Source organism: Xenopus tropicalis, chromosome 8 (assembly GCF_000004195.4).
Source record: "Xenopus tropicalis strain Nigerian chromosome 8, UCB_Xtro_10.0, whole genome shotgun sequence".
NCBI lineage: Eukaryota > Metazoa > Chordata > Amphibia > Anura > Pipidae > Xenopus > Xenopus tropicalis.
In genome coordinates, this window is record NC_030684.2 from 71,627,999 (window position 1) to 71,765,484 (window position 137,486).

The 137,486-nt window shown below is 39.4% G+C and overlaps 5 protein-coding genes across 18 annotated transcripts in view; 1 reads left to right on the forward strand and 4 right to left on the reverse strand.

The window, feature by feature from the left end:
- The window catches only part of rnf225 (ring finger protein 225), a 7,139-nt gene extending 1,363 nt beyond the window's left edge, over positions 1–5,776 (forward strand). The window contains exons 1-2 of the mRNA XM_004917015.4: positions 1–754; positions 4,212–5,776. The exon at positions 1–754 is cut by the window's left edge and continues 1,363 nt beyond it. Coding sequence (XP_004917072.2) covers positions 620–754; positions 4,212–4,862 — 786 coding nt within the window. The 5' untranslated portion in view covers positions 1–619 and the 3' untranslated portion in view covers positions 4,863–5,776. The remainder of the gene's footprint in view (positions 755–4,211) is intronic.
- An 8,228-nt stretch (positions 5,777–14,004) lies between these two features.
- gabbr1 (gamma-aminobutyric acid (GABA) B receptor, 1) lies at positions 14,005–92,386 on the reverse strand. 7 transcript variants are annotated; one of them, XM_012967942.3, is made up of 25 exons: positions 91,861–92,386; positions 82,805–82,921; positions 82,447–82,522; positions 81,722–81,925; positions 75,336–75,524; positions 51,331–51,351; positions 49,477–49,497; positions 46,140–46,300; positions 44,594–44,728; positions 43,578–43,748; positions 40,633–40,734; positions 37,035–37,100; positions 36,576–36,767; positions 36,209–36,451; positions 35,095–35,158; positions 32,704–32,781; positions 31,224–31,374; positions 30,709–30,841; positions 30,289–30,405; positions 17,736–17,852; positions 17,109–17,202; positions 16,756–16,883; positions 16,204–16,332; positions 14,963–15,106; positions 14,005–14,801 (listed from the first exon to the last, which is right to left on the reverse strand). In XM_012967942.3, exons 3-25 carry the CDS (start codon positions 82,520–82,522, stop codon positions 14,574–14,576), a joined length of 2,964 nt encoding a protein of 987 aa, XP_012823396.1. In that variant the 5' UTR covers positions 82,805–82,921; positions 91,861–92,386; the 3' UTR covers positions 14,005–14,573. The 7 variants fall into 7 exon arrangements, with proteins under 7 accessions (XP_012823396.1, XP_012823397.1, XP_012823398.1 ...); XM_012967943.3 differs by having other exon boundaries at positions 91,855–92,229; XM_012967944.3 differs by lacking the exon at positions 51,331–51,351.
- Positions 92,387–97,387: 5,001 nt separating this feature from the next.
- On the reverse strand, positions 97,388–105,344 carry sh3bp5l (SH3-binding domain protein 5 like). 4 transcript variants are annotated; one of them, XM_012967844.3, is made up of 7 exons: positions 105,147–105,344; positions 103,783–104,003; positions 101,244–101,306; positions 101,030–101,158; positions 100,782–100,943; positions 99,670–99,843; positions 97,388–98,413 (listed from the first exon to the last, which is right to left on the reverse strand). In XM_012967844.3, the coding sequence occupies exons 2-7, from the start codon at positions 103,966–103,968 to the stop codon at positions 98,006–98,008; spliced, it is 1,122 nt and encodes a 373-aa protein (XP_012823298.1). In that variant the 5' UTR covers positions 103,969–104,003; positions 105,147–105,344; the 3' UTR covers positions 97,388–98,005.
- A 2,953-nt stretch (positions 105,345–108,297) lies between these two features.
- Positions 108,298–112,428, reverse strand: rps5 (ribosomal protein S5). Of its 2 annotated transcripts, XM_012968458.1 has the most exons (6): positions 112,233–112,428; positions 110,500–110,605; positions 109,916–110,125; positions 108,779–108,907; positions 108,529–108,627; positions 108,298–108,422 (listed from the first exon to the last, which is right to left on the reverse strand). In XM_012968458.1, the coding sequence occupies exons 2-6, from the start codon at positions 110,602–110,604 to the stop codon at positions 108,354–108,356; spliced, it is 612 nt and encodes a 203-aa protein (XP_012823912.1). In that variant the 5' UTR covers position 110,605; positions 112,233–112,428; the 3' UTR covers positions 108,298–108,353.
- A 2,351-nt stretch (positions 112,429–114,779) lies between these two features.
- On the reverse strand, positions 114,780–127,583 carry ccdc105 (coiled-coil domain containing 105). 4 transcript variants are annotated; one of them, XM_031892064.1, is made up of 8 exons: positions 127,448–127,583; positions 122,405–122,827; positions 119,418–119,522; positions 118,825–118,969; positions 118,577–118,731; positions 116,067–116,162; positions 115,358–115,471; positions 114,780–115,029 (listed from the first exon to the last, which is right to left on the reverse strand). In XM_031892064.1, exons 2-8 carry the CDS (start codon positions 122,816–122,818, stop codon positions 114,847–114,849), a joined length of 1,212 nt encoding a protein of 403 aa, XP_031747924.1. In that variant the 5' UTR covers positions 122,819–122,827; positions 127,448–127,583; the 3' UTR covers positions 114,780–114,846. The 4 variants fall into 4 exon arrangements, with proteins under 4 accessions (XP_031747924.1, XP_031747923.1, XP_012825104.2 ...); XM_031892063.1 differs by having other exon boundaries at positions 127,495–127,566; XM_012969650.3 differs by lacking the exon at positions 127,448–127,583 and adding an exon at positions 126,168–126,269.
- Between the last annotated feature and the right edge of the window lie 9,903 nt (positions 127,584–137,486).

Sequence of the window (137,486 nt, forward strand, 5' to 3'; positions counted from 1 at the left end):
GGGTAAAGACACACAGAGCTACTAGTAGCAGCTACTTGTCACTGTTACAAAAATAGACAATGTTGATCGTTTACTGATAACTGACTCTACATGTGTTTTAGCAGAGGCAATTCTCAGTACTGTTTATGGCAGGGCACCCTAATGGTGATCAAAACCACACAGATTCCAGTCAGACTTGTTGGTAAATCCAGTTACCTAATGATTATTATATAGACACACAAAGTTTGGCTGCTGTGACTGCTGGGGAATCTGATTAATTGGGAGATTTATCCTAAATGATCAGATTGGCTATTATTGTGCACCTGGACTCGCCAGTCATCTCCACTTTTGGCTGTCAGGCAAGTAGCCAGTTTCAAGATCAATACTGATACTATACACACTTATTGCAGCTGCAGTCACTACTGGGCCCTCCGTTCTCCTGGAGGCCATGTCAACCACAGGTTCTGTCGCTATATGACAATGCACTTCGGGGTAGAAATATATCTTATTTATAAGTAGGATTTAACCTTGGATCTTAGATTGTAAACTCTACTGGGGCAGGTACTGATGAAAATGATATAATCTGTGTAAAGTTCTGCAGAACACATAACAATAATATATTGATTTCTATGAAATCCAAATGGGTGTGGATTATTGTGCAGCCAGGACCTTCTGTCGCTACATAGGCGGAGTTGCAAGGTTAGAGAGGTCATTCTTGTTGCAGTCTAAGGAAAATGCGTCACCCAGACAAGCAATATTACAGCTCACTCTAAATGTAAGTGCTAATATTCACAGACGAATCAGTACCTGCTACAACCCAGCATCCCTTGGTTCCCTGCAAATGTTTGGTACAGGTATTATCCAGAATGCTCAGGACCTGGGGTTTTCCGGATAAGGGATCTTTAAATAATTTGAATCATCATGCCTTAAGTCTACTCAAAAACAATTTTAAACATTAAAATGATATCTTAGTTAGGATCAAGTACAAGGTACTGTTTTTTTTATTACAGAGAATATTAGAAATACAATGTTTGTATATTAGGAATTCTGGAATCAATGTCACAATGTTAAATTGCACCAGCTTATGAGAAACATTAAAAGGGAGGAGACACATTTATTCCCAGCATAGTTGCAGTGATACCTGGAAGTTGTCCTGTTGAAAAAGGTGGATATGTTGCTCACACCAGTGGCTTATCATTGTCTCTGAAACAATCAAATCACTTAGGGGTGTAGCGGCTTGGTTTCAGCTACAATGCCCCTAGACTTCTCTCCTAACTTCATTCTTGTCCATTCTAGTAAAAAAGGTTACATGATTGGCATCTAGAGCCCACAATAATAAATGTAAACAATGTAACAGAAATCAGTAAATAGATTTTCTAAGAGAACAGCAAATTGGTTACTTTTAAAAGGAAAAAAATCAGCACCTAATGACTCCCTTTTTCTAAGTGGTTTCTTTTATTTTTTGGCAAAAGGTCAGTTATACCTGGTGCTCTAGGTGCAACTCTTTGTGCTCCCACAATTTTTTGCCAATAGCACTTGACCCATGCCTGCCCCCTTGCCTGTGACTGCTGGTGGCGGCACTCCCCCTCCTATCGCAGCCACAAGGAGGAAGTGCAGTACATGGTGGGGAGGGGTACACCCCGACTGGGGTAGGGGGCCCCAAGTGGGCAGCCCCAGTGAAGGTTTTTGATAAAGCTTTTTTTTCAAGCAAAATGCGCATCAGGCATTGGTCTGATGCAATTTTAAACAATTAGTACTAGACAATATTTAAACACTTTTGTAGTGATGGCTATAACCTCGATTGTACTATTTGAAACAGTGAAGGGATGGGTGGGCTGTCAGCACACTGTGGTGCAATTGGGTAGCCATTATTCAGACTAATCCTCCTTATTCCCTCTCTATTTTTTAATAACAGCTGGCCAAAATCCAGTTCTAGGCCCGTTGTTAAAACATGTCTAAATATATACATTTTAAATATATTACTTTTTTTTATATTTCTATGTGTGACTGATACTGCGAAAGTGCAATGACACTGACAGTGGCGGAGGAAGCAGACCCCGCAGTTGGGGGGGGGGGCAGGGAACAAGGGGGCCATTCCTGCCTGACGTTACACCACTGGACACTGATCTGTACTATCCTCATCACTCTAAAGTAGGAAAAAGCAGTGTGGTGTGATGCTAGACCACAGAAACCATAATGTGAGATAAGGCTTTTCCTGGAAGAATAACCATTTAATAAACCTTTTTAATAGAAAAAGGTTTATCATGTGAAAACTAACAAGATTCAATTTAAGATGCAATTCAATTCAGAAAAACTTATGTCACTATTTATCACATGAAAATGCTATTGCCCTCTCTTCCCCCAGTAGCTCTTAAAGTTACCAAAGGTAGCTTTTTGATGCCCCTAGTAACTGGGTTCCAGCGGCCCACCTCGCAGGGTGATATACCTAACCGTTGCTCTCCCTCCCGTCTCCCTCGATGCTCTGACCGCAAGTTTAATTTAGGCACGCTCAGGAGGGGGTCTACGGGGGGTTTGAAAGTTGAGGCGGGGGCCATTGGGGGTGCAGGGGCCCTCGAGTCAAAAGCCCCGGTAGGCCCTCTACCCCCCAGTCCGACCCTGCTGCCGCGTGAAGCAAGGTTCTCACATTGCTTCATGCCAGGAGAGGCCCTGATGCAGTGGTAGGGCCAGTAGTAGGGACATAGTAAGTTAGGCTGAAAAAAGACACATGTCCATCACGTTAACCTTTTATGCCTATATATGGTATGGTCCATTGGCACCTCAAGCACTTATTTTGTATGGGGATCCTGGTGTGAACAAACATGGCCAGTTAGACCAAAGTAGAAATATTCAGCAATTTTGCTGCAATGGAACAAAGGTCACCATGGCATTTGCATTCAATTTCTATAGAAGTGATATGGATGTGAGCACTGCTCTATTATCCATGCACTTATATTTTGTTGCCACCACAGACAGGTGACCCTATTGACTGATTATAGGGCAAAGTGTGAATATGCCCCAATTCTCTAATAGTGCCCATACAAACTCACATTGGCTGCCCACTCAACTATTCTCAAATTTACCTAATAGTTTTAGATTTAGTTTTAACCAGATAACTGCTCGTACAGATAATGATCAGTAGGTTAGAAAATCCTGTTGGCCAGGAGTAGCCAATGATTCCCTTGTTTGGCAACCTCGTTAAATGATTGGATGATGCTATGTATGCCCAGACTGAGATTGTTTCAGCAGCAAATAAAAACTGGTGGGGTAATATGTTACATTTAAAAGAAAATTGATTATTTCATGGGGTTGTGCAAGTTTTATATTAACCTTTTGTATGATAAAGGCAGCGATATTCTGAGACAATTGGCAGTTCTTCACTTTTTATCTATTTTTTTTTTTTTAAATATTTAGGTTTTTGTTCAACATTTCTAATTAAATTGTAGCCTCACAGAGAAGCAGTTTTTTGGATGCCAGAGACATTCGCTCCATCTGAATGCAAGAAAGAGGCAAAAAAGGAAGGCAAATAATTACAAATCTTTAACAAAAAAAAAAATGAAGACCAACTGGAAATTTGTTAAGCATAAGGCATTCCATAACATAACACAAGTTAACAGAAATGTGAATTACCCGTTTAATTACTATAAAATTCCTTATTAATATGTGTGGAAACTGCTTGCTTTTCCTTGAATAAGTGAAAATTCTGGTACTATAGGGGAAGCCTAGTAGTTAAATGGGCCACATGGAGCCCAGTCCTTAGATCCTGTACCTTATCAAGCTTGTGTCCATGTTTCTTGGGTGTGTACTCCTATTACATACTGAATTCCAACTCCAGTAAGAGGCATAAATGGAATGCAGGCAATAAAGTACATTATTCTTGTATTCTCTGTTGTGCCCCAGAGTAGGAAACCTGATGGCTAACAGAAAGAGCTGTTTGACTTTGGAGGCCTTCTATATTATCTCCTGCCAGTGCATGACAAGAGCTTCCACAGCTCAGCCTAGGGTAACTGAACATGCTAGGAATGCTAGATGCTATAGTTGTGGTCAAAGACAGGCACAAAGCTAGAAAAATGTTCAGATGTGAATTATAGAACCTGTTAGCCAAGTGGCCTGCAACCTGTAGTCTTGAGACACACACACAAAAAAAAAATAATAATAGTGTGAGTACTTGTCTTATTATGTCAAAGTAGTTCTCTGTATTCTGTTCTTATGACATTCTAATTTTTTACTCACAGATTTCTCATGCCCCATTTTTTGCCATGTCGGACGACACTTCCATTCAGGACCCTGGAGGAGATGGTTCTTCTGAGTGCATCATTTGTTTTACCCCATATGACTCTCTCTTCCACCTTCCAAAAACACTCTCATGCAAACATATATTCTGCCTGGAGTGTCTGTCCCGTATTACTGTGGGTTCAACTCAACCAGAGACTCTGTCCTGCCCTATCTGCCGCCTTCCCACATCCCTACCACCCAAAAAGGGCCCTCCAGCACTGTCTACAGACCAAAATTTGTTGAACAGCATTAACAAGCCGCCAAACAGTCCAGCCCCAAGTGTAAGATTCAGCCGTAAACGTGGTCTCTTATATGTACAGAAGACTAATTCTCTCCATGTCAGCACAATCAGCCTCAGTGTAGATCTTGGGCAACCAGCCCCTAGCCCCAGCGCAGCTCGAAATGTCCGGGCTATCTTAAGGAATGGTGGCTGTATCTTTTATGGTTCCATTGGTGCTGCCATTTTACTGACCGTTGCTTTAGTTTTGGCTGGGGTTTACATATTTTATCTGATTCCCTGGAAAATGGCTGGTGTTGGAATAGGTAATGCCAATACAACAATAGAACCAAGCAACACCACAACCACTGCCACAATTCCTACACAACGCTAAAGATATGAGTTGAATTGGATAACCCACCCCCTGGAAAGAAAGACTGCTGAATTCCCTTGAAGGGTGTTACTGTGTGCAATATGGAAACCCAAGAAAACAAACTAGTGTTAAAGTAGACCAGTTGTTTTTTCTTGGCTGGGGTTTTTTTTGGATGGAATTTATCACTCACGCAAAAGGCTTAAATCAGTTGTTATAATAGAAATTCTTTCTTTAAGCCTAGCACTTTGCTCTGAGACAGCAATCGTCAGCTGGTTAAATGAGTCACACTTTACATTGTTATGATAAATTTAAAATCAAACAAAATTTGTCATTGAAATTGATATTTCAATTACTTCTCTTGCATTCTGTTGTTACACTGCACCGGTCCTACAGAGGAAGGCAAAGACCTGAATATAACTCTTGCTTATTTGGAGGAATTTGCAGATCTTCCATGGATCAAAATATTATATGATGCAACTTGATGTAACCATGTGTACCTGCTAACCAAGGATAAGTGAAGTACTAAGGAATATGGCACTCTGCTGTGGCAAAGAATTTCCCAAAAGATCTCCACTCACAGACAAGAACCCTAGGCTTCAACAGGTCCTGCCTGACACTTTATACTGTACAAGCCTGTTATATACAAGAACCTTTGAATCCAAACTCCATTCATAATCCATTTATTTCTGTGTGTAGAGAAAGTACAGCCCAGGACAACCACATATGCAGCCGTAACTGATCATGAAGGGGCAAGCTGTGACAATCCAGGTGCACTGCACAAAACTCTGGGGGAGAAGCTAGCTTCTGACTGGCTAGGCATGACCGGACATTTATTTCAATTACAATGTAGTTAAGGAGGGCCATAGGTTGCCAATTGCTTTGTTGCACACTTCTTGATTTGAAATGATAAATAAAATAATGTTTAATTTTTTTAACAGTGTTTTGTTCCTTCAGTTTATAAGGGACACTATACACCCTTGTTCCCATGACTACAATAGGGCTTTTTTTTTAGCTAAATTGGTCAAACACGGAAAATGAAGCTATTCTATGTTTGGTCCTTGTGAGGTAGAGAATTAGACCCAGTGCACAGGTAATTCACCTGCATAATGGATGGATTGCGAAAAAGAGAGATTGTATACTGGCAATCTAATTACCTACCTTGCAAGGATCAAACATGGAGTAGCTTCACTTTGCCCTGTTAAGTTCAAGAAATAACAAACCATAGATTTTTTTTATCTTTAAAAAAAATAGACAAAAAGTATGTGCAGCACAAGCCCTATTTGTTGTACTCAAATTGAGCAAGGGGGCCTACTGCCACTTTAAGACCTATTTTTATTCATAATCCTCGCCTAAGGGTCTCCCCCTGCCCCCCCTGCTACTTCAGGGACATATCTACCCATTTGCATTGTGGAACCAAGAGAAGCACTTAAGTGCAAGAATGCTATGCAATGCTTAGAAAACGCAACCATAAATTATTTACACAAACATTAGAGCATAGTTTTATTACAACCAGGCACAAGTGTATGACTGTGCTATGCGTGCACATGAGCTGTAAGTACAAAGAGGACAGGGCGTCACCTTTATGGTATTTGGGCAACGCTTAAGGTTTGGCATGCATTCTTCAGCCTTGCAATGACAACAGTAATAACTTGACCTGGATTAGTAACTGTGACACTCATAGTTTAACAACTACAGTTACCTTGCACTATGTACAGGTATCCAAACTATGTTGCACACACACACACACAGGGAGATTAGTCGCCCGCGACAAATCTCACTTATTGTGGGCGACTAATCTCCCCGATATGACATCCCACTGGTGAAAATGTAAATCGCCAGTGGGATGGCATACGCGGCGGTGTGATTTGCGGAAATCAATAGGCAACTTCGGAGATCGCGCCACCACGTATGCCATCCCACCAGCGATTTACACACTGCCCTAACACACTGCCATGATAAGGAAATACCATGCATTATTGTTGCGCACTTGCTCCTCTGAACCTAATCTCTTCAAATTAAAACTAGGTTGGGTTGCATTATGATCTATCGCCAAAGAAATGCAGAAAACCTGGTCTAACTGATACTAAGCTGAATGTATTTTTAGACACTGCCCTATTAAGGCTGCCCATGCCTATTGTTAGCACTTACACTGTCTGCTGACATTTATACACATGGAAATGCCAGGTAATAGGTGTGACATTAGCAGGCAGCCAGTCAGGTTGCACACCGGTGGATTTGGGGAAATGGCACAATGTTGTGGCTTTCCTAGAAGCTGGGTACAAGGGACTGTGTCTACATACCACAAGTGATTTAACCTTTTTATTATTATATTGTACATCTGTTATGAAACTTGGCAGCAAATAAGGCAAATTCTGGGTGTGGGCATGGAGATAACAATAATACATTCCAGCTAAACACTATACAAACTGCAAGATTCAACTTGCAGTAACCTTATTCAGGTTAGGCAAGTATATATTCCATATATAAAATATCTTCACACACTTCGCTTGGTAGCTGCTGCCTGGCACTTTCTTCAAATAGGATTCATGGAGTGTTCCCTGTAAGCTGTGCACACAAATAAATATAACTGAATCCACACATACAGTATAATCCTGCACTTGCTGAGCATACGCTGGCACTTCATAATCACATGTCAGAAAAAATGTACTTAAATAAAGAAAAAATAAGGATTGCACCTTATTACAGTGGGGGCTTCTAATTAAATGTCTGTAAATTACTGCACTATACCATACAGCATATATTACTTTCAGCAGGCTGCATACTACACCTCTCTTACAAAAACAAAGCTTTCTGTTTTGTTTAACAACATATCATCCTGCACATATAGTCCGTTTCAAGACACTATTAACTCCTTTGCTACTATAGGCACAATCTTTCCCTACTATACCTGCTAAGCCACAGTCCCTTCCCAGAGGCTATTATCCTACTGGTACTATAGGAACCATCTCTCCCTACTATACCTATTATCCCCCCACTGCTACTATAGGCACCATCTCTCTCTACTATACCTGCTATCCCACAGCCATCCCACTGCTACTATAGGCACTATCTCTCCCTACTATACCTGCTATCCCACAGCCACAGTTCCTTCCCAGAGGCTATTATCCCACTGCTACTATAGGCACCATCTCTCCCTACTATACCTGCTATGCCACAGCCACAGTTCCTTCCCAGAGGCTATTATCCCACTGCTACTATAGGCACCATCTCTCCCTACTATACCTGCTATCCCACAGCTCCAGTCCCTTCCCAGAGGCTATTATCCCACTGCTACTATAGGCACCATCTCTCACTACTATACCTGCTATCCCACAGCCCCAGTCCCTTCCCAGAGGCTATTATCCCCCCCACTGCTACTATAGGCACCATCTCTCCCTACTATACCTGCTATCCCACAGCCACAGTCCCTTCCCAGAGGCTATTATCCCCCCACTGCTACTATAGGCACCATCTCTCCCTACTACACCTGCTATCCCACAGCCATAGTGCCTTCCTAGAGGGTATTATCCCACTGCTACTATAGGCACCATCTCTCCCTACTATACCTGCTATCCCATCCCCACAATTCCTTGCCAGAGGCTATTATCTAGGGATGCACTGAATCCAGGATTTGGTTCAATATTCAGACAGATTCTGCCTTGTTTGGCAGGATTTAAAATCCTTAAAATCATGTGACTTTTGGTCATGTGAACACAGAAGTAAATAATTTTAAGCATGTGCTTCACTTTAAACCTTCCGTAGTCTGATTTGCATATGCAAATTGATTTGGACAAGGTTTGGTATTTGGCCAAATCTTTTACAAAGGATTCTGGTTTCAAACCCAAAAATAGTGGATTCCGTGAATCCCTACTATTATATCCACCATCTTTTCCCTACTCGCTAGGGCAATTATACACGTGGCCTCTCCCATGGGTGACATAGCAACCAAAAATATAAATATAATATAAATAAGTTTTGGGCACTTTGTCGCCTGTGGAAGAAAATTTCCTGCTACCTGAGTATAAAGTGATTTCAATTATATTTGCACTTACAGTGCACACTTGTTTAATAAATTTCCCTGTTTGGAGAACTGGCGCCTCAGTAATGTGAGAGTGATGGAGCACTGGGTTCGGATCTACCAATATATGGAAGGGATTGGAGAATTTAGTGTGGAGGGTTTGCTGCAGTCACTGTCTTAATTGGTAACCATGCCTGGAGAAGGGACCTAATTTTAACAAGAAATCTTGCATTTTATAATTTACTAAATTAGTTAATAAAAACTATCACTTATTCTATATTTTCCTCTCTGCAGTGACTGGCCACTAGGTGTCACCATACTGTTATATTATTTACTGTATTACCGTTTCATCCAATGATGGTGAAACCATGTGGCTAGTTTGCAGATTCATGCATTTACTGTAATGTTTTGTAACAGGGAGAAGAGGAGAGTTGATAAGGGAAATATTTACATACAAAACAGTCCTGAAAAGAATGGACTTCCATAATTTAGAAACAGAAATGAAAAACACATTAAAAAGAATATATTGTATACCACAGACTACAAATTGGCCACAGACACTTTTAAAAAAGTTTATATTTTTTATCTAATATTTAGAAATCATGGGATCTGGAGTTTTTCAGATAAAGGTTTTTCTGTAATTTGGTTCAACATAGATAACTGTACTGGAACTATTCAAACATTAAATAAAAACCAATATGATTGTTTTCCCACGAATATGCATTCACACAGCTTAGTTAGGATCAGTTACAAGCTACTACTTTATTAAGGAGAAAACATATAAAAATAAAATGACTTGCTTAAAATGGACTCTATGGGAGATGGCTTTCACGCTGCATATTATTACTAAATTACTATGTTTCCCTCCCAAACTATTATATTCTCCTCGGTGCTGCAAGTTGTGAATCCTTTTAGCTGTATATACTGTTGTTTTCCATGATTAGGGAAAAGAAAAATACACTCTACATGGCCCTCATTAAAGGGAAATAAAACCTGACATTTATTGTTTAAGATAAAAAGTTGATTAAAATTGTTTTAAATTCACATCTTAATCAGGTATAAATAGTTCAACTTTTCATATCCCTTATTTGGCTTTTATGGTGGTAACAGTTCTACTTTTATTTGTTACATTTAACCATTTTTCAGTTTTGGAAAGTTTATAATTTGTGTTGGTGAGTGTAGCAGTGTTACTATATGTGTCACACACAGTGTCCCAAACTCAGAACAAAAGCCAAGGTCCCGGTCTGAGCTCACTCTTCTGCCTATAACAGCCACCTTTCACTTCGGGAGGAGCCCTCCGCTACTCGGGTGCCGCCAAGACTTATTGTGAGAGAACCAGGGCAAATGTTCTGAGCAGGCAAGGGAACCTAGCGTTATGCAGAATTTGGGAAGAAGAGACGAAGTGATCAGGCCGAGGTCAACCAAATGGGCAGCGAAGTACAAAGTCAGATTCTGGAATCGTAGTCAAAAACAGGCAGAGGGTCAATACAGGCGGCAATCAGCAAAGTCAGGGTCAGGCAAGGGTCAAAACACGAATCAGAGTCAAACAGCAGAAAAACAAGAACCAGGAAGCGAAACCGAAGTTGGGCGACAAAATTAAGCACAGGCGCCTTTAAATATTTGAAATTCGCGCCTTGCGCGATGACGTCACACGTCACGCCGGCTATACATGGAAGCGAGCATACCTCTGCTCACCAGACGAGCAGGACGCGCACATCGGCGCGCATGGAGAGATGGGCGTCCCCGCTAGACCACCAGGTACTGTTACACCAGGTACTGTTACATTACCCCCCCTGGCCACTGGACCCCTTGGTTTCCCAGGAAATTTAGCATAAAATTGTCTGATAAGGCGGTCAGCCTTAACATCAGCAGCAGACACCCAAGATCTTTCTTCAGGGCCATATCCCTTCCAATGAATAAGAAACTGTAACCCTCCCCTGGAAAAACGTGAATCAATAATTCTTTGTATCTCATATTCGGGTTGACCATCTACCACAACTGGAGGAGGAGGAGAATGCTGGCGAACCACCCTGGCAGTCTTTAAAAGAGACACATGAAAAGTATTTGAAATTTTAAGTTCAGGAGGAAGTACTAGGCGAACAGAGGAAGGGTTAATGATCTCAGAAATGACAAAAGGACCAATAAATTTGGGACCCAATTTGGCAGAGGGAACCTTAAGTGAAATATTCTTTGAAGATAACCACACCTTATCACCAACTTGATATTCTGGTGACTCCTTCCAATGTCTATCAGCCGCTTTTTTTTGGGTACTCCCAGCTGAAGACAGAGAATCTTGAATTTTCTGCCAAACTTGTGAAAAATGTTCCACCATGGAATTGGCAGCAGAAACGGCAGAAACATGTTCAGAAAACGAAAAACCTCTTGGGTGGAAGTATGAGTGGCATTATTAAAGGCAAACTCAGCTCACGGAAGAAATTCTGTCCACTGAGACTGATTATTGGACACATAACATCTCAAATACTGTTCCAGAGACTGGTTAGTTCTTTCAGTTTGACCATTAGTTTGAGGATGATAGGCCGAAGAAAAGGACAGATCAGTACCCAAAAGAGAGCAAAATGCCATCCAGAACCTAGAGACAAACTGAACCCCCCTATCAGAAACAATATTTAATGGAGCTCCATGGTATTTAAATATATTAGTAATGAAAAGACCAGCCAAAGTTTTGGCAGAGGGGAGGACGGGAAGGGGAATGAAATGACACATCTTACTAAAGCGATCTACTACCACCCAAATAACAGTATTACCATTAGAGGATGGCAGCTCAACAATAAAGTCCATGGAAATATGAGTCCACGGCCTCTCAGGAATAGGGAGTGGTTGTAATAAGCCCTGAGGCAGAGACCTAGATGGTTTGGAGTGTTGGCAAACTGCACAAGAGTTAATATACTTGCCAACATCTTGTCTCATAGTAGGCCACCAAAGGGAACGAGATAACAGTGAACAAGTCTTACTTTGGCCAGGATGCCCTGCTACCCTGGAATCATGAGTCTCAGACAAAACAGCCTCGCGGAAATTTTCTGGGACAAAAAGCCTACCAGAAGGCACATTTCTAGGTAAGTTAATTTGAGCTTCAGAGAGAGAGTCCAAAAGGTCAGGACTCAGGGCAGCCACAATCACTTCCTTAGGAAGAATAGTGTCAGGTTCAAGGTGCTCTTTAGGACAAGAGACAAAACTCCTGGAAAGGGCATCGGCTTTTACATTCTTGGACCCAGGTCTATAAGTTAGGATAAAATTGAAACGGTTAAAGAACAAAGCCCATCTTGCCTGCCTAGGGTTCAAATGTTTAGCAGATTCAATATACAGCAAATTCTTATGATCAGTGAAGACGGTAACAGGATGTTTAGCACCCTCTAACAGATGTCTCCATTCCTCAAAGGCCCATTTAACTGCCAACAATTCTCTGTTACCGATATCATAGTTAGCCTCTGTAGGGGAGAATTTCCTAGAAAAGAAGGCACTAGGATGTACCTTACAGGTAACAGGATGACGCTGGGACAATACCGCCCCGGCTCCCACCTCAGAAGCGTCAACTTCAACGAGGAATGGTAAGGTGGAATCTGGGTGACGCAGCACTGGAGCAGAAATAAACGCTTCTTTAAGAAGCTTAAAAGCTTTAATCGCTTCACTGCGATCACTGTGATTGGGGCCACCAGGGAAGAAAACCCCTTAATGAATTGTCTATAATAATTGGCGAAACCTAGAAATCTTTGAATGGCACGTAAGGAAAGCGGTTGAGCCCAATTCAAAAAACCTTCTCAGCAGAAAGAAGATAGGACGGAGCACTGTGTCTTCTCTGATTAAAAATGATTCTTTATTATTTCCATTGTTAAAAGCATGACAAAGAGTCTAGCTTAAACAGAGGGTCAATACAGGCGGCAATCAGCAAAGTCAGGGTCAGGCAAGGGTCAAAACACGAATCAGAGTCAAACAGCAGAAAAACAAGAACCAGGAAGCGAAACCGAAGTTGGGCGACGAAATTAAGCACAGGCGCCTTTAAATATTTGAAATTTGCGCCTTGCGTGATGACTTCACACGTCGCGCTGGCTATACATGGAAGCGCGCGTACCTCTGCTCACCAGACGAGCAGGACGCACGCATCGGCGCGCATGGAGAGGCGGGCGTCCCCGCTAGACCACCAGGTACTGTTACAATATGTCTCTACCTGGATACAGGCATAAACATCCATCTAGACAGACTTAGAGGGCATATTTATTAAAGTGTGTAAACCAACATCACCACTAATGTTGCCCATAACAGCCAATCAGACCTTTGCTTTTGTTTTCTAACTTGTAAGTAACTGTTGGAATCTAATTGCTGGTTGCTACAGGCAATGTCACCGGTGATGTTGGCTTAGACACTATAATAAATATGCCCTAGCTATCCCCATGTATCTCACTGCGTTAAATTAGTCAATAACCTTTTATATGTTCTGTATAATAAAATGGAAAACTCAACAATGGCTGTATCCCCCCCCCCCCCCTCTCTTTCCTTCTGTATCCCAACCCTATATATTGGAAAACCAATAAAAAGAATTTCTGTTAAAAAAAAAAATTAGTCAATAACTTATACATTAGAGCGGTTTACCTAAATTTCAATTGTCCACTAGAGATTCAGACTACCAATTCCAGTAACATATACTTGTTTTTATTTACAAGCAGACACTCCTTCTCTATAATGCCATAATTCCAGTCAAGAAATGAAGCCCTAGGAGAGAAGCAGAATATGGCCAGAACCAGGGGACACAACAAGATGCCAGAGAGAGAGGAAAACTGAAAGTTAATTCTGTAAAGATACTCACGGAATAAATATAAAGACGTTTTAAGAAATGAAAATAGAACTGGAATTAATTATGCTACAGAATTGAAAGGTTTGGCTGGATCTCTGCTGACATCAAATTTTATGTTTGTATCACACATAGGGATGTTTTATAATGAAAAACATGTAAAGATAGTAAGCGCTACAAGCCAACAGCAGAGGGCGACATTTCCGCTAACCACACGCTGTCATTTGCTCAAACATTATTGTGCTCTATATTCACCCATCATTGCAATCAACATCCATTACTTAATAAATAACACCAATTAAAGGAAGCATTTTCAGAAGCATGTTACATAACAAACAATGTAAGTTTTTAAATTTATTTATTGCAACAGCCAATCACAGTTTAGAAAACATTGTGAGGGTGACAAGAGCAAATATAGTGTTCTGTCTTTTTACCAAGAAAATGAGGTTTTGCTTTCATTAAAAAAGGGGATATCAATGATGAGGTGAAGTGAGTTGATCCACTGGGAGGGGGTATTTATAGTGCATTGTGTGAATGTGTGTGGGGAGTCATTATATTATGTGAGTCCTTTAGTAATTGGCTGGAATGAAATATAAGGTGCCTTACTGTTAAAGAGATATTCAAGATTGGCAAACAAGCAGCCAGGAAAGTTGGATGTACATAAAGAGAACTATAACAGAAAGGCAGAGACAGAAGGTAGTGAATTGAGAGGAAGTAGTAATAAGGCATCTATCAATGGACATAAACTAAAGCTAAATGGAAGAAAAATAATTATACCCGTAAAGGTCAGCAGTGAAAAAGCCAGATGAGGAAAGAAAGACTGGCCAGCAGAGAGACACAGAGGGCAGACTCAGTATATTTACAGCTATGTACACTACTATAATGCCTTACTCCTCTCAGGGTCCATCCTCTACTTGTACAAAAGGTGCACTCTACTCCCATCACAACTATTCCTGCCCAGTTTGTCTCCTCCTTCTGCTACAAGGCACCTGGCAAGAGGTAGACCAGGCTGGTAGAGAGAAGAAACTGCCCCTGAAGAGTTAGGGAAGTGATTGTCAGAACAGTTGTCTCGGGCCGGCACAGACGGTCTCCTACGGGAGCGTAACTGCTGGCGAAGCTCCATGACTCTCTCTTCTTTCTGTAGATAAATAAGTAAAAGAAGAAAGAAGAAAAAGGGATACAAATGTAAGAAAAACAAAGAATGACATCTAGGTCAGAGTGTGATTCCTAACAAAGACATTCAAAGAATAAGAAAACAAAAAAGGTTTAAAAGCAGTAGTTTAGACAGTTAGGTTTCACCTCAGCAATGATCCTTCCCAATTCCTGATTCTCTCTCTCCAACAGACGAGACTTCTCCTCCTCATTGTTATTTGTTGATGATCCTGTCTTGAGGGTGTCTTGTTGTTCAGACTGCCACTCTCCTCTTGTAATAAGACGTCTCATCTATGGAAAGCCAAAACACAAAACTTTAGGCAAAAGAAAAAACGTAGTCCATACCATTGCATAATGCATATACAAAGTTAAGCAGCACATTCCATACACAGTTTTATCATCTCAAATTCTATGTAGAAATATCTGGTCAAACTACATCTAACCAGTTGCAACTGCAACACTGTATGGGAATCATCAGATTCAGAAAACAGTGGATTACAATTTATTTTCACTATAATATAAGGACATAGTGTGAGAATATAATATTCCTTCCCACCATTGAGTTAAAGCTGCTGTATTGCATACTGCTACTGACTGATTTCACACAGACTGTGAAGGAATTTGTCATACATAGGAGACAACAGAGCACAGCTGTGAGCTTTGTACTGGTGTTCAATTCTGACTAGGGCAAAATAAATACTTTTCTCTGACATTTCAAAAATGGCACCTGAATTTGCTTCCACTGATACAGACTCTACTCTGTGTGAAACACAAAAATTTATGGGGCTTATCAGTAATAACAAGTACTGATAAAGTGTCTACTTATTCCATAGCAGTCGTGTCCTTATCAAACGCACATAAGGATCAAATACATTTACAGACTAAAATAGGAAGCCTACACATTAAAGCTTACAATGAATTAACTTTTTTCTGCAAAGTGCTGCTATGTCACCAATCTTTATAAAGATAAAGGTATCTGTAGAAAATGCCACTGCCATGCCACACAGAATGACAGTTCCAGTTCATACTGTGTGTAATAGCAAAAATGCATAAATGATTCCTTAAACTTATACACTAATTTGTTGAAAATATATGAAATATAAACCATATTTTAAATGTTTGCTTTGTGAGTTCATACAGCAGCCCTATAACAAGTCAATTGCTCTTTATTATTCTTATTGCCTGGTGAGCAAAAGCTTTGTAACCTCCTTAAAGACATAACTAACCACCAGCAAACCCTTTATTGCCTTTTAAAGAAATATGTTTGATTAGAGATGGCATGTGAAGCACCCCTGTAAACTAATTCTTTCAACCTAAATTACCCAGGAGTGCTCTAAACATAATTACATACAAAGCCAGGTACTGCCATTCTAAGACAGTCTGCTCACCTTGGGCACAAAGAGTACAACAAGAGTAATGTAGGCTGAGAATACAATGGCAAGAGAGGAGAAAGCAAAGGAGGCGTCCTGCTGGCTACTGAGGATCATTGTGACTGGAGCAGTGATGAGACAAAGGACCTGAAAATATAGAAAGGAAGGTAAATACAAACTGTACAGACAACGGCATTCAGAGATATTTAGCTGGCAAGTAGGAAAATGTACACTGCACAATTATTTTTGTAGATGATAAAATATGCTGCACCTAATTAATGTCCTGTGGCTAATTAATGATGATTTTCTCACTGAGCCATTTTAATTTTCATAATGTCTCCCTTATCACTTACCCTCTTGATTTTCTGTTACTCTACTTTATTCAGTGCAGAAATTAATAAGCTTTAGTTGGCCTCCTTTCAGTAGGGGAGGAACAATATCTGGATTTTACTGTTCCAAATTAATTTCCACTTAATAGTCAGCATGAAGCCTAAAGAAAGGCCCTGTTTAATTTACCCCTTGCTACACTACTTGCTATGTTACTTAGGCAAATATCTTCTCAGTACTCACAGCCACATTGTATATAGCCATCCCCACAGCACGGTGGTCATTGATCTTCTCAGTTGAAACACTCTTGGTCTCATAGGCCAAGAATATGCCAAGCAAAAGGAGTAGACCCTTAGAGCCATAAACTATACCTAAATATTAAAAGACAGAAATAGAGTAGAAGGTGCAAGAAGAAATAAATTAGAAAAGGGCACAGTAAGTACAAAACGTGTAATTAGTAATGAAATTAGTAAGTGATAATATTAGATATTACTTCACTCCATTTAGCAAGAAATAGGATATAAAATGAGAGGAGATGCAGATATGGGACAATAGGACAATCACTTTTAGATATGTGAGAGACAGAAGAGACACACCAAGCCATGTGTTCATCTTGAGAGAACTGCAGTGTTCCAGCTGCGGGAGTATGAGAACATCTAGGTCACCACGAGGTTCTTCTTTGGTGAATTCCTGCAAAGCACAGGAACAGCATTAAATGAACATTATATCAGGACTGGAAAGAAAGTGACAGAGCTGTATATCAAAAACCAAGAAGAAGGTAATTTTAGGGGTGTGAGAGAAACAGGAGTGAGACGGTTACTTGAAGCAGCACAGATCTACTTATGAAGTATGCCAGGGCATATAAAAAGTTCAGGAACCTAGTAACAAGAGGTAAATAAATCCTTGTTCCCCAACCCCTACTAAATGTGGGAAGAAGGCTTGGGACAATTATTTTCTGTTCTAAAACAATTTGAAAATTACTGAAATGTTGGTAAAGCTTTACTGATCAAAATGCACAGACCCAATAAATCTGTGTCTTAAGAAGTTAAAACTTATTTTTATAATTTCACATATTATTTGACACTTCATTTATTGTCATGGCTCTGGGTGCAGTTGTTTATTGCTAATTCCAATTATTGGATGAAACCCTATTTTCAACTCTATCAAGGTAAGTCTCTGTTTCAATGTTAATATCAGATAATACAAGAACATACAGACAGTACCTCAATCGAACGCTGTAATGGGTCCACTATCTGCCAAATTCCCAATGTAATAACATCCAGACCCAGCAGAAGTGAGACTGTAGTGTAGAGCTTCCAGGGTTCCAGAGTTTGTGACTGCTGTAGGGCAAAGTACATTATACTGTTATTATTTGTAAAGCCCTAAATATATTGCACAGCACATCGCTTGTATTAGAGAGAAAAACAAGTGGATGCCTGTAAATGACATTTCTGCTTTAGAAAAACTAGAGGGTAGAAAGTAGAACAGGCTTTCACAGATGGCTCAAGACAATGTAGGGACAGCAGCTTCCTAACCAGTCTGTAGGTCAGTTAGGGCCATTCTGCGCAGTTGCTGCAGGCTTTCATGTCTATTGTACGGTTTCTTTTACAGCACATTGCTCTCTAGGCAGTAAAAGAAAAGCTGGTAACTTGGAATCATTTAGAGCCACTTTAATAAACTGCTTTGCTCCTCCTGCACCATGGGGCATTCTGATATAAAAGCAAAACATACTTCTTAGATATACCTTAAGGGCTCTGGCACACGGGGAGATTAGTCGCCCGCGACAAAACTCCCTGTTTGCGGGCAACTAATCTCCCCAGATTGCCATCCCACCGGCGAAAATGTAAATTGCCGGTGGGATGGCAAACGCGGCGGCGCGATTTCAGTGAAATCGTGCAAGTTGCCTCTTGAGGACACTTGCGCAATTTCACTGAAATCGTGCCTTCTTCTTTCAACACTTTGGAGTTTTAACATGGGGGTCACTGTCCCCAGCAGTCAAAAACTATTGCTTTGTGAGGCTACAATTTTATTGTAATTATTACTTTTTGTAACTTTCTTTTCTATTCACCCCCTCTCCTATTCATATACCAGCCTCTCATACAAACCACTCCCTGGTAGCTAAGGTAACTTGACCTAGCAACTAAATAGCTGCTGAAACTCCAAACTGGGGAGCTGCTGAACTGAAAATGAAAACTAAAAAACTACAAATAATAAAAAATGAAGACTAATTACTCTCTGTATCATACTAAACGTTAACTCAAAGGTGATCTCATGTGATCTCTGAGGGAGCACACAGCCCATCACTAAATGGCGGCTCAAGGGTAATGTAAAAGGGCAATATTTACTGATATATATATTCCAGTTCCAAGTATTATCTAGCATCAAATAAACACTGTAACCAAATTAAAAATATATACACGTTATTCATATCCATGGACTACATATAAAAAGTACTTCCAATCCTGGCATTCAGATATACTTTTTTTGTAAGCAGAATCCACATTTGCTTTACATACCTACCAACATTCAATTAAAGCTGTTGGATAAGCACAACTGAACTCTTTAGACACAACTTAAACAGCAGCAAAGGGAAATTCATACACATAATAACCATCATTTATACGTATAATTTAAGTTTACTATTTGGCCCTGTTTCAGGACATTGGTCCCATGGAAAACTATTACTATCAGAATGATTTTCTCGCTCCATATATATTATCACACAGCCACAGTCCCTTCCTTGAGGTTACTCTAACCACTGCTACTATAGGCACATCTTGCCCTACTATACTTATTATCACACAGCCACAGTCCCTTCCTATATGTTACTCTAACCACTGCTACTATAGGCACATCTTGCCCTACTATACTTATTATCACACAGCCACAGTCCCTTCCTATAGGTTACTCTAACCACTGCTACTATAGGCACCATCCTGCCCTACTATACTTATTATCACACAGCCACAGTCCCTTCCTATATGTTACTCTAACCACTGCTGCTATAGGCACATCTTGCCCTACTATACTTATTATCACACAGCCACAGTCCCTTCCTATAGGTTACTCTAACCACTGCTACTATAGGCACCATCTTGCCCTACTATACTTATTATCACACAGTCACAATCCCTTCCCAAAGAACATTTTCCCCAATGCTACAGGTACAATCTCTCCCTGCTACTATAACTATTATCACTCAGCCCCGATCCCTGCCAAAAGGCTATTATCCCCACTGCTACTGTAGGCACCATCTCTCCCTACTATACATATAATCCCCCAGCCACAGTCCCTTCTCAGAGAATATTAACCCCATGGCCAAAGGCACCATATCACCAAACTTTAACTGCTATGCCACTGCTATGTCATTTCACAGAAGCTATGTATTGCACTGCCTTGCAATGACAGGTGTCAGTGCCACCCTGTAACACAGCTTTGCCCATTCCCTAATTACATTAGAAGCACAGATGGATTATAAGCACAAAGAAAAGCTATTAGCACACTTCATAGATTACAAGAGAGACCTGCGGCTTTGGTTCAATGTGGTGTAGTTTATGGCTTTTTAGAAGAACATTAAATTGAGCCAACTCCTCTCCAAATATTGATTGGGATTTGGTTTCAGTATAAAAACTGATCTTTACTTTATTGTACACATATAACACAGTACAATAGTTATTGATGCTGAAAAAGGACAAAAGCCCATCAAATTCAGTCTTTTACTGACTGCTTTTTGTTGCTATTGATCCATGAAGAAAGAAAAAATACATGAAATAGTCAAAGCTTTTAACACTTTTTCCTCAAGAGTTGAAGGTTTGTTCCTGATTCAAGCATGGCATTTGGATTTCTCCACAGATCAATATTCTACCCTATGTAAATTAACTCTTGTAACCATGGATATCCTCCTTGTTGAAAAGTTAACCATTTTTCCAAGTGTCTGCTAATGCAGCATCAAATCCCCAAATGTTCTCATTGTAAAAAACTTTTGTCTTCATTTCCTCTAAAATCTTAAATGGAACATATAAAAGGCTACCAGAAAAGGAACAACAAACTTCATTTTTAAACGATTATCTACCAGAGGAGCTAAACTGCAAATTCATGTTTGGAAACCTTGACAAAGCACTTTGGGCCCGATTCACTAAAGTCCGAAATAAGGAGTGCTATTTATAGCATGCGTTAAAAATCTTATCACTTCTTATTTTTCGCTCGATTCACTAAAAGGACACTTGTCATAATTAAGAAGCGATGTTCTTGGCGTTATTTATCTTACGATGACATATTTTAATGAAAAAAACTATGCGATAAGCGTTATAGGGGCCGATTCACTTAAGGTCAATAACGCTTATTGCATAGTTTTTTTCATTAAAAAGCATGCGATAATTAAGTACCGATTCATCAAAGTCATTTCGCATGTGTTAATCCGCATATCGCATGCACAAAAAAACGCATTGCGTTAATTAGCGAATAGAAATAGTACTAACGCATGATTCACAAACACATATGAAGCGTTAAACGTGCAAAATATCGCGTTAATCTGTGTGAATATTAACCCTACTTGGGGCAGGCGGTACTTAAAGAAAATTGCGGTTCGTGAGCTATTGGCAACACAACATGGAGTTTGCAGTCGTATTTTTTCAAGTATATGTTGGCCCTAGAGTGATGCATCCTCCAGTTTTCAGGGAAATGGTGGTTTTCAGAAAGTAATGGTTACGTGCGTAATATATTGCGCTCTGCGTAAAATATCGTGCGCTGCGTAATATCTTGTGCACTGCGTAATATATTGCTTGAAAATATGTCATCGTAAGATAAATAACGCCAAGAACATCGCTTCTTAATTATGACAAGTGTCCTTTTAGTGAATCGAGTGAAAAATAAGAAGTGATAAGATTTTTAACGCATGCTATAAATAGCACTCCTTATTTTGGACTTTAGTGAATCGGGCCCTTTGTATTCAATAATTTGTGCTCAGTTGTTATTATTGGTTCTTGTGGGCCACCAGTGGTGAAATACTTACTAGGATAAGTGAAATGAATCACTTTGGAAGATAAATTGCCCATACACTAATTAGAGGTGGAGTAGGCCTCAAGTTTAAGTGACCTGCCTCTCAAAGGAGAGACCATGGTTAAAATGTGCCACTCTCTTGGCCTGGGACAAGCCACTAAATATTGTGGTGTCCCAGTATAATTTTGGGTTCTTACAATATAAATTACTTTCCATCCCATAGAAAAAGAAAAGCATTTTATAAATAACTCCCTAAGAGAAGGCCATTGGTCATGTAATTGCTCGTAATAGCCAGTAATAGACTGATTTTCAGAATCTATCTGGACTATTTGCCTATGTGTTACTAGTGAAACAGCAGATCATTTGTCATATAGTGGCATATAGAGAAAATACCAACTTAAATGTGGTGCACGACCATATAGATGTGGGGCAACACTATATACTAATATTATAATAAAACCAGCTTTCATTGCCTTTTTAGACAATATATTACTCCAGCTTCAACATTTTAATCAGCAGAAATAGTCCTACAACATATATAAAAGAATATAATCCCCCCTTTTCCAGCCATGCTTTTAATATTTTGTCTTATCTTATTGCCAAAATAAAGCTAAATCCCTTTTAACCTAATGTAGCCAACAGTCACATGTGCTGCTCAGCACATCTTTAAAATTAAGAATTGTACTTAAGTAGGATTCCAGAATGAATAATCAAGAAAGTAGTTCAGAAATAATGACAAACAACTACTCTACCACAAATACTAATCTGAAAGGCTAAATTCAATATTTAAAGAGGAATGCTACCCCCCTTTTTTTGCATAACAAAAGAAAATGTGACATAAGCCAGCTCTCCTTTAATTTCTGTGTTGCCTTGCATTCTTTCTCACAGCAGTATAATAAACAGCAGTGCATAGAACAGACAAACAAATTCTGCCTTCAACAACAGTTATGTTTACAAATAAGCCCCTCTAACAGCTAAGGTGGTAACACCTAGTACCCAAATAAAGTTCTATGGCTAAGGTCATAACAACCAGCGCCAAAAGAGCAGTGCTACAGCTAATGAGATAACAAGCAGTACCAAAAGAGAAGTTCTATGGCATTAGCGCTCCCTGCACTAGTGACGCAGTTCTGACACTAAATTGCAAGCGCAGAGCGGGAGAGAGGAGGCAGTGTCGGGGCTGCTGCTTCAGATGGCAACAGCCCCAGAATTGCCACTCCTTTTAATATCCTCATGTTTTACAACAGGGAGTAAAACATTTTTAATAAAACACAAGGTTACTTTGCGCAATTTACATGTTTAAACACTTATTATAACTGACATGACTAAGTACCATATAAAGATAGATCTTCAAATTATACATGGCTCTTGTGTATTATATGGATATATAACATTGATGAATCCTAATTAGCTTTAGGAGTTGGCAAAGGAAGAGCCATCCTCGGATTTGGGCACAGGCACCTATTATACAGTGGCTTGCAAAAGTATTCGGCCCCCTTGAACTTTTCCACATTTTGTCACATTACAGCCACAAACATGAATCAATTTTATTGGAATTCCACGTGAAAGACCAATACAAAGTGTATTACTTTGTAGAACTAATACTTTGTAGAACCACCTTTTGCTGCAATTACAGCTGCCAGTCTTTTAGGGTATGTCTCTACCAGCTTTGCACATCTAGAGACTGAAATCCTTGCCCATTCTTCTTTGCAAAACAGCTCCAGCTCAGTCAGATTAGATGGACAGCGTTTGTGAACAGCAGTTTTCAGATCTTGCCACAGATTCTCGATTGGATTTAGATCGGGACTTTGACTGGGCCATTCTAACACATGGATATGTTTTGTTTTAAACCATTCCATTGTTGCCCTGGCTTTATGTTTAGGGTCGTTGTCCTGCTGGAAGGTGAACCTCCGCCCCAGTCTCAAGTCTTTTGCAGACTCCAAGAGGTTTTCTTCCAAGATTGCCCTGTATTTGGCTCCATCCATCTTCCCATCAACTCTGACCAGCTTCCCTGTCCCTGCTGAAGAGAAGCACCCCCAGAGCATGATGCTGCCACCACCATATGTGACAGTGGGGATGGTGTGTTCAGAGTGATGTGCAGTGTTAGTTTTCCGCCACACATAGCGTTTTGCATTTTGGCCAAAAAGTTCCATTTTGGTCTCATCTGACCAGAGCACCTTCTTCCACATGTTTGCTGTGTCCCCCACATGGCTTGTGGCAAACTGCAAACGGGACTTCTTATGGTTTTCTGTTAACAATGGCTTTCTTCTTGCCACTCTTCCATAAAGGCCAACTTTGTGCAGTGCACGACTAATAGTTGTCCTATGGACAAATTCCCCCACCTGAGCTGTAGATCTCTGCAGCTTGTCCAGAGTCACCATAGGCCTCTTGGCTGCATTTCTGATCAGCACTCTCCTTGTTCGGCCTGTGAGTTTAGGTGGACGGCCTTGTCTTGGTAGGTTTACAGTTGTGCCATACTCCTTCCATTTCTGAATGATCGCTTGAACAGTGCTCCGTGGGATGTTCAAGGCTTTGGAAATCTTTTTGTAGCCTAAGCCTGCTTTAAATTTCTCAATAACTTTATCCCTGACCCGTCTGGTGTGTTCTTTGGACTTCATGGTGTTGTTGCTCCCAATATTCTCTTAGACAACCTCTGAGGCCGTCACAGAGCAGCTGTATTTGTACTGACATTAGATTACACACAGGTGCACTCTATTTAGTCATTAGCACTCATCAGGCAATGTCTATGGGCAACTGACTGCACTCAGACCAAAGGGGGCTGAATAATTACGCACACCCCACTTTGCAGTTATTTATTTGTAAAAAATGTTTGGAATCATGTATGATTTTCGCTCCACTTCTCACGTGTACACCACTTTGTATTGGTCTTTCACGTGGAATTCCAATAAACTTGATTCATGTTTGTGGCTGTAATGTGACAAAATGTGGAAAAGTTCAAGGGGGCCGAATACTTTTGCAAGCCACTGTATTTAAAAGAAAAGACCACTCATAATAATACAAGGCTCTGACTCTTAAATGTCCAATATAAACCAGAGAACTAAGATAACAGGATTAAACATGAAGCAAGCTTATCTTATACAATTCAAGTGTTGCCATATTAACTTGTTTTAAAACATCTATAGATCTATAAGGCTTACAACTTAATATTGGTGCCGGTGTCTCTACTCCACAAATTCTGCACTTTTAAAAATTAAAGCCCATTTTCTCTTCTCTGATATCTCAGGCAAATGTATTGGGTTCAAATGAAAAGAGCCCTAATAATACAAGGCTAAAAATCAATACTGCTCAATACACAACGGGACTGAGAGAACAGAAGAGAAGATGAAGCAAGCTCATCTTCTGCAATTCCAGAGTTGCCATGGTAATACGATGCAAAAGCATCAGATCTATAACGCATACACCCAACAGTCTCTCTCCTGTGCTACAGCAGTGTTCCCCCGAAAGCCCCCACCCAACCGCAGAATTTGGTAGCAGGTTAATTATTCATCTGTAGTTACTGTGGTACAGAACCAAAACAAAATATGCTACACTCCCTTGATATAACACAACGTTATTGTGCAGATAAGGTTTTCTTTTCTGGGTTTAAGGAACATATGCAAAATAAGCCATGGTAGCCATCCCCCCATCAGTGGAATCATGTGGAAAATGCACTAAGCCTTACCCAGTTCTTCTCAATAAATTTTTTATAAGCATCTTGCATCTAGTCATATTAGGGGGACAAGTATGATTGTAGCAAGATAAAAGCTCTTTACTTACATTTGGGTTTTAAGAAATCAAGTAAAATATGACTAACACCTCCCATTGTGCAATACAGAAGCAGCACTGATCTTATTTACAGAATTTAAGTAGCTGTAGACATTACATGGATCAGAAACTGAAAAGAAATGTAAGAAAAAAATGAACTAAATGTGCTGCTGTTATACTGTTATCAGCATAGAGTGCTTACTGTATAAAAGAACGTAATACAGTGATATATAGAAGACAACTCACTACTCTCATCTAAAGTACTGCAGATCCAGCAACTAATGTGGGGTAACATTTGCTGCCTGACTTAATCATTTACAAGTGTGTGTGGGGAGGTAAGGTACAAAAAACCCCACAAATTGTCCTGTTTCTTTTCCTGTTCCCCAGAAAATTGTGTACCAGCACCCCAGGGTGCAAGGGTGCCCTGTACTTAAATAGATACTGACACCAGAAATGAAAGCTTTTATATCATAAAATTGTCCATTATCTTTGCATGCTACTTACAGTTCTGCCTTAACAGTATTTGCCCGATGTTTCTACATTCCTCTATGAGGAGGCTGCCATAATTGTGCAGCGTGAGTCGGTAAGCATTAGAAGCTATAACTGACAGGCTGAGAAGGGACAGTCAAAGTTGGCAAAACAGTCAGGTTTAGGAAGTTCAAGTAGCAATTACTTACACAAGCAGCCCTATCAGTCAAAAATTATCAACATGACTTACAGGTAAATTTTTATGTACATTAATATTTTGGACAGTAGTTTTTTAGCGTCAGTATCACTTTAATGCCTGCTCACTTTAAGCACACTTGCTGCACTCTACATTTAGGGCACAACCCTTTGAGCTCTGGCATTTGCACCAGTAAACAAGCCTATAAATGTACTTCTCAAAAATGGCCAGAAATGCTTATCAGACACACCTAGTGACATGTACTCTCACATTGCTACAATGAGAATAACCTTTCCAGGGAGAAATCTCAATTGTTAACCAATGGTTTTGTAGATGGAAACAACTGGGTCAAGCTTTAATCTTGGGTAATATTAATTAACCAGAAATTAGATGGAGGAAATGCCTTCACAACAAGGAAGCAAACGCCTATGCTTTATGCCTGGCCATTTCAAGTACCGAACAGAAAAAAGCTCCAATTAAAAATATGCTTCTTTCCCTCATCAAATAATATAATGCTGTTATTCAAGTTTGAAATCCTAGACCCAAGTCATTATAATGTAGCTACTTGACGTAAGTAAATTAAATGTGGATGTGACTAGCAAAGGCTTTTCAGGAAAGCTGATTGAATTGTAATGAGAACACATAAGATGAGGTTTGAAACATAAGACGCATGTTATTACACACATACAGATAGACAGATGATAGATATATAAGTAAAGACAAATGTGTGTATATCTAAGTACATTCTATTTGTTAACAGGATGATAAACATGCACAGAGCTTAAATGAAAATCTGACACTGACCATTTTTTAGAGTAAATATTTATATGTGCACTGGTAATCTACTAATCTTCCTCACAAGGATCAAAAATGGAGAAGCTTTCATTTCTCTGTTAGCCCTGATTAGCTCAAGAAATAACAAAAACCATAGATTTTTTTTTTGTGATCAAAACAATATGCAAAAGTAGGCATAAACCATGTTCTGCACTAGCCCTATTCTTTGAAATACTGAAAAATGCCGATAATACCCATGTACAACATAAAAGTCTTTTCCAGTATAAAACACCAGGCCTTCTAAATAGGAAAGCACTTTTAATGTATTTGGGTATACTGTATATGCACATATATAGTGTGTATAAGTAATAGTTATTAAAGGTTTATTCTTTCATGTGTTTTTAAAAGCCAGCAGGCTGTATATGCATCAGGTCTAACTAAGAAACAATCTTCCTTTAGGCTGAAAAGCACAAGTACAAGTACTGTATGTATTTTCCAATCAACAATGGCACAAAGACTGCTACCTGTTAAAGTGCAGGCAACAAAACAACTGAAATGGCTTGCTATTGCTGGCAATGTGAAACACTACGGGTAAATTATTCAAATCACGGATTCGTGAAAAAATGACTCGAAGAGAATCATTTAGCCATGGTGATTTACATTGCTGGCATTTCAGTCTGTCTGTCATCTGTGCAAAAAGACATGTGTGTCATTGTGTTAAATTGCCAGCACTGAGACATCAGCTGACTGCCTCCTGAAAATGCACAATTAAACATTTTTAGGTGGCAATTGGCTGATAAACATCAGTGCTTCAGTCGACTCACTTAAAACTTAGGGAGAGGGGGTGATTTCATACATTTTGCTGTGCTTAGAAACATGTGGTGGGTAATATGCCCAGAATTTGCCCTTTGTGCTAAAGGCCTTATGTTTGCTGTCAAAATGGTTTGTGCTATCTTCTTTATTAAATAAAAGAAATCTATTGACATTTAACGGCAACAATTTCAAATCTGCCAGCAGAACACATTGGAGCAAGCTATACAGTACTACACTAATGCCCTCGAAAAGGTAAAAATGTTTCTGAATAATTACAAGCATCAAAGTCAGTAGAAACACATTTAAGAGCAAAATAAGAATTTCATCGCACAAGCCAACATGCCACATTTTTTCTGCAGGAGTAAAGAGCTGACAACGCAGTTGGCTGTGGCACATTAAAGAAATTTATGGAGTGTGGAGTTCATGTCATAGCTGTGACTGATCACAATAAAGCTCTCTCCTGAATATCATACGTAACATAAAAGCAGTAAAGGTCATGGAAAGTAGGTATATGTCTCCAAGGTTCCTGTCAGCCTGACATTAAAGTCAGCTCTGGCTACTGGCCGTAATTAGTAAGCAGCACAGGTAATGAGGTTGGCTTCTCTCTGCCACGAAACTGCAACTATGTAAATTGCATATCCTATAAGTGACTGGCACTTCAGTCGGTTTGTTTATGCTAGTCCCCTTTTAATTCACAGTTACTGTAATTGTTTTTTTTATACCCTTTAAAGAGACACTGACAACAGAAATTAAACCTTTTTTCACATGCGTCATAACCTTGGCTTTTCATACTCTTTATAATGTTGCCTTAGACGTATGTGTCTGCTGCTTTTACATCAGATCCTCCATGTTCCACTATTAAGTGGGCTTCTATATTTGTCCAGCAGCAGTTCATTAGCATTACAAACTCTGACAGGCTGAGAAGGGACAGTCAGATTGGCAAAACAGTCAGGTTTAGGAACTTTAAGTAATTGTTACTTACAAAAGCAGATCTATCAGTGAAAAATGATCAACATAACTAGGTTACTTATCAACACAACTAGGTAAACAATCAACATAAATTGGTAACTTTTAATGTACATTAAAATTTTGCAGAGGCATTTTTTGGTGTCAGTATCATTTTAAGACGTGTCGCCAATGATAGCACAAAAAGGAAAGTGTTTGCAGACCCCGCTGTTTGTGTTGTGCAGAAGGAGGCAATCAAAAGAAGTATGTGCAGCACAACACCCCCTTCACAATTGGCCATATTGGGTTCTCTGTTAATTAGCACGATCCTCCTTCCTCTCACACATCATTTTCAACATTTAACAACAATCAGTTGCTTTTTCACCATCATTCACCATATCTGCTATTTCTCAGCCTTTGCCTGCCTTTCCTGCCTTCCTTACTCTCCCTCTTTCTTTATCAATGTCAGTAGTTAATGTAATAAAAGTTGCAACATTTATATCAAAACCTTCAATCATATGTTTGCTTTCAAACAATAATTTACATGTTTTATTACTTTACCCACATTGCCCTATGGCTAAAAAGTCCATGGAAAAGATCTGCCACTGGGTATTATGGGCGCATAGTCACCAACACGTTTTCCTATAGATTTAGCTGGAGCACAATTTTAGGCATTCAGAAAGTGCACTTTGTCTCTAAAGAAATAGCTTCAGAAATGAATTTCTGCACTTTAGTACAGTATCAAATACTACAGTAAACTCCTTATTTCTAGTATTTTCCCTTTTAAAATTACTCATGCTGGATTCAGTTACTTATGTAATTCTAATAATATCACAGTGCTAGGATTACAATAGGGGATGCACAATGCATTCACTCATTAATCTGCTTCCTTGCAATAGTGACTCTCAAACAATGTGCCTACAAAGAATGCTAGAATTTCTATTTTGTTTTGGCCAACCAGAAGCTCCTCTAGCAATGTATGTTCATAGTTAATGCATACAGGACCTTTGTACTTTGCCTCATTTTAATAAATAAGCTCTGTTATCTGTGAATATGAAGTGCTCCAACTGCCCAAGCCTTTAAATAAGGAGGGGAATGTAGGTGATGAATGTTAATCTGGTCAATATTCCCCCCACCGATATGTCCCCGATATGGCTGTACAGCCAAGCAATCAGTTCACAGTGATGGGGATACAGGCTGCCGGGGCTAGAAAAAAATCAACAAGTCAGTACAGTCCTCTCCTATGGAATTATTAAACCTACCTGACTGATATCTGGATGACTTACGCCCATATATCAGTTGGATATGCCCAACAGAAAGCCCCATGCATGGGCAGACAAGCTGTCGATTCGGACTGAAGAAGCCAAATCGGCAACTAAAATCTGCCCATGTATGGCCACCTTTAGAGTCAGCACTCACCAATAATTATCTTACAGGTATGTGTATGTTACATGTTGGTCACTCACTGCCAGGACTAACAGAAGTATTGAAGCAAACAGCACCATTCAATATGTAAAAATAAAAAACACCTTTACTGGACAAACCATCTTCGATCTATGATGCTTTAGGCCTATTATAAGCTTTCCTTAAGTAGCCTCAGTAATCCAAGCTTGTCCGATAAGTATAGGCAAATAAATGTATATATCTTTACCAGTCTTTCCACCATAGCAACATAATCATTTGCATAACATATGCTAAAGTTTTTGGGGGCTTTAAAATGCAGCATGTGTCAAAGACCAATGGTTTTTTCCTGCTTTTCTACAATCTGGGGAGACTAAAATCCTTCCAAACACAGCTCCTGTTTATAATCATCAACTAACCTTTCTGCGTTCCTTCTTGTCATCTTTCTTGGTAAATGCTGTATGTATCCACCATATTTTGGTAAACATGCTGCCATATGCCAGACTGAATCCCAGACCTAGAAGCCAAAGACGTGCCTATATGAGATTGAAAGAGAAGGCATCAGATGTGGGCAAGACAGACTAAAGCAGCAACAATAAACAATACAGATGAAACAATATTGGGACATAGTTTCTCTGTGTTGTTTTTTTCATATAGCTACATGCTACATGCTAATTATTGCATTTTTGGCGTCTGTGCAAAGTTAGTTCTGAAGTTTTATGTTGCAAACTAACATACCATGGAATGAAACATGTTCTGCACTTTATCTAACTCCTCATATCATGACTCTTTCCTTACACAAAATAATTTCTTTATCCCTCTGTATCTCTATCCCTTACCTGACACACAAGTGGAAAGTGCCAGGTCTCAATGTGGCGTCCATCAAGACCAAGTGGAAACACAGCGGCAAGAGACAGAATACATCCTGCTGCAGTTACATCATTCAGATGGGGCTGAGAGTTTTGGATATACCTGTAAAAGAAACATATACCACCTGTTATATAAACAAACATTATCTGCTTCACTATAACTGTGGTAATGAGAGGGAAAATTAACCCCACTATCCTTGGGACCTTAAGTGGCCATGTACATTCAAAGTGTATGGGGTCATAGTGAGATTCCCATTGCAGCAATACTATCTAGTATCTAAAGTGCTGAAATGTGAAAATATTTGATATAGCTTTCTAGAGAGAGAGAGAGAGAGTGCTGACACTCCCCTAAAATCTCTGCAGTCACTTTGAAAACAGTAACAATCTCTTAACTGATGGTGTTCCAGCAAGATGATTCAGCAGCAGCTGACTTTCACCTTCTCAGAGTGAGACATGTTCTGAGAGGAAGTTGTGATCACACTTACCTCACATGACTGTTGTAGATGTTAAATGACAGACACACAAATCCCAGGAGTATTCCAAGACCAGCAAGCACTGAGACAGAGATGAAAAGCTTCTGAGAGACATAGCGGAAAGTAATGATCACTTTGGTGTGGTCAGCTGGAGGGGATCCTCCTGGGGTAGGAAAGCATTGTGTATTGTCAGAGAAGACAAGATCAATGAAGGGATATAGCAAACAGATGACAGAACACCACAAGTTGGAAGGAAAGAGAACAGAAAAAACAAATACTATAGTAAGAAAATGGCCATAGCTTAATAGATGGGAAGGGAAATGGGATGTAAACAGAAGATATACTATTAAAGCAAAACGATATGCCCAGAATGAATACTTAACCAACAGATTGTTTATATTATGTTAAGTGACCAATTAAAGAATCTTGCCAAACTGGAATATATATATATATATATATATATCAGTAAATACTGCCCTTTTACTTCCTTTCCTTTGTCCCACCATTTAGTGATGGGCTGGGTGCTCCCTCAGAGATCATCCGACAGGAAATAATGCAGCTCTAACTGTAACAGGAAGTAGTGTGGAAGCAAAAGGCAGAACTCTGTCCATTAATTGGCTGATGTGGCCTAGCATGTATGTGTGCCTTGGCTTGTTTGTGTGCACTGTGAATCCTATGATCCGAGGGGGTGGCCCTTAATTTTTAAAACGTCAATTTTCTATTTAGGATTACCCAATAGCACATACTAATAAAAAGTATATTTTTATGAAAATGGTTTATTTAGATGAAGCAGGGTTTTATATATGAGCTTGTTTATGCAAAATATTTTTATTGAGACCTACATTGTTTCGGAGTATAGTTCTCCTTAAACCAGCATAAAGATAAAATGTTCAATAGTAGGAGACTGACACTATGGTATAAGATAAGAGGTAGAACTATAAAGAAAAGAGACAGAAAAAGAACTAAAGAGACTGAAAGAATAATGACCAAGACAGCAGGGGAGGAACAAATGGACAACGTAGATAATTACTACTAAAGGTGAGAGAGAGCATATGAAACTGGTGCTTGACTGCCAGATATGCTGGACTTTACTCGACGGCCAATAAATTATTAATCACTGACTGATGAAAATTTTACTACATACCCTTTCAAATATTGCCACCCTTTTATGATAGAGATGTCTAGCTTGTTACCATCTTAACAAACTACACAGCCAAGAGCTAGCATTTTTATCCTCTGGAGTCAATCCTATACATTCCCTGTCATACTAATAAACATGTAGTGAGTTCCATGACCTGTATAAAAGCACTCGGCCTTCAGCCTTGTGCTTTTATATGGTCATGGAACTCCTAGGTAACTATAATATCCTTATATTTTACAAGAAGGGGTACTTTATTTACTATATATATATAAAGAAGAAAACAGAGGGCACTAAAATGTAAATGAGGAGAATGAATATTAGGAATGTAGAAGTGCCACCTCCCATACTTACCAATCCACTTGTCGTTGTTGTACCACGAGAGGTTGTCCTTGGTGCTGTCATAATATCCAATTTTCTTGTAAACACCACCTGAAAGCAAAATACAAGTGTACAGCAACAAAAGGAGGGTACAGAGAAAAATATATAGGGAACATAATAGCAAAGCAATGATCTTTTTTAATGTCTGCATCTGGAGACTCTAGAATTTCTACTTAATCAATGCCCATCAAATTGCATCTGCTGCCTTCCTTACCTAATTTTAATGTGGGATTAGTAGAACAAGAATTACTATTTATATATATCCACAGAATTGTGATCATAATGATGTGTTATAAAGATAAACTCTTATGATGCCTTAGAAATATTTGTTTCAATTAATACTCATTTTTTTAAATTCATTTGTGCCTTTTGCCATAATAACTTTTTTTAGTGTCAGGTCATTGGGAGAACAGAGCAAAAAAAGCACATAGTTCAGCCCATCCAAGTAAATGCAGCACACACAAACCTATACTGACCTATCTGTACACTCACATACATAAACCATATACACCAGTGGTTCTCATCCTTCCTAATGCCGTGACCCTTTAATACAGTTCCTCATGTTGTGGTGACCCAAAGCCATAAAATTATTCCTAAGACCATCAGAAATATGTGTTTTGTATGGTCTTAGGCGACCCCAAAGGGGTCCCAACCCACAGGTTGAGAACCACTGATATATACCAACATCAGTACTAACTGTAGATTTTAGTATCACAATAGCCTTGGATACTATGCTCATTGATAGTACAATGATCATTTTTAAGTGAAGAAAACCCCCTATATGTCAATAATCCCCTGTAATGTACTTCTACAGAGTAATCATGCCCCCTCGCAAGCGCCTTTTCCCAGAAAAAACAACCCCAACCTTGACAGTCTAACTTCATAGTTTAAATCTTCCATCCCCTTTAGCAGTTTAGTTGCATGTCACTTCACTCTCTCCAGCTCATTAATATCCTTCTTAAGGACTGGAGCCCAAAGCTGCACTGCATACTCAGGTAAGACCTTACCAGAGACCTATAAAGGGGCAAAATTATGTTTCCATCCCGTGAGTCAATGCCCTTTTTATACAAGACATCACTTTATTTGCATGAATGAATGACACTGCTTGGAATTAGACAACTTGTTATCTACAAAAATCCCCAGATACTTTTCAAGAAAGGATACCCCCAAAACACATTATTTCTACCAAAGTGCATAACTTTGCACTTGTCAACATTGAACCTCATTTTCCAGTTTGCTGCCCAGTTTTCTAATTTTGTCAAATCGCTCTGCAAAGTGGCAGCATCCTGCATGGAACTTATAGTTTTTCACAATTTTGTATCATCAGCAAAAATAAAAACAGTACTCTCTATGCCCACCTCCAGGTCATTAATAAACAAATTAAAAAGCAAAGGACTCCACTAACAAGACTGGCCTATTTAGAAAATGTTCCATTTACTACCATTCTTTGTAATCTATCCTTCAGCAAGTTTTCTATCCAATTACAAATATTATGTTCTACGGCAATATTCCTCAATTTGATCATTAACTTTCTGTGCTGTACGTATCAAACACTTTAGCAAAGTCTAAGTAGATGTCATTCCAGCATCGAGGTTCCTGCTCACCTCCTCATAAAAGGCGACTAAATTTTGCTATGCATAAAACCATGCTGGCACAAACTTATAGTATTTGCCACCATGCTGGCACAAACTTATAATATTGTGATTTACAATGTATTGAATTATCCTATCCCTTATTATTCCTTCCAAAATCTTTTCTATTACTGTTTGTTTGAATTTCTTCTTTGAGTGAGGCTTGGGAACCCAGGCTTAATGTTGATTAAGTTAAGATTTGCAGAGAATACCTAATTGCTCTCTAAAATGCTTCTAGAAAGTCAAGCCTGGAGGTTAATTGGGGTTCAGTTTGGAATAATAACTTATTTTCTGTCCTAGATATTTTTGGAACTCTGGTTATAATGGCTTATAAATTAATGGGCCTCATTTATAAACACTGGGCACCAGTAGCACCCAATTAGTGATTGGCCTTTTTCAGCCAGCTGCAGGTTAAAAAATGAACGCACAAGTTGTTTGGTTGCCATGGGTTACTGCCCAGGTGCAAATTTATGCAGCGTTTATAAATAAGCCCCAGTGTTTTCATACGTTTGTTATCTTGTTATGTGATAAATAAATAATGTATGAGAACAGGGCTTGAACCCAACGAGACGAGACGAGAGTGGTGAAAACCACTGAATCACATTTTAAATTAACTATGAAAAGAACTGATTTGTTTTCATTAATCATTATGAATCAAATCTTTTTAAATAATAGGAAAGCATTTTAATTTTTCTTTTGTTTTCATGTAGCCTGTAGTGCTATTATCACAAACCTTGTAGCTGTTCAATGAGAGTCCAGGCCATTCGGGAACCACTGGCATCAAAGACCACATGACCCTGAAGGAAATAAAAAGAGATGGTAAGGAATGTGCCCAAACAGACTTAAGTTGTCAAATTCCCAAATGAAGAATCAATCACTGCATAATAAAAAAATCACTGGATGCTGGCTGCCTTTGAACAGGCCCTGACTGAGAAATGCCAGAGGGGTTTCTGTAAACTGCCACAGACTAGTGCTTTATTTTGGGCCTGTGTTGGGCTCTTTGGGCCTTTGTTCACTTGAAATGCCAGGGTCTAGGTTAACTTAGTCTATACATGTATCATCATACAATACAGAATAAAATATCAAAGGAGAAGTATTGCCTCTAATGCAACAATATTTTCTTCCCCAAATTAATATTATATGGAACTGTCTAGTTGGCAGAAATGGCTGGCCACCTCTCTATCAGTCAGTTACAGTGGCTACACACATACAATTTACTTAGTATTTTGCCTCTTTTTATACTTTTTTGAATGATTGTAAAAAGCATTCTCAGAACTTATGTTATCATAACATTTGTTTTCTAAAAACAACCCTGCTCATTCTATGCAAAGCTTTTTTTTTTTTCTCGCAGTTACTTGGGCAGGATTGTTTCAGTATGACATCCCCTACCCTATTTTGTTGTCTAACTTGAAGTGATTGGTGAATTGATTAAAAGTGTATAAAACACAATTGGAATACAGGATTAAAATGAGATGCATTTGCTGATGGATGGGTAAAGTCAAAAAGATGATTCATGAGATGTGAAAACAATGATTTAGAAGTAAGAGAGTAATAAGGTAGCAAAATATTAGCAGAAGAAACACATTATCATGAGAAGAGACAGTGGTGCTATCACACAGAAATTGGGTATTGGAGGCCTGGTGTGACAAGTAGGACAATGAAAAACATAAAAGAATTATGACCCTGGAGACCCAGTGACAGATATATGGTTATGAAATAATGGAATCCAGAGATGCTGCAATGAAGGGGATGATGAAATAGGTAGGACAGTGATAAAGAAAGATGGAAGCTGATAGTGTAAAACATCATAAGAACATAAATCAGGACAACAAAAAGATTATGCTTACTGAAACACCATCAAATGAAGAGGAGTTCATTGCCCTGTAGATTTCTTCACTAATCATTTTATTGTTATAATTGAAATCTTCCAATCGTCTACCCTTCTTTGATAGTTCATAGGCAGTTTTATTAAGTGCAAGTGCAAGGGCCCAAATAGCATCATATGCGAGGGGAGCTTCTTGTAAGCCCCCTGTCATTTCTGGGTTTTCTCCAAGACGTTTTTTCAGCTTTTCCATGAACTCCTGAGATGTCTGGAATGAAAAGAGGGTGTTAGAACCAATTTTCATGCTTGCGCAAGAAAAAAATTAAACAAGAGCATGACACAGAGTCAAAAAAGAATATAAGAGAGGGAAATACAAAAACGTAAGCATTTACCATGTTTGAGATTCCTCGTGTGTTTTCAGGGTTAAGCATAACAATTTCTGTGGTCACATGACCCTCCACTGCCTGTGTCATTTCCTCCACGGTGCAGTTAATGGCAGGATCGGGGATCTTAAACCAGTTGTCTGCATACCAGCCAATCAAAAACCACACATATTTCTTGCCAAATAAACGTTCTTTATAAACCTAAGGGTAAGAAAATGAAAAGTGTAATGGATTAATTATCCAATGCAAATAATATTATTGATAAGTAAGCTACTTTCAACTTGATTAAGAAAATATATATTTTTTTAAATCATAATGGTATCGATCAATCCAAACTAAGACTTTATGTGGTGCAGTTGTAATGGCTATAAGTATATTTTTTAGTTAAGTAAGTGAGCAGGAGCTGCCACACTGCACATCACAAATAAGCTCTATGTTCTTGACAGACAACAATATCTGTATCCTTACCTCACAGAAGACTTTTCTTGCTTCAGTTTCATAAAATAATCCAACTATTACTCTTGCATCTTGCCTCTACAAGAGAGAGAGGAAAACAAATTCAATAAGGAGACAGAGGTTAATAGCACAAACAGAAAAAGAGAGAGAGCGCCCCAGGAAGAAGGTATTGTAAATGTAAGAGTTATGAATAAGGCAAAGTGGTGACAGAATTTGAGCACAAAAGTGAAACAAGTGGCCCATGTCTAGTCTCTCCAACTATTCATATTTAATTCAGGAATGTACCATCTGCAACCATTCTAAACGCATAAAGGATATCAGATAATGCTGGGAATTGTAACTTAACAGAAAAGTGCTGTCTCCACAAATCTGTTTATTGCCTTGATAAACCTGTATCTTTTTATGTTCTTTTAACTGTCTGCCTGCTGTCTTGAAGCCAAAGAAGCAGCATATTTTTACCCTTTCTATAACTATTTTCTATTTTGTCCATGTCTTTAGCCACGCTGGAAGTAAACTAAGAAAAAGGAAATCCTACCAATGCATTATGCCAACATCTGCCAATTCCTAAAATATAACTATTGTTGTAAATCCATTAAAAATATTATTAAATTAGGCTAATCAATCTTAAATACACACTGAACAAATTTAAAACATTTCATATGTATGTATGTATGTATAACTTTATTTATAAAGCGCCACAAGGGTACGCAGCACTGTACAGTCTTACAGAATACAAAATTACACACAGGGAGGACAAGTGATATAATAAATAAATACAATAAATACATATATGTATATATATATATAAGTGCCATGTGGTATGAGACACAGTAGGAAGGAGGTCCTTGCCCCGTAGAGCTTACAATCTGAGTGGTTGGGTAACATACAGACACAAATTGGAAGGTAAGAGTGCACCAGGTATGGGCATTTGCCCTTAAGCGCAGGACTGGGTAAAATAATGTTTTAGTGCTCCAGAAGGTAACAGCTGAGTTTTTTCTTAAAGAGAGTGGGTGAGTTTTTCCTACGGAGGGATTCAGGGATAGAGTTCCAGAGGTAAGGAGCAGCGAGATAGAAAGGTTTAAGACGAGAGAGCGCAGTGGGTGTGGATGGTGTAAAAAGACGGAGGCTCTGAGAGGAGCGGAGGAGACGACCAGGAACATGTAGGGAGACCAGTGAAGAAATTTAGTGAGGAGCAGAGGAGTGAAGGGCTTTGAATGTTAGCAGAAGGATTTTGTAAGCTATCCTTTGCTTGACAGGCAGCCATGCTAGTGAGCTTAAATCAGGCTGAGCAGGTTCCCTCTTAGGAGAGAGCAGGAGGATCCTGGCAGCAGAGTTTAAAATTGATTGCAGGGGAGAGAGGTGGGAGTCTGGGAGGCCGGCTAGTAGGAGATTGCAGTAATCTAAGTGGGAAAGGATAAGGGCATGGATTAGTGTTTTAGCTGTTGCTTGTGAAAGAAAGGGGCGTATCTTGGCAATATTGCAGAGAAAAAAGCGGCAGGTTTTGGCAGTGTTATTAATATGGTTAGAGAAGGAGAGGGACTGGTCAAAGATAACCCCAAGGCAGCGTGCAGAATTTACAGGGTTGATGGTCATGCCATCAATAGTAATGGTGAAAGGAGGAGGTGTCTAAATATATCTGGATGTCATCTGCATATAAGTGGTATTTAAGACCAAAAGAAGAAATATGGTCTCCTAGAGAGAGAGTGTACAGGGAGAACAGCAGGGGACCAAGCACAGAGCCCTGAGGCACCCCCACACTAAGCGGAACCGGGGTAGAGGATTTGTTAGCAAGAGCGACAGAGAAGGAGCGGTTAGAGAGATAGGAAGAGAACCAGGATGCAGCCTGATCCCGCATACCCAGAGAATAGAGAATTTGCATAAGAATAGAATGGTCGACAGTATCAAAAGCAGAGGAAAGTCCTAGGAGAATGAGGACCGAGTAGCGTCCTTTGGCCTTGGCAGTCTGGAGATCATTTGCCACTCTACATAAGGCCGTCTCAGTGGAGTGCGCAGGCCGAAAACCAGACTGCATAGGGTCCAGCAGATTATGGGTGCAGAGGAAGTTAGTGACACTAAAAAAGACAAGACGTTCCAGGAGTTTAGAGGCTAGGGGCAGGAGAGAGACAGGACGGTAGTTAGAAAGGCAGGATGGGTCCAGTGTAGCCTTTTTAAGAATGGGTTTGACACATGCTTGTTTGAATAGAGAGGGAAAAGTACCAGAAGCCAGAGAGGATTAAATATGTGGGTAAGAGCTGGAGTAAGGGCAGGGGCACACTGTTTTAGTAGGGATGAGGGCATAGGATCCAGCGAGCAGGTAGTAGGCGGAGAGGATCGGAGAAGCTGAGAAACTTCAGACTCTGTTACGAGACTGAAGGAGCTGAATAGGGAGAGAGGAGATTTAGGAAGGTTGAGATTACTGGTATCTGAGGGTTGGGAAAATTGTTTGCGGATAGAATCGACTTTGCTTTTAAAGAAGTCAGCAAAGTCCTGGGGTGTGTGTTCAGATATGATTGATTCATTAGGTGAAGGATGAAGTAGCGCCGCGGGTTTGATTTATTATTACTTATAAGTGTGTTATAGTATGCTTGCTTGGCCTGGGATAGGGCAGTATTGAGGCACACCATAAGAAATTTATAGTGGAGGAAGTCAGCTTTAACGCGTGATTTCCTCCAAATGCGCTCAGCAGATCGTGCACAGGAGAGCAGAAATCGCGTCTGAGGGTTAAGCCAGGGACGGGGATTGCGGGCACGACTGCGTTGGGGCTGCAGGGGGGCATGGGTGTTAATTGCAGATGATAAAATTAAATTGTAGGTATTTACCAGTGAGGGGCCAATTCATATTCATTCTGCTGTGCTGTCAGAGAATATGGTTTGTACTTTTCCTATTTAGTGGTACTCAAATTCAAGCACTCGCTAACTTTTGCCCCTCACCCCAGGAGGCAAAACACCACTACCCCAGAGAAAACAGCCAAGAAGACCCTTGTAGCAGCTAAAGCTAAAAGGGCATATTGGGATGTAGCTACCTCTGGAGTTTACAAACCTTACAAAGTGTAACTACTAGCAAATTCTACGTTGATGATGCCAGTGAGGGGCTGTTTTGACTCCTGAAAATGTATTAATATATATAGTGTGCCTAATTGGTGGTTTCTTTTTGCTTAGTTTCATTCATAGTATTTGACCCTAGAGCGCAATTGTTTTGCTTTATATTCCCATAGTTAGTTAGTTACTATCTGGTGTGCTGATAATTTTCTTTTGTTCTTTAGTCACACTGCGCCTGAGCATCTGTGTGCAATATTCAAAGTGATGTCTCAAAAGTAACATCTGAAGTAGAAATTGATTAGATCAGGGAGATGATGGAAACTATGTCCTACATCTTCATCAGGTTTTTTCAGACCACAGCTGGAGCAGTTGACTATCCTTGTGTTAACTCCCTTATCTTCTAGATGCAGCTAGCAGCCTGGTATTATAAACAAGTCCTTAATTCCCCCAAAATGTTTAGAAACAACTACAGGTGTCAGTTAAACAACACCTAAAAAAAGTACAGGCATGGAGTCCTCATGTATTAGATGGTAGAATAGTTTCCTATCCAGAAGAGAGCTCAGAATTTGTACCTTTAGATTTTTCACTGGAATAGCTGGGTCAGAAAAAAAGCTCTGTCGAAAAGTAATCTCAATGCCAGCTTCCTTCACTCGCTCTTCCAAATCATCCAGGGTCTGTGAGAATGAGAGAGATGAATTAAGAGTTCCACAATTGAATACCCAGGTCGCTTAAGTCAATTAAAACCGTAAAGACAAAAATGATGTGCAGAATCTGTCAGACTCGTATTGTAAGGTTTCACACATGAAATTAAACATGTTTTTAGTTTACAAATGTTTGTTTCCAGGACAAACCCCAGTACAGATATACATTACTGTGTCAAGGTATCACATAACCCCTGTACAATGTTGGACTGGGTTGTCCTGGGACACCAGAGGCCATGAGGCCCACTGGGTTTTTTCCTTATGCCCAGTCAGCCCAGTCTGACACTGCCCCTGTATGTGACAAATCTTTATCTCTTAGCTCTTCACCTGCACTAACACTGGTTTGTGACACCATGTTAACAGCACTCTCTGAATATCAAGAAAATGCTTGTAGTTGCTTAAACCTTGCTATACACCAGCATAAACTAAAATACAAAGCCCATTTATATTTGTTTTTTCAGGGAAAAATACACAAAGCCACACTTTATTTATAGTACTGCTAAGACATTTTTCTTGATGACAGAGCCCTCTGCAGAGTTTGTATCAGTCAGCATCTACATCAAATGTGTCTAGGAAGATTTTTATTCATCCAGGTAATGATGTACAGTATCTAGTAGAATTAAGTCTAAAGCAACTGGACTTTCTCAATTGTCTTGAAATTGTTTTACCACTCATCCCAATGTTTCTCAAAAAGTCCAGTTGATTTTGACTTAATACTACTAGATACTGTATATTAAATGTGTGTATACACCCTAATCTTCTTGTATAGGACTGAGAGATATTCTTGTATAGGAGAGATTTGCACTTATCGAGAATATTAAGTATCACTGATAAATATATACTATGTGATTTGTAAAAAAAAGTGCTTAGTAATGTCTATTGTCATAAGTCATTTAAACATGTATGTATTGTCAAATGTAAGAATATCAGAAGTCACCTTTTATTTCCATGACCTCATGCCTTTATATGGTAATGAACTCCTGTCTAGTCTATTTTTCTTTATTTTACAAAAGGTTATATGTTTTCCTCTATATTTATATTTTCTCTATAATGTAAATGACTAAATGAAATGTAAATAGCTCTTGTGTATTATATCACAATTATAACAAAATGCTTCAGAATAAATGAATGTTGCACATTTCCATATGCGGATATTCCACAACAAACCTTTTTTTTATTAAATATCCCTTAAATTGGCATTGTCACACTAAAATACAGGAAAAGGGTTTTATTACACCTAACCAGGCTCCAATTAAGAGACTAATTAATCTTAATTAAATCTGAAGTAAGGTTAAACAAACATTAGGCAGCATAGTAACTCAGTGCTCAGATCTGCTGGGGTCCAATTCCAACCATGACATAATCTGCAAGGGGTTTGTATGATCTCCTAATGTCGGCATTTATTTCCTCTAGGTATTCTGGTTTCCTCCCACACCAGACAAATGTACAGGTAGGCTAACTGGCTCCTGAAAGAACACGCCATACAGTGTTGTGTGAATGCTATAGGGAATTTAGATTGTAAAATCCACTGAGGTAAGTAGTAATGTGAATAATGAGTAAATATAAAGTATAATAAAGAAAAAAATGTGTGCAACATTTAAGAAAGATTACTTAGGTAAGTGGATCTGGTAAAATTATATGTCCAGGCTCAACTGAGTAAAATAATAATCTGTCTCCCACTATCAGATTTTCTAGCAAGTCGTCCATGATTTAATATCAGTGACTGGTTGGCATCCAAATGTTGTTAAACTTCCAGCATCCCACCAATATTATATTTCAACAATATCCGGATGGCCTACAGTTGCCCACCCCTCCTGCTTTGTATGTTGGGTGTTTTCTACCTCCAGAGCCATTTGTAAATACCCTGGTTAAATCTGTACATTTCTTTTCATGTAGTTTTAACCAAGTTGACTTGTAACAGGTTAAACAGTTGGCTATGCGGACAGCTGCATTTTCACATGGACTAAATGCAGGTAGCATCTAATCCATTTTTCCTCAACACTTATTCTGCAATTTTTGACATTTACACATTAAGCACTGGAAATAAAAGAAGAAACCAAAGCAACAAAAAAAAAATCAGGTGATAAAAATATATTTCACTGTATTCAACCCCAGATGGTTACTCATATCCAGCTATCAAAGACAGTAGAATTGTGTGGCTTCTTGTGTGTTGCTTGGTCCTAAATTTCCTTTTGCTCCAAAACTACAAGCTCTAAAAGACTGTGTGAGATTTAACTGAATAGGGGTAGAACGCAATGGTATTTAAGCGTATGTTAGGTACACAGAATTCTCTTGCCTGGCATCATTCAACCAAAGTGAAGAAAACAACCCTCACTCAGTCCTGCAACTCTACTGTGTTTTCTGTCAGTTAAAATGCCTTTACAGTCAGTTCAGTTCAGTTTAGCCATATCTTACATTAGAAGTACTCAGGAGCCCCAAGAGATCTTGAGTAAGGGGTTCACCCTGTCTCTTGGAGCTCTTCAGTACTAATTGATATAATTATGAAGTCCTTTAGCACAAGCTATGAAGAGTTTTGTAACCCTTTTTCTGTGTGTTTTGACCATACTGTACAGTGTCAGACCTTTTTGCCAGTTATATGTTCAGTCAGACACACTGAAAATCAGTCTGAATGCTCATCAAAAGTCAGTGGACTCGAGTAATTGTGTTCATTTCATGGTAATTACTTCTTGGTCAACAGCTTGTAACTTTGAGAAAATTGTGTAATATTCTTGTACCTAAGATTCCAAGCTCACCCACCATACCACAACAACTCTTTACAGTGCAATATGAGAATAAATAATATTAAAGACACTCACAGAAGTGAAGACCTCAGTGGTCTGCTGAATGGTAGCAATTTTAGTCCATCCCCACTTTTTGAAGAGCTGTACTCTGGTAGGATTGTGTAAGGTGGCTGATGGATGAGTGCGGAAGAAAGTGGGGAATCTTTGTCGGTTTGAGAGTGCTGGAGAGCTGGACCCATAAGAGAGCTACAGAGGGTATAGAGTACATAAGAGGGTTGAGTGTTATAAGGGATTTTAAATCTTAAAGAAGTATATTTATGGATTGAGGTACACATATAATGAATGACTGGGGTTATCATGTTGGAGGGAGAAGGGTACCAGACAAATTAATGAGGGAAAGAAATAGAATAAAAAAAAAAAGAAGAGAAGGATAAAGGGGGGGGGGGATCAATATGGGTGGAATCAATATGGGTGGAAAAATGGCTGCTACATACAGCAAATAAAACCAGAATGACATATAATAACACAGAGGAAAACAAGACAGACAACAACACTCTTTTGACACTGTATTTTATGTTTGCACCTGTGTTCCTGATTTTATACAAGTGGATATTTAGACTTGTACACAGGCATCTCACTGCGAGGATGCATTAATTAGACATTCCATTTAGAAATGAAATTGAATAATTTCATTCTTTTCACGGATCAGCAAATTCAGAGGGGGTGGAAGCAGGCGTGAAAACAGAGAGAGGAGAAGGTTTGCAAGAGAGGGATTTCTACTAAATGCCAGTGAGCTAGACAGCTTTAGCTGACATGCATAAGCATGTGTGCAGTACTGTTATCAACAGGGAAAAATCTAAGGAGAGAATAGCATGGGAGAGGTGCAACCATTTTACTACTGGTGGAAAGGGAAGCATGAAAGGTTTTATTAGTCCGAAAAACTGAGAAATGACACACATTCAAACCTCACAGTGATCTCCATCAGGATTGGGAAGAAAAGCCACTGGTGGAGAGGAAGGTACAGAGAGAAAGTCTGAGGGGTAAGAAGAAAGGGGGTTGGAGACAGCAGAGGTAAGAAGAGATGTGCTCACCACAATAAGATGCCACATTCGTGCTGCTTCTGCCACTAGGGTAGAGACACTGCTGCATCCTGGCATTAGCATGATCTTTATGGGATCATTATACAGTAACTCATACAGGTATCGTGTTGCTTGGCCAGGATCACACTATAAATAAAAACAGAAGCGGCAAGAAGGTAGATGAAGAAAGGATACAAACAGAACAGGTTGTAAAAAGAGCAAATGTAGTGGTAAAAGATAAAATCAAACAGGTTCATCTATTTGTTTAATACAGGTTATCTTTTAGGGCTCCACTATCATTTCTTACTTCCCATTTCTCTTTCCTGTTTGTCTCTCTTTTCCCATCTGTCTCTTTCATTTGCTCCCCCCCTCACTGCCCATCTCTCTCTCTTTCTCTCGCCCCCCGCACTTCTCTGGAATATTTTACCCTTTCCTCCGTTGCCGTGGTAACAGTGAGAGAGCTGAGAGGAATAATGAGAGCGCAGGGGGTAATCCTGTGAGAAGGCCTGACTGCACCCCCTCTGCTCTCTTCCTCCTTGGAGCCACTCTTACTAAAGGTCACTTTCACTGCATCTCTGCCCCCTGCAGTGTCTCTTCTCCCCACCTGCAACAGCTGTCTCTCTCTAACTACTCCCCTGCTGTCTCTCAGTCTGTCACTTTTACATCATCTTGCATTACCTCCCCCTCACTTTCAGTTACCTTTCTTCCAATTCATTCCTGTTCACTTCTGAGTTTTACCTGTTATTATTTTAGGCTTGCTCTTTCTAAACCAGCCTACTCCCTTTGCTTGATTCTAGAACTCACTGTAATTGATTAGCAGAAAATACATTTACATTTTATCCACTCCCTACAGCCTGGCTTATTTGTCTTTTATGTCCCTAGAGCTATCTTCCCAGTTTGGTCTTTCAGTCCGTTTACTCTTATGCTCAATGTTGTTTGCATACATTACGCATAACTGATTAACACAATGTGTTGTTGTTGTGCACAGCAGTTTGACCTAACATCCTATGTTAACTTTTGCCACTTTCTCATATGACTGTCACTTTCATGTAAAAGCAACAGTAAATTATCATCTGTTAGGGTAACAAAAGTAAGATCTCAAATGGGATAAAAACTCCATTCTAAATTGTACCACAACATGTGGCTCTATGCTAACTGCCACAAATAAGTGACATTGCCCTCACATGGCACAACAGCTTTCTAACTTGTCACTTGCCATTCCATTTATGCACCACACTCCCAGTGAGCCTCATCTTCCTCATAATATTTTTTTCACACCAAAAATATCCTTGTCCAAAGTTAACTACAACTTTTTACAAAAAGGATTATGCCTAGTTTCAATGCATCCCAGATTTTATTTTAAACTAGTCCTTAATTGTACTACACAAACCAGTTTCGTATAAGTGTTACACCCCACCCACTCCCCATCCCACCCTTTGCAAGCCTAACATACTCTCCTCATTTTTAGATGTAGTTACAGGTACCTGTCATTGTAACATACTTTAAAAGTAACATTCAGATAACAGGTGTTTTTTTTACCCCCATGTCACATACTCACCTGGCTGTCATGGTGAATAAGCCTCAGTTCATATTCCGGCAAGATGTCCCGTCTATTATTGACATCCTCCAGGGCCATCTGTGCAGCAGGCTGGCAGGCCTGTCCACCGGGCCATCCCCCACTCATTGGGAAAAGGGCACCCACGTGCAGTGCTCTCTTACCTGAGACAGCAGCACACAGCAAGAGCATCAGCAGAAGCACACACAGAGAGACAGACATGACCAAACAGGAAGACATCACTGGGTGGGAGAACTGAAGAGTAGAAAGCGGCCTGGAAGACTGAAAACTGGGGGAGACATTATAAGCAAGCAAAAGTGGAGGAAACAGAATATGGGGCTTCCAGAATGCAGCGAAAGTGGTGGTAAAAGAAAATGGGTCCAGAGTAAGTGTGGAGAACAGAAAATATGGCTTTGAGAAGTATCAGCAAGTGCAGAAGAAATGAAAAATAGGAGATAATGGCAGATGATAGTCAGAAGGACAGACACAAAAAAGCATCAGCAGAGAGCAACAGAGAAGTGCAAGTAAAAAGGGTAAAAGAGGAGAGAGGCAGGAAAAAAACAGGAAAACTGCAGAAAAGACAAAGAATAGAGCTGAGGAGCAAAAATTAAAGAGGAAAGAATGGGGAAAGCTGCACTGCAGGAAAGAAGGAAATAATAATGAGGAAATGGGAGAAATAGGAGAAAAGCCAGGCAGCCTGGGAAAGATAGAAAAGGATGCAATCAGATAAGAAGGGATAACTGAGCGTGACAGCCCCAGGATGAGGTGTGAGAGAGCCGCAGCATCTGCATGATTCTTGATTTGATTCTGCAGTCTACAGAGCAACAGAGAGATGGAGAGAGAGAGTGTGTGCGAGAAAGAGAGCAGGGGGGAGGAGACACATTGATGTCACCCACGCCGAAGGGAGCGAGGGATTACAAAGAGAATGAGAAATGAGAGTGGTAGAGAGGAGGGGGAGAGATTGAAGGGGGGCATGAAGGAGAGACTGAGGAAGGGGGGAAAGGATGGGGAAATGCAAACAATGCTGCAGATAGAAAAAGAAAAATCAGGTGATAAACTAAGAAACAGAGGAGATAGGGGGATAAAAGGCTTTTTGCACAAGAAAATTAAGAAAATGGAGGTAAGAGAAGAAAGGGAAGGAAGTAAAAATAGACTGAAAGGAGAGGTGTAACATTTTTATGGGCATTTAAAAAGTTTGTGTGATACACAGACTGACAGCTGGAAAAAAAACTGGGTAAATAAGAAGTGGCAGAGTAAAACATGGTTAGGAAAGGGGAAAATATAGATAGGCAGGTATAGCCTGGGTGAGTAAAAAACTGTAAAAAATACAGACTGTAAAAAATATGGGGAACCAGGACACACAGAGGGTGAAAAGAGTGTATTAAACAGATAAAATGTAAAATGGGAGAGAACAGAAGAGAAAAATAACAAAAAGAAAGTATATGAATGGTGAAAAATGTAGGAAATGTGCCAAATATAAAATAGTGCAGATATATCTTGAGAAAGTGTTGCACTTGCCCTCCTCTTTTCCTCCTTGCTTACCCTGCCCTGCACTCTCTCCGTTACTTCTCCCTCATTCAATCTGTATTTAGGTCAGAGAGATTTTTTACAGACCTTTTAAAAACCACCATAATTTAAGAGGAAAAGAGAGAAAGTAAGAGGAAGCACCACATAGAGAGGGTGAAGAGTAGGTACAGGGAATAAGCAATAGGTGGAAGACAAGCATATGCACACTGAGATGGGGCATTATAATGAGACAAATACCAGCACTAATGAATAGATGCCTATATATAAATGATAGCAATATGAATCACTGATACAGTAAAAACTATGAGGTTGATTCACTAAAGGTGGTTAAAACGAGCGCTATTTATAGCATGCATTAAAAATTTTATCGCCTCTTATTTTTTGTGACTTAACGCACAATTCACTAAAAGGTTACTTGCGTTAATTTAGACCGATGTTGTTTGCGTTATTTAAGTTCTTTAAGTAATTTAAGTAATTTCCCACGCGTGCGTTAATTCCCGCTGCGCGCAATATATTTTGCCGCTTGCTATATTAGCGCATGATTTAACGCACGTAACCATTACATTCGTAAAACTACTTTTCTGAAAATGACCATTTCCCTGAAAACTGGAGGATGCATGACTCTAGGGCCAACACATACTTGAAAAAATCCCCCTGCAAAGTCCATGTTGTGTTGCCAAAAGCTCACCAACCACAATTTTCCTTAAGTACCGCCTGCCCCAAGTAGGTGTTAATCTTCACACAGACTAATGTGATATTTAGTGCTTCATATGTGTTTGTGAATCATGCGTTAGTATTATATCTATGCGCAAACTAACGCATGCGCTAAAATTAATGTATTGCAGTAGTGCGTGATTTAACGCATACAAAATTACTTTGACGAATCGATCGTTATTTATCATGTCAATTTGAACGCAAAAAACCATGCGATAACGCTTATCGACCTTTAGTGAATCAACCCCTATTTGTGTTGTTTTCCCTTTGCACTTTTTCCTGATTAGGATTCTGAATTTGATAAAAACCAGAAATGAAAAATGAAATGAAAAACTGCCCCCCCAGCTCTCCATATGAATCATAAAATAATACCAGGATTAGGAATGTGTTTTAGGGGCAGATTTATTAATTTCAATGTTGATTTTTTTTCTTTGCAATTAAACAACTTAAGCAACTTTATTTTATTTGTTTCCCAGTTTATTAAAACAGTCAAGATGTTCAGTCTAAATTGATTTGGCGACCCACCATCGGTGCAGCCAGCTTGCAGTGAAATGAGCAAGCTTGTTAGCAATGAACTGCCTGTCACCGAGAACACAATTAGGTGACCATGTCAACTGCCGGTCAAAGGCCAACACTGGCTGGTACACAGCTGGCTCAGAAATTGGCACAAAAGTCATTTTGAGAGATAAAAGAGGAAAGGTTTAAGTGTAAAGACAAGAGAAGAAAATAGACTGAATAAAAGTGATAAGAGATAAGGGTAAACAGATAAAATAAAGAGAAACATAAAACAAAAGATGGGAAACACTGAAAATAAATGTTATAGATAGAAAAAAACATGCAATTAAAGCAAAGGGAAAATATGAATGAAAGAATTAGGCATGCATTAAATCCAGGATTATGATCAGGATTCATGGCTATTTCATTTGCTGAAATTCGAATATAGAAACGATATAAACTATTGAGCCAAATAGAAAAATTATTAATTTGATGCATCCCTTTATATTGAAGGAAGATGGTGCAAGGCTTTCGCACATACAAAGCAGACACAGGCTAAAGTATGCAGGGAGAAAACATTCAGAATATTGAGAGAAATACTTACGTGAAGATTCCGGGTGCCTGACTGCAAAAACAGTGCAAGACCATAAGAGCATGCACTGCATTTGAGAAAAACACTAACATCTATCACATTAAACCATTCATTCTCATAATTATTAGACAGCATATTGGCTACTGAAACATGACATGTTTTAATGCAAGCCGAAAAAATTAGTTCTGCTGCCTTTTGCATTGGATCATTCTGACAATGGTGAAAGCACTGACAACACTAACTACAAGATTTGCTAAACTACTTTGATGTTATCTCCAAGCAGCCATGCAATGCCTGTCACTGCACACATGGGGGCTGATTTACTAAGACACAAATTCGAATCCGAACTGGAAAAATTCCGATTGGAAAACGAAAATTTTTTCGTATGTTTTGCATTTTTTTCGGCGCCTTTACGACTTTTCGGAAATTGTCGCGACTTTTTCGTTACCAATACGATTTGCGCAAAAAAAACGTGAGTTTTTCGTAGCCATTACAATTCGCTCGTATCTTGTCGCAACTTTTTCGTATTGAGCGCTCGTAAGCGGCGGGCGAAACTTTCAGACTTAGCATGATTTTGGAAGCCTCCCATAGGACTCAATGGCACCCTGCAGCTCCAACCTGGCCCAAGAAAAGTCACCATACTGAAGCTTGAATGAATCTGAACGCTACGAAAATCGCAACATTTTGCGCAAGTTTTAACGCTACGAAAAAATCGCCAGATTTTGCTCAACATTCGGAATGGCAACGAAAAAGTCGCGATAATTTTCCGAAAAATCGCCAAATACCGATCATTACGAAAAAAACGCAATCGGACGCATTCGGCCCGTTCGTGGGTAAGTAAATGTGCCCCATGGGGTGGATTCACAGCATGTAGTTCTGGCCCATGTAGTAATGCACACACATGCATACTACCACACTAAGCAAACAATGGCCAGTGCATTATTTTCTGCTAAATATTACACACTTGGGAAGTATCATAAAATGAGCTACTTGTCTGGAGCCCAGCAATCTGTAAGGGTCAGTGCTTGAGCTACATAGACCCGCTACACAAATTAAAGAATGCACCATCTTGTACCAAATGTTTATGAAGTGCATTATTTTCTCTATAAATCTAGTAGCAGTGTATCCAGTCCTATATTAAAATTATGTACTGAATCTGCCAGTACAATTGTTTGAGGAAGGGGATTCCCCAGCTACTACTTGCACTGTAAACAATGCCAGTGCAAAAAGGCAATGTGGGGGACATAGGAGTTGCAGGAACAGTATAAGAGTGGGTAAAGAGAATGAAAAGACTTAGTATTTCAGTTAGGAAACCCGACAAGAGGGCATAGGGGGTACTTCAGTCAGGGGGTGTAGGTCATACCTCCCAACATTTGAAAAACATAAAGAGGGACAAAGAGAAATGCTAGGTTGATGGGAAGTGGGCGGGGGGGGGGGATCATGGATGGGCTTTTGACATTGTGAGGTGTGGTTGGAGCTGATCAGGGACATGCCGATGAATGCATGTTTTTTTTCTACTGGGGTCCTACTCTGCTTGTTGGTAGGGCCCACTGTCAAGGGGCCCAGTTGAACAACAAGCTAATTATATTTGGCCCATGATTACTGATGGCAGCCCTGATTTTAGCCCAATAATTGCATGCAAATGATAAAGTTAACAGATCACAATGATCAAAATGAAGCACTTCTAATAAATGCAAGTTGACTTGACTGCACCGATTACAAAATAACTGTACTTACATTAAGTGGAGGGGGAACAAAGGATAACTATTAGACTGTACATGTGCACTGGTTTGAGAAAGGCAGACACAGATAGCCATGCGTGGTGACAACACAGAATCCATGCACAGTAAAGATAAACAAACTTACTTGAAGTATCTGGGCGCCTGACTGCATAGAGAGTGCAAAACAACATTGAAGCTTAGTTATTGGGGTTAGATAAATGTTCTATGCCTATGAAGTTCTATTCCTTGCTCAAAAATTACTATTCTATTATAGAATATATTGTCCTCAAAAAGATGTAAGAAAATTCCACATTGGCTGCAACAGGACCATTGCTGCATTTTAATATATGTATTAATAACAGAAACCATGCATTTCTGATTTCCCAACATCATTCGGTGCTTATTTTGAAACTAGTAACTGAATCTGTCAGTTCAAAATATTCAGGGAGTATTTTCTGTCTCTATTATTTTCACACAGATATGCTTTATATATCTTTCCAACATTAAAATTGAAGGTCTGGCATTAGTGTAAGATACATATGGTAAACAAAAAATAGTAAAAATATTTGTCATCCGCAGATGTATGTTACAGTTTTGAGTAAAATGTTAAGATAAAAGCAATAAATGTTGAAAAACAGGTTTCTAGATTAATTTGTTGCAATACCAGTTCTTACAAGTTTCAACCAACGGCTGCTGTTTTCTATAGGGCTGATAAGGAACAGAACAGAGCCAAAATCGGATGTGTTCTGAAGATAACACAATGTTCTTTTAACCAGAATAACTGTTAAATAGGAATGCAGACAAATCAAACCTTTGCTTTATTTAAATTCATAAAGGTGAAGTTTCTTTTTTAAATTAGACAATACGTTAAACAATGGATTAACTCTTTTACTTGCCATAGACTGTAAAATCTACATGGGGCAATGTAATAAAAAGCGTGAAGTTTGCTACAGCCATTGCAAACAATTTGGCAGGTTAAAGAACAAACATCTGACTGGCTGCTATGGGAGAGGAAACCTAGTCAAACTTTGCGCCTTTTATTATAATACCTTATTAGACACTGCATGTTGTTGGCAACATATACCCCAATAAAATTAAATAAAGCTGGTAAAGAAAGTTTATGGGATTTAAAATTACAAGCAAAGTGCTTTCATTTTGCTATACAATAAGCCTATTTGCATTAACTTTTTTTCTTTTATATATTAGCAGCTACTTCTCTTCCACAACTTCCGCTACAAGGTAATGCAACCCATAGTTTTCTATAGTGTCCATTCTCATAGCACAACATAAAACCACTAAATGCAGATGTAATGCAACTTGATACATTCCACCTGCATTTGCAATGAGTACAAACACATATCAAAGCATGAGTTGTGTTATATGTTCCCTGAAAGTGCCATCAAAGGGAACACATGATGCAATACATTTCTGGGAAGAAGGCTACCATCAATTCTGTCTATTAAGCAGATCAGCAGGCAAGTGGAAATAAGTAGGCGTTTCTGTTTCTGCTCAGTACTTAGCACCGGATTATGTGCCCCCCCCCCCCCCCCCCCCATTCGGGGAGAGGTCCCCATTGCTCCGTATGGGAGCAAAATTGAAAAATTTCAGAGCGGCAGGGCAGCATGCCACCCTAGACCCGAGCTTCTGTGGCCTCACCACAAATCCAGGCCTGTCAGTACTAATTTCTGATTGGTTACCTCTCTGCTTAGCAGACATAGATGCCACATGTTTTTTGGTTGCCATTCAATACAGAAAACCTCATTAAATTATATTGAATGGTAGCTAATTTTGTGCTAAGGTCCCTCAGACTGATTCAGCAGCTTATCTGCCCATGTATGGGCACCCTGACATGGCTACCTGACTGATATCTGGCCTAAAATTGGTCCAGATGATCATATTAGACCGATATCACCCACCTTAGGTGGACATATCAGGAGGAGATCCACTCGCCACTTTTGGATAAGAACATGCTAGATAGATAATATGTTTTAAAACAGACAAACAAACACAGCTAGAATGGGGCAGGTGAATGGCAGTCACTGTAAATAGCCAATAACATAACAAAGCATTAAATAATAAAGCGTTACATTAAAAAGGTGCAAAGTTCGCCACGGGTCTAGTCACCTATAGCAATCAGTCAGCAGGAAGAATTTAGTGTTTAGTCGTTCAAAAGCAAACATCTTGTTAGTTAGTATGGGTTACTGCAAGCAAGAGATTAAAAACATGCAATAACCTTTATGCTGTTCCAGCTATGTTTACCATGTATGAGTATGGCAACTGCTATTTACTTTTTTTCCTTGGTTACTAATGAAAAAGTGCTTTTATTGTGTTCCTGGTTAATGTGTGACGGTGCTGATACATTTCTGTGAGGCATGAGATTTATATCACAGAGTTGGGGAACTGCACAAACAGCACACATAATTCATTAGCTGTGGTTTATGCTCAGGTTCACACAAAGCCTTTATTTCTGCAGAGGGAAATACACAAACAGATGTAATCATTTTAAAAACACATCTACAAGTCTGTTTAAAGTGGACCTGTCACCCACACATAAAAAGCTTTCAAAGTCCTTTAAAAATTAAACATGAAACCCAAAAACTTTTTTCAATTAAACCATCTATACCTGTTTTAAAGGAGAAGGAAAGACTAGTAAAGAGTTAATCTCAAGCTGCAGGCATACCCTCAGTTGTCTCAATAGTGCCCTTAAGTCCCCCCATATTTCACCTGTTCAGAAGATCTGAATCCAAACAGGAAGAAAAAATGCTGAGCTGTGTAAAGAAAGTTCCCATAATGCCTCGCTCCTGCACAGACACCCAGACCAAGTGAACATGCTCAGTTAGTAAGACTTTGGGGGAGATTTATTAAGACACGAACGCTCAGAGCGTTCATTCAAACGCTCCAAGCGTATTTTCGAGGTTTTTTTCGTGCTTGTGCGACTTTTGCCTATGCCCGCGCGACTTTTTCGTATGTTTGCGCAAAAAATTTGGAAAGGTTCTGCCACTGTTTACAATTGTTCGGTATGAAAATTTTGTGACTTTCGGATCGCCAATAAGATATTATCATGACTAATACGATATTTTCATAAGCATTTTCGTGATATTTGCGATCTTCAGAAATTATCATATCCAATCTGAATTTTTCCCATTCTGGATTCAAACTCTTGTTTTAATGAATCGGCCCCTATGAGTCAGCTTCCTGCTGATTGGCTCAGATCCACATTCCTAAGGGGGGGGAGTGAGTTCTTAGCATTCTTGAGGGAGGGGGGAGCAGGAAAGAGCAGAGAACAGAAAGCTGCGTGTGTTTCTGGCACAGGAATTACAGACACAACTAATCTTTTTTCAGAGAAGTCAGTGCAGCGTTTCTGTGAGTGCTTATGGCTGTATTTACATAGACGTTTCTGATAAAGCTTACTTAGTTTTTACCTTTCTTTCTCCTTTAAATGAATTTAAAAATCTGAGCTGCCAATCATATATCGCCTGCCCCGCCTCTATGCTTCAGCCACAGAGGCGGGGCAGGCAATATATGATTGACAACTCAGATATTGAATTACTTTCCATTCAGCATTTCCTAGATATCACCTAGATGGCAAATGCATAAGATTTCGGGGTGATACAAAGCTTGCCGTAACAGTGTTCACAAAATGGCACCTGCCTGCTTGCTGTTAATTTAAATTCCAAGACTGAAGGGGAAAATTTAAATAAACTATATAGTATAAATAACGTTTATTTTGCTCAACTAACAAGATAGAAAAGGATTTGTAATTATTTCTTAGGGTGAAAGGTCCCCTTTAAACAATACTATATTCTTATAGTGTTGGGAATGTATAAAGTGCCATAGGCTGAATTTATATCTCCACCGATCCTCTGGTCTCCCTCCCCCGACATTCCGCAGGTAAGTTTAATTTATGTGTGCTCAGGGGTCAGATGGACAGCGAGGAGGCCTGTAGGGAATTGTGTGAAGGCGGTGGCCATTGGGTGTGCAGGGGACCCTGAGGCAGAAGTCCCAGTGAGCCCTGCACCCCCAGTCCAACCCTGTCTTTGCATGTATGTATGTATATTAACATTATTGTAAATCACTAAATTGTAAAGCATTGTGTAATTTACGGGCCCTGTATAAGTACATTCTATTAAATACATCTCTTTGTTGCTCTCTTTGAAAGACAATATATATTTATTCCTCAACTTGACAATGTACAATTATGTGCATGTATGTAAGTGTAAATGACTCAATGAATGTATCACAGATTGTGTGTATGTATGTGTGTATAAATGAGTATATTATTAACTTCATCTCTTTCTCTCTCTTTATACATTTATATACATACATACTCTCCTACGCAGGTGGTATCCAGTACATTAAACCTGGTTTAATTTTTCACAAATTAAAAGTCCTGTGAGTACATTAATTTCTGTATCTACTATTTAGACATTTTACCTCCTGGACTTCCCAGCACTTACCAGCAGTCTGATTCCCTTAGTTACACCCCTCCCGGTGCTTGTATAAAGGGTGTAAGGAATGATATCTATACATAAGTGCTGTTGCTTATTCTTATAAAGAAATTGTTTTTGTTACAGCAGGTCTGCTGCAATCTTTTGTATCTTTACTTGCTTTGTTTTAGCCACGTACATTTCCCCATTTTGTGCTCCGTTTAACCACTAACAAGTCAGTGGCACAGATGCTGTGTGTCCTACTGTAAGTTTCATCTGATAGGGTCACAAAGCATGACAACAGCTAGGGAAGCTACTCATATCTGTTTGTCCCCTGCTAAATGAATCCCCACAGGCTTTCATCTGGCTCCACTGCTACAGAAAACATTTGGAATAAGCTTCTCTGACAGTGAGATCCTTTGGGGGAGCATTCTGCCATAAATTAGCAGCAGGAAGCAGATAGAGGACACATGGTTGGTTAGCATATGCCTTTTAAAGGAAGCAACAAATGAGACACTGAGAAATTTAAAGCATTCTCAAACTGGTAAATAATGCAGAAAAATTACAGGCAAAGATATAAAAGGCATGATTCATTCAGTCACACATTAGCTACAGTGGATTCTCAAAGTGATTCAGTTAGACGTGACATGGACTTGATCATGGAATTAAAGTATCATTTATGAGCAGACTGTGTCTCTTATGCATATCTACAAGTATAATTAAGATAAATACAGAAGTCTACATTGAAACTACAGTAGCAGCAGAAGCACCAGCACCCATAGTGGTCATAAGCAGATAATGCTCTTGATAATGTGCCCAATTTAGAAAACTTTCATTGAAACAACAAAGGATGGCTCTCCCTCATATTTATAAAAAATATATGGCAAAATAATGATTGTTAGTTCCTGCCTGATGCAAGGATGTTGCAAAAAATGTCCCACGTTGAGGCAGTTTTTCCAGACTACTCTGCTATCCTAAAGGATCCCATTTGTTCTGCCTGGAAATCTGACCTGACAATATGGCCCCTGTCACTAAAGCACAGGCACAGAAGGAAAGTGATAGTTGCCACATCTTCCATCTGCTTTTATTCAGATTCACTTATTCAACGTGTGAACCAAACAAGCAGATCTATGTGAATTGGCTATATATGTGGATGGAAAAATAAAACACTACCACAATGCTGGCATAACCAGAGAATGACCCTGTGTAAGGCATCTCTTTAGCTATACTATATCTGTTTGCATCTGCAAATAAAATATATATCTGCAGCAATATTCACATTTTATATGAATGATTATATAAATGAGTGTTTTCTAGCTGCAGTTCACCTATTGTGTGCAGTGCCATGAGAGTCCACTTCTGCGGAGGAGAAAATGGCATCAGTGACATGCGTTAAGTATAGTCATACAGGGGCCAGGTGATGACGGCATTGCCCGTGGGTAGCCACATAAGGCAGGGATCTACTAGTTTGGTGTGGTCTGGCCAGCTTAGGTTTAGGGAAAAAATACCCCCATTTTGGACACAAGCTCATTCAGTTGAACTTTTGTAAAAAAGGTACATGAACACTATCTGAAAAAAAAATGTATTTTGTTTCAAATCCACATATTGAAAGAATCTCTGATTTGCAGGAACCATATCCCAATCCCCTGTAAGCTTACAGAGTTATCTAACCACTCTCTCACCTGGGAGAATGGTTATAATCTTCTCATTTTTTAATCTATACTCAATGCAAACCATATCTCTTTGCACCTGCAAATAAAATATATATTTCCAGCAAGATTTCTATTTCATATGAAAGAGGTTTTCATCCTTTAGGCTAATGTTGCCATCTTGTGTGTTTTCTGTCTGAAATCCACCCCATCTGCATAGTGAGTTATTCCTGTCACTGCTTACATACATGGATGGAGGAGAAATGCTGTCTTAATCCTCAGACTCAAGGGGGTCATAGATAAATCCTTACTATGCAGTTTTTCTGGTACTGAGGGACAGGCGTTTTACTAAAAAGCCCTCAGTACAGAGAGAATCCCTCCGTGGAACCAGGCTGTCATCTCATTAGCTTGTGATTACTCTCCAGTTGCAAGCTGCTGTGAAATCTGACTCAAGGGACAGATACTTTAGTTTCTATTCCTATTAGTTTCTTTTTGTGCAAGTTCCTTATGTGGGGTATCTCTCCTTGGCCTGGTGACAGTAGCAGGGAAACAGATACACAATTTAAAAGGTTTCTGTTTAATAAATATATACACTAAAGACCCTAAGAGCAATCACTGTACCCATATGTTAAAAAGAGGAAATGTAATCAGACTAAGGGGCTGATTTACTAAGACACGAATTCGAATCCGAATTGGAAAAATTCCGATTGGAAAACGAACATTTTGCGACTTTTTCGTATTTTTTGCAATTTTTTCGGCGACTTTACGACTTTTCGGAAATTATCGCGACTTTTTCGTTACCAATACGATTTGCGCGAAAAAACGCGAGTTTTTCGTAGCCATTCCGAAAGTTGCGCAAAATCTGGCGATTTTTTCGTAGCGTTAAAACTTGCGTGAAAAGTCGCGCCTTTTTCGTAGCGTTAAAACTTGCACGAAAAGTCGCGCCTTTTTCGTAACTTTTTAACTTAAAAGGCGCGACGTTTCGCGCAAGTTTTAACGCTACGAAAAAAATCGCGATTTTGCGCAACTTTCGGAATGGCTACGAAAAACTCGCGTTTTTTCGCGCAAATCGTATTGGTAACGAAAAAGTCACGACAATTTTCCGAAAAAATCGCAAAATACAGATCATTACGAAAAAAACGCAATCGGACGCATTCGGCCCGTTCGTGGGTTAGTAAATGTGCCCCTAAGGGTCTTGAAGGAATTTACAGCATCCTTGCAGGGGGGTTAAATGCTTTGGGAATGTGAATCCCTATTGTAATCCCAGTTACAAAGAGTGTTAAAGATTTTTTAATGACGCCCTCTAGATAAAAATGACTGTAGATTTAGATGACCATATGCAAAAAGGGCATGTATATGATGTAATTAGCTTCTGACATGCATTTTATTAAATGAGAAGGGTGCTTAACAATCTTGGGGTGTTTAACAATCTGTCACCCCCTGTGATTATAATCACTTACCTCAGGATCTAAGCTGGCACTCCCCTTTGCTGAAAAACATACTGGCTCAATAACATGTCTTTGTGCCCAAAGAATCACATTGTATGACAGTCATACATGTGCCAGTGTTAATTTTTTGTGACAACCCAGCATATTGTATAGGTAATATGTATAAGCCAGTGAAAGGATTCAACTCTACCTACTTTACAATGACTCTCTAACTGCAACCTAATTGACTAGGCAAGTTAATAAATATTTACTATTCTTGAACCCTGTGTGGGTTCCAAATTATCATCCTAATAATTTTTATACCATGACGATTGATTGTTTAGTCAATCAGCCAGGTTAGAGAATTTTGGTTGGGTAAAGAAAAAATCTGCAAATGTATTATATATCTGATGATGTCCTTGGAGGACCTACAATGGAAGTCACTTTCGTACGATTGGTATCTGCCAACTATTTCATGTTAAGAACCTATTCTGATTCCTATTTTAAGGGCTTTATCCTACAATTTCAGTCTGAATGTTAGTTTTAGATTGTTACATTTAAACGTACAACCGGTATCCGAATGTTCGTCAGAAGAAGACTAAAATCTAAATGTGTATGGCCAGCTTTAGACTGATCAGTAACAAACTGTTTATTTGTGTGCGTTTCAAGGGGAACAATGCCCTTGTAGTTGTAGGTTAGTATATTTAACTATTTTTGTAGTTAATTTTATTTTTTAACACTCATTTTTATTATTATGTTTCTGTTTAGACCCTCTTCCAATCTTTAAAGAACAGCAGGAAAATACGTGGACAATTCAATAGCTAAAGCAGAACAAATCAAAACTAGCTGCAAATTGCTTAAAAAAAACACTCTAATGCAAACTGAAATTCATTTAAAGATGAACAGTCCTTGTAAAGGTAATTTGCACCTTTCTATTTAATTCCAACTTCCATTTTTCTCAGGTAATGCAGTAGATTTGCTGGCAAATAAAAAGGTTTGTTCTTGTAGATATAAAAACAAAATTGTGACCTCTGGTGTTAAGAACCCAGAACTGAGATATTTACTCATTTTCTCCATCTATTCATTCATACAGATATGCAAGACAGCCCTCTGTTGGTGAAAATACCAAATTACTCAGCTTTCCTATACTAATGCTGATGTGCCAATACTAGGGCGTTGATTGGATTTCATTGCATATTTTAGTCAATTTACAGGGGCAAAGGGTCAAGGATATTCTGCTGTCACATAAATAGCTTTGCCCTCATCAACATCACCTTACATGGCTCAAAATGGACTTTGAGGGGAATCTTTGCTACAGGTTGAAGCACTTTCTCTACAGTGAGATTTCTCAATATAATTTAGTCTCAATGTGCTACAGAGTAAGCACCTAAAACTTGTAATTTTACACAAATGTTCCATAACCCATAATGATAATACATGATGCCTTTACAGGTAGTGCTCTATCTTATTACAGCTTAGCATACAATGGTCTTTGTTCATTTCTTTTTGTTTCATTTTGAAGATTTTATCTGTAGTGTAGATTGCTCTTTCCATCTCTTCGTTGAACTAGGACAAGGATGCATTCATTGTACGCCAAAGAGTTACCCTTTGTAAAGAAGTACAGTCATTTGGTGTACATTTTGCATTACCATATACACCCATTTCACATACATCCCTTCTTAAAATGCCACACACACAAACAAAACCTTTCTCACCAAAGAACCTAATAACAAAATAGACATTAGTGACTTATTGATGTTAATTTCCTCATATCCCGTGTTTTTTTACAGTCGCATTCTCTGCTTCTTTGAGGGTTTAGAGTCAACAACCCTAGAGCTGACAGAATACAGGAAGAGCAAAGAAAGTATATATATATATATTTATATATATATAAAGTAGACAGAGAGGAGCACACCCTACACCAGTGCAAATGCCCTGGGTGCAAGTTAAGTGTAAAAATGTATAGAAAATAGAAAGAGTACTGCACGCACAGGGGCTTAATGCAAAAAGAAAAAAGTGTTTATCGAAATATAACCGTGGAATGGACACAGCACTTGCAGGACTTTTTCACAAAAGTATATTATCCTTTATTAATGCAAAAATCAACGTTTTGGTCACATATTCAGACTATGTGAGGCAATGAGCTTGTAATGTTGGTGTGTATTTCACCATAAATATGACAACAAGCCACAAACAGTGTGGGGAGTTACATTTATCCTTGACATATTGATCATCCTCTCCCGTGGCGAGTAATATACGTTTTTTACTAGCACTTATGACATGCCGTGCTCTTGGGAGTTATAGTTGCAAAATTCTGACGTGCACTCCAGTGGCACTTTCGGGACTCTGATTCCACTATAAATGCCCTTGCCTGCCAGCTGACCAGCTCTTTAGACTGATAAGGTGACATTTATTTACATCACTTGTGCCCAGCCACAGAGTACATCTGACCCTATACTGAGAACACATGCCAACTCTTGTTTAATCATAGTTACATAGGGTTGAAAAAAGACCATTGTCCATCAAGTTCAACCCATCCGAGTAAACCCAGCACACAACCTATACTAACCAATCTATACACTCACATACATAAACTATATATATACAACCAGTAATACTAACTGTAGATATTAGTATCACAATAGCCTTGGATATTCTGCTTGTTCAAAAACTCATCCAGGCCCCTCTTAAAGGCATTAACAGAGTCTGCCATTACCACATCACTAGGAAGGGCATTCCACAGCCTCACTGCCCTCACCGTGAAAAACCACCTACGCTGCTTCAAATGGAAGCTCTGTTCCTCTAATCTATAGGGGTGACCTCTGGTGCGCTGATTGTTTTTATGGGAAAAAAGAACATCCCCCAACTGCCTATAATCCCCTCTAATGTACTTGTACAGAGTAATCATGTCCCCTCGCAAGCGCCTCTTTTCCAGAGAAAACTACCCCAACCTCGACAGTCTAACCTCATAGCTTAAATCTTCCATCCCCTTTACCAGTTTAGTTGCACGTCTCTGCACTCTCTCCAGCTCATTAATATCCTTCTTAAGGACTGGAGCCCAAAACTGCACTGCATACTCAAGGTGAGGCCTTACCAGGGACCTATAAAGCGGCAAAAATATGTTCTCATCCCTTGAGTCAATGCCCTTTTTTATACAAGACAGCACTTTATTTGCTGTAGTAGCCACAGAATGACACTGCCTGGAATTAGACAACTTGTGATCTACAAAAACCCCTAGATCCTTCTCCATTAAGGATGCCCCCAACACACTACCATTCAGTAGATAGTTTGCGTTTATATTATTCCTACCAAAGTGCATAACTTTGCACTTGTCAACATTGAACCTCATTTTCCAGTTTGCTGCCCAGTTTTCCAATTTTGTCAAATCGCTCTGCAAAGCGGCAGCATCCTGCATGGAACTTATAGTTTTGCACAATTTAGTGTCATCAGCAAAAATAGAAACAGTACTCTCTATGCCCACCTCCAGGTCATTAATAAACAAGTTAAAAAGCAAAGGACCAAGGACTGACCCCTGCGGTACTCCACTAACCACACTGGCCCAATTAGAAAATGTTCCATTTACCACCACTCTTTGTACTCTATCCTTCAGCCAGTTTTCTATCCAATTACAAATATTATGTTCTAGGCCAATATTCCTCAATTTGATCATTAACCTTCTGTGAGGTACTGTATCAAACGCTTTAGCAAAATCTAAGTAGATGACATCAACTGCCATTCCAGCATCAAGGTTCCTGCTCACCTCCTCATAAAAGGCAACTAAATTAGTCTGGCAAGATCTGTTACGCATAAAACCATGCTGGCACAAACTAATAGTATTGTGAACTGCAATGTATTCAACTATCCTATCCCTTATTACCCCTTCCAGAAGCTTTCCTACTACTGATGTCAGACTAACAGGCCTATAGTTTTCAGGCTGAGAACGAGATCCCTTTTTAAATAACGGCACCACATTAGAAATCCGCCAGTCTCTCGGCACCATGCCAAACCTCAACGAATCCTGAAAAATTATGTGAAGAGGCTTGGCAATCACAGCGCTCAGCTCATTTAATACCCTGGGATGAATCCCATCCGGTCCTGGACCTTTGTTTACCTTTACATGTTCAAGTCTCTTTTGAATTTCCTCCTGAGTGACCCATGCGCCAGTAGCTAAATTACTAGCACTGGGTATATTAAAAGGGAAGCCTTCATTATCTGGCTCCTCAGATGTATAGACAGATGAAAAATAAGAGTTCAAAATTTCAGCTTTTTCCCCGTTCTCATCAACCAACGTACCCCCCCGTGATAATAAAGTTCCCACCCCTTCTTGCTTCATTTTTTTACTATTCACATAATTAAAAAATAATTTTGGATTCTTTTTACTCCTAGCTGCAATATCCCTTTCCATCTCTATTTTAGCTTGCCTGATAGCTTTTTTGCATGCTTTATTTGCTTCCTTGTACCTGATGAAAGTTTCCGCTGTCCCAGCTAACTTGAATGCTTTAAAAGCACGTTTTTTATTACCAACCTCGACCTTAACTCTTTTATTCAGCCATAAGGGTTTTGCTTTGCGATGCCTCTCCTTGCTTACAAGGGGAATATACTGTTGTGTATACCTGCAAAGCAATGTTTTAAAGATGTTCCATTTTCCTTCTGTGTCTAACCCCATGAAAAGCCTTTCCCAGTTGACACATTGCAGAGATGCCCTTAAACTGGCAAAGTCTGCACGTCTAAAATTGAGCGTTTTAGTTACTCCCTTATAGAGCTGTCTCTGTAGCATTATCTCAAAGGAGACCATGTTGTGATCACTGTTCCCCAAATGCTCACCCACACAAATGTTAGAGATAAGTTCAGTATTATTAGATATTACCAGGTCCAAAATAGACTCATTCCGAGTAGGTTCTTGAACCACCTGAAATAAAAAGTTGTCATTTAGCATATTTACAAACCTACTAGCTTTTTCTGACTTAGCCACCCCATTACTCCAGTCAATGTCCGGATAATTAAAGTCCCCCATAATAACAACTTGACCCAATTTTGAAGCCTCCTCCATTTGCAAAAGTAGCTGGGACTCATCCCCCTCATCTATACGGGGTGGTTTATAGCATACACCAATGATCATTTTCTTTGTGACCTTCAGCCCTACTGAAATTTCTACCCAAAGAGATTCAACGTTTTCATTGGTAATGTCTTTATTACATGGCTTTAAATCTGACTTTACATAAAGACAAACCCCTCCACCCTTTTTAATCCCTCTGTCCCTCCTAAAAAGCGTATACCCATTTAAATTCACTGCCCAGTCGCATTTTTCATCCCACCAGGTCTCAGTGATACCAATTAAGTCATAATTTTCAATACATGCAATAGCCTGCAGCTCCCCTATTTTTCCCGACAAGCTACGCACATTAGCCAGCATGCAGCGGAGATTACTACTTCTTCCTCTACAGCTTACATTAGCTAAAGGACAGTTAGAGCTAAGGTGAAAATTAGTCTGTTTCCCTTGTAACAATGGAAGCTCCTTATCTGATAAACTATATGCCCCCCTCACTCCTCCCCCACAACCCTTTACTGGTCCCACTGCCCCATCTACACTAGCTCTCCCATAAGAATCTAGCTTACCAACCCCCCCCTTGTCTAGTTTAAACACTCCTCCAGCCTCTTAACCATTCTCTCCCCTAGCACAGTAGACCCCCTTCCATTGAGGTGCAATCCGTCAGGGCTGTATAGATTGTACCCCAAAGAAAAGTCAGCCCAGTGCTCTAGGAACCCAAACCCTTCCTTCCTACACCAAGACTTTAGCCACGCATTTAGCTCCCTAAGCTCCCGCTGTCTCCCTAAACTAGCACGCGGCACCGGCAAAATTTCCGAAAAAATGACATTGGAGGACCTTTGCTTAATTTTAGAGCCTAGATCCCTGAACTCACTCTTTAAGGTCCCCCACCTACCGTTCATTTTGTCGTTAGTACCGATATGTACCAAGACAGCCGGGTCATGCCCAGCCCCTCCCAATAATGTGTCGACCCGATCAACCACATGCCGAACCCTGGCACCAGGAAGACAGCAAACTGTCCGGTTGAATCGATCCGCTCGACAGATTACCCTGTCCACTTTCCTAATGATTGAATCCCCTATAACCACCATCTGTTTAGGCCTAGCTCTGCTCTCCTCCCCACCACTACTAGAGAAACTGGTCTCCCGGCTGTTAGAGAGATCAGCCTCATCTAGAACCGCCAGTCCAGAGTTCACACTCCCATCTTCTTCACACAATCTGGCAAATCTGTTGGGATGCGCAAACCCTGGAGCAGCCTCCCTTTTTCTTTTCCCCACACTCGATTTTCTAACTGTCACCCAGCTTACTGCCCTATCATCCTTTCCTTGCTCCCCTCCCCCCATACTATCTGACCCCGCTAGTTCTTGTTCAGTTAGCAAGAGACTTCTCTCAAGATTGTCAATAGAACGCAGTGTTGCAACTTGTTCCTCTAGTGCTCTAACGCGAGCCTCTAAAGTGGCTGATCATGTGCTGACAATAAAGGCTTTCTGTTTAGTGATGAGCAAAATTATTCGCCAGGCATGGGTTTGCTGTGAATTTTTGCGTTTCGCCATTGGCAGATTTATTAATTAAACAGACACAAAAATTGTCACACTTTAAGAAAAAAATGTTGCAACAATTTTTTTTGACGCACAGCATTTTTGCCATTTTGAAGTCTTGCAAATCTTTTCAAAGATTCCAGAATTTTTCGGCAAAGCGAAACATATTTTGTTGTTTTTATTCTCCTGAGCTCCGTTCTGAAGTGATCATGTCTGGTTAGCTGTGCCTCCCTTGCCTTCACTCCAAATGATGATTCATACTCAGATGGGCACCGGTTGGGCAGGGATGTGGAATTGTGGTCTTATGCAGGAACACTTCTGGGTTTGTTCTCCTAACAGCCCGGAGCTTTACTCACTTTGCCTATTTGGTATACTGGAAGGTGGTATATGTATACAGGACGTTGATGCCTTGTTTCTTTTTACCCTAATAAGCTTGTTACTTGTTTCTTGCAACATTTTATGTGTTTGGTTACTGATGATCTAAGTCTATTTTACATTCTGTGCCTCAGATCATGTTCATGGCCACCTAACTCTGTGCATTTCACTATTTTCCTTTTTTTTCCATTACCTGATCACTGCACCAACATTGGTTTCCATGGTTACCTAGTACTGTTTTTGGCACTATTTTTTTTATGGTTGGGGTTTAACCCTTTAACTGCCAACAACGTACAGTGTACGTTGTTGCAAAAAAAAAGACTTATCTGCCAACGACGTGTGCCGTACGTTGTTTGGCAGATAAAGATTCTCTTTGCAGAGGCAGCATGTGACGCATCGCGTCTGCTGCTTGGTCTTGCTTCCTCCTTCCCCCCAGCACCGGCCCACTGACTTCCTGCAGCACCAAAGACCAGGACTGCAGCACCGAGGACCAGGCAAGCTTCAGGACAGGCAAGGGTGATTTTTTTTGCATTTACACGCACTAGCATACATTTACATACACATACAGCACATAATTTAGCAGTTTTACACATATACACACTGTCACACAACTTTTGCAGGTATACACACATGTATACACAAACACATGTATACTTAACACTTTTTTTTTATTTTACCACTTTGTTTTTAGTTTCTTTTCCCTAAAAACTGTTTATTTTGACAGCATGACTTTTGGATCAGATATTCTGACCACTAATTACACTGTTGTGTGACTTATTTTGTTGTTTCACTGATTTGCACAATTTTTGTGGTTTTATTGCATTTTTATCCCTGTATTAGTGTTCCTGATCTGTTTTTAGCATAGCTTTGCCATGTGTAACTTTGGTGTAGAAAAACAACTTTACCTATTTTGAATTCATCAGAATGTGTACTTTGCAAAAATATATGGTTTCCTGGGGGTCTCTGTATAGTTAGGGGGTGTTACAGCACATAATACGCTGAAAGGGGGCTCTGTGCAAAAGCTGAGTTGGCAGGCGAGAAATCCATATGCGCTATTTTCATTTTGGGGTCAGTACACACCACAGACTTTGGTATATCTATGCATATTGGGCATCAAACTGTTCAGTAGACCTCTGGTGTTCCTATTTGGGGTGATTTGCCTTTGTATGCAAGAAATTGTGAGAGATAAATGCAGCAAATTGCAACATTTTTATGTGATTTTCTGAAATGTCATAGAAATCAGCAAACTTAGGAAAGCTTTGTGGCTTGGTACTTTGGGGTAAAAAGAAATGAGTACCCATTATAGATTCAGGGGAATGTGTACTTTCCAAAAATACACTAATATGATTTTGCAGGAGCTAAAATGACCGATCATATGGGGGTATGTTCCCATTGGGACCCCTGCATGCAACATATTTAGGTAAACCTATACATATTGGGCATCAAACTGTTCAGTGGACCCCTGGCATTCAAATTTAGGGTGTTTTTTCTTGGTACTTAATGCTATGTGGGAGATAAGATGCTGCAAATTGGAAGCTTTGAGGGGAATTTTGGAAATGTCATCAAAATTGCCAACTTTAGGAAAGCTTTGAGGCTTGGTACTTTGGAGTAGATAGACTTGGGGCCAATTTTGAATTCAGGGGAATGTGTACTCTCCAAAAAGATATGACTTTCTGGGGGGGGGCAGACATTTTACTAGCTTTATACCACATATAATGATGTAAATGGAGCTGAAATTACAGGAATGATAGATCATATGGGAGTATGTCCACCTTGGGGCCCCTACATGCCACATACTTAGGTAAACCTATACATATTGGGCATCAAACTGTTCAGTGGACCCCTGGCGTTCATATTTAGGGTGTTTTATCTTGGCACCTAATGCTATGTGGGAGATAAGATGCTGCTTTGAGGGGATTTTTGGAAATGTCATCAAAATTGCTAACTTTAGAAAAGCTTTGTGGCTTGGTACTTTAGAGTAGAAAGACATGAATTCAAGTTCATGAATTCAGGGGGAAGTGTACTTTAATAGTTTGGAGAAGACAGACAGTTGTGCCTACTCTGGATTCCCCAGAATCTGTTATTTCCAAAACTGTATAATTTTCTGGGATAAACCTTCTGTTTGTGGAATTTTTGGCCTTGAAATCTAAAGTATGCAGCTTTCTGGAGCAGTGCTTTGGAAATTTGGTAGTGTACTGCTGGGAGTTTTTGACCTATACAATAAAGAAATCTCCATAAAACTATATATATTTGGTATTGGCACGTTCAGGAGACATGGGACTTTCCAAATCAGATGTATTTTCATGCATAAAATAATTTTTGTTTCTGGTATGTGTGTTTAAATTATGGAATTTGATTTTTTTTTTTTTTTCATTTTCAGACATTTAGAAGCCTATATCTTGTTACAGAATTGGAAGTACACAAAAAATCTACCATATTTTGAAAGCTTAGGTTGTCCTGAAAAAAATTATATATTGTTTTCCTGGGTAAACTAAAAGTCCCCCGAGGAAAGGCCCCTAAAGTGAAATAGTGCAAAATGTTCAAAAACTGTCTGGCAGTACAAGTTCCGCTTTGATCAAAATGACTGGCAGTGAAAGGGTTAAATGTTTTTCTGTATATTAAGTCTCTCTCTCTCTATAAATAAATATATATATTACATATGAGAGAGAGAGAGAGAGAGAGAGAGAGAGAGAGACTATCTGGACATGTGAACTGTTTGATTATTGAAGCGAAATTATGGGCCAATTGGCCGATGATACAGTTTATAGACGTTTACCAGGTGATCCTATTGTCTCTTTTAAAGGACAATGAAAGGTTAATATAAATTAAAAGTAAGTCTAAAGGCATTCTCTTTAAGTACTTACTGCATATCTAAATTCCCAGATCCCTGCTTGCTTCTCTGAGATATGGTGCTGGCAGCCTACAGCAGTGTGAAGACTACAGTAACATCACTGAAATCTCTCTGTCCTTCCTGTAGATGCCAGCGGCAGCCTTCTTATTCTCTGAGCATGTGTGTAACTTGATGTCTCCTGTTCTGAGCTACACATGCCCACCAGCCAATCAGAAGCAGATCTGAGGGGAGGGGGGGATGGAATGAAACACATGTGCAGTATGAAGCAAGGAGGGAAAGGAAGGGAGAATACCTTTTTAGAGATGGCTGCCTGTTCTAGAAAATGTGAAGTAAGTGTGACTGAGTAAATATTTGATTAGGTGAACAAAAAGTGTGGCGTTTTTACTAAACAACAGGCGGACTATTGGGCAGTATGCTTTTCAAATTTTGACTTGCATTCTCCTTTAAGGCTAGAGTGTTTAACGTCATTGATGCCGCTGAGTGTTTGAATATTGTGAGCGCGTAACTTGGGGAGTTTTTGAAACAGAAGCACCCGGTGTGCCCAGTACTTTATACTTTGCCCAAGATAAACAAAAGCCTCACAAGGCCTCCTGGGCGACCGATTGTATCTGGCCGTAATTCACTTTTACATCCTATTTGTATATATTTAGACTACACCCGACGGTACAGAAAATCCCTACATATTTAAAAGATACCCCTTATTTGTTGGAATGTCTAAAACAGCTGACTATTTCTGATGATGAATGTCTCTTTCTGGCTAGCATGGATGTTACTAGTCTTTACACCTGCATCCTTCACGGAGCTGGGCTGGATGCCGTACGGCATACTCTTGACACTATGGACAGTTACGAGGGGCCTCCGATACCATTTGTGTTGGAACTTCTTGATTTGGCATTAACTATGAATTATTTGAATATGATTTTTTTCTTGCAGGTATCAGGCACGGCGATGGGTGGGGCCATGGCACCGTCGTATGCTAATCTATATATGCATTGCTTTGAACAACAATATATTGTACCTAAATATGGAACAAAAATCTAATTTTTCCGTTGGTTCATAGATGATATTCTTATGTTATGGTATGGAAAAAGATGGTGGAGGATGGTTGAGATGGTGGAGGATTTTAATGCCCTTGATAGTCCTGTCACATTTTCTTGATATTGAGTTGTGGATTATGGACAACCAACTGGGCTATACGCTTTTTCGAAAGCCCACTGACAAAACCACATCAGATAACCACATCAGAAAAGTCATAGGTAATAATTGCAATATTCTTCAAGCAGATCAGGAGTTGAAGCAAGTTTTACCCAAATCTCCTCTAGTAAGTTATAAGAGGGTAGGAATTTATGTGACCTTTTAGTACATAGTGATCCAGTCGCTAGCTATCAGAGAAAGCAGGGGTTGTGGTTACCTAATGCTAAATCAAGATGTTTCAAATGTCCAAACAGATATATGATCCCTGGTGAGTCTTTTCTACACCCCCAGATGGGTAAACACTTATTAATTAGGCATCATATCACCTCTACTACCTCATATGCCATTCATTTGATTACGTGCCCATGAGGCTGCGTATGGACAGCCATCATTCAGCTATTAGTACAGCATTTAGAGATGGTGTGACTAATAATCCGGTAGCCAAGAATTTTTTGGAATATGGATATACACCATAGGCTACCTACTTTCAGCTATATAGCGATTGACCATATTCCCCCCATTAGGAGGGGTGGTGATAGATCTAAACTTCTCCTACAGAGGGAAGCATTCTGGATTAAGACCTTAAACACACTATCTCCGTTTGGGTTAAACGAATATTGCTCATTTTTATGCTTCCTTAATCATCGGTAGATGCTTTTTGATGTATCAGTCCACTACTTTCATTTAGTATTTATTTTTATTTTTGTTACATACATTGCTTTTATATTTAATGGTGTATTTAAACACAGTATACACTGTGTATACACGCTCAGCCAGGAGATTGGATTCGGTGAAATCCAAATCCTGGGAAAAAAGGCAGAATCCCGAACTGAATCCTGGATTCGCTGCATATATACATATATATATATATATATACACAAATGCAATAAAGGCTAGCACTCTCAGGACTTTGGTAAGGATCTATATAATACTTAACAAAGTCCTGTGAGTGCTAGCCTTTATTGCATTTGTATGTTATTATTTTGTTTGCATTAGCACCCAGGCAGTGACCCCTTTGTGGCGGTACCTTGCTGGAACTATATATATATATATATATATATATATATATATATATATATATATATATATATATATATATATATATATATATATATATATATAAAGTCCAAGGAAATCAGGCACTCACGTATCAGAAGTAAGGATGCCTGGGTGCAGAATTGATCAGATGCTAGACATCTTAGGGCGTGGGCTATCGAACAGGTAGAAGTGGATTATAGAGGGGGAGATAGACTCAATATGCTGGATAAAAGAGAATCCGTTTGGATGTTCACATTAAATACTTTTATACCAATAGGTTTTAATGAAAACTGGAATGTCAAGTCCTTTCTTGGCTAACCACTAGGTGGCAGTATCTAGGGATGTTGGTTCCTTTATCTATTTATTTTATTTATAAGATGTTTATCTAGATAGTTTTAATATATATTGAATTGTATAGTCCAATGTCCTAATATTTTACTTTGGAGATATTAGGGACACTAAGAGAACCTCTATGTAGGGGGTATACTAACTATTGGAATTTTGTCTAGTACTGTGTACTTCTATTTATATTTATATTTATATTGAAGTTGTAAATGGGTTTTTTAATTTGAGATTAATAGCATAGCCTGAGGCTATGGATATATCCTTATTCAATATTATGATATACCAGTTTTAAGTTTTTTGCACCATATAACAGTGTATACATAGAAGGGTTAACCTGTGTGATTTGACCAGGAGGTGGTTCTCTCCATAGTGGAGAGGTATATAAGTGGGGAATGAACCCCATGCCTCTACAATCCATGATTAAGCGCAGGTGCGCGAAACGCGTCGGATTCTGTCACCTAGGAGGACCCGTAGTTCCCACTCCGGCTCATAGCTGTGACGTCAGCATCAGGGACCTTCGGCGTTGCGCCGTAAGTGTAAGCGGGCTCCTCCGACGGGACAACCCTCAAGTAAGTTCCCGGCCGGGACCAAGGGTATTACATGACCTACTTTGTTTAGTACGGGGGGACTCACCGCCTGGTTTACTTTTACTCTGGCTAACCCTTGAGCGCTATTTGAGCGCACTCTTTATTGGAATATTTAGCGTTACTAATAAGTGCGCTCATTAGAGATTCCTATCCTTTCTGTTAGTCCTTTCCCCGATAGGGCTCTATCGGGGAAGTATTTTAAGGTTTGTATTTGTATTTGCATTTTTATTGTGTGCCGTGTCTGTTAAGCAGATGCTGCTGTAGTCAGAATTACTGTGCAATTTTGGATAGGGCACGTGTGCAATCATACTAGTTATCTCCATTTTTTACTCAGATGCATTTTACATATACTCAATTCCCAATCTGATTGTGCTGACTCTATGCTGATTCCCTAAATTATATCTATATATTTTTAAATAATTGATAAACTATCATGCTGGCTATTATTGATTTTTCTTAGTCCTTCTATTAAACATTGGATTATCTGTTGCACTGATATAAATTATTTGGATTTTAATTATAAGATGTCACTATGTATATATGATTTTATTATAATTCACTAATAAATATAAATTGTTTGAATCACATTACTTGGTAATTTGTTTTATGAGAGCGCCAACTCTGGGTTAAGATGGGTGCAGAATTGTAATAGAGATAATACAAAAAGGTACCCCGCACTCACAGGACTTATAAGAAAATAAACAATTTTTATTGGTCAAAAAACTAACGTTTCGGCTGGCACAGCAGCCTTTCTCAAAGTGATTCTGTGTCAAACAAATCCCCCAATTAAACCCAAAAGTGGCGCCAAATCCAGTATGACATCATCAAGTGGGAGTGTACATTACTAGTTTGTCAGGTAAATGAGAATTAGAGAGTGAAAAAAAGTTAAAATAAAAGATAGAAAATAAAATTAAAACATAAGACAGACATAACGAAGATACTAGATGTTTAGGTGAAACGAGTGTACAAATCCCGTGCAGGATAAAAAACGTTAATGAAAGAGCTGATACCTATAGGTACTGAACTATAACTCACACGCACCATACCGCTAAAGTTGTAGCGTAATGTAGGAGTTATGAATGGGCAGGGAAATAGACTATAGCACACACCAGAGAGACAGTAATCATGCATAAGGGGGGAGTTGCCAGGTACAAGACGCGCTTAACTGTCAGTGTCACAGCTGCCGCGTATGCCAAAGCTTGCAAGTATCGATAGCGCTTAGTCAGCGCATTGTGAACAGGCAGCCGCATGTATAGAGAAGGACGTTGCAGCGTCACAAAAGAATAGTGTATTATTAAGCGTGACATATCGCACACTGGGGTAAGGTAGTAGCCGCTTCGTCTCAGAACCTACGTGATGAGCATGGAATCCACCCAACCGTGGGGGACCCAGAGTGTCAATACGGTCCACAAATGTGTACTGTTCACTTAGTAGGCGAGACTATAAAGTACAAGAATCGAAGGGCACTGTGAGCAGGGGCTGGCAAGTAACAGGACCGATCAGGTGGTGGTGTCCGTACCCAGCAAAGGGGGGGACCGCCAGCCACTAGAAACAGGACCTCAATTGGAGTACAAGCTGGTGGGCAAGCTGGTGGGCTAGGTATGGGATACAGGTTGGTTGGTACAAGGTACAGCTTAGGGTATAGTGCACAATAGGTGCGGTGCAGTAAAGAAAAAGGAAGCAATAAATAAAATAGAAAATAAAGAATAAAAATAAAGATAAAAACAGAGAGCTGAGACTGTAGAAAGTAGAGACTGGAGATACACATGTACGTAGGTAAGAGTGTAACAGCAGAAGGTGCAGGAAACAAAGTAACCCCACAGCAACAGAAAAAGGTTTTACAACAATTTCAAATGATAATATATATATATATATATTATCATTTGATATATATATATATATATATATATATATATATATATATATATATATAGTAGAAAGAGTGCCACACACACAGGGACTTGATACAAAAGAAAAAGTGGTTTTATTGAAAAAATTCCAACGTTTCGAGCACAATCTGTGCTCTTCCTCAGGGACAAACCGTTGGAATTTTTTCAATAAAACCACTTTTTCTTTTGTATCAAGTCCCTGTGTGTGCGGCACTCTTTCTACTATATTTTTGTTTTTTGACCTACACCAAGGGCATTTGGACTTGTATAGGGTGTGCTCCTCCCTGTATACTATATATATATATATATATATATATATATATATATATATATATATATATACAGGTATAGGACCCATTATCCAGAATGCTCGGGACCAAGGGTATTCCGGATAAGGGGTCTTTCCGTAATTTGGATCTCAACACCTTAAGTCTGCTTAACAATCAATAAAACATTAATTAAACCCAATAGGATTGTTTTGCATCCAATAAGGATTATTTATATCTTAGTTGGGATCAGTTCCAAGGTACCGTTTTATTTCTACATAGAAAAAGGAAATCAGTTTTAAAATTCTGAATTATTTGATTATAATGGAGTCTATGGGAGACGGGCTTTCCGTAATTCGGAGCTTTCTGGATAACGGGTTTCCGGATAAGGGGTCCGATACCTGTATATATATATTGTGACCAATATAGATTCGTACAGCTTAGATACCAATAAGTACAAACTAATGTTTTATTATTTTAAAGAAAAAAAAATAATAATAAACTATTACTATCTTGCTTAAAATGGAGGTGTCCATAATTCTGAGCTTTCTGTATAACTCGTTTCCAGATAGATTTCAGATTTATAAGTTATCCCATACCTGTATAGACATACTTATAATAAACTAACTGTAGATCTTAAGATCACTATAGCCTTGGATATAATAAGACATGTCAACCCCAAAAAATTATTTTTTGCCTAATAACAGAAAACATAAAGCAACTTCAAGCAACTTTCCAATATCAATTCAGGGTCGGGCCAAGCTGACTGGGTGCCTTAGGCAACCCAGTCGGCCACCTCGCCCCTGCACTTAATGACAACAGGTGGGGGCAAGAGAAGGGAGTGCGGACTAGGGGTAGGCAGGAGAGGTTCCTGCAGGGCCCCCCCAATCATTGCACCCTAGGCAGGTGCCTCTGCTGCCTACCCCTGTATCAATTTATTAAAATTGTTTAGTACTTTAAAAGTTATTTGTAAATATAATTTCTATTGAAAGAACTCCTGGTTGTGATTTGTTAAAACAATGTTGCAAAAGTCAGTCTTCTTTACCAAGACAGGTCTGTCAGGCATTTGTTAAATTGTTTCAAAAGCCAGAGCCATCAGGGCAGAGAATAGAAAACAGCAATTACATATACAAATTACTGGTTTAAGAAAAACCATTACCACTTTGTAATGAATGTATTTTACAAAGTTGCTTAGAATTATGTTTTCTTTTATTAGGCAAAACATTATTTTTTTTACCTTCCACATGTCTTCGGACAAAAACCCATGACAACCAATTAGAAATTTCCTTTAAAGAATAATTAAATAATACTTATTTCCCTATCACCCTTTGCCACTCCATAACACAGGAAACGCATTACAAATCTCCTGCTTCCTGTTCTAGTGTGAAGCCCCACTGCCTCGTTTGTTCAGTCCCACAGTGGATTAAATTCCTAAGACTTTATTTATGCTAAATAAAGAAGCATATTACACTCTGCTCTAGGCCATTATATTTCTATTAAATTCATCCAGTTCTCACCTTGGCATATTGGTTTTGGATGATCCCATTTTCCAGACTTAGTGCACAGACTGTGACTAGAACCCACAAGTAGGAAGCCTGGATCACATGCAAATTGAACACTTGTTCCCTCCATTGGTACACGGCCCATCCCTCTCACATCGGCTCGCCCATTCTCCAACTTCAAGTGCATACGAGAACAAGTATGTACTAAAAAGAAAAAGAGAAAATTATAAAAAAAAAATAAAAAGACCTTTTAGATAATAATTACTGGAGAATAGGGGGAGAGGGTGCTCCAAGTAATAATCAGTGTTTTGCCACTATAGTTTTTTTTAGTTTTCTTTTAGTTCTTTTTCAGAGCAATTTTCCCAAGAGTACAGGGACATCTTGAGTTATCTGTAAAAAGAAGTAAAGGGGTGGAGGAACATGTACCAGGTAGTTATTTTTGAACCAGGTAGTAATTTTTGAATTCCTGACTTGGCGGCAAGATTTGTCTGAATAAAAACAAGATGTACTACCAAATAAAGCCTCCTGTAAGCTGACAGTGTGCATAGAGGCTACCTAATAGCCAATCTTATCTTATTTGGCACCTCCATGAACTTTTATGATGCTTGTGTTGCTCCCCAAGTCTTTTTACATTTGACTGTGGCTCATGAGTAAGAAAGGTTGGGGACCCCTGCCCCAGAGTATGGGGTGCGAGTTTGCCATAAAAATGTGTACAGAAGGGGAGAGGAGGTGGGGGGGGGGCAAGGCTGCATGCTCTGCACCCGGGCTTGGGGAGGTATAGTTCCGTTTTTGTGCAGACGCATGCGCAGTAGAGTGAAAAAGCTGTTTTTTTTGTTAAATTGTAGCTTTTTGTTCTACCGCACATGTGCACCTGTGTGAAGAAAGAAGATATGGGAAGAGGATGACTCCACAGTGCTCACTAAAAAGAGCCCTTGGTCAGTGCAGTTTTCTGCTAACAGGAGCACAGGCCCGGGATATCAGGTAAGTAGCCTAACATTTGGCACTCAGCAGTGATTTACCATTTTCTTACCTTTAAGCCAAATGTGTGATTTTTTTTCCCACAAGACATGTCGTAGGCATAAATTGTAATCATTCCAGGCTGGAGATACTATTTGTTTAAAACACTATATTTTTAGAACTACAGCAACCCCTGAAATATAATAGTGACAATCAGACATGGTGCTCCTTGGGAACTGCAGGCTACTGGTTTACCTGTACTGGCTGCTCATATCTTTAAAGGAGAAGGAGAAGTAAAAACTAAGTAACCTTTATCAGAAAGGTCTATGTAAATACAGCCATAAGCACTCACAGAAATGCTGCACTGAGTTCTCTTTCAAAGATACAGGATTTCTTGTCTATTTGTTTTCCTGTGCCAGAGACATGCAGCTCTCTCCTCTCTTCTGCTCCCCCCTCCCTCAAGAATGCTAAGAACACCTTATCCCCCTTAGGAATGTGGATCTGAGCCAATCAGCAGGAAGCTTTCTCATAGTCTTACTAACTGAGCATGTACACCAGTCTTGGTCTTGGTGCAGGAGTGAGGCATTATGGGAACTTTCTATACAGAGCTCAGCGTTTTTTTTCCTATGAGGCTTCCGATCATCTGAACAGGAGAAATATGTGGAGACTTAAGGGCACTGTTGAGAGAACTGAAGGTATGCCTGCAGCTTGAGATTAACTCTTAATTTGCCTTTCCTTCTCTTTTAAAGAAATACTTTGAAACAGTGCATGAGCCTTGGTCTCAACATTAAAAATATAATTTTGGACACATATAAGGAGATTTATTGGACAAAATAAATTTGTACTTTTGTGGACTTAACTTAATTGTATAATTGTTTATACATGTACTGTATGTACTTTTATATTGCTTATTGTATATGCAGTCATAGGTGGAGAATTAAAGGAAATGTAACACAAAATTTTTACATTCCATATATCCTTTCTAAATACTTTTATTAGCAAATCTCTAATAGAAAGATTGAAATAGTTGTTTTTTTTTTTGTTTTGTTTTTTTAAATTACTTTACCAAAGACTTACTGAGCTCAGGCAGCACATCTCTCCCAAGTCTCGTAGCCTGCTTCCATTCCACTCCCCCTCCACCCCCTCCCTTTCTCCGTGCAGCGCTCCTTGTAACAGGCATGCAGACACAGGGAAAGAGGAGAAAAGGTCCGTCTCCAATCCCTCTCCTTTCAAATCAAATCAAATCAAATAAGCTTTATTGGCAGGGCCAAAAACATTTAGCATTGCCAAAGCAGGTAGAGGGTGCAATGGGTTAGGGGGTCAATATATGAAAATTGGGGGGTTTAAGGGGTGGGGTTATGGGGTCAGTATATGGGGACAGGGGAAAGTCCTGTCTCTCTCAGTCTATGACAGTCTGTTATGTATTGTGCTGCCATTGTTACTGTTGGTGCCTCTTCTCCCAGTAGGATGCGGAGTTTTCTCTCTTCTTCTATAGAGGGGAAGTCTGGGATGTGATGGGAGAGTCTCTGGCAGTAGGTGTCTCTCAGTGCTGAGTATTTGGGGCAGCGTAGCAGGAAGTGGGCCTCATCCTCTACTGCCTCCTGGTCCAGAAGTCGATTTAGTGCATTCTTCGAGACTTTTTTAAAGTGATTTATGGGCTACTAGTTATCTGGCACAGAGAGGGAGTCCTCTCTGTGCCAGATAACTAGTAGCCCATAAATTACTTTAAAAAAGACTCAAAGAATGCACTAAATCAACTTCCGGATTAGACCAGAAGTCTACCCATCGCCGTATCGCCTTTTGAGCTTGGCCCAGTAAGTCAGTGGCAATGTAATTTATTACAAAACCACTTACAATATTGCATTTTTTTAATGTTACATAGCTTAATAAAAGTATTTAGAACTGATATCTTTAAAGTGAAAATGTTGTCTTACTGTTCCTTTAAGGACATAAGGAGTATTAGACTCTTCAAAATCTGCTATATATTCATATATAATTATGTTCTCCAATGAAAAGCCTTGAAACAAATGAAAATACAACACTCCTTCCCTGTAAACAGTGCTATACATTTTATTATAGTAAAGACAGGGTAAGGCAAACACTGCAATAAAAAGTTACATTGTTTGTGTAGGGGCTCCCTGCCTTGTATAGTTTAAAGGGTAATAAATGTAGACTTTCGGTTTGGGCATTGGCCCATAAGTGACTAGATCATTTTAGATGCTGTGGTTACAGAGGAATTCAGAAATGGAATGCCCAAGGTAAGAAGCAGGAGGAGAAAGGTATAATATGGGAGACAGCAGCAAATGTTTATGTAAAATAAAAAGGCAATTGGTCTCAGTGGAATGGAGGAGATGACAAGAAACTGAAAAAACTACAAAGATGTAGTTCAGATAATGATTATGCACTGTATGCATGCACACACTGGCAGCAGAAGGGTACTATGTGCAAGCACATGAAGAGCAAAGCCAAACAGTGTTCAGAGAAGGTTCTCAGTTTGATGAGGGATTTCATCTAGCACCACTGCGAACTACATGGCTGAAGTACCAAAAAATAATACTTTTCCTTAGATGCTAACATTAAAAGTTAAAAATGATTTTGTTAAATATGAGAAAGCCCTGAAACAGGACTATCATTATTCTTTTATTTCTTAAAGGAATACTGTCATGGGATGTTTTTTTCAAAACCCATCAGTTAATAGAGCTTCTCCAGCAGAATCAGTTTTTCAAATCAGTTTTTCAAAACACAAATACATTTTTTTTTATATTTAATTTTGACATTTTACATGGGGCTAGCCCTGTTCTTCATTTCCCAGGGTGCCAGAGTCATGTGACCTGTGCTCTGATAAACTTCAGTCAAACTTTCAGTAACACCTTTCACCCCCAGCAGCTGATCAGCAGAACAATGGGAAGGTAGCAAGATAGCAGCTCCCTGACACCTACAGTATATTGCTAAAAGTGGTAGATATGAGAATAGCACTCAACAGTAAGAAATCCAAGTCTGGTATGGGACTCCTCTAGTTAAATTGGAGTAGGAGAAACAATAGGTTACCTAAAAGTAGAGCTGGGCGGTATGACCAAAAATTTATATCACGGTATTTTTCAAAATTATATCGGTGTCATGGTATTTGACGGTATTTTTTTTTTCATGCATGATTAGGTGTTAACCCCATTTCCTAATAAATTAGAGAATAATTACTGCAGTATTGAAAATCAGAGTCAGGCAAGCGAAGGATCGGCAACAGAAAGTCGTAAGGTAAATCAGGCAGGCTTAGTTTCCCAGGCAAGGCCGCAGACAACATAGCACAGGAGGAGGCGTTTGATAGCTTTAAATACCCCCCACGCATGCGCAGAACCGGCGCCGTCAGCGCGTCACGGATGTGCACGATTTGACATGTACGTGCGCTTTGACGCAGGTCCCGCGGACAACGGGACGCTCGAGACCGGGCCGCACGGGTGAGTACCCTGACACCCCGGTATTGCGGTATCTGAAAAATGAATATAGTTTGAAAAAAAAACACCGGTATTCGGTATTAAACGGTATATCGCCCAGCCCTACCTAAAAGCAGTTCTAAGGTGTAGTGCCGGCTCCTTCTGAAAGCTTAGGCACAATGCACTGAAATGGCTGCCTACACACCAATATTACAACTAAAAGAATACATTTGTTGGTTCAACAATAACATTTTAAATGGTAGAGTGAATTATTTGCTATGTATACAGTGTAATCTAGAAATAAAAAGTATACCATAAAAATCATCACAGAATCCCTTTAATGGAGAACTAAAAATGAACAAAGAAAAGCTAGCTAAAATGCATTCAGCCTCATTTGTAATCACAAGTGCATTGATGTTATTTGCAAAGTTACTTGCACACATAAGTGCTCCTGTTTACTTGCAGCAGTACATGCACTAACTGAAAGAAGGGAGTTCCACAAAAAAGCTGCCTCAAGAGAAACTATTGATTTTTGCCAAGTGAATTGTACAATAATGCTATTATTAACACTGTGTGCCAGAAGAGACACAACACAGTTCCTGTGAAATCTGTGTCAATAGCAACATGAAAGTGACTGGCCAAACCAATTTGTATTGGTGCATCACATGCAACTGCGATGGTTGCAACACAATAGGGTTGATTCACTATAGTGCAATAACGCTTATCGCATGCTTTTTTGCGTTAAAATTGACGCGGGAAAAAAACGCACGATTCGCTAAAGTATTATCGCATGCGTTAAGTCGCATATTGCATGCGTTAAATAGCGCACAACCGAATGCATTAATTTTAACGCATTGCGTTAATTAGCGTGCAGAAATTAGTGTGAACATATGATTCACAAACACTTAGATGCGCTAAATATCGCAGTAACACACTTGGGGCCAATTTGTGCGCGCTGCGTTAATTAGCGCGCGTTGCGTCAAATACCCCACAAAAAATAGTCTTCGCGACTTAAATAACACAAACAGCATTGCGTCTAAATTAGAGCAAGTATCCTTTTAGTGAATCATGCATTAAGACGCGAAAAATAAGACGTGATAAAATTTTTAACAAATGCTATAAATAGCGCTCGTTTTATCGCACTTTAGTGAATTAACTATAATGTGCCAGCAAATATGCAGAAAATGCTGCATTAGTGTAGCAGTAAAGATCTATATATAGAGTAATGTTAAAGATTTTTTTAATGAAAAGGTTAACTTATTTTTTAAATGTAAGATAGTAGGAGATAGGAAAGATAGTTAAGTGTGAAAGCAAAATAACTAATAAATATTAATTTTTTAAAAAATACATAAATGTGGTGACGATCTTAAAGGGAAAAGTAACACAAAAAATTTTAAGTAATAAATCTATTCTACCCTGCTCCAATAATTGCCCTATCCTGCACACCATTTATTATTTTAAATGCTTTATTAGAAAATACCTGCTAAAACTTGGCTTCCGTTCATTTGAAATAGGGCGATACTGCGATGCAGGGCAGAATCCACTATGCGATGATTGATTGATCCTAGCCTGACTCCTTCCTATACAGAATGAAGGCTAGGATCAATCAATCGATCGTTGCATAGTGGATTCTGCCCTGCATCACCGTATCGCCTTATTTCACCTTATAGCAAGTATTTTCTAATAAAGCATTCAAAATAATAAATGGTGTGCCGGATAGGGCAATTATTGGAGCAGGGTAGAATAGATTTTTTACTTAAAAATTTTTAGTGTTACTTTTCCTTTAAAAGCTCTTGTGCTAAAATGGGTGTAATTTGAAGTGGGTGCCGTTTAGAAAATGAGGAGTGGTCAAAACTGGCTTACATTATCGGCCCTCCACTATGTAGGCCAAAAGAATTCCGACCCTCGGTACCAAAGAAGTTGGAGAGCACTAGTGTAGAGATTAGTATTTGTATGTTTTCCTTTCTTACTGCGTAGTGATATATTTGACCTTTAACCAACAAGTCAAATACTTACAACACCGACTAGGCTTGTCCATATCTGTCCATGTTCCGTTCCGCTGACATTTCCTTACTTTGGGACCAGAAATCTCACGTTCCCCACGGCAAACAAATTCAATTTCATAATCAACAGGAAGCACCTCAACTGCTTTAACCTGAGTGAGAGTCAGACCTCGATAACGTATCCCTCCATCACGTGGTGGATGAATGATACGGCAGCCTGGAACAGTCATGGAAAAAAGTAATTATATGGTAGCCCATGGCTCCTTTTATTTGAACTACTCTCCTCATCCATCAACTATCTTTTCACCCCACATCCTTTCATACCCTGCTCTTATTTTTTCATCTCTATTTCTGTTTCTTGTAATTTATCCTAATCACTTCCATTTTTAAATTCTTAGTTTTCCACATTCTTACCTTTATTCCTCTCATGCAATAATAAAAGTCCCTGCCATCTATACCTTCTTCAGTCTCCTGTTATTCTCATTCATTCTTATGTCATACTTCCTTCCCTCTGTGGCGCATCTTCTTACTCTTTTGCTATAATTGCCAAAATTTTCCATGCAATTCATCATGTTCTTCTCAGCCACACTATTAAATGAAAGTCATCACTTGCTCCCCGTATTGCATTGGTTAACTAAAGATATGTTGTGTGCAGGATTAAATTCCATATTTGAAGCTGCAGTGTTGTGCTCTGCAGCAAATTACATTCATGCTTCATTGTTGCTTTTTTCTACATACCTGTTGTGTTACTTTGACCAGATCCAAACACTGGAGTAAGCCATAAAGCAAAGAGAAGAGTGATACTGCGGCACATCTGGAAATGTAAACATGAGCAGAAATTTAAGGAATATAAAAGAACACAATGGGAACTCATAAGGATGAAAAAATGGAAAAAAGATTAAACAAATCAATAGTGTAAAGAAAGAGGCATTTAGCACAAGTTAAACCCAAGCTCTGTCAAATGATGATTTTGACTAAAGTTGTACTAACTAAAAGGAGGTTGTACTAAAACAACTGCATATCTGAATGGTCTCTTAGCATGCAAGGATTAACATGGGTACAAATAATAAGTCACATTATTTATAAATAAACTCACTTTTCACTTTTTGCCTTGCTTTTTCCACGCTTCAAATCCTGTTCACTTCTTACAGTGCTTTATGTCCCATGATGTCCTGTATCCAAATGAACTATGGATGAAGGGAGGTCACATTATCTAAAATCAGAAATATATCAAAAAGAATCAGCAGTTAAAATTACATATTGAAAACCTTCATATATATTGTACTTTAGCCAGTCACTGGCAAGCCTCTGTAACTTGCTGCAGTTCAAGTGGGTATATCCCTGTCACGTTATAACCTTACATACTGTACATAAGCAAATGTGGTATCAGACCCCCTTAAGCTGTTTGCCTTCAGCTGCTTTTTTTTCTTTTGAGGCAACTATGTGAATGTCACTAAGAAAAAGGGCCACATTTTAATTTTTATTTACCACTCCCAATCCCAACTCAGCAACAGAGGTACCCACCCTATGAAATGTAAATGACTGAATAGAAATGGAAGCATTATTAATTTTTCCCAAATATTTTACACATTTGTATACACAGTTACTTTGGGTTAAAAAGGTCCATCAAGTTCAACCCCTCAAAACGAACCCCAGTGCACATATATACACATACATACCTACCTCACATATATACCAATATATATAGTAATTGTACATTTTAGTATCATAATAGGCTGCGATATCACACTAGCTGAGCTTGTTGCAGCTTTCACCCAGCAGACATTTTCCTTCTCACACACCTTCAATTAAAGACTTAAGCAGGCAGAACTTATTTAAAATAAAATTTCCTGCTTGGACTGAGCACTGTAATGGTTAAGCCGAGCTCAGGAGAGGAGGTTAGGAGAAAAAAATAATAGCAGACAGCTAAAGCAAAGTTTATTTGGGAACCAGCAAAGTCGTCTCTTATTTGGCTGCTAGACTGGAGGGCGTGTTTATAACCTGACATGAGAACTGAGCATGCCCAGTAGCCAAGAGCCAAAGCAAATTCCTGAGGGAGGGGCTAAGTTGGCGAGAGGAGGTAGTATCCTAAGTGATTGGGAGGATGCTGCAGCTGTACTTTTAGTCTTTCAAAACCAGATATTTAAAGATTTCAAAGATGCTGTACACTGACTACATTTTAAATCTTTGTTATTCTTGAACCAACAAATGTATTTTTTTAGTTGTAATATTGGTGTGTAGGCGCCATCTCAGTGCATTGTGCCTAAGTCTGAGCTTTCAGAAGGAGCCAACACTACACATTAGAACTACTTTCAAGTAACCTTTTGTTTCTCCTACTCCCAAGTAAATAAAGTAGTCGCAAGCCGGACTTGGATTTCTTACTATTGAGTGCTATTCTGATATCTAAAGGAAGCTGCTATCTTGCTGTCTTCCCATTGTTCTGCTGATCAGTTGTTGGGAGGGGGGTGATATCACTCACACGCAGCTTAGCAGTAAAATGTGACTGGAGTTTATCAAAGCAGAGGTCAAATGGCTGTGGCACCCTGGGAAATGAAGAATATGGCTAGCCCCATGTGAAATTTCAAAAATGAAATATAAAAAAAAAATTGTGTTTTTGGAAAATGGATTTCAATGTCCCGATTTTTGTGGGACAGCCCCAATTTTAACAGCTTAGCCCGCAGTCCCAGGTTCTTACTGAAAAGGCCCTAATTTCTCTTTGATCTCCTGCACTATATGTTAAAAAAGATACAAAGTTTCTCCAACTTAATTAAATAAGTAGGCTTTTGGCAGAGAGCCCAGAAAACACAACAGGCAACACCTGCATTTAGATACAATTGGTCACAAAAATGGAAGTAGGCAAAACAAATTTGCCACGTGTAGCGCAGCATCTCTTTTTATCCCTCATTGCATTTTTCAAATGTTGGGAGGTATCTTATATGGCTAGAATTGGGTTTATTTAAAAAAAACCTTCACTTGCAGGTTCCTCTAGCAGGAGCATACCAATCATGCCCTTGCTTTGGTTAAAGGGGACCTGTCATCCAGATATAAAAAGCTGTATAATAAAATTGTTGTTAAAGTTCTGCTTTTCACTCTAATGCACATGTGTGCCAACAGGGAAGAAGGGAAGCGCTCGTTGCTACCCTGGGCTGGTGCTGTTCTCTCTTAACGGGGGCACTAGCCTGGGGTACAAGGTAAGCGATTAAAGTCACTTGGGGGTGCCTAACATTTTGGCACCCCCGAAGTGACTTAGGCTTTCCTTCTTCTTTAAAATATACATACCTGCTATAATGATATATACAAATCTCAGCTACCATTCATATATTTTCTGCCCTGCCTCTATGACTGGGCATAGAAGAGGGGCAGCAATTACTTTCACTTTCCATTCAGTACTTTCTAGATGTCACTGACCCCTCACATTTTCCCCCTCTTCACCGCCTATAATTCTGTAGCCAGTGCATGGGTAGGGGAATTAGGTCCTCCATTCTTTTTCATAAACAAGAAATGGCTGCTGCCTGCTTTTTATGTTTGTGAATTTAATGACTGAAGGAAACAAAAATAATTAATTTATATAGTTTAAATAAAGCTTATATTGCTTGACTAACATGATAGAAAAAGATTTGGACAGATCCCCTTTAAGGAGTCAAGCAACTACCAACCATGTCCCTGCTTTGGCGTACCACGTCAAACACATAGAGAAATTTAGATATTTGTACAAAGCTGTTGTATTTGCAAATACCCAGTTGGGGGCTTTTTTATCATTTAAAGCTATACTTCAATAGTGGGCATTCCTGTCTTTTGTAAAAACATGTTTTCCCATGACAGAATCCCTTTAAGTAAATACTACAGATATTTTGCCGTTGGTGCTCTGTGCAAAGTATACAGCCTGGGGTGAAAAATGAATTATTGAGGGGAGTTTTTGTATAACTTAAGGGGAGTATTTGCATGTTTTTGTACTGATATATTTATGGTAGGCAGTCCAATCACTTGCTATGATATCTTTACTGTGTAATATAAATATATATTTGTGCACCAGATTCCTTAATTGATATTAGATTTACAGTATGTCTTTAGTAGAGATCTGGCCTTCTGAGGGGGTTTAGGCAGAGGAGCTGGTGTGGAGGAGGAATTACCAAGCAGTCTGTTTATCCTCATTTTAAGAACAAAGCAGTGTTTAAAAAAAAAAAAATAGGCGAAGATTTTTTAATTTAAAGGGCAAGAAAAGTGCAATTATAAATGCTTACTAATGAATTCTTATTGGTGGCCAAATAATCCTATTGTTTACTTAATTGTTAAATTATTTTTTATTAGACAGATGCTGTATTTGGTATGGCATAATAAAGCTAGAACAGCAGTGAATATTGGTGTGTGCTGGGCTGCCTTCTTTCGTATAAACAGCTGTAATAACCACATGTTTAAAGTTACTGATCAAAACAGCTGAAACTACAAAATAGAAATGCAGACTTAAGTAAACCAGTGTTCATACACATGCCATATAATACAGTAAATAAACTAGTAAATATGCGTTCCAAACAGTGCATGTACTGTTTTTTTCAGTATATTCTGTGTTCTATAGAACGTGTCTATATCTACAGTGTTTCCAGGAACTAGATTTTTTAAAAGAATAAAGTTTGGAAATCAGAGTAAAACAGGGTTGCAAGCATAAAGTCCCTGTCATAAGCATGTAGGGGCTGTTGGAAAAAAAGTGACAATGTATCCAGTGGTGTAAATACATGGCCCCAAGCCCCCTACAAAAAAAATTTGCAAAGGGGCCTGGCGCACACATCAACCCTACCCAGCTATTGCTACCCGCCCACTAGCTCTTTCGGTGAGCAGATGAGTAGGGAGGGATTTCTTAAGAACCCCCCCACGGGGTAACTGTTGGGGCCTGCTTCCTTTATATTTATGCCAATGACTGCAAAAAAAATGGCATCCCTAGTGACTTTTACTTTCCTTCTCCTTTGAGGCACAATATACACTGATGTTGAAGTTGATTTTTAAAAAAAATGTTTTTTTAATCCTTGCACTATTCAATGCAGTGAAAATTATACAGCAATTGTGGGAGGAGAAAAAAATTATTAGTCTAGCCAGCCCAACCTCTCATATTATAACCCTCTTCCTTATTTAAACTAGCTTCCCTTATTATAGGTGGCTAGATTGGGAGGCAGTAAAGGCAAAAACCAAAACAATCAGCAATTAGATCAACCCTTTTTTTGTACATGATATTGTCCTAAACCATTACAAGTACATTGACCAGTAAACATTGGTCACTTCATTATGTTGTTGATATGTTGAGCAGCTAGTTTTTCTGTTAGTGACTCCTATACATTATTTTAAATCACTTTTGTTTACTGTCACTACCAGATTTCTGCTGGCAGAGTGAGGGGAGCATCAAAACAGAATTGCTGTTAACACACTGCTGCTCTTAAAGGGGTTGTAAAGTCAAACACTTAAAGCCTGATCCCTGGTTCTCCATTAAAAAAAGAAACCTATTTCCAATATACATTCATTTTTGGTGGCCTTAAGCTCAACATCAATGAATATCTGCTCTGAATTCAGGGAGCAGCATGTGGGGTTGTTGCTGACCAAGGTTAGCTTTAGTAATAAGCAAGGACATTAAATAACCCTGCATACAGCTGCCCTGCCTTTCAGAACTGCGAGCAGCCATGATCACTTCATGGCTATATTTGTGCAATCAGTAGTCAGAGCTAATGGGGCAATGGGGAATCCATATTATGAAAAGACCCCTTATACAGAAAACCCCAGGTTTAATGCATTTTGGGAAAAAGATACCAGAACAGGTTACAAGGATGGAGAAAGACTCCAATGATAAGTTTAACCCATAGGCTTATTAAATGTTGAATTTTTTTATTAACATGGCTCCACACTGCAAAACCAATTTTTTTACTATTTTTACTATTGTTGAAGAATCGCCGGCACTAGAGACTGGTGGGCTGGAGATTCAAACAGCTGTCAAAATCTCCTGCCCAATCCCCAGTTCAGATGCAGCCAGCAGATGGCATGCTGCCCCCAGATCTTTTCCGCCCTAGGCCCTGGCCTTTGTGGAACAAATCCGGGCCTGGTTACTTCCCAGGTGCAGATTTGATCAGTGTTGATAAATGAGCCCCAATGACTCCTATTGGATTATTGGAGTCTGTCTCCATTTTTGTAACCTATGGGGTGGTGGAGGGGGAGCAAAGAAGCACCTGGATCAATTCAGATTTGGGTGTAATGCATACCAGGAGACCAAACAGCGTGCCTCCTTACCTTTCAGCGTGCCAGCAGCGCCCCAAGGCCGCCCCAATTCATCGCAGAAGTGGCGTAAATAGGGGACCAGGGGCTCTGGAAACTAAACTGCTCAGGCGATCATAAAGGAAACCCAGTGTTAATTTACTAATCCCACTGGGTTTCGTGCCAAAAAAAGCTCAGTAATCTTTATTACTTTACCCTAACAGGCTTTTTCAACAAAAACATTTATGATTGTCTAAGCTTTGGTGCTCAGTCTATCATAAATGAGCTCCATACTTATGGTTAAAACTATATAAATACATAAAATATAAAGCTGTAATGCGTTAAAGAAATAATATTTGCACTTTAATAACAAATAATAATTAAAAAAAATAAAATTTTCACTTTGGAGACATTTTCCAAGGGAAACTTTTATAGTTCACCTAGGAAAACTAGACACAATTTTTTTTCCAGAAAACTTTCTAAATCTGCCTGGTTTTGTTTAATTTTACTTCTGCAACAAGATGTTGGGCAGTGAGAGGCTGATTTGAGTTTTCATCTTAATTAGGAAAATCTAAAAAACTCACCAAACTTGATGGTGCACTCATTTGTTAAAAAACGCTACTTTTGAAAACTCGATCATGTATAAATGTGAAAAATACCTTGAATACAGGAAAATCACTTTGCTAGTACAACTCCCACTGACTTCTACTTGAATTCACCAGCTTTTAGATGATAAATTGTAAGACTTTTTAATTTTTTTTGCACTTGGAAACTCGATATGTAATTTTTGCTGAAAAAAATAAAATTGTGGTAAAAATTTAAAATATTAATACAACTGCCCCTAAATGTAAAAGAAAAAATAGACTATTTTTCATAGTCAATGTTATAATATGCTGAAATAACTGATTTGGAAAATCTTGCATACCAAATATTATATTTATATTTGGCAATTATTGTATTAATATTAGTATCTGTTATTTATATAGTGCTGACCCATTTACAAGTGTTTTGCAGAGATTAAACCTTAGCATACATCAAAATACCTGTCAAAACATGGATTCTTTAGGAGTCACCCTATTACCCTTCCCTAGTTCCCCTCCTGCTGACACTACAGTAAAAGACCAGTCACAGAAATGCCTACATGAATTAGAACTGATCTAGGTGCATCTTGGCTTCACTTGCCAGGCCCCTAGCCTGCCCTGACCAAAGTCACCCAAGTATATTTCAGTATACCTTAGAAACAGGCAGAAATTGCGGCATGACTGGTGATGTGCTCAAGAGCAGAAAGGTACATGATCAGAATGGAGTGTGTGGTCAAGCTGCACTTGCAGCTCCTCAAAACAGCCGTTTCCACTACTCAATTTAAAAGCAGAACAAAAAGTTAACATTCCTTTAGATACTAATATATCAACATCTACCCTAAATAATTTTGTCTGCACTTAAAGGGGTTCTAAACCAAAAAATTGAACTGGTGTACATTTACTCAGGCTGCTTCTCTGAGTACGCTTACAATTCACATTAACTTTCTATTTTTGGTGGTTTCTGAGGTGTTTGCATTTTTAAACTGCTAATTTCAGGCTTTCAGGTGGGAGGAGGTTTGTTCACGCATGCGCGGGAGGGGGCGGGGTATACTCATGCCTGATCCACCCCCATCACTGAAAGAGAACTTAAACACTGATTGCCAGATACAGAAGTGGGGCATAATGACACTGCAGGAGGGGTGGGTCAGGGGCAGAGTTTGACCACACCCACTAGCAACATACAAAGGATATGTGTGCCAGCCTGAGCATGTCTGACCCAGGCATCTGTGGATTCTGGTGAATGCCAGAGGGGCTGCTCAAAGAAGCACACAGTCCTATTAGCTTCTATAAAAAAAAAAAAAAAAGTGTTCTATAACTGCAGGTAAGGTGGGGCAAGCTTTGAGGCCTTTTTTCCACACTTGGCTACTTTTTGCCAAGCATTTTTTTTGGGAGAACACTTAGGTGTCCTGTCTCACTATTTTATTTCATCATCAGAGAGGCCATTCTCATGCATGGCTCAGAGCCACTGTCGGACTGGCCCACCAGGATACCAGGAAAACTCCCGGTGAGCCCAGGGGTCAGTGGGCCCTCCTGCTCCTGCCCATTTGGCCTGTTTCATGGTCATTCCCTATTTCTGAATGGGAAGAAAGAGGAGAAATAGATGGAAGAATAGATGCTAGCATGTAAATAAAAGAGACTGGGAGAATAAAGAGGTTGGGTGAGGAAAGGAGGGAAATAGTTTGGAGAGTGGGGCCCATGGTCTAAAGTTTTCTGGTGGGCCCCTGGGGTCCCAGTCCGACACTGCTCAGAGCACCCTGAAAATGTGGTGTGTGGATCTACATGTCTTCGTGACCTTCTTAGAAACAGTTTGGCATGCTGGACCTAGACCACTCAGCATCCTGAATGAACTGCACTTCACTGGGGACCAAAGGAACAAGAGAAAGAGAGATGAAAAGGCAGGGTTACAACATCAGCCACAGAGCAAGAGGCAGGGACTATTTGCCCACCCAGCCCTGGAACCCTGTGCCAGCTGGCACCTTGTGTAGGGGGCCCTGTCAAAATGGTCCCAATTGGGCCCCGCAGTTTATAAGACTGGCCCTGTTTATATGAGAAAAAGCATGAACCAGCTATACTGATAACAAAATCCATGTTTCAGTTCACAAATAATTCTTTGTTAACAGGTAATACTTTACCATGGCCAAAAACAAATATGGCAGTAAACTTACAAACAAGCAAAATACAATAGGTTCCCTTTTACCATACAGCCAAAACACACAAAATAAATATAAATATTAGTAAAATAAAACTCCATACAAAGTATGACAGCGCTTCTCCACCTAGCAATAGAACCATGTGGTATAATAATTGTAAAAGTGATTTTAAACATATAGATTATTCATTCATTATTACATGCACCCTGTCTGATACAGTATATGCCTCTGGGCATGCTAACTGGTATAGAATATACAAGCAGTCCGTGTGCACAGATTGACTGTTAAGCCATAATAAAAGTTAGCATCTTGCAACAACTACAATGTAACTGGGGCCTATTGAACAACTTATGTTAGAAATAATGTATTCTTAATTAGTGTACACATATTACACAGTTACACATTTGTATATGTTTTTATTCATGTTTAAAAATGGGAATAAAGTACATTTTGCAGTGCATGTGGTGTATGAGTGCGTATTTACCTATGTAGCCCTTTTTGGGTGTGGTACCTTATTAGCTCACACAGGTCATGCAGGCCTAAGGGCTACCATGTAAATGTAAAGCTTTTAACTACAGAAAAATTGATGTACAGTATGTGTAGGTGAATGTATATTTATCCAGGTAACCACAGTATGCAAGTATATATCAGGATTATATTAAATAAGAAATGTTTCTGCACCCCGGGCAGGTATTCAGTAACAGGAAGATGGTGCAATATTCCTGTGGGCACCTGCAGGTGCAGAATACCTATTACAGGTGCATAACACCATGGCGTGCCCAAGTCGCCAACATATGCCTCACAGACGTTGAACATTGGGCTGTCCCTGAGCTACAATAACCAGAAGCAGCTTTAGTAGAATTTGCAGCCGAAGAAGTGAAGCCGGTCGGAAAGGCCGCCAGGCCAACATGTACATGTAGGGAAGCAGGTAATGCACACGCTAGCCTGGGCACACAGACATGGCAGGATGTGCTGAGGGGTAAGGAGTACGTGAGCGCTGGGTACCACATCTTGATTGGCTGACACTTACTAGAAATGCAATGAGCAGCAGCAGCCCGCACTGATAGTATTTCCACTGACTCCCATTCAGCCCCTATACTGTTACTGTTACTGCCACTGCTGCTACTGTTACTACTGCGTGTGACCCTAGGGTGCAGGAGCCATGAGGGCTATAAATATATACATACATATACCTGCTGGCTCTCTCGCACGTCTGGGTGGGGATGGAGGACGCTCTCTCACGAACACTATGGCCTTTTAAAGTTACGCTCTCACGTTCGCTTAAGGATGTCAGTGGCTCGCTGCATCCCTCGGTGTCTTTCTCTTGCCTTCGCGGTCTCTTTAGCTGAATCCCTAGCCGATCTCTCTCATGGCAGGTGAAACAGCTCAGCTCGTCAGTCTCTCAGTGACAGTCTCTCCCCTTTGCCCTTCTCTGCCCTCACCAGACTCTCATTGCTCGGCACTCAGTCTCGGGCTGTTCCTCAGGCCTCTATACAAAAGCAAGGCAGACAGGTTGTCTCAAGCTGTCTCATCCTTAGCTCGCCCTCCCTTTCTCTCTGGTATCTGTCTCTCCCCTCCTTTGTCTCCTCCCCCTCGCCCTCCCCCTCTGTCTCTTTCCATCAGCCTCCCACTGAGCGACAGGCAGGGATGAAGCACTGGCCGGATGGATGAAGAGAGGGAGCACAGAAAGGGGCAGAGGAGATGGGTAAAGAGACAGCCCAAGGTGGAGAGACACAGCTATAACCAGGTGCAGTGTGGGGAGGAGAGAGAAAAGGGCGTTGCTACATTCTGGCTGGGGGATAAATGAATCCAGATTGGGTGTGGGGGTGAGTTGGTCTAAAATACACGTTTAAAGGAAGAAATCATTCAGAATGGGATTAGTGGTAACAAAGCTGTAGCACTCAGTGTGGCATCTCAACGATGTAAACAGCTAGCAATGTAATACTGTTCAGTTTATGGACTTTCATATTGTGTTCGACTACAACCCCCAGCAACCCACCTATAGTGATGCTTCATCATCTGGAGGACCTCATCTTGCAAGATTTTTGGATTCATGTCAAATAAATAGTAATTGTAATTTGTGTGGGTTGATAATTTAGATGGGCCTTTTTCACATGCTGCAAACCCAGTGCAATGAGGGGCACAAATCACAATGCTGATTTGTTGCTTAGGGCTGGAAGAGCATTTTGCTCTGTTTCTTTCAAAGCAGCTTCTCTGCCTGGCTCCAATCCTTAGATGAGGCCATGTTTGTGTTTGAGGCCAGGCAGCCCAGCCCTGGTCTATCTCAGGCCCACTTGTAACAGGGTTTACAAGTGCAGATGCCAAAACTGGATAGATGTGCACTAGGGTTCAGGTTTACTAAACCAGTATCCCCCTTCACCTTTAAAAAAAAGTGGAGTTTTGTTTTGTTTTTTTTGAAAGCTTGTATAATATTTGGCATTTCTCTTTTAACCTGTGCAATAAATAACTACTAGATTCACAGCTTTGTTTTGGTACCTTATTATATAATATATATCTATAATATATGATGTCACCATAAACCAGATGTGACGTCATCAGGGAAGGTAAAAAAAAAGTTAAAAAGGGAGACAACTTTGCATTGGCTGACACATAATCTGTTGACCTCCACCGATAACCACATCCACAAGTCCTACCCACTTTTTGAGGGTACTTAGATAGACATGACCCAATGCAAGCTTCTAATCTGTACATGCAGTTTAGGTTATTTGGTACATATTTAGAAACCTAGCTGAAAAATATTCCAAATCAATAAACTAGTGACACTTTATACAACATGGTCACCCACTTTATACCCCCCATCTTTTAAAAACATGGAAAGATGCACTGACACTCAGACAGGAAGTGTTTAAGGAGGTATTGAGAATGTTATTAGATGCAAAGCCCATCCAGGCCTTTCAGGGGGGGTTGCATATAGAAAGATTAACATAAATCTTTATAATAGGCAGAGGGACTGGGTAAACCATTCGTTCCTATTGTATGTACAGAAACTCCAGGGTTTTGGAGGGGTAAGAAAAAGACACAGTAACACTGACTGCATTTAGTTGTTATTAACCATAAATAATTATATTTCCTTAACACGGCTGACCTTATTTGGGGCTCCCGAATTTCCTTGGGCCACATAACCATAACACATTTGGATTTAGTGTCGGACTGACATACCAGGATACCTGGTAGGCCCAGGTGTCAGTGGGCCCTCCTGCTCCTGACTATTTGGCCTACTTCATGGTCATTCCCTATTTCTGAATGGCAACAAAGAGGAAAAATAAATGGAAAGATAGATGCTAGCATGTAATTAAAAATAATAGGAGAATAAAGATGTTAAATGAGAAAAGGAGGAAAAATATTTTGGAGAGTGGGCCCATGGTTTATAGTTTTCTGTTGGGCCCCTGGCATTCCAGTTCAACACTGTTTGGATATGTTGATATCCTATATTAAGTTGGTTTGTACTTTCCAATTTCCTATAGCTATATATGAGCATGATGTTGCAATGTAATCCTAGTATTTGCCTTAAGATAGCAATACCCTGCTGCTGAAGTCTCTGCTGGAAAGCTTGCTGTGTAGATCAAGTGAAATAGGGAGAAAAACTGGGTCACGGCCCTAAAAAGACAGTACACTGCTGATTTAATACATCCTCGGTTGATTTTTGCTGTCAGGGAATGCCTTTGGTTGTTGTGGGATTCTGAAAATTGTAGTTTACCAGTTGGAAAAATTCAAGCATTATTTTTTCATTTACAAATATAGCCGTGAAAATCTTTTTAAACTACCACATGATTGCATTTATCCTTTAATCTATTTAGCTTTGGCTTCTAAAAACGAAACCTGGGCATGTAGAGATATATCAGTATATGGGAGGTAGTGCTAAGACAGAATGACAGAAGTCAACGAGAGAGCGGAAAGGAAAGAGCTTCACTGAGATGAAGAGTGAACACAGCATGCACACGGGAGGCAGCACAGCTTGTCACCTTGTCCCCAGCTGGGCCTGTCTGATCTCTACAAACAACCTGCCTGCAATCTCTTCATCTCTCCCTCCCTGTATTCTGTGCTGCCCTTTACATAGCCTGCACTCCACTCTGGCTATTTCAATTGCAAAATAAACATTAGATATTTTAGCAATCAAATTAATCAGGGATCCCTTAATTTTTTACCTTTTTTTTTTTTTAATAGTGTTTCCATGCTTTTCTGGCCCTACCCCTTTGTTGTTTCTTTTTTACAAGTCTCAGAGCCTGATACAGAGGCAGGCCAAGTGGTATTGCTGCCAGCCTGCCCCTTGCACACTTGCACCAACAAACCCCCATCTCCCCATGTCCTGCTGCTAAAAATACCCTAACCCCCACTGTTACTTCCTCACTGGTTTGCCAAGGGTCCCCAACTTTGCTCAGTACTGCATTTCTCCACAACTGCATCCTAGGCATGCTACATGGTGCAACCCTTCTAGGGTGATGTAGTTCTAGCACAGTGATCCCTTAGATCAGGGGTCCTCAACCTCTTTTTGTTAACCATGAGCCACATTCAAATGTAAAATGAGTTGGGGAGCAACATAAGGATGAAAAAATGTTCCTGAAGGTGGCAAATAAGGGCTGTGATTGGCTGTTTGGTAGCCTCTATTTGGACTGGCAGCTTACAGAAGGCTCTGTTTGGCAGTACCCCTGGTTTTTATGCAACTAAAACTTGCCACCAAGCCAGGAATTCAAAGATAAGCACCTGCTTTAAGCCCATTGGGAGCAACATCCAAGGGGTTAGTGAGCAACAAGTTGCTCCTGAGCCACTGGTTGGGGATCACTGCCATAGATGTTACTTTCAGTGGCCTTAAAGCAGGTGCTTATTACTAAATTCCTGGCTTCGAGGCAAGTTTTTGTTTCATAAAAACCTGTTGTAATGCCAAACAGAACCTTCTGTAGACTGCCAGTCCACACAGGGGCAACTTACAATCCCATTTGCAAGTTTGGTGGGGTGGATAATTTGAAATGACAAGGAAGTTTACTGTAGTTAAATCACATAAGCCTATCCATTCACATAGTTATAATGCAGGGAACTTTGATCTAACTAACTGGTGATACTAAATTGTGCTAAATTATAAGTTCAATGCAGGATGCTGCCACTTTGCAGACCAGTCTGACAAAATTGGAAAACTGGGCAGCAAAATGGAAAATGAGGTTCAATGTTGACAAGTGCAAAGTTATGCACTTTGGTAGAAATAATATAAACACAAGTTACACACTAATGTTAGTGTGTTGGGGGTATCCTCAACTGAGAAGGATCTGCGATAACAAGTTGTCTAATTCCAGGTAGTGTCATTCTGTGGCAACTAAAGCAAATAAAGTGCTGTCTTGTATTAAAAAAAGGGCATTGACTCAAGGGATGAAAACATAAGTTTGCTTCTTTATAGGTCCCTGGTAAGGCCTCACCTTGAGTATGCAGTTTTAGGCCCCAGAGAACTATACGACTAAGCACTAACTATCACTGCTTAGACCCCCCCCCTCACCTCTGCCTTATTGCATAGTTCCTAAGTTTAAACACTGTCCCTATTGATAACCCCTAGCTAACAATGCAAAGTAGCACAGCATCGTACCTGGCCGACATCTTCTTACCAACTGAAGACTCTTTGGGTCTCACCGCCAACACGGACCCTGCTTGCACATGCGCAGTTGAGGCCGATTTCCTGCTGCCTCCAACTGCGCATGCACAAGTAGCTTCAATGTTCCCACAGCCTGTGTCAATTGCCACGGCACAGTTGCATCAAATAAATAAGGTGCACAAATCACTCACATGCTGAATGCCAGAAATTATGCTAATTGGAAATTGAAATTTGTTTTTCTTCACTCCACCTAAAAGATTTCAGTTTGTTTTTCAATTGAGTGGTACAGTTTATAGGTCACATTAAAGGTGAAAAAAGTTCTGAAATGATTTATCTTTGTCTCATTTTTGTACAGCACAGGAACCTGACATTTTATCAGGGGTGTGTAGACTTTTTATATCCACTGTATGTTCTTTCCTTCTATGCCTGCTTAAAAAGAGATTGTGGTTTGTCCTGCTAACTAATGTTTATGTATCATTCCGATAATTTTCATACCATGTCGACTGGTCATTTAGTCGATTGGCCAGGTTAGATAATATTGGACAACAATAAAATCTGCGAATGTATTGTGCATCTGACAATATCCTTGGGGGACCCACAATGGAAGTCACTTTTGCATGATTGGTGTCTGCCAACTATTTCATGTTCAGAACACCCTCCGATTTGTATTTTAAATGGCTTTATCCTACAAATTCAGTCTAAATACGATGAATATCTGAACGTTTGTCGGAATAAGAATAAAATCTGAACGCGTATGGCCAGCTTTACAGACAATGATATAGGAAAGTAGGTTTTAGGAATTTCTCTTCCTGCAATTTCTATTTTGACCTAAAATATTTAAAGCTACAATTAGCAAGTATTTCTACTGTAAGATATAAGGCATGGTGCTCAGAGAGGCTTGGAAATGGAAGCACCTGATAAAGTATATGGTTGAATCAATTAAAAAGGCATATCCCTAGCGCATTGCAATGGAGGGTGTTGTTAGTGTTTAAATAGAAAACTTGCACACAAAGTTTCAATTCATAAACAGATGCACTAAACTCTAGATTTTCCCTATATTCTCTATTCTAATACAGTAACTAAATATCAGAATTTTTTGAAAACAGACTCAGTAATACTTATTGTTATGGTATAACATGTTTTAATTACAGTTTTAGTCAAGATATATTTTACATAAACCCACCGCTATACACTGTTTTGCTTTTATATACAGATTACTTTGCTGCTTCCTATATGCACATATGCTGCTGTATATAATGATACAGACAGTTAAGTACCGTTCAAACAAAGAGACATCAAGAACCATTTTTTTTTAAATTAAGAGAAAGAAAGTGCTGCATCAAACAGAAGCAGTTCTCATAGCAGCTTGTCACCCCCTGCCTGTCTGCTACCCCTTTTTACAGCTTAAGTATTTCCTCACCCATTGTACAGTTATAATCATGTGCGGTCAGTTCCAGCTATCTGTTACACACGTCACATGGTTAAAGTAACCTATCATCCCAGTCACTGACTCAGACTAAAAAAAGTCAGACATATGTTCAACTACAGCTTACTTGAGTTTAGAGCTCATTTTTTCCCCTTCAGGGTTCTCATCATGCAGCCCACTATTGTTCATTTTTTTCCACATATTCACCTCATCTGCATGCAAGAAGCCTTTCCTGTTTTAATACTGCAAACTGTCAATTATTCCACTACATATTCACACACATAGGATGCCTAAAATTTACCTATCATCATTCCACTCATAGGCTCACACTCCTATGGTGCCGAAAAGCTCCTCCTGTACCTCTATCGCCCCCTCTTTCTCTACTCCCCCCACACTCGACAGCTCCAGTTTCTCTCCCATCTAAACTGGTTACATCAGTTAAATCCCTTAAGTGTTCAACAGAATCACTCTTTTGCAGGTCAGAAGCAATGGTCTGCAAACTGAGGAGGGATACTGTGTCTGCAGGGGGCCCAGTTTCTCCATCCTTTACAGAAGGTGGAGCTTCAGCCCCAAGAGGAGGGGCTCGTTGGGATAACAGAGAACTTTGAGTTCGGCGAGCATGAATTTCTTCACTTATCTGCTCTAGATTGCGAAGTGTTCCAGAATATCTGAGCTTTGCTTGAGCCACTGAGTTTTCCAACGAAGTCACACGAGACTTGTGCTCCTGCAGAAAAAGGTGCGGGTGTGAGTTAAATAAATCCAAACTTGTCACTTAAATCTTTTACCATAATTTGCCTCAGTACTAGAGAAATAAAACCGATACATAATTAGCATCATCTATTCATGAAGCCAACTACATGTTCATACCATGTCTTGTTATGAACACACTAGAAAAAACTGAATGGATAGAGGTAGACAGATTAAAAGGTTAAGTGGATAAAATGGTTTGAGTAAGATAATATTGGGCAATACAGATTAAGATGTTGTAATGATCTTCCATATAGGCAACACTATATGTCCTGCCTAAGTCTCTACTGTCTACTCTAGGGATGCACCGAATCCAGGATTTGGTTCGGGATTAGGACAAGACTTGGCCTTTTTCGGCAGCATTTGGATTTGGACAAATCCATACTCCTAGCCAAACTGAATCCGAATTCTAAAAATCCTGTGACTTTTTGTCATGTAAACATGGAAGTTGAAAATTTTTCCAGATTTAACCCTTTCAAAACCTAATTAGCATACGCTAATTAGGATTCGGTATTCAGCCGAATCCATTACGAAGGATTCGGGAGTCCAAAAAAGTGGATTCAGTGCATCCCTAGGTCTACTCAACACAGTGTAACCACAATCTTCCTTGTTACATGTAGCTAAAACACTGTGTGGCCTTGCAGGAAAGACACTGGTGACTGAAGCTCAGTTATGCAGAAAAATTCAGAGAACATTAAGGGAAAAAAGCATAAACAAAAAGATAACATTCTCTTAAAAATTAAATACATTTTAGTTTTTGGTGTTTGTGAATAAGCTTAATGGTCCAGGAGAGTCATAACCTGTCAGTTTTCAGAAAGGTTCTGTATATAGATCAAATCATTTATAGTAGTGGTTTTGTGACCCAAAGAACCACTTATTTGCCTTGTTTTAATCACTGTGTAATTACACTAAAAATTACACAATATGTATTGACATTGTGGAGACCCAACCTAAACAGCATGGGGCCTGTTTATGGGTCATGATTCAAATGTTAAAAATATAGATATAATATGATTGTTAGGCGAGTAAAACAGCATATAGGACATGTTCGCTTATTTCAAAATAGAAAGAAGGAAATAAATGAAAAGGAACAGTAACAATGAACATTTGTAGTACATGAAAAACAGATATAACACTTACAGATATTTATGTATATAACTGCATTTCTTTATTGAAGCTAAGATATGTGATACTAATAGGACTAGTTCCCACTCCTAACACTGAGGCGATCACCTCTAAAATGGTGTTCAGTTGAGACTTTAGTTCAAAATAAGGTCGACTCTTGATTATAAATCGTTTCAGGCTCTTCTGCAAAGTTTGCACTTTGGCTTCAGCTTCATGGCACTGGCGGGTCACACGCTGATGCTCAAACTCACTGCGCAATCGCTCCTCTTCTGCTTCATTCACCTGGCAAAGTGAAATAATATAGAGATAGAGGGGAAGTTACAGCAAAGTAAACAGACAGTAAAACTAACAGAAATAAGGCTTTAAAATGGCAAAGCAAATTATTTAAATGGAGAAGGTGGAAATTATAATAATTGGACCCAGATAGCTGATGCAATTCCAAACTGGAAAGCTGCTGAACAAAAAGCTTAACTAAAAAAGTGCAAAAAATAAAAAATGTCTCAGGATAGTATTTTTCTATCTATATCATATTAAATATTATTTTAAAAGTGAACAACCCCTTTAAGTAGAAAAAGCCATGTAATTAGAGCTAGGAAATTTTGATTACTGTTTGGTTTCACTAGTCCCGAGACTCAAACACCAAGAAAACAAGAAAAGAAAAACTGGCACTACTACAGGCATTTCTGCCACAAGGTGAAAAAAAAATCAATTATATTTTTTTCCTTGCATTAAAGAGATACTGACACCTGAGATAAAACTGTTTTTTTAAATATATCATTATACTGTCTTTGCATGAGCTTTAAAATTTTGCCATAAAAAGTATTTGCCCAATTGAAAAAGGAACTAAAATGTTCTGAAAGCTTGCTATGATTATCTTAGTTAGCCAATAAAGGTATCACCTTTATACCACTTTTGTTATTTTTTATTTCAAAAGTGTTACCCTGTAAACCCAATACTTTAACAATACCTAACTGATCCCCTATGTTCCTCTATGAGGGGGCGGCCATATTTGTGCAGCAGGAGTTCATTAGCATTAACACTTAAACACTTCCTTGATTTAATTTATTTATTTAAAAAAAAAAAAACTAAAGTTGCAGTTATTACTTCTATTATATTACTATATAACATTTACAGTTAGCATTTTTATTTTATAGGCTGGCATTCAAATAATTTGTATCACAATTTGCTCCTATTCTTGATAGTTCATTCCTATTTCTTACTTTGCATGTAGCATGGTTTAGCATCTCCTGCCATGTTGGATCTAGTCGGTTCTTATCAGCAGTAACTCCCTGTTCAGCAACGAACACCATTTCTCGGGCTGCTGCATGCATACTGACTGCCCGCTCGTACCGCAGTGCTGCACTGTGTGTATCCTGCTGTGCCTGTACACACATCATTATATTAACCACTTAGGGAAAAAAATAAAAATGCAGACTAAATGCAATACACTATACTATAAGTTTTATACCTCTTTTGCCAGTCTTCTTGCTTCGTAATATGGTCTAGCCTTATCTATGCAAGCTCCCAGTTGAGTTGCAAGTCCATTTAAGCGTCTTGCAGACTCTGTGAGTATACGGCGGTATGCAGTTCTAGCTTCCTATACGTGGAGAGATGATATACAATTAATAGTGGGAAGTTTTAGGAGGTATACAGTATACAGACATACTGTGACTAGAACTTACATCAAGCTGCAATTCCAGTAGGTTGATCTCTTCACTGGCCTGGTTCAAGCGCTCTAACTCTTCCTAGTTAATAAAAATATCAAATGTTAAAATTCATAAAAAAAAATTGCTACACTACATCCTTAGGGTTTTTCTGTTATTTTTCACTCATTGCTTTTATTTTTTTACATATTTGTAATCCAACATAACTAATAAACAAAGGCATGAAACCCAATATCCAGAAAGCTATAGGAAGGCAATTATCTAGTGAGTACATTTGAAGTAAATATATCTTAAATTTTTTAATTACTTGCTTTTGTCTCTCTAAAAATACAGTACCTTGAACTTGATGTTAACTAAACTGCATTAATACATATTGTCAAACCAATACTATAGGGGTCCATCTGAGGAAGGATCCTGTGTGGTCCGAAACATGTATATATTTATTCAAGTAGCATAGCACTACATGTTTGCATTATAAGGCTCTCTCATTAATCTCCATTATGAATGATACTGTTGTGGAGGTTGCTTCTCCACTAACTGTTGAAAAGCCCGAAACTAACAGATTATATAGTCAGTGGACCAATTAGACAAAATTGAAGCTTCTGATTTCTGACACTAGGTGGAGCCTGCACAAAAAAATTATGTCCTGCTAAATCCTCGTAAATAACACTTTGGCGACTGATCCAGACATAAATTATGCCACCTCTAGATAAACTAAAATACCTTCAACCAGATTACCTCCACAGGCCTCCTCTAAGGCAGGAGAGGGTAGATAAAAAAGGTGAGTACTTCTGTGTTTATAGGCAGCTAGGCTGTCTAAATATCAAGCAAGAGAAATCCAGCCTATTAACAAAAATAAAGAGGTTTTTAATACATATGTATGCACTTTTTGTTTGTTTAAGAAAGTAAAGTTACAGCACTTAAAGGAGAACTAAAGCTTAACTAAAGAAGTAGGGCAGAAATGTTTTATGCATTATGTTTTACTGCTATAGAGATGCTGAACCTTTAAAGGAGAAGGAAAGGCTAATAAAGTGTTGATCTCAAGCTACAGGCATACTTTCAGTTCTCTCAATAATGCCCTTAAGTCTCCCCATATTTCGCCTGTTCAGATGATCAAAAGCCTCATAGGAGAAAAAAAAACTCTGAGCTCTGTAAACTAAATTCCCATAATGTCTCGCTCCTACACGAAGACCAAGACCCCTGTACATGCGCAGTGTGTAAGACTATGAGGAAGCTTCCTGCTGTATGGCTCAGATCACATATTCCTAAGGTGGGGAGTAAGTATTCTCTTATGGGAGGGGGGAGCAGGAGAGGGGAGAGAGGAGAGACAGTTGTGGAGACTCTGGCACAAGAAATCTTGTGTTTCTTATGAAAGAGAACTCAGTGCAGCATTTCTGTGAGTGCTTATGGCTGTATTTACATAGACCTTTCTGATTAAACCTACTTAGTTTTTACCTTCTCCTTTAAATTGGTGCAATATGGTAAGTATATAAAATATGACATTTCTAGCCATATTCATTTTTAAGGTTTAGTTCTTCTTTTAAGAAAATGATTGTGTCCCTAAATATGCTGTATTGGCTAAAAAGCACAGTTATCAAAAAATTTGTCTTGTGCAAACAGAAAGCCCAGTGTATGTTGTGTGGGAGTAGGCAGGAACATACATTTTTCAGTATAAGAAAATGACAGATTCAATTTAAAAATGAAAAAAAAAAAAAGAGGTGAAAACAATTTTAGAGAATGGGTGACTGATACAGAAGATTCAAAGTAATGTCTATTTGTGCCACTGGATTAACTTTATAGATTACAGGGAAAAAGATGCAATGAAGTACTTCCCCCACAGATCTAAACACCATATCCAGGATTGAGACAGGACAGAAACTGATGAGCAGAAGCCAAATATTGATTCCACAAGAGAGGCACCAAAGGTCCCCTTTGAACAGTTAAAGAGGACTGCAACCAATTTAGGTAAGTTCTAACAGTAAACAAATCTGACCTAAACCAAGTCAACCAGAGTAGGAAATAGGACTTATTGACTGGCCCCACTTAATTAGGTAGGGTTCATATTCCACTGGATACTTTGCTGCCTAAAAAAGGAAAAATATGGAAGGGGATAAGCAAAACAATAACAAATGTGAAAAAGTGGTAATGCTAAACTGAATAGAAGGGACGTGTAGAAAGCCTCATGAGAAATGAAGGCTTAGAACAGAGTCAAAATATAGGAAGTAGGAAGCAGAGGGAGGTGATGGAAGTCAATAAGACATAAGAGGATACTATTGGGCTTAGAATAAAATGAAGGCTATAGGTTAAGAAAGGAGAGGAGTGGGCAGTGAAGAAGGGAATAGTTTATAAATACAGGGGAAAATATAGAGTAGTTTAAAAATACAGAGTTAAAAGTAATCAGGCAGGAAGATATAGCTGAAAAAACAGGTTATTGTAAAATGATTTTGGGGGCTCAACAAGTAAAAATAATAATATTTTATCAAAATTAAGACACCAACTACAGACATAGTCTGTGTAAGGACAGGCAGACAGTACTGGGTAACATTTGAATTCATACCTGTATTCTAGGATCTAATTCTTCCTCAATTTCCTCCTTTTTCCCATCATTGCTGCTTTCACTCAGTTTTATTGTATTTGAAGCAGTCTCACCAAAAGCTCCCAGTTCTGGGTGAATGGGTCCCTCTCTCTCAGCACCAGGAGTTGGTAGTCTCACCTCACAAGAGGGACCCTCTTTCCCCTCCATAGCTAGGAAGCTCAGTTAGGCATAGTATCTGGATTCTATAATATACAAGAGTTAAATACATCATAAGTGTTTCTCCCTCATTAGTAACTGCAATTGTGAAAAGGCAAAAGTTCATACACTTTTTATAACACAATCTGTCTCATAATTTGCAGTTGAAATCAGACTATTTGTGCTGTCAAAACCCAGCAGTACACATCAATAAACAAGGAAAACTCAGCTGACATGTATGGTATTAAATGATACTTATAAATAGAATATATTTGTGAAACAAAACTTTTGACTAATATTTTTTAAGCTAGAAATTAAAAAAAATAAAGCCAAAAATCATGGGCAAAAAGGCCACTTTTTCTCAGTGGTAGCTACTCCAGACTATGGGTAACTGCACATGAGAAGGTTTCTAGCGTTATGTTGTTTCATGGGATGGTAATAGGGGAACAAAACTCTAAAGATCTCTACACTTTCCAAATGAATGGGAATCACCGCACCACACCTTGTCTAAAGTACAGGACCACTTTGCAGCAATGAACAAGGGTTGATTTATAGTGTATTGTACTGTTCCCTTTAAAGAACAAAAAATCCTCTTGTGTGCCATTTCTTTTAAAGGCACAATTCAAGGAGTCAACCATATATACAGAAATTGAATACTGTTTTCACTGATGGCTAAATGTGCATAAAACAATTATTTGGGGAATAGGTGCAAAGTTTGCTAAAGTCCTAGTAGCCTATAGCAGCCAATCAGTAGGCGGAATTTACTGGTCACCTATGCTGCTATGAATTACTGCACCTGAGCACACTTTTTGCCTTTTGTTACATATGAAGATAAGAATGTACCAAATCCTTAAATGTCATCGGTTTTTTCACGATTTGGATTCAGCCCTTGCCTATCTGAATCTAAATTCAGTTTAGAGTTTAAAGCATTGGGTAACAATTCATTTCGGTTCAGCTTCAATTCAATGTTTACATCTGGTGCGTCCCTTACAAAGACTGTGGGCTAGGAATCAGATAGCGAACATGGGATGGGAGAGTTCACGGTCACAGCATGCATCCAAATAGGGACTGTATATATCATGCAGTCTGAGGATAAATAAGCGCCCTCCTCTGCCAAGCCATATAAAGTAAATGCCAAGTCCAACTTTACGCAACGAAGATCCTTGCCAAAATCAATCGCAGAACCCTACCAGCGCTAACACTTCATTGGTGCAGGATTAGGTGTGACGTCACAGGGCATTAAGGCGTACCATGCAGAACACCCGGCATACCACCTTGTTATGGTTTGAGCCCCGTTGCCTGGGACTAGCCAGCGCCCGGCGGCACCGGAACCGGAAGTCGTCAAGAGGTGAGAAGTCGAGGAAGTGATCTGATGTTTTTCCGTACAGGAATATGGCGACGTACTGTGTCATATCTGTTAGCCATGCCGAGTGATTACCTTTTATTCAAAGACAACTGGTCTGAGTAGTATCCTAGTAAGCAAGCTAATAAGTATTCAGTACCATTTATATCCAATCATTTGTGAAAAAGCATCAGAAAACAGACGTACTTCGTTTTGCAGCACTTTTCTCTCCAATTTCCTCGCAACTACCTTACTGGCAGCTTTACCTGTTTAGCTGTAGGTCAGTTGCAGTCCAACAACAATTAATAGGCGGATTTGTGATTGACAGAGCAAACTTGATTGTAGCAACATGCACTACTGAGGCCAAAAATGTGTTCTCTGTTAATAGACCTGTGAGGAAGAATACAAGGCAACCTCTACTATGTAGAACTTCTCTATGTTTCACTGCTGGTTAGTGGAGTATAAAGAGACAACAAACACTTTAAAGTGTAATTGCCTTTACATATAACTTTGAAAAGACAAATGTTTAATATTAAAGGCTGCTTAATCTTACGGTTAGCTTTCACTGGGCAAAATATTTTTAGGAAGAGGGGGGTGCAAATGACATGGAACCAGTGCCAATTCTACAACCTTTCAGCACAGTTGTTAGAGGATTAAGAGATTGTTGCACTTCCTGCTATACAGGCTAATGCAATGATATCTGCACAGGAAAATTGAGGAATAAGCAATGCAGATTTCAGTCATTGACAGAAAAAAAAGGGGTGAACTGCAATAGTGCGCCAGCAAATAGCCATCATGGGCTTACCAGTTCACTATTACCAAAAGAGTAAGGACGTCAAATACTTTAGTTTTACTGTAATCCTGGTCTGAAAACAAATGCGTCGGCTTCAGGAAAAAGACAAGAGGTAATAGCTACATCTATAAGTCAATGCTGGGCAATAATTTAGTGTACACATATATTCCAAGTATATAATGTGTATATATTATATCCAAGTAAAAACCCTTACAGACATAGGGGCGTTTTTATTAAAGTAAAAACAAAAAAAGTTTAGCAGAGTTCACAAAAGGGACAGCCCTAGATTTCTATTATCAGAGCTCGCAGTTTTCACAATTTTATAAGTATACAGATGGAAAAAAGAGCTGTGAATTTTTCCTTTGGTAATTTGCAGCAATCCATGTTTTTTCCAGAAAATATGCCCCACAGAAGTTGAAATTTATTTAGTTTTTGCAACAGTTAGGATCACAAGGAATTAACTTTAATGGTGTTTGTATGATGCAATGTTTTTTTCCTGGTCTGATCACCTATAGCAACTAATATTTACTGGTCACCTGTTTAAAGGACCTGTCAACCCTAAAAATATATTTTTTTGCCTAATGAAAACAATTCTAAGCAACTTTCTAAATCAATTTATTAAATATTCTTAGTGCTTTAAAAGTTTTGTAAATGTAATTGCTATAGAACTCAGCATTTGGGGAACTCCTGGTTGTTACTTTTTAAACAATGTTGCAAGTGCCAGGCTCCTCCAGGTCTGTAAAATCTGCTGGCGTATTTTACATTGCTTCATATGCCAGAGCCACCATGGAAGAGAATTGAAATGACAGGCAGACACAGCATTTAATAGAAATTAGATGTACAAATAACTCAAAATCCATTACAAATATGCAAGAATGTGTATTGCGAAGTTGCTTAGAATTAAGTTTTCTTTTATTGGGCAAAAATTTGCGTTGGGGTTGACATGTCCTTTAAATGGCAAAAAATGCTTTCTGAGAATACACACCATACACTTGAAACTCACCCTACCTTTGCCTGCACCCGAATGAATTGAATACGCTTGGGTGCAGGCACAAGTAGCCATTATCCACATAAAAATGCAAAAAAATGCAGTCTCGCGTTTTTATGTGTATATCGGCTATATGTGCCTGTACCAGAGCGTATTCCATTCATTCAGGTGCAGGCACATGTACGGAGAGTTTCAAGCATATGGTGCGTATTCTCGGCAAGCTTTTTTTGGCTTGCAGGAAATACGCGTCATACGTTGTTAGCCTAAAGCCAACAGTCCTTGCAAATCCACAAACCAGATTATGTTCCTACAAAGATTTCATACAAAGAAGTCTATGAAGCCAGCAGTCCTAGCAAATCCACAAATCCTTTGGAATGAGACGCACAGCCCAGGAGCCTCCAGTTTTTAAATGTACTTGGAATAAGCAAATGTAATCAGCCAATTCTAAAATGAATTATCCAGTTGAAGAGAAATTACAAGTATTTATTTTCTATTTATTCGAAAGCAGGTGTTAAGCTAACCTCCTACTAAATGGTCAAATTGTGATGATTCTTACCATGCTAAAACAAAAAGCCAAAAAAATGCTTTCCTTATAAAAATTAAAATTTGGCACACCTACCTATAAAGTCAGTGGAAAATTCATCTGAGGGAAAATTCAGATTGGTGAGGTTACACCAATAAAATGCATCCTTCTTTATCTCCCCTTCCCTATTGTTTTCTCTGCTACCAGTTTTCCTCTTTTCCTTTCTGTTCTGCCCTTTTCTACCTTAGCTCTGGAATATTTATTTATTGTGTCTGCTTTTGCATTTACAACCACTTACAATTGCCAAAAGCAGGAGTGCCATGTAATCACCTTACTGCCAGCTTGCCATCAGCAGCAACTTTAGAAGCCAAACTGAAAATCAAGCGGAGGGTGTTAATTACCACGTTTAGTTATATTTAGAACTACAGTGGTACTTTTTACATTTCCACCATTCACCTTCTTGAGTGGGATTATTTGTGCCATCTGCTCTTGGTTATTCAAATGCTTTTAAGTGATTGTGGGTGCCTTAATGTGTAAATACAAAAAAACATTCATTCATAAACACAGTCTGCAGTAAACCATAAAAAGGAACTTTCATTCTCTAGAAATGAAGCACTCACATACTCAGACCCAACAACCTTAGAAAACATGTACACAGTCTGACACTTCACATAAGACTAAGTACACAATACAAGTACAGAACAAATTTCTTTATTATGAGAACGTATACTCTCATTAAACTGCTGATGCTTTAACGGTTGGATTTGGCTACTCTCTCCAGTTCATCCTTTTTCTTGATGGCATATGAGTTAGAGGAACCCTAAAGGTAAAAAAATATTTTTGAAAATTAGAATGCAATACACATCACCACAACCCATTTGGCCACAGCTAAGAGCAAAGTAGGATGCTTTAAGGTTTGTTCTTACCTTGGCTGCATTAATAAGTTCATCAGCAACGCACTCTGCAATTGTCTTAATGTTCCTAAAAGCAGCTTCACGGGCCCCAGTGCAAAGCAGCCATATAGCCTATAAAAGGAGGTGAATAGATAACATATATTAACTTATATTAATATAAAAGTTAATCATAGTGGTACTTCCATTTTAAAAACTGCCATACCACAAAACAGTTTTTGTACTAGTCTTCCCCTACCATCACTACTTTTATCTAGGCCCATACCTGGTTTACTCTCCTAAGAGGTGAAACGTCAACAGCTTGTCTCCTCACAGTTCCAGCTCTACCAATACGTGTAGAATCTTCCCTAGGACCACTGTTGATGATGGCATTTACCAAAACTTGCAGGGGATTCTAGAAGAGAGGCAAAGTATTTAAGGAGCAAATTAAATCCCATTCATACAGCAACAAAACTGAAACAAATTCCACCATACATATACTGGGTAAACATTTTCCACTGCATTACTTTTTTTTGGTTAAGTCCAACTTAGTTTGCACCTTAAAATGCTTTTTAAAGCATGAAAAGAAGCTAGGGCACAATGACAACTTCAATTCTAATATGTGAAATATACAACCATATTTAGTCAAAATCACCGACCAAGTTTAAAGGTGAGCATGCACTGTATATTTTTTATATTTCTAATTGATTAAAAATATTTTAAAACTAATCAATTCAAGATTATGCATGTTTGTTACATATGGGTACCTACTTAACAGGTATTTAACAATATGGGCACACTTCCTGCACAGTAATTTACTGTGTTAAATAAAGTACCTAGAGCATCCTATACAAACCAAGCTGTTAGCTTTGACATACAGCAGCCTCCCAACCAACTTAACCCTATTCATTTCAGTAAACTTGCAGGCATGACACAGATTAAAGTCACAGAGCACCGAACAGGGTTCCAATTCAAACATTATTTTTCTGAAGGGATGCTATATTAAGAGAACTGACATCTTCCTAACTAAAGAACTTTTCAGGCGCTCATGTTTTTATGTTAAAAATGCATTTAGATTCTAATCACCAGGATCTACCGTATAACCAGCACTATGTCCTCAACTTACAGCTGTCAAAACACTGCAGATTTCTTTAAACAGTAATTAGAAGCCCACATATGGAAAAGTAATTTCAGTGTTTCCAAATGCACGTTTCAGTAAGATACAGGACCTAAATACGCCCCCCCCCCAGATGCATAAAAATGTTAAATATATAGACACCCAAAGGCCACCTCCCAAAAGCTGCCATCCTAGGCACAATATGGTTTTGTTATATAGGCTCAATAAAACGGCTACACAAATCAGTTTACTAATGTTCAAATGCAATCATTTTGCGCACAGACAACACATGTAACAAAGTATTACCTCCCCGGTTAGCAGGTGGATGATTTCAAAGGCATGCTTTACAATTCTGACTGTCATGAGTTTTTTGCCATTGTTCCTCCCATGCATCATAAGGGAGTTGGTGAAACGTTCCACAATGGGGCACTGAGCCTTACGGAAGCGTTTTGCAGCATAACGTCCTCCGCTGTGTGGCAGGAACTTGGCATATTTTTCCTTCACTGCAATGTAATCCTGCAAAAAGGAATTTACATTCTTATTACAACAGACAAATATCAGAGGGGCCCTGTTCAAAAGGATCTAGACTAGAGAATTAGAAAATAAATATATGCTTGTTGAAATGAACCCTTTGCAGTTTATTATAATATATACTTTTGGGAATGGTGTTAAAAAGGTTTTAATAAGAGGATCCTTACGGTGAATTTAAAGGTTGGGAAGGAAATGGTCTGATTGGAAATGGCAGGAAATTACAGAGGAGATAAATCTTGCAGGTGTAATTTGGAAAAAGTAGAGAAGAATAATAAGTAAAAGCCAGAAGAATACGCAAAGGAGCCAATGTATTTTACAATGAATGCAAACATATGTTGTGTATGTATAGATCTGCTTACCTGTAGAGAAATATCATTTATTTGTACATCATCTGTGCTCCATTTTCCAAACAGTTTAATTTCAGGGGTCTCAGCCCCAACTGGAACGGTCTCCCAATCTGACATCCTACAAGAAAACCAGTAAACAAGAATTAGAAGAAAAATACATACATCTGTCATAATCATATGATATTTTAGTTAGTGTAAATGGGAGTCATGCAACTATAGCACAGCAATATTGTATTCTAAAGCAATAGTGCCAGTGCGATATGCTTAATCCTGTTGACCAACTTTTATTAAGTTGTTACTGAATAGCCTTGCCTATGTCCACTGTTTTAAGCTGGCCACAACCTTCCATATCAGCTCTAACAGCCCTCCTACTGCCTCACATTTCTGCTACATGAAGCCTGCAGGACATGGCCTAGTGGCCCAATATACAGATTCACCCAAGGGCTATCCAGTGTAGTAGGGCTGCCAAACTAAATCATCAAAACAGGTACAGTTCTCCTGAGAAAAAAACTAAAGTAGCAGAAGAGGAAAAAGATGGAGCTGGTGGGAACAAAATAAAGTGGCTTACCCACCAAACAGAAAGGGCTTAACACAGTAACCAGGCTGCCTATAAAAAGCAGACGAGTTTTTGACCTATGGCATGCAGTGTTCTGCCTGCTATGTTCTGTATTAAAGAAATGTGGTGGTCAACGTGTCCTTTTCTGACTTTGATTAATTTAAATGGGAATATTAACACCCAAGAAAGATACTGCTGCTGCTGTCCAGTACATATTGTTTATACAACCAAAGTAAGCATTTGAAAGCAATCCTTGTATGTAGGTGTAAAACGACAGGTTATTCTTTAGCTTTCCCTGCCTAAGACCCAAAGCCTCATAACAAACCTAACAATTTCAGTACAATGGTGGTGGTGGGTTGCTGGCTGGGCAGTCATAGGGACACTCCAGATGTTACTGAACTACAATTCACAGATCCCCACCAATACTTGACTGGTAGTAAGATGAAGGGGCTGTACTTTTACAACACACAGCAGTATTCTATTCCTAACATAACTTTGCTGTTACTCAAACCACTGCCGCCTTTCTGTAGAAAATAGTTGCTTTTGCGGTTCTTCCCTATTGTTATGGAGAATATTTACCTTCCAGAGAGAAACACCAACTACCCAGTGTTCATGAAAGGCTATACTCTAGAATTCAGTTTGGCACTGGAACCCTCTGCAGGCACATTCTGTTCTATGAGACATTGTAGCTCCTTTAAATCCATCTCACCAACTAGAAAAGCTGCGCCTTCTAGATAACATAATGAAGAGCTAAAGCAAGTTCAAATGATTACACTGATGTTTTAGATACACAAATCAGCAAAAACACAACTATCTGTTATATGCAGCAGCCGCAACAACACATCACTTTCAGATCAAACCCATGTCAAGTGCGCTCATGTGCAGAGAAGGCAGCCATTACCCTGCACGGATATACAGGACTCGCAAATAAACTACAGCTACAGACTGTTAAACCTATGATACTATGTATATATACCGCTTAGTATGAACACCTACGGGCAACGTGTATGTGGGTAAAGCCTTATGTCTACGTATTAAGTACAGATCACACCGCGCATTGCGCTGTACATTACACATCCTTTAAGGCTCCCAATTTCCTACGTCTGTATATGTTGTACGGAACGTATTGTTAGCGATACCCTATAAATTTACATTGACATTGCTATAATATTATATGATTTCCACTCACGTGTCTCCTCGGCTGTGTCTTAACCGGTCGGAGCTCGGAGCGGAAAGAGGCCGGGGCGGGGTCTCCAACCCAGTTATACAGGGGCCCACACTTCCTCTTAGGCTTCTGCCCTTACTTGCTGATAACTACCCGCAAACGAACTGAAGCAAAAAGCGCCATATTCATCATGGCATGCTATGAGCGTCACTTCCGTGAAACCATTGCTTAAGAGGGCAACCCGCCTTCTAGAAATGCAAATAAACGTGGGTTATCATTTTGGTTGCTGGAAAGGTGGCGTGTAATGAATGTCTGCATGTATATGAGCTTGTAGGACAGAATAAAGTTTAGCCATTTTGTTTGCTATTTGTAGAAACTTTATAAACAGATAATAGTTGCTTTGCTGTAAGCCGTCGGTTTTGATAAAATGTTGCAATGTGCAACTCTTTATGAAGTTTGTTTTAGGAGTTTGCTTTGGAGAGAGCAATAATAAATGTACTGTGATTGGTATCGGTTTATTATACCCAGATGAATGGGTATTTACATATATTGTGATGTATTAAGTAGTGAAAAGGCGTACGCTGCATTGATTTTTAGTGTTGAAATCATACCTCCAAACATATTGAATAGGGAAACAGGGACAAAAAGAAACGCTGCGCGTAGCGCATGGTATGGGGTATTTAGGTAACCCTGCACACTGTATATTGTAATGATCAAGGGTATATAAGGGAAGTGACACAAGTAAACCACACCTCCTCTGATGAAGCGCCACATGGTGCGAAACGCGTTAGGAGATTAGGATGCACCTGGTCATTGTTTGGTATAGTATGCTTTTCATATAATTTATGTTTTTGTTAATTTGAGCCAATAAATGTTGTTGTTTTTATTCAACAGTACATTATATTGTAATTACTTTTATAAACTTTCATTTTTTGGTGTTACTGTTCCTTTAAAGCATTTTAATTGTAAAGGTGGCCATACACAGGCTGATTCTAGCTGCAGATATCGGTCCCTTGGACCGATTTGGCATCTTATTGGCCCATGTATAGGTACTAACGACGGGCCGGCCTGCCTGACCGACATCTGGCCTGAAATTGGCCAGATCTCGATTGGACAGGTTTAAAAATCAGTCAGACACCTATACCCATCATTTTAATTTGTTCATTTGGCCCCAGGGCCAAACAACCAAATTAGCCCAATATCACTCACCTGCAGGTGGGGATATCAGGAGAGGATCCGCTCACTTGGCAACCTCACCAAGTGAGCAGATCTTAGCGTGTATGGCCATCTTAACTGTAGCATTGTTTTTATCTGTACGGCAGGAACTATAGGGACTGGTAAAAGTCAACATGAGAGCCCTGATTGAACCGGTCTTCACCGGCGTCCCTTTGAGTCCCCAAAACTTTCTGCTGCGGACTGGCAAGGAGAACCTGAACAGAGTAGATTTAGACCCCAGCACAGTACAGAAAAAGGGTTAACCAGGATTTTTGTCAGAAGTAGACAATGAGTGAGTAACCAGGGAATCAGAAACAAGAATAAGTCTTTAGCAAAACAGAGCCAGCTTGGGCAATGGTAATAAACAGAGGGTGCATTTTAAATCAAAATTTCCTCCAAAATGATGTCAGTGCACATGCATTGTGCCTTACTCAGTGCAATACAGGCAATATAATCTCTTTATTTATCATCTATATTAGACGATTCAAGGGTCTAGTCAGACAGACCTTCTAACCCAGTGCTGTCCAACTGGCGGCCCGTGGGCCGACCCCCCTCTGTGTGCCCCCCCCCCCCCACCTGTCTGGCTGCTTTGATTGGTTACCTTTGTGTAAGATTTAAATGGTATCAGTACTGAGATTAACTGGCCCCCTGCATGTTCACACCTCAGATTTAGGATGTAATTCCCCTGTATTGTTTAAATTTGTAATCCCCTGTAGTGTTCACACCTTTTAGTTTCTGCATTGTTCACCCCCTGCAGTGTTCACACCTCAGGCTCAGACTGTAGGAGCAGTGCCATTGTGTGTATAGCAGGCACAGGCAGCATAGGGCAGGCAGAGCATGGCACACACAGGCAGCTAAGGGCAGGCAGAGTATGGCACACACAGGCAGCATAGGGCAGGCAGAGTAGGCCGGAACTAGGGGTAGGCAGAAGAGGCAGCTGCCTAGGGTGCAACGATTGGGGGGCGCCAGGCAGCAGCCTCTCCTGCCTACCCCTTGTCATCTTCCTCTGTCATTGCCCCTGCCGCTTGTCATTAGCGGTGGAGGCAATGACCGTTCAGATGGCGCCCCCCCTCGCACCTCTCCCCCCCCCCCCTCGCTTGTGCTTTGGCGCGTTCGGGGGGGAAGTGGCCGACCGGGTTGCCTAGGGCGCCCAGTCAGCTTGGCCCACCCCTGAGGCAGAGTATGGCACACACAGGCAACATAGGGCAGGCCGATTATGGCACACATGGGCAGCGTAGGGCAGGCAGAGTATGGCGCACACACAGCAGCATAGGGCAGGTCATTGTTCCCTGACTCTATTCTTCTAGCTGCGTAATGGAATTAAAATATCCTGATCTAAATAAAAAAAAGCAGATGTCACTCATTCTCTTTTTATTAATTGCATTCCCAGTGTTATGAATTACATTGCTCCTGTCATTTTAACTCAGACGCACAGTCTTTCGCTTCTGCCACTGGTAGTTCTCTTGCGCATTCTTACAGCTGTTCGGTCAATTTTTTCTCCCCACAGCTTGCTCTTAGCATCTTGCTCGAGTTTTGAGCGGGCAATTTCCTGGAAATCAATTTTTCTTTGAGATTTCTCAACGGCCTGCTCCAGAACAGCAGTTCCCTAATGGTAGAAAATGAGTAAAAGGGAAAATAAAGATAATAAACACATGAGCTGGCCAAGAGAGGTATCTCTGGTAATATCACAGAGGAAAGGAATATCTATGGAATCTGTACCATACTAAGCATTAGGACCATCTTAAGTTATTAGTCAGTCACCCACATTGTATGCTGCCTTTATTCACAAAAGGATTATAAAGTTTATCTTATGGAAATAAGTAAGATTATATGTATTATCATGAATCAAAAATTCTTTACCACTTCTAAAAAAATTAATATAATCTTAAAGTTCTTTCTATTGTTGCAGAACAATATTCTTCGTTGAGTCATACCTTTAAGATGAGGGTGCTCTCAGGGACCTGGGTTCCTGGATGTCGTTGTAGAACTTTTATCAAGGGGCGATCAAGACGCTCTCGTACTGAAAGATCCAATGTGGACACTGGGCCCTTTTGACATATAAACACAAAAATGTACTTTATATAATGTATTAACATATGTGCCAAAATACAGTGCTGATTCAAATAACGCAGTGATCCCCAACCAGTGGCTCATGAGCAACCCCTTGGATGTTGCTCTCAGTGCCCCCAAACCAGGTAGTTATTTTTGAATTCCTCACTTGGGGGCAAGTTTTGGTTGAATAAAACCAAGATTTACTACCAAATAAAGCCTTCTGGAAGCTGATAGTGTGCATAGAGGCTGCCTAATAGCCAATCTTAGCCCTTATTTGGCACCTCCATGAACTTTTATGATGCTTGTGTTGCTCCCCAAGTCTTTTTACATTTGACTGTGGCTCATGAGTAAGAAAAGTTGGGGACCCTGCAGTAAGGCTTTCATTACCTAATGAGTATTTAGCTGATATTGCTCTAAACTGTATCTCCTTTAGGCCTATAGGTAAATGTTGGAATAGGTTTTAGTGTGAGGAAGTATTTCTACATCATTCAGGTCTACTTTTCTCACTGTTCACAATTACAGTATGTAAGCAGCTTGTATTTACATATCTAAATTAATATATTTTTCAGATAAAGAATTTCAGTTACATACCATCTGGGAAATGTAGCTTGTCTTTATCTCATCACGAAGTTTATGCTGTTTCTGGATATAATTTCTGGTTTCTCCCAAGGCCAATATTACATTTTCCTAATGAAAGAAAAAAGGTAATATACATGACTCTGTAAACAGGGTACTGTGTTGATTTAGCTAAGTTGTGCTTGTCAGGCATGGCACTGACACACATACGTATTACAACTCTATAAATTTTATTTTTATAAAGTTTTACAGATTTCTTTTTGAAAATACCCTGATTTACTCATGTCATCAAGTAAATGTATAGGTAGAAATAGTAACCAGAAATTGTCGAAAATCTGGCATCTAGAAGCATATAGGTGCGAACCCATTTTCTGTTCTGTTGGATCTTTCATAGGGCAGGCATGTAAAGTAATGTTACATTTTTATTTTACCTTTAAGATCACAGACTAAAAATCTTTCAAGCACAACAGGTCATAATGCAAGTAGGGTTAATCCTGTGTGTTTGAGGACGTTCCCCTTCATCATATGGTTTACCATATAGAGAGGCCAGGGAGATATTGGGGGCAGAACTGGAGCTGGACTGAGCTGGGGTAGAGTCAGGTTGCAGTGATGGGGCACAGGAAAAGCTTGGGCAAAAGGGGCATTTAATGTATTTCTGCCCAGGAAGAAATGTATGTGATAAAGCTTACTGAGTTCACAACAGAGCATCACTTTTGTTTTTAGTCCACACAATACATTTATCAAGTGGCCTTGGTGGTCAGAAGAAGGCCAGATTTCAAGCCTAAGTACAGAAAAGCAAATAGCAATTCAACAACTATGTAGAGCCAGGCTAAAGCTGATGTCTGCTAATAATTTCCAAAGCACAGTTGAAATAAATCTGGTGGAAAATAATTAATCTGTATGTGTAGGTTAGGGTGGGGGTCATTAAAACAGCAGCCAGGAGAAACAGCAGAAGAAAATGGAGTAGATAAAGGGTTATGAAAAATATGAAACTGCTTTGATAAGGGTGAAAGGTACGAGAAATCAAATACAGAAATCAAATGAAGAAAGGATTGAGGAAAAAGATAGCGTAATGCATATTTACTAGAAAAATTTAGGGTTGTCACCTGTTCTGTTATCGACCAGTTTTATAGGGACCAATTTCAAAAGTATAAAACCTAACAGAAAACACTGTATGAATAAAGCTAACAATTCTTTTTAACTTCTGCAGTTTTAGTGACATAGTGGGCTTTGTACTGCATTTCAGGGGGAAATTAGGTACTGGGACATTATGGGGCACTAGGAGAAATCTAGGTGTTAAGTGACTTGGAAACTATGTATGACTGCCTTAAAGAAAAACTTTGGAGTGGGCTGGGGGGATTCATCTATTAATAGAGACACCTTGGTCCTAATGCCTAATATTTAATAATCAATTTCATAGATTAAATGAGAACTAAAGCTTAACTATAGAAACAGTCTAGAAATGTTGTAAATTAAGTTTCTGTACTAGCCCAAGGCAACTACAGCCCTTTAGCAGAGAAGATCTGTGCCTTCAAATATGTCCCTGGCACATCCTTGTTGCAATAGGTGAAGAGTGATTTTTATTTTTAGGTCAGATAGACAGGCAACCATTTGGGCTTACTCTTGCCCTTTCTCAAGCCCGAAACGTTGGATGTCCATCTAATCTAAAAATAAAAATCACTATTTGCAACAAGGATGTGCTGCAGTTTTACTCTTCATTAGTGACGTTTATTTAAACCCTTGGCAAGGTGTTCCTTGACTGCATAATAGCCAACTGAAATGTTTTCTACAAGTTGTAGAAGCACACACTATTTGAGTAGGTCCAAAGATGTCCCTAGCAGCCCCCCAAATTCTTTTCTGCTGATTCACTGCACATGCTCTGTGCTGCTGTCACTTACTGAGTTTAGGGCCTGACTATAAATGTAGAACATAAATGTAACAGTATAAGGCTGATAACTAATTCATTCAGATTCACATTATATGGCAGCTCCAAAACCAGTGCAATTAGCATCAGCAGTTAACAATCAGCCCTGTAGCATTCGTTTATATGACAGGTCAGTCTCATTTTCTGTTTGATAATTTGCAATGACCCCTAAGCTCAGCTTCTCAACAGCTGCTCAGAGCCCACTGAGCATGTGCACTGCCCCAGACAATTCTAACAGAATTCAAGAGTGGGAGCTCCTGTGACAACTGTAAAGACCTATATCATTACTACTATAGAGATGCTGAAACTTTAAGCTAGTACAGTCATTTTTAGGGTTTAGTTTTTCTTTAATTGCATGAAAGACAGGTTTTGTTTCTAAACAAATGGTCAAATCTATCACAGTCCTGAAAATGTTATAATTTCTTCTTGATTAATCTCATGTGTAAGAAATCCCAAGCCCCATTATTTTGCATTTGTATTATCTAATAATATTATTCTGTCATAAAAGATATTCTTATGTGCCTCACTGGATAGAATGAAAACATCACAGTCTGTGGGACAAATGCTTTTACTAATCTTTTTGGAAAATCTGCCACATTACCCTTATCTGGAGGCTTTCATCTGCCTTTATGTTAAGTCCTTTAGTCACACTTTCTTTTAGGTCCTGGATTTCCTTGACTCTATTCAGTTTTAGAGGTAGCATTTTCTGAAGCATCTCACATGTCACAAATGCACTGTTGATTTCAGTGAGGCAATCTAGAAAACATAAAAAGGGATGGGCAATAATAGGAAAAAAACTGAGGATGGGAATTGACATTATTTTGAACTCTGTTTTTAAAATACTGTTACCTGCATTCCGTTGGTTTAGAAACTGGTTCATTCTAGTGGTTTCTTGTCCTGGGGCATAGGGACTTGCAGTCTCATTTACAATTTCTAATACTCGGCTCTTTTCTTTGCAAAATTCTGAGAGTATCTGGCGGTGATGGTATAAAACCTGCAAGATCAGAGCGAATGGTAAAGAGCCAATGAACTTGACACGACAAAACAGAGTACAGCAATGTGCAGAGCTGCAAACAGCTGAAGCCAAGAAAAGGCAATATTAAAGAGACAATAAAAAACTGAGTAATGGCAAACAGGGTAGTTTTGGGTTCTTTGAGCTCTATGTTTGTAAGAAGTCCAACAATACAGAGCCAAAGGACCCTAAATTACTCCCATGGACTTAAATGGGAATAAGTTTTGGTGATGGTCAGGAAACTTATGCAAATAAAGTAGAGGTGGTTTCTGTAACTTTAGCACTGCGTTTTTGGGCTGCTTAAAAAAAGCAGTGTTCCAAATGCCCAAAAGCATTGTACATTTCATTATAGTTTGGGCAGAACACTCCAAATTGGATTTTTGGATTTTCTACTCATTTTAGCACATCAGTTTAAAGAAACAATTGTGACCTGTAGTTGTCTTGAGATTTCCTGCAACTGCTGCTCTGAACCCTTTTTCACCTCCATCAGACCATTTTTTTCATCCTGTAGAAGTGTGTCCGCTTTGTCATGTTGCTGGAGGAAAACAAAGGGTATTTAAAGAGAAGGAAAGGTAAAAACTAAGTAAGCTTTATCAGAAAGGTCTATGTAAATACAGCCATAAGCACTCACAGAAACGGTGCACTAAGTCCTCTATCAAAGAAACATGATTTCTTGTCTTCTTTTTTGTAAACATTATGTTCAGGTGTCTGACTTCCTCTCTCAGAAAAATCCTTAATTTGATGGGCCAGAGTCTACTGCTGCTTTCTCTTTTCTTCCCTCTCCTGCTCCCCCTCCTTCAAGAATGCTAAGAACCACCCCCTACCTTAGGAATGTGTGATCTGAGCTATAATGACTAAAGCTGCAGCAGGAAACTACTTGAAATGGCAGCTGCTGTCTTAAGCAAACAAAGAAAGCTTCTAGAGTTGTTTACCCATGTATGGTAATGCTTTCTGCAGAATAAATATATTGTTCTAGGTGGCACTAATGTGGTGAATCTACTGGCAGTAAAATGCCAAAATGACTTTCCTTCTCTTTTAACTATATGGATTCTGTATTAGATTTTTTAAGTTGAATTTACTCTGATCCACAATAGTAAGGGGTCCTCCACCCAAATATGTTTTTTGGATGATGAAAGAAGATGTAATTCTGAGTAATGTTCCAATATATATATTAATTCACAGTTTTTGGACTTAAAGTTACTTGTAAATAGAATTGCTACTGAAAAGCTTTTCCTTCCTCTAGTCCTGTCTCTTAAAAAATTGTAGCTGCATTTTCCCAGTAGTGCAGAGAATGTAAACAGACAGATACTTTTTCAATAGCAATTACATTGACAAACAGTGTCAGACTAGGACTTGTAGGGGGCCCACCAGAGAGTCAGACACCAAGCACCAGCTCTCACAATGATTAGAAGATGTTAAATCTTATAGGTGTTATATGGTTCTGTGGTGGAAATATGAAATTGGAAATGGCAGTTATTATTGGCTGGGGCCCACTGGGAGATCTTCCAGTCCAGGCCAATCTAACTCTGGTTATAAATAACTTTAAAACCACTGAAATTGTTTGTTTAATTTGATTTAGAAAACTGAGAATAAGAGCCAGAATAGAGCAAATGTTTCAGGAACATCGTAATACCTTGACTTTGAAATAGTAAAGTATATATATTGCACAATAACCATAAATATCTTCTAAATTATATTGTTATAAACAGTACTTAGTAATGTTATTATTGCTGTTTATTGATGTCATTTCTGTCACATCCTTCACTGAAACTTATGTATTTTAATAAATAAAGTACCCCCAGTTGTAAAATATACACCTGGATTGTATAAAAGCACTCACCCTAAATGTTGCAATGCACCTGCACTCAAACTGGTCTTATATTATTGTGGGTGTTGGGTCAATTTATGGTATGCAACAGTTCAAAAGGACACACACTCCATATTAAGTGAATCACAAATTGACGATAATACTTGGTCAGAACTATACATATATGTATATACACATATATAGTAATTAGAGAATGTTGTTAATTGGCTCACTCTACAAACAGTCCACTTTAACTGCTTTAAGTCATAGTAGATTAAAGCTACCAGTGAGATCAGTGGGTAGATGGGTGCTTACTGAATGAGGTTACATAGATAATAAACCAGTGACATATGGATAACTGTAGATCATGTGAAAAGATACAAGGGGGGATCGTTAACTGTAACTATTATTACAACAAACTAAACCATATTAACTTCTATAGATAGGCACATTTTACACATATATCTTTATTTAAATTTTTAATGTTCTAATGCAGTGCTGTCCAACTTCTGCGGTGCCGAGGGCCAGAATTTCTCTAGCATACATGGTGGAGGGCTGCTAATGGAAGCCAGTTTTGACCACTCCCCTTTTTGAAACCACACCCACTTCAGACCACACCTATTTTATCACAATGGTGGTAGCACAGCAAAATCCCAAATGCTTGGTGCTTACTGTGGGGATATCAACCATCATTCATATGTGAAAGAATTATGTCATATTAAGATATACCCTTAAATTCCATATGCCTTCTCCTCCCCTGTGGATAGCAGAGCAACCCCCAGTACACAATTACACACCTTAGGGACCATTTAATGGCTATTTCCAACTGCTAACAAACTCCCACAAACCCCTGCCAGGTTCACCTCCCACAAGCAGCATAGGGCAAGCGGAGTATGGCACACACAGGCAGCACTCTGCCTTTCCTATGCTGTCTGTGTGTGCCATACTCTGCCTGCCCTACCCTGCCTGTGTGTGCCATACTCTACCTGCCCTATTCTGTCTGTGTGTGCCATACTCTGCCTACCCTATGCTCCCTGTGTGTGCCATACTCTGCCTGCCCTACCCTGCCTGTGTGTACCATACCCTCCCTGCCCTATGCTCCCTGTGTGTGCCATACACACAGGCAGCATAGTCCAGGCAGTACCTACATAGGTACCTACAGTACCTATGTCTGAGGTGTGAAGAAGTGAACAATGGGGGTGATTACAGCCTGAGCCTGAGGTGTGAACACTGCAGGGGGTGAACAATGCAGGTATTAAAAGGTGTGAAAAACACAGGGGATTACATTTTTAAACAATGCAGGGGGATTACAGCCTGAATCTGAGGTGAGAACCATGCAGGGGGGCAGTTAATCTCAGTACTGATACCATTTAAAGCTTACTGAAAGGTAAGCCATCAAAGCAGCCAGACAGCTGGGGGGCCACACAGAGGGGGGTTGGACAGCACTGTTCTAATGTATCTGAGGTAAGTGTACCCTGTGTATAAAGTCTAGTTTTGCTTTAACACTTGTCCATTGCAAGACTTCATACAACCCAGATACACAAAGCAATTAAATAATTACAATAAAAAAACATTAATGGCAACTGTATAACAAAGGGGTGATTTCTTACCATCTCCTTTTTAGGTCTTACTGTCCGTAGCTGAATAGTTTCTCTATTTGTGAGTATGTCTCTTCTGATGTTAGCATGAGTACGTTCCAGCATGTGTCTCATTGTCTGCAGTCTCTGGATATTTCGACCAATCTCACCCAAGACTTGCCTAAGATGCATCATTAAGTGTTTTGTGTCTCTCATATATCCACGTGCAAGAATATTGCTGGTCTCAGCGATAACATCGCGGTGGAAAGGGGGAGGTGTTTGAAAATATTCTCTTTTTGTTGATTGGTCCTCTTCATGCTTAGGACTGTGACCATTTGTTGTTAAAGGGGCAGCAGTTAAAGGCCGTTGTCTGAGGTTATATGCCCAGTTGATTGTGCGATATGAGGCATCTTGCCAGGAGGCAGAGCCCACTCTAGGAACTGCCATGGAGAAGCACTGTAAAAAAAACATGAAAAAGGGCATATAACATCAAATGATTACTTTGAAAATACTCAGTAAGGGTTCGATTGGCAGCAGATTAACTTTGTATTTTTTCAGAATATTTATTTCAACAGGGATGAACAATATTTAAGTCACTTGTAGAGATAAGAAGAACTCATTTATGCATGCTGCAAGAGTTTCATTAATGAATGTTCCACAGTTTACAGTAGGCCTTACTGTGCATGAACCATGGTTACAGTCCTCTATAAATATCTATAATCAACAAATAAATGTAGATAGTGCTAAATATTATAGATGGTACGTAGGACTATGCTAGAAATGAGAAATGGCTGATGGGAAATATCATTGGCTAGGGGCCACTATGGCTGGGGTTCACCTGGAAATCCTCTGGTGCTTTAGCAGGCCAGTCTGAGGATAGATAGATAGATAGATGATAGATAGATATGACTTGCTCAGTCACAAAAACAATCATAGCACAGCTCAACATTTAAATTATTTTGTCAAAAAAGGGAGGAGTGATGGCAGGAATGAGGTGCTTGAAACACTGCTAATTCTCAAGGAGACAATGACTAGCACTGTGGTGAAAAGGTGGCCTTCTAAGTACTTGAATTTTGTGTAACCCCCTCCCCAATCCTGTAGTTAATAAAGGAACAAAATATTATTTAAAATATACATTAAATAAAACTTTTCTGTGGTTTTAAAGATTTTTGTAAATGTAATTGGAATCAGCTGTGACAAGCAAAAAAACAAAACAAAACTGGAAATGTTTAATGATGTAGAATTACATTTTATTTGATTATGCAAAACTCGTTTTGGGTAGAAATCACCTTTAACTTTAAGTCACCAACAGTTGTTGTGATTTGCACTTTATATATATTTCAATGAAAGTGTTGTGTAAATTCTGACTGTGAATAAAAAATGGTCTTTGGTCAATTTGTGCAATTTGTAAAGATGTATACTTAAGGAATCCAGTATATAAAAACGCAATTAAAGGAGAACCGCTCAGCTCAGCCCACTCCAGTGCCTGTGTCGGCCTGTGTGCAGACACACAAAGATTTCGACATGGAAAGGTACAAGTATGCACTTGCAAGCCTACATCCACTCTGTGTGTCTACACACAGTAATGCAGTAATACAGACACTGGAGCAGTCTGAGGTGAACAGTTACTCGAACAAAGGCCATGAAACAGCTCAGTGTGGCTTTAGCCTTAAGATGCTGGTAATATTGTTATTTTTAATATATGTAGCTGTAAAACAGGTCAGCTACCACAAGCTTTGTAAATGGGAGCCTAATTGTGTTCAAAAATAGCACTGAGAGTTACAAATATGGAAACACCACAAACAAATGGCATCCATGAATTGTTCTGTTGTGACCCTTTATACTTAAAGGACAAGGAAACCCAACTGCACTAAGGAGCACTAACTATGTGAAGCATCCTCCAGTATATTGTAGTTGTTAGGTTTGTTACTGGGCCAGTGGCCTCTTTAATCCCACCCTAGTGTATTCAGGTTTCCTTGTCCTTGATACAATGACTCCCCTACCCCTTCTTCATTTTTGTAATGAATTTTTCAGATGACATCATAATGCATGACTGGAATTAAAACTAATTGGTTGTCCGTAAAGTTTTATATAAGTAAAAGCAAATTTTACTATTTCAAGGTCAAGATGTGGTGGTATTTCCAGGGTTCAGGGCGCTGCTGCCATGAGGTTAGTTGAGAAACTTGCCTCAGGTGGCAGCACCCCATAAGTTACCAAGGAAGGCAAAAAGCCGCACGCTAATGCTGTTATTGACACAAATGCTGCAGGGAAATGCTAAATACTAGTTGCAACTCACAGCCAATATTGGCAGGTGTAATAGTGTTCATTATGACACATCATATGCAACTATTGTTGATGCAACAAATTTTGTCAGTAGTGTTGGGCCCAGGGCAAAATACCCCAGATGGCATCCATTATTTATAACATACACCTACAGTTCTTTATTAGCTACAGAGTGTTGCATGACATTAAGGGTCCGATTCACAAAGGTTCAAAAAAACGAGTGATATTTATAGCATGCATTAAAAATACTATCACTTCTTATTTTTTGAGAGTTAATGATCGATTCACTAAAAGGACATTTGTCTGAATTAAGAAACAATGTTATTGTCGTTATTTATCTGGCGGTGACATATTTTTAAGCGTTATTTTAAACCATGCAATATATTTATGCGTTATTTTGTAGCACTCGATATTAGGGCACGCTATTACACACATAGCCATTACTTTCTGATAACTACTGTTCTGAAAATGACCATTTCCCTGAAAACTGGAGGATGCATCACTCTAAGCCGATCACATACTTGAAAACATCCGACTGCAAATTCCATCTTGTCCGCACAGACAATCACCAGCTGCAATTTTGTTTAGTAACGCCTACTCCTGGGAGGCGTTTCACAGTAATTATCACCACATTTTATGTTTTTAACGCTTCATATGTGTTTGTGAATTATGCGTTAGTATTATTTCTATTCGATAATTACTGCATTGCGATAACGCGCTTTTTAACTCATGCGATATGAGTGTTAACGCATGCAAAATGACTTTGGTACTTAATTATCGCACACTTTTTAACGCAAAAAACTATGCGTTAACGACCTTTAGTGAATCTGCCCCTAAGAGTTGTAGTTCAACATCTCTGACACGATCAAGACTTTTTAAAGAGTTATTTACAACAGCCCATTGGTTTGTGGAATAATAACTATGTGTCTCCCTGCACAAAAGGTCTAAAAAGAAGCACATTTTAACCATATTATTGAGAAGGCTGCATTTATAAACATACACTACCTGCAGGGTTTTGTACTTACATTTGGGGACCAGTTAAGAATAGAGGGGGGAATTAAACATGGGACTATTAAAGCAAGCTTTTTAGCCCTTACACTACAGAAGGGTCTTGGTAGTTAGGCCCTTCAGCAAGAGCAGTGTTCAAAATGCACTGTTTTTTTCTTGGAACAAAGCATTTTCCCCCATTACCCAACAGAGGCACTTTGATGCAAATCTGACACAATTGCAGTCATAAATGAGCCCTATAAACCCTACAGTTACATCACAATCCTAGAACAGAATAACTTTGTGGAGTACAAGTCATTTTCATAATGCATGTAATTGCTGTTTTATCTTTTACCCAGTTGTCCCAAGAGACAGCTCTATGCAGGATAGAAATGTCTTTTGAATTATAAATATTCTGAGATGCCCAGCTCTAAATAGGTAGAAATAAACCCACTAAAAAGTCCCCTGAAATAGCTGACATGTGGGAATAATTAAAGTGCAAGATATTGAAAGGAAACAATCTTACCAAGTGAGGTTCTTTCTTTACTCCTGCCTGGCCTGACTGTGTGTGTTTCTCTTAGGATACTGTTGCTATGGTAGCGTCTTGCTTTGATACTAACCTTTTGTGTGTGCTATTCTGTCGCTCTGCATATTACACTCCCTGCATATTTTATAGGGATCTCTAGCAAAACTTTAATTCCCAGCTACCACATTACACCATCATTCCAAGTGTGTGTTGTATGTGTGTTATATGTGTGCAAGAACTAACGTAAAAATTCTGTTTACGCAATTGTTTGGTTTCACAGGACTTGAATAAGCATAGCTGACAACACAAATACCTTTACTGATTTATTTTATATACCTACAAGATAAGCTGGATTTCCTGGGTTTTTGTTTAGTACTTACCATTATTTGTGAGTAATCTTATATTAGTTTGGGGAATAATAACTGTCCCCCCCCCCAGATTTGGGCCCCTAAGGTGGGTTCCCGTTTAGACAGGCACTAGAGGGTGGCCTCATGGGATCTGGACACCTAAAGGTGGTCCTAGATGTTTATGTTCTAAAAGGGAGTTTCCCTGCAAGTTAACAGCAACCACTAAATGGTGCTGTGCTAAAAGTATAAAAGGGGATGACTCCCATGTTCAGTGGGTTTTAGTCCCGGAACCTCCCTCTGTTAAGAGGTATTAAACAGGCTTGTGTTCTAGTTAGTAGATTGTGGTAATAGGTCGCTCTAGGAGTGACAGGCAGGATAGTAAGAACGGGCAGATATAGCCCCACCAGGAGTCAGAGGGGTTAAGACCCCCCCCAGCGTTCATGGCTGGAATTCAGGACATGTAGTGTCTAGTCAGGGGGACTAAGTCACCACCAGGGAGTTTCCTAATCAAAGGGTACTTAGGCATGAGTACTGTGGTGAGTCCTTGTGGAGGGTCCACCTGACGCGAGTACCCGGGAGAGCCCTAAGAGAGGGTCTCCTGGCGAGACTACCCCAAGGGAGGGGCAAGGTACCGGGAGTTGCAGGGAGTCCCTGTCCAAGGAGGACATTACAGAGTTTCCAAGGGAGGGGAGTTATAATTTTACCTATACCTACCCTGGGTGGAGGCATGCCAAGTAACAGCAAAATTATACCTGCTCCCCCATAGTAAGCGGGGACACAGGGCTCCTGTAGCACCAAAAGCAAGCAATTGCATGATACAAGTAGCAGCACCGGCTAAAGTGGGCTACATAGCTATGTGTCTCCCTGGACAAAAGGTCTAAAAAGAAGCACCTTTTAACCATATTATTCAGAAGGCTGCATTCATAAACATACCTGCAGGGTTTTGTCCTAAGGGACCTTATACATCACTGGGCACTCACCATTCCATAGCCTGTTTATATCACCACTTAGTGCTTCTAAAGTGATTGGATTTTCCAGGTTAGTTTTATATGGAGGGGGTTTCTCTCTCTTGCCAGTTGACGTTTGAATTGTGACTATTCTAATATTCTGATTGGCTACAGATTTGTTCTAGCCTTGCACACATTACCATTTCATTCTAGCAGACAGGAAAACAAGCTAAAAATAGTAAATCTGAATTGATTCTGCTCGTTTTTGCATGCTTCACACTATTATTTGCACACTGATGTAAACGGTAGGAAAATAGGCATAATAACTATATGGGGGGAATTTAAAAAAAATTGTGATATTGAGATAACAGAAAAGTGGAGATAGATTTGTCCACTTATACTTCTGTTAATGTGTCTTTTAAAAGACCGTTTTAAAATGTTGCCTTTCTCGTGATATTTTAACAGCATTTTTTTCTAAATTTTTCTCAGCTGTACAAAAAACTTTACAAAAATTACAATTCAAGACAAATTCAAAGGTTCCCTCTTAGGAGAGAGCAGGAGGATCCTAGCCGCAGAGTTTAAGATGGTTTGCAGGGGAGAGAGGTGGGAGTCTGGGAGGCCGGTTAGTAGGAGATTGCAGTAATCTAAGCGGGAAAGGGTAAATGAATTAGTGTTTTAGCAGTAACTTGTGAAAGAAAGGGGAGTATCCTGGCAGCATTGTGGAGGAAAAAGTGGCAGGTTTTGGCAGTGTTATTAATATGGTTAGAGAAGGAGAGGGACTGGTCAAAGATAACCCCCAGACAGTGTTCTGAATTAACAGGGTTAATGATCATGCCATCAATAGTAATGGTGAAAGGAAGAGAAGGGCTAGGTTTGGGCGGGAAGACCATGAGCTCTGTTTTAGCTAGGTTAAGTTTGTGGTGGTGTTGGTTCATCCAGGAGGAGATAACCAGGAGGCAATCAGCAATTAGTGATTAGTGAATGGGTGTCTAAATATATCTGGAAGTCATCTGCATATAAGTGATATTTAAGACCAAATGAAGAGATATGGTCTCCTAAAGAGAGAGTGTACAGGGAGAACAGCAAAGGACCAAGTACAGAATCCCCAAACTAAGCGGAACCGGGGAAGAGGATTTGTTAACAAAAGCAACAGAGAAGGAGCGGTTAGAGAGATAGGAAGAGAACCAGGATGCAGCCTGATCCCGGATACCCAGAGAATAGAGAATTAGCATAATGACAGAATGGTCGACAGTATCAAAAGCAGAGGAAAGGTCCAGGAGAATAAAAACTGAGTAGTGTCCTTTGGCCTTGGCAGTCTGGAGATCATTTGCCACTCTACATAAGGCCGTCTCAGTGGAGTGCGCAGGCCGAAAACCAGACTGCATCGGGTCCAGCAGATTATGGGTGCAGAGGAAGTTAGTGACACAAGAAAAGACTAGGAGTTTAGAGGCTAGGGGCAGGAGAGAGACGGGACGGTAGTTAGAGAGACAGGATGGGTCCAGTGTAGCCTTTTTAAGAATGAGCTTGACACATGCTTGTTTGAATAGAAAGGGGAAAGTACCAGAAGTCAGGGAGGAATTGTGGGTAAGAGCTGGAGTAAGGGCAGGGGCACAATGTTTTAATAGTGATGAGGGCTTAGGATCCAGTGAGCAGGTAGTAGGTTGAGAGGAACTAAGAAGCTGAGAAACTTCGGACTCTGTCACAATATCAAAGGAGCTGAATAAAGAAAGAGGAGATTTAGGAAGGTTGAGATTGTTGGTGTCTGAAGGTTGAGAAAATTGGTTGAGGATAGAATCGACTTTGCTTTTAAAAAAGTCAGCAAAGTCCTGGGAGGTGTTTCCAGATACGATTGATTGGTTGGTGAAGTATGGAGAAGTGAGTTGAATATGGAAAATAAGTGTCTAAGGGGGAGCTTTACTAATCCATGAACGCTCCGAGCGTTCGTTTAGCGTATGTACGGCTACTTTTTCGTACCTTTCGTACTTTGCAACAAAATTTGTGCGACAAAATCGTATTGCCCACGCCGAGTAGGAAAGTTTTGGATTCATTCAAGCTTCGGTATCGTGACTTTCCTTGGGCCAGGTTTGGATCGTTCGGATATAAAAAATTTAGTGACTTTCGGATCGCCAATACAATATTATCGTGACTAATATGATTTTTTCATAAGCATATTCGTGATATTTGCGATCTTAAGAAATTATTGTATCCAATACGAATTTATCCCATTCGGGATTCAAATTCGCGTTTTCATGAATGTGCCCCTAAGTGTCATGGGTTGAATTTATTAAAATTTACAAGTGTATTATAGTATGCTTGCTTGGGTGGGAAAGCGCAGAATTGAGGCTGGACATAAGGAATTAATAGTGCAGGGAGTCTGCTTTCGCACGTGATTTCCTCAAACACGTTCAGTAGATTGTGCACAGATGATGATCTGAAAGAGAAAAAGGCTTACTGTTAAATGCAGAGAGGTCTAGATTTTTTAAAAAAGACCAGTTCTAGAAAATGTCCATCCTTATGTGTAGCTGTATTAGTCCACTGCTGGAGGAAGTTAGTCGGAGAAATCTAGATGGCCAGGATTAAGAAGGGTCATCTATATGGCCAGTGTTGGACTGGCCCACCAGGATACCAGGAAATCTCCTAGTGGGCCCAGATGCTCTTGATCATTTGGCCTGTTTCATGATCATTCCCTATTTCTGAATGGGAAGAAAGAGGAGAAATAAATGGAAGAATAGATGCTAGCATGTAAATAAAAGAGACTAGGAGAATAAAGAGGTTGGGTGAGGAAAGGAGGAAAACTAGTTTGGAAAGCAGACCTAGAGTCTAAGGTGGGCCCCTGGGTTTCCTGTCTGACACTGTATATATATATATATATATAAACTGCAGGGTTGTCAGAACATACAAAAAAATTAGAACTAAAATTTAAAGTCAGAGAGAAATGTACTGGTTTTAAGAAGATGAATAAAGGTTAAGCTTTTAAAGACTCGTATGGTGTTCCGTTCGTATGGTGTTCCGGTCTGCACTAAAGCCATTTTTGCTGATTTATGATTGCTTCCCAGGGCTTTTTAGCACCTGGACCTGGACCATTCATTGAATGTGGTGAGTCTCTTCAATTTGACTAACCGTGTATTGGGACACAAGCGATACACCCAGGGTCTATACACCTGGGTCATAAATTACTTTAGGTATAATTGGATTTTGACAGTTAAGTTTACCTCATAGTACAATACACATTAGTTTGTGATTATGTAAGCTATGTTTATAGCTTTTCTGTCTTTATAAGGGTATTTGAGTATTTGATTCAGAGAGGAATGTAGCCAAGGCTTTTGTAGAAGGCCTGTAAACGACTGCCACTTACAGAGAGAGGGTGGAACAGCTGAACTACATGCACCTCAAAATATAGAGATTAGTTTAAAACGGCAATGAAAGGAGAGCAGTACACCTACCCCTCCCCTATGGCATGTAATGCAGGAAATATGAGAGAAGGAGAGACTTCCATAAGAGAAAGCTGCCTCAATAGCATTATCATTCTGAGAGAGCCAGGTCTCTGTTATGGCAGAACAGATCATTTACATCTTTGTTCAGCTAATCACACCTCCAGTGATGTCAAATCTTGCTCCCAGCCAAGTACCACAACAGGCAATGGTTAGAAACACTGTGGCCAGGCAGCTTGACCCAATGTTAGCTTAAGAACATGAAATGTTAGGTAAGACTGTGAAAAGCAAAAAAAAGTAAAAATTATATATTTAATTGCTTTACATTAGACGCATACAAATGGAAAAACATAATTCTGGTATTGTTCCTCTTTAATTTGGTTATGTAACACATTCATGATAGTTTCCCATATCATTTTTTTTGGTTTCTGCTTAAGATAAACGGTGTATGTTGTACATGGGCAGTGTGATTTCAAGTAACATAATTAGCAATCAAGAGCTGCTGAAAATTCATTCAGTGTTTGAATAATTAGCAGCGTTTTGCTATGTGAGAAATAAAAAATTTGAAAACCCAGGAGTATGTGTGCAGTAAACAACTCATTAATTAGCCCACCGCCAGTGTCATTAATTGGGATGCAATTAATGCTGTGAAATGTATCCCTAAATGATTTTCTCAACACTAATTAATTACCTGGAGGCTTCCAAACTAGCATAGGGATATTCCTTGTAGAAACACATTATTTCTGATTTAGAACTGGAAACATAAAGCACAATGTATTGCTATTCCATTGACTTTGCTATGAGGGTTGTAACATGTACTGTATGTACAAATTTAAAGGGGCACTAATATTGTTGTAAATATTAGAATATGTCTAAGACATAATTCCCATTATGCCCAGCATTTGCGCCCTCCTGTGGTCAGGAGACTCAGCCGAGACCTGTCCCTATCAGGCAATAAGTACTGGGCCCTGATGCAGGCTGCGCCTTCTTCTGCTCCCTAACTTCCATGCGCAAATGACACACAAGCTAAGGGGAGAGTGGAGGAAGGCTACGTGCATCCCCACCTGCTAATTTTTAATCTTGCTCTACCTTTCAGAGCTTTGGTGTGGGTGGAAGTGGTGGCCTCATTGCACTGTACTAGAATAGCTGAAATTCCAATTTTTTGCGCCCTTAGCAACTGGTGATTGAGGCAAGATCCTCAGCTTGCATCATAGGAGCAACACCCTTGACAAGAGAGCCTCACACTCTCCCCTTAGGCTGCCCTATTGTTTGAAGGTTCAGCTCTTTAAAGGGTAGCTGCCCTTTACACTCCTGCTATTTAATTATTTGGCTTGGGGAAAACTTTAACCCTTTTCTACTAGACACCACACTGTAGGCTCTTACTCATCTGTGCCCTGCACTTCGGGTGGATTAAGAACCAAGTTGCTTCTGTACTCATTTTAAAGGAGAAGGGAAGGTCTAATCACTGGTGGTTCCAAAATTTTAGACACCCCCAGTGATTGTAATCTCTTACCTGATACCCTGGGCCAGTGCTCCTGCAGAAAACTGCACTGGCCTGGGGTACCTGCGACCAAGCAATCCTCTTCATTTTTCTGCCTTTGCCCCACTTTTGCATGCGCAGTAGAGTGAAAAGCTGAACTTAAACAAGAAAGTCGCTTTTTTACTCTACTGCACATGCGCTGGCCCCGGGATTCCAAAAACAGACTAGTAAAGGTAGAGGATCACACAGTAGCATGAACCCTGAGCTGGTGCAGTTTTCTGCTAACAGGAGCACCATCGCCGAGTATCAGGTAAGTGATTACAGTCAGTAGGGGATGCCTAACATTTGGCACCACCAGTGATTGTAACTTTTCTTCTCCTTTAAGTGCCTTGGTATATGCACACTCTGCTTGAGTAAAGGAGAAGGAAAGCTAGTGGAAGCTAGAACACTATATTTATTCTGTAGAATGCTTTACCATACCTGAGTAAACAGCCCTATAAGCTCTCTAGTTGTTTAAGAAAGGAGCTGCCATTTTAGCTTGGTCTGACTTCATTTCCATGCCTGCATCCCTGTGCTCAGATTACAGCAGGGAGGGGAGGGCGAGAAAGAGAGAGGAGCAAGCTGAGCATGCTCAAACCTGAGCCCTGGAGGTTTGAGCTGAGAGAAAGAAGTCTGATACCAAGAACATGTGTACAGAATAGAAGGAAAGAAATGTGTTTCTTTTGACAGAGGACTCAGAGCAACATAACTGTGAGTGTCTATGGCTGTATTTACATAGACCTTTCTAATAAAGCTTACTAAGTATAAACTGTTCCTTTTCCTTTAAGTGTGAATGTAGTCATTTATTATGCACTTACTTCGCCAGACTCTCCTTGTTCTATCTCCTTCACCACTTCATGCACACGTTTGATTGCTTTTTATGATGAAGTAAGTAAGAAGTGGGGTTGCAGTAGATGTGATCTGGATTTTGCCAAAGCATTTGATACAGTGCCATATAAACAACTGCTTTCTAAAGTAAGGTTTTAGCAATGTGGTTTGTACACCAGGAAACTGGTCCACGCTGAACTCTTTACTACTCACTCCCTATCATTTTCTCATCTTGCCTCAGGATATAGCTCTTTCTAGGATACACTTTGCAGGTCAAAAGCATCCCTTTCCAACCTGAACTGCATGTATTGCATTCCTTTTAAATGTAACTTGCAACTCCCAATGAGTTTAGAAGGAAAAGAAACTCAGATACTTATACATCTTTGACAGTTGCCTTAACTACACCCCCTGGCCTTGATTTGTTTCCTTGCTTAGTTTTCTAGTTGACCTATTAACATTAACAAAAGAATTCATCCTGAGCATACTGTAGCATGTAACTCAAGGAATGGCCATGGTCCCTGTCATTTTAGGAGCATTGACTCATTCTTGGAAAACAATAATGTGTTTAAGTTTTAAATGAAACTGGGTGAAACTGAAAACAATGATGGGATTAACTTCCCCTTAAAAGGTGTGAAATAGGAAACAATGAGGGGATTAAGTTCCCCTTGAAAAGTGAAAACAATGAGAGGATTAATTTCCCTTGAACTGGGTAAATCTGAAAACAATGAGGGGATTAACTTGTAAAGCAGGAGATACTTACTTGCAGGTACTTGCTTCTCAATTGGGGGCTAAAGCTGGTAGAATGGAGAATAATGTAAGAAGAGCCATTTTGATAGCAGTGAGTCTGTTAAACCATAAAATACATGTCACATTCTCTCCCTTATTTAAAGCATACTTTATAGTTCCATTCCAGGTGTGGTCAGGGTTATTTTCATACACAGATATTGCATTTAAAACTGTTGCTCACCTTCCAAACCCTTTTTTTTAGTTCAGTTGGCGTCAGACAGTACAGCAGAGATAAAGATTTCTTTCAACAGCTTTCATTTTTTTATTTTTGACCTTTTTCTAAAACTGAAGTTAAAAGAGAATTTTTCACCTTCTCATGTCTCTGTTATGGGGGTCACTGGCTGTAACTGTTTTAATTTGCCACATACATTTCTTATCTTTAGCCCTGCTGAGCATAAACTCTGAGATTCATTAAGGCAGTTTTAAGAATTGATATAATAGTTTCTAATACTCCACAAATGCTGCTGAGAAATGCACCAACAAATGGAGCAAATTCTAACAGCTCAGAGGCCGCACCTGGATTACTGAAATGCCAGAGAGAGAGGAACATTAAAGTTTAAAAAAACATTTAAAGTTAAAAAAAGTCAAAAATAAATTATTTTTAAACATTTAACTACTGGGATTTTGCACTGATTTAGACATGTAGCCCTAATATATGAGTAAAAATGTTTTTTTAAGTAATATTTAACTTTAAGACAGAAAGTCCCTCATAGGGAGTTTATTAATTCTTTAGAGATTTGCACAAGGCTTCCTGCACAGAATCACTGCTTATAAATACAGTACATTTCACCTTACTGGCACACACACAGTATTTACATGGTAGAAGTGATACAGCCACTAGTTTCTAAAAAAAAGGCAAGTATATACTTTGTTGTTGGTTTAATAAATATAATATTTTTTACACTGCACAGCAACTGAACTTATATAGACTTTTTCAGGACAAGTAGGCAAGTCATCCAAGTCACAAGGTCTCAGACATTTGAATCATAATTTGCTTTGAGCAGAAACACTTACTTAGCAATACCTACTATGCAACAAAACCAAAATCTACACATACAGCTCAGGTGGAGAGATCACAATTTTATTACCGATAAAAATATGTGAGTGCATAAGGTCATTTTTGAGCAATATATATGTATTAAAGAAGTTAAATAAAATGGAGGAGATAGGCAACAAGTAGGCATTCAGGTAGAAGGGGGTGCTGGGAGGAGGAGATGGCACCATTCCATGTAGAAAAATACATTGGATTTCTTACTATCGAGTGCTATTCTGATATTGGCAGTTGCTATCTTGCTACTTTCTCATTGTTCTGCTGATTGGCTGCTGGGAGAGGGGTGATATCACTCCAACTTGCAGCTCAGCAGTTAAGTGTGACTGAAGTTTATCAGAGCACAAGTTACATGGCTGTGGCACGCTGGGAAATGAAGAATATGGCTAGCCCAATGTTAAATGTTAAAATTAAATATAACAAAAATTTGTTTGCTTTTGACAAATAGATTTCAATGCAGGATTCTGTTGGAGAAGCTCTATTAACTGATGCATTTAGAAAAAAACATGTTTTTCCATGACAGTATTCCTTTAAGCAGTATCACTCTTGCTGCCTGCATTCTCTTTATTGCTGGTTCTGACTCTTGAAACAATGTAACAGAAGCAAGCTGGATAAGAAACCAGTTCTCCTCCAGCCAATACACCAGTTTCTACAATGCCTTGTATATGAATCAGCTGGCTTCTGATACATTATTTCATTTGATGGAACCAGCAGTTTAGGGAATATCAAGGGGCAGACAAAAACATCAACAAATGACAGCAAAACCACACAACATAGTAACATAGTAAGTTAGGTTGAAAAAGGACATACATCCATCACGTTCAACCATAATGCCTATATATAACCTGCCTAACTTCTAGTTGATTCAGAGGAAGGCAAAAAACCCCATCTGAAGCCTCTCTAATTTGCCGCAGAGGGGAAAAAATTCCTTCCTGACTCCAAGATGGCAATCGGACCAGTCCCTGGATCAACTTGTACTAAGAGCTATCTCCCATAACCCTGTATTCCCTAACTTGTACTGAGAGCTATCTCCCATAACCCTGTATTCCCTAACTTGTACTGAGAGCTATCTCCCATAACCCTGTATTCCCTCACTTGTACTGAGAGCTATCTCCCCTACCCCTGTATTCCCTCACTTGTACTGAGAGCTATCCCCCCTACCCCTGTATTCCCTCACTTGTACTGAGAGCTATCCCCCCTACCCCTGTATTCCCTCACTTGTACTGAGAGCTATCCCCCCTACCCCTGTATTCCCTCACTTGTACTGAGAGCTATCTCCCATAACCCTGTATTCCCTCACTTGTACTGAGAGCTATCTCCCATAACCCTGTATTCCCTCACTTGTACTGAGAGCTATCTCCCATAACCCTGTATTCCCTCACTTGTACTGAGAGCTATCTCCCATAACCCTGTATTCCCTCACTTGTACTGAGAGCTATCTCCCATAACCCTGTATTCCTTCACTTGTTAAGAAGCCATCCAGCCCCTTCTTAAAGTTATATAATGTATCAGCCAGTACGACTGATTCAGGGAGGGAATTCCACAACTTCACAGCTCTCACAGTAAAAAATCCTTTCTGAATATTTAAATGGAACCTCCCTTCTTCTCAACAGAGTGGGTGCCCTTGTGTCGGTTGGAAGGACCTACTGGTAAATAAAACATCAGAGAGGTTATTATATGATTCCCTTATATATTTATACATATTTATCATGTCACCTCTTAAGCGCCTCTTCTCCAGTGTAAATAAACCTAACTTGGCTAGTCTTTCTTCATAACTGAGACTTTCCATACCCTTTACCAGCTTAGTTGCCCTACCCTGGGCCCTCTGTAATTCAATAATGTCCCGTTTAAGCACTTGAGACCAAAACTGAGACCAAGCACTGGGGCCTTACCAGCGCTCTGTAAAGGGGAAGAATAACCCCCTCCTCCCGTGTTGCCTGGCATTGCTTGCTACAGCCAAGTTTATTATCTACAAGGACTCCAAGGTCCTTCTCCATTATGGATTTGCCTAGTGCAGTCCCATTAAGGGTATACGGGGCTTGCATATTTTTACATCCCAGGTGCATGACCTTACATTTATCCACATTAAATCTCATCTGCCACTTAGCTGCCCAGATTGCCAGTTGGTCAAGATCCTGCTGCAAGGATGCCACATCCTGGATAGAATTGACTGGTCTACAGAGTTTTGTGTCATCTGCAAACACTGATACATTACTTATAATACCCTCCCCTAAGTCATTTATGAACAAATTAAACAAAAGTGGACCCTGTACAAAACCCTGAGGGACCCCACTGAGAACCTTACTCCAAGTAGAGAATGTACCATTAACAACCACCCTCTGTGCCCGATCCTGTAGCCAGAGGTCTATCCGTGTGCAAACGACTTCACTAAGACCAATAGACCTTAGTTTAG

Excerpts from the sequence above, each read along its gene's own strand:
- gabbr1 (XM_012967942.3), bottom strand. The coding sequence starts at position 82,522 with ATGTGCCGCAGTATCACTCTTCTCTTTGCTTTATGGCTTACTCCAGTG. Across the intron at positions 30,842-31,223 it reads ATCTACAACAGTCATGTGAG|GTATATCCAAAACTCTCAGC; the intron begins GTAAGTGTGATC and ends TTTCTTTTACAG. Across the intron at positions 16,884-17,108 it reads CAAGATGAACACATGGCTTG|GTATAGTTTATGGCTCTAAG; the intron begins GTGTGTCTCTTC and ends TTTAATATTTAG.
- sh3bp5l (XM_012967844.3), bottom strand. The coding sequence starts at position 103,968 with ATGGAGGGGAAAGAGGGTCCCTCTTGTGAGGTGAGACTACCAACTCCT. Across the intron at positions 101,307-103,782 it reads AATTAGATCCTAGAATACAG|GAAGAGTTAGAGCGCTTGAA; the intron begins GTATGAATTCAA and ends TTTATTAACTAG. Across the intron at positions 99,844-100,781 it reads TAAACCATGCTACATGCAAA|GTGAATGAAGCAGAAGAGGA; the intron begins GTAAGAAATAGG and ends TCACTTTGCCAG.
- rps5 (XM_012968458.1), bottom strand. The coding sequence starts at position 110,604 with ATGTCAGATTGGGAGACCGTTCCAGTTGGGGCTGAGACCCCTGAAATT. Across the intron at positions 110,126-110,499 it reads TAAATGATATTTCTCTACAG|GATTACATTGCAGTGAAGGA; the intron begins GTAAGCAGATCT and ends TCCTTTTTGCAG. Across the intron at positions 108,908-109,915 it reads TCCACCTGCTAACCGGGGAG|AATCCCCTGCAAGTTTTGGT; the intron begins GTAATACTTTGT and ends CCTCTCTTCTAG.
- ccdc105 (XM_012969649.3), bottom strand. The coding sequence starts at position 125,202 with ATGGAATTTGCAGTCGGATGTTTTCAA. Across the intron at positions 116,163-118,576 it reads ATGAAAGCCTCCAGATAAGG|GAAAATGTAATATTGGCCTT; the intron begins GTAATGTGGCAG and ends TTCTTTCATTAG. Across the intron at positions 115,030-115,357 it reads AGAGCACCCTCATCTTAAAG|GGAACTGCTGTTCTGGAGCA; the intron begins GTATGACTCAAC and ends TTCTACCATTAG.